The 144,179-nt window shown below is 44.0% G+C and overlaps 2 protein-coding genes across 3 annotated transcripts in view; both read right to left on the bottom strand.

Annotated features, from left to right (window-relative positions):
• prrc2c (proline-rich coiled-coil 2C) overlaps window positions 1-29,241 on the bottom strand; it is a 75,613-nt gene extending 46,372 nt beyond the window's left edge. Inside the window, exons 1-6 of the mRNA XM_034180412.1 lie at window positions 28,865-29,241; window positions 19,823-19,992; window positions 17,754-17,928; window positions 1,751-1,860; window positions 231-356; window positions 1-111 (exon numbers count right to left, since the gene is read on the bottom strand). The exon at window positions 1-111 is cut by the window's left edge and continues 188 nt beyond it. Of these exons, the coding sequence (XP_034036303.1) occupies window positions 1-111; window positions 231-356; window positions 1,751-1,860; window positions 17,754-17,928; window positions 19,823-19,937 (637 nt within the window). The 5' untranslated portion in view covers window positions 19,938-19,992; window positions 28,865-29,241. The remainder of the gene's footprint in view (window positions 112-230; window positions 357-1,750; window positions 1,861-17,753; window positions 17,929-19,822; window positions 19,993-28,864) is intronic.
• A 13,671-nt stretch (window positions 29,242-42,912) lies between these two features.
• Window positions 42,913-95,906, bottom strand: LOC117519112 (dimethylaniline monooxygenase [N-oxide-forming] 5-like). 2 transcript variants are annotated; one of them, XM_034180411.1, is made up of 10 exons: window positions 69,436-69,593; window positions 69,109-69,247; window positions 61,192-61,380; window positions 58,378-58,543; window positions 55,720-55,862; window positions 53,857-54,053; window positions 48,385-48,532; window positions 45,137-45,344; window positions 44,979-45,051; window positions 42,913-44,893 (listed from the first exon to the last, which is right to left on the bottom strand). In XM_034180411.1, exons 2-10 carry the CDS (start codon window positions 69,238-69,240, stop codon window positions 44,479-44,481), a joined length of 1,671 nt encoding a protein of 556 aa, XP_034036302.1. In that variant the 5' UTR covers window positions 69,241-69,247; window positions 69,436-69,593; the 3' UTR covers window positions 42,913-44,478. The 2 variants fall into 2 exon arrangements, with proteins under 2 accessions (XP_034036302.1, XP_034036301.1); XM_034180410.1 differs by lacking the exons at window positions 42,913-44,893; window positions 44,979-45,051; window positions 45,137-45,344; ... (5 more) ...; window positions 69,109-69,247; window positions 69,436-69,593 and adding exons at window positions 78,366-78,830; window positions 78,916-78,985; window positions 79,097-79,169; ... (5 more) ...; window positions 95,445-95,633; window positions 95,770-95,906.
• Window positions 95,907-144,179: the final 48,273 nt, after the last annotated feature.

Below are 144,179 nucleotides of genomic sequence, written 5' to 3'. Positions count from 1 at the left end.
AAGAAGTACCAAGGCCCGTACTACCTTCCTCTGGAGTTCGATTCTCCATATCAGGGGGACTGGGTGCAGTGTTCAAATTCCTGCCCCCACCCTCACGCCAACTGCCAACATCTAACGGGAAAGAATAAGGTATTTAAATTAATTTATCTTAATTTATCTTTATCTGAACACCGGGCAAACCAAAACATAAAACCAAGACATTAATATTATGTGCAAAAGTGTGACCATACTTTGAGGCCTGAGGCTGGGCCCTGGTCCATAAGGCTCTTCTTCTTGATTCTCTCCTTTTTCTACCTCACCAGCTGCCTGTAAGCTAGGAAATTCCTGGTGAAAATGGCTGCTAACACGAGGTGCTCCTGCACAAAAAACAAAATTATATACATAGGTATCACAAGATTATAAATAATACACACAAAAGCTGTAGCAAAGGGATCAAGTAGCTTAAATCTGATTTACTGCACACTGAACCCTGCTACACAACCCAGTACATTTTGTGGAGTTCAAAAAGCCTACATACCAGACAGGCTAGTGATTGGGGTGCTGTAAAACAATGACTGACACAAACACACACAACACTGCCAACAAACATTTTCTCATGGCAGCTGACACTTATGCAGTTTGGTAAACCAACAAGGGAACAGGGGATTGTGTATTTTTCCTCCCATGAATAAACCAAATAAATAAAACACTGATTTTTAAAAATCAATGTTGATTCTTAATTAGGCTAAAGATATGAAGGCGACGATGGTTCACTGTGTTGTGTTTAAACCTTGAACCAGTAGATGGCTGTGCTCAGCAGGATGCCACAAAAAATGATTATGGATGTACTGTGTGCTGGCAAGTTAGCAAACTGGCTATGGCTCCCATGCTGTACTGAAGTGCTGACTTATTTTAGCTTTCATATCAAAGAAGGTTTGCACATTTTCAAGACCATGAATCTGACAGCACATTTACCAAGACACCAATCTAATGCATATTATGGCTAAACATGCAAGTCCTTCTCAGCTCACTCTGGAACAACTTCACGCATCAAAGTTACCACAGACTTCAGCTTGCACAACCAAAATAACCCAGTCAGCACTTTATTTTGGGGGTCAGGAGACATCATTACCACACAGAGAAGCTGTCTGAAAGCAGAGCATGTTGACCAGCTGGGTTTTCTTTCCATAAGCCTTAAAACTTAAAAATGTACCACACTTCTCAATTGTAGTGAATCTGAAAATGTTCATATAAATATTTATATTTGTTCCATTGTTTTGGGTAGTGGCTTAAAGAACAAAATCACAAATAAAACCAGCAGAAATTAGATTCCTCTGTTGAGGAGAGCTGCTGAGCCAGCTGAGATGGTACAGGCACTTGGTGAGGATGCCCTCTAGGGAGGTCTTCCAGTCACAACCAACTGGGAGGAGGCCCAAGGGAAGACCCAGGACATGCTGGAGGGATTACATTTCCCACTTGTCTTAGGAAAGACTCCCCAGGAAAACTTAGAGGACTTGGCCAAAGATAGGAAAGTGTGGGCCCAATCCGACGTTTTGAAACTAATTATCTGTTGTAGCCAGTTGAAATACTGACATCCCATTGGTCTGCACCTGCTTGGGTGGTCAAATGCACTAGATATGCAAAATGTGTTAACAGTTGGCAGGTGTGAAGAAGTACCGCATAGTCGTAAATGCCAAAAGTGACCATGGTATCATCATAAACAAAAGGTCAAGGGTAACACTGAGGGAGAACGTGAAGCAAGAATGTTTACCGTCGAGCTGTATCTGTTTGCTGTTGGCCCAGGAGCGGCTCCCGCCAACAGGAAGTTCTTGTTGCTGAAGTGTTGCTGGTTTGTTCTGGGGTGGCGGCGTCTCCTGTTGTCTATGGAAGAAAGTGAGAAATTCAACTGATTAGCATTCTCAAAATCTTTTATTACTAGTTTTACTATAGTGCAAGGAAACTGACATTTTATATTGATCAGGTTTTTCAAAACACAGGGCTGTGAAACGAAAATTGTGAAATCTGAGGAAAATTCACAGGAGGTCGAGTCTGGGTTTAGGGCCTGTGGGGCCCCAGAAACTAGGGGTGCTAGACAAAAAAAATTGATTCACATCCGAATTGCGATTCTTATTTATTCCGATTCTGAATCGATCCAAAATGTCCAAGAATCGATTTTTAAAAAGCATTTTTTAAACATTTTCTTACTTACTTGCTGCGTGTACCGTTTGTCAGGCTTCTGTACTACAGCGTCCCCGTGAGGGGAGGGTCCGGCGTGCTTCAAACATTCGTGACCTGTAGCTTAGCATGGCGGACGAAGAGCTAATTCAGCCAGCACCGTCTTTGCTGAAGGCAAATATTTGAGCGCATTTTGGATTTTATTATTTGCTGCGTAAGAAGGAGCCTGACATGACTTATGCAGTGTGCAAAATCTGCAAAATGAAAGTCAAGTACTTCGGAAACACTTCAACTCCGCAAGCCCACATGCTACGCTATGACCCGGAGCTAAAAGGAGCGGAGCAGCGGTCTCTGCCGACTACTGACCAGCGCTTCGCTAAACTGCCAGCCAACTCTGAACGAGCGAAGCAGATAAGTAAATTTACATCTAGAATCACTTGATTAACCTTGTAAAGCTGCATTTTCTTAAACAAACATTTTTTAAGTAATATAACTATTTCTCAGAGCTGTTTGAATCGAAAATCGATTCTGAATCGAATCATCACCCCAAGAATCAGAATCAAACTGAATCGTGAGTTGTTGTACAATTCACATCCCTACCAGAAACCAAATTAATTTTGTATCTAATGATACATTTTCAGCATCTTCTGGAAGAAAAAAAAAATCTCAGAAGAACTGCATATTTAAATGATCCTAGATTCAACCTTTCATTTAAACTGCCAATAATAATGTTGAAATAACAGAATATGACATGCAAGGAGGACCTGGAATGATTTTCCTTTTATTTGTAAAAACAAATTATGTATTAACTCAGAACAATTAAACTACATGCAGTTCAACAAGACTGAAAAGACTGTTTAAGCATTCCAAAAACCACAGCTAAAGCTTGTAGAATATTTTGAAAATCATGGTAAAATATCAAAAACACACCTTATAGTAAAAAAGTCACGTCTTTTTTCCCCCATCAAAAAAGTCTACATTAATAAAAACTCATTTACATTCTTGTGTAAATTCATGAAAATCCATTCAAAGCCACAATGTATTTTTTCAAATGAAAGAAAATCTAGATCAAAAAAAAAAAAAAAAGTCACATAATCTTGTCTAAAATCCTGTTTTAACAGCACAATGTTTATTTTCCAGGGAGAGAAAAATTCTTACTATGTTTCCTGATGGCACAGTTCACTTTCCCATTTTTTTTTTTATCTTTCAGATGTGTTCATGAAGCCAGTGACAATTCCACAAATTCTTGTCCTTATCAAACTTTTTCAAACCGTCTTCCTCGCCATCTTCGCTCTGTCTGATGTCGCTCCGTGACACAGACATGTTGCAAAATTTTTCTTTTAAAAACTTGAGAGCTGTATCTGTTTTGTATCTGTAACAGATCAGTGTCCGCAGACTAATTAAACTTGGACGATGTGGTAAAAGAAGGAAACTCTTTGCAATAGTGAAGATCACAATTACAGAGTACAACACTAACACCCCCCGCCCCCATGATGAAATCCACGGAATTCCTCTGATCTGCGGAGTTTTCACAGCCCTGAAAACAGAACCACATTTTCAATCCCATAGACCACTTGGGTGTATTATATAGTGCAGACCAGTTCAGTGGCTGCATTTTACAACTGAAACAGGAATCAATGTGTGCATCACATATCGAAAAAAGGTTTAAGACTATTTGCTTTGGCCCACATCTTTTTAAGATCAAGAGAATTGCCGTATTTACTTTTATTAGAGGTGTCACGGACCAACCATGACCCATGATCCGAACAGACTGCCCCCAATGCCAGGTCGCATATGAGCCGTGGATCAATTGTGAAGTTTATATAGGCTAATAATGTGAAATACAGATTTTCTGTCTTTTTAAAGTGAGGCTGCAGTGAAATTAAGTGCGAGAGAAGAAAAAGTATTTGCACATTCACACATCTGCTGCTTTGCATTCCGCTGATGATAACCTGTGAAGCTCAACAAGTTAAAAATATCAGGAAGGTGAGGAAAAAAATGTACGCATTAAGCAGCAGGCATGTGGAGATTAATCGATACGAATCGGTATATAGATACAAACATGCATCGATTCAATTGATGGGTGAAGTCGCGACGCATCACTTGCTGCCTGTATCGATTTTTTCCAAGGCACATACAAGATGGAAGCCAGAAATCACATTTCTACCACAACAAATATGATGACATCAACAGCCTTTTTGCTTAACGATTCCCTTATCAGTCCATCAGTGCATGATCATTTATCTCCGTTGATATACGCTCAAATATCGCCGTACGCAACGTTGATACATGAGGCCCAATATGACTGTCAATCTTCACTGGTGTTCAGAAGCCTCCAGTCCACAATTTCCTCATTAACCTCCCTCAAAGCCATTTAAAGATGTCACTCGTGAGTCAGCTCTGTATGGATTAAAATCACAAACTGGGACTCTTGTGCGGGCAAGAAACGAGAATCATCTTCCGTTCCACACCAGAGTTTTACATGATGTTCTCTGGCGTGAGCACCAGCTGGTGTGTAAACTGAAGTTGTCTATTAGGTAGTGGAAATAATGTTTTGTTTTAGCTGTTCACAGCTCCAAAGAGCCGTGCAGATGTTGGTCGGAAATAACTTCAGAGCGAACTGGCGTTTTAAATCAAATGACACCTCTTTATAAATGTTATAATACAAACAAACTACAACCGACCAAAACCACCCCCACCCCCAAAATGAGACGTCCTCAGGTTTTTTTTTTATGACTTACATCCTGACGTGCAGCACAGCTGCCTGTAAGAGCTCAGCTCAGAGTCTATGGCGTTACATTTGTGTCATTAATATCTGAAAAGGAATGCTTTTGACAAAAACTACAGATTTTTTTTTAACTTCTATTCATGTCCAGTGATCAAGGATCATAACAAAAAAAACAACAAAACACACAACAAAAAACACCTCCGTGTTGGAAACCATTCGTAAGATTCAGACGGCTTTCGGTGGCTTTTCAGTTGAGTGAGTATCCGAGAAATTGTTTAACAGCTGGGCATGTTCCAACTTGTCCTGTGAGACTTCCAACACGGACGTGTTGTTTGTCCAGCGCCATGAGCGGCTGCATCCCGACGCACGAATCCGTCCGCACGTCTTTCATTACAAAATCTCCTTTAACAGTGGAATGTGCTGATAAAGTGCTGATCCCGACCTCTTCTGAAACTTCTTTGCTAGTCACACGACGTCCTGCATCAACAGAACCTTAAATTTGGAAGTGATCTGCTCGTTCCAGCCTGTCGATGGCCGCTCGGGGCGCGGTGCGCCCTCCACCGCCGTGGGCCGTTTTTAATCCAGTTTTAATGGTCCTTAATCCGTGTGATACCGATAGAATCTTCACCGAAAGCCATCTGAATCTTCCAAATGGTTTCCATCTGACTGTCTGGCAGAGTTTCTGAAAACATTTTCATGGAACAAAGCGGCAGTCGCTCCGCCATTCCTAAACAATAAAAATCCGACGAGGGGGGTGGACCAGTGCTCACTCAAAGCCTACCCACAGGCGAATGACGCAACCGACAGGAGTGAAAAAACTCACGCATGCGCACGAAGTTTCAAGCTTGTCTGATGCAAGCGCACAATTCAAATCCATATAGTTTTTGAAAAAAATAAAAAGGTCGGATACTTTTCTAACAGACCTCGTACACTCCCTGGACAGTAAGATGGACTACACATGGCTCCTACAGAATACAGATGAATGTGAAAGACTTTTATTCTTTTTTTTTACGGAAACATGACTAAACAACAGCATCATTCAGCTCGAGCAGCTAGCATGCTACCGAGTATGCTAGCCGTTGATCAACGGAGGTAAAACATGGGGGAGGCAGCTCTGTGATTTTACATCAACAACGCTGTTGTGTTTAACGAGCACTGCTCACCGCTAGTGGAGCTTATGATCATCAAGTATCAGCTGTTCTATGTACAGAGGAAATTTACGGCTGTTATGATCACCGCAGTGTACATTCCCCCAAACAATAATAATAATAATAATAGCAGGATCGAGTCACTGAATGATCTTGTCTGCCACATCAGTGGGCAGCAGACAGCCCACCCAGATGCTCTCATCTTGGCCGGAGACTTTAAGCACATAAATTCCAAGACTGTTTCCCAAACTACAACAACACAGACTTTCCCACTCAAGGAAATAACACTGGATCATGCCTACACCATCCAGAGGAAAGCTTACAAGGCTTTCCTCGTCCCCCCACCTTGGTGTCACAGACCACATCACTGTCATGCTGATTCGGTTGCAAAGTCTGACGTAACATATCACGTGATAAATCTCCTTCCAGACCCAAACAAAGAAAACACGTGCTTTGTTCTGCACTCGTTGGTTCTGGCGGCACAGTGTAAACAGTGAAAGAATGCCACAGTGTTGTGTGCTACAACGTACTATGAAGCCACACTGTTTGTAACGTGCAGAAAGTGGCTTGGCATTGTCTTGCTGAAATAAGCAGGGACGGTGTTTGGATGCGAGCATGTGTTGCTCCAAAACCTGGATGTACCTTTCAGCATTGATGGTGCCATCACAGATGTGTAAGCTGTCCATTAGGGTTATGACAAATCTCAAATTTATTAGCCTGGGGTTATAAATGAACTTTTACCTAAAACTCACAAAAATGACTTTGGTTTTGCCAGACCTTGAAAAAACCTCCCGCACCTAAGACAGTTTCATATTTCACATTAAAACGCCTACCGGCTCAAACTCTTTATTATAACATGTCAGTTTTACATACAATATACAAGAGGAATACATGAAAATGAGTACATATAGCATTTGTCGTGTTTTTAATAGTGTTTCAGATTTGTGTACTAGTGTTAATAAATTTGCTGCTAAGATATTTGTCTCTTTTGCAAGTAGAACAAACCTCCATCAACCTTACAGCTCTCTCAGCTACTATGAGTAGAGAAGCATTTCACAGCTTTGGGACACTTAAGTTTGGATATTGATGACAGCAGGACTTCATAATCTATCTCTGAATAGTGTTGGTTAGAAAACCAGGCCCGCGACCATGTAGTTGCAATGAAATCGCAAGTTACCCTCAGCTGTTCTCGCCACTTTGCAAGAAGGAAAAATGCAATAAGTGCTAAAATTCCTTGTGAGTTCCACCTGGCACTGTGAAGTGATGGCAGCTTGTGCCATTTGATGTGAGGCCATTTTTCTTCCATTTTGTAAAACTTGTATGCTTCACAAAGCTCAAAAAGGAATTTAAAATCATGTCTCCAGCCAAGGTTCTCATATTCTGGTATCACTTCTGTGCCCACGTGTGCGTCTTACAAATCATCATACTGTTCCAAAATCTCATCAATAAACTCGTAGTTAATGTTAGGTGACCGTGACTGTATAGGAAAAAAGAAGTCCAACACATGTTGCAGAACAAGATCAAGAATGTGGTGCTGGCAGCCGAAGTATTGAGGTTCATCGAATCCCTTGTGTTGAAATGTTCTCTCAAGCCTGGCTACAACACCATTTTTGTGACCAGTATTGACTGCTGTTGTGTCAGAGATGATCATCTGAATACTGTTCCATGCATTGTACTCATCAAGCAGGTCCTATCTTGGTATATAGATGTCTGCAGTGGTTCTACTGTCACAAGCCAAAATGCCAAGTTGTAATGTTCTTCTGTCATTTTTCAAGTACACAACTTGGTACTCCTTATTGTCAATTTTCTTACCATCAAAATGCAAACAAAATTTCTCTTCAGAGATCAGTTCCATGAGGCGGTTCTTAACTTGTTCTGCATCTCTGATTGTTCGACGCCAGACAACAGACTGTGATGGTGTTGGGACACTAACTCCATCTTCAGCCAGACTTTGAAGCACCTGTGACGCTTTTCTGGTTGACAAGGAGTGTTTAGACACCAGTTTGGCAGCAGACTTTGTTGAGTGGCATGTTCATGTTTATCTATAAATATTATTTATTTATTATTTGTATATATTTTCTTGTTATTTCTTGATACTTGTTAATTATTTTCTTGTTACTTTATTTTTAAATAGTATTGTGTAAACTTGTGTATTTTTAAAAGTGATGTGGTGCTAGGTGCGGGAGGTTTTTTCATGATCCAATGAAATAAACTTCAAAAAAGTGATCTATGGGTAAAAGTTCATCAAATGCAACATCAGGAAAATGAAAGTTTTGAAAAAGGTTTTGTAGTCATAAACCTACTGTCCATGCCATGGGCACTAACATACCCCCATACCATCACAGATGCTGGATTTGAACTTTGCGCTGGTAACAATGGATGGTCTTTCCCTCTTTTGTCCGGAGGACACAACATCCATGACTTCAAAAATGATTTAAAATGTGGACTTAGACCACAGCACACTTTTCCACTTTGCGTCTGTCCAATTCAAATGAGCTCAGGCACAGAGAAGGCGGTGGTGTTTCTGGATGTTGTTAATGTATGGCTTTCGCTTTGCATGGTACAGTTTTAACTTGCACTTGTAGATGTAGTGACGAACTGTGTTAACTGACAATGGTTTTCTGAAGTGTTCCTGAGCCCATGCGGTAAGATCCTTCAAAGAATGATGTCGGTTTTTAATGCAGTGCCGCCTGAGGGATGGGAGGTTATGGACATTCAATGTTGGTTTTCAGCCTTGCTGCTTACGTGTAAAAAGTTCTCCAGATTCTCTGAATGTTCTGATTATAATATGGACTGTAGATGATGGAAGCCCTAAATTCTTTGCAAATGGATGTTGAGAAACATTAGTGGTGATCCTCGCCCCATCTTTGCTTGTGAACAGCTGAGCCTTTTGGAGATGCTCTTTTTATACCCAATCATGACACTTGCCTGTTTCCAATTAACTTGTTCACCTGTGGAATGTCCCAAACAGGTGTTCTTTGAGCACTGGTGATGTCACAGTGGTAAACGTACCACTGTCTCAGCTTTTTTGAAACATGTTACAGGCATCCATTTCAAAATGAGCAAATATTTACCGTATTTTCCGCACCATAAGGCGCACCTAAAAGCCTTAAATTTTCACAAAAATCGGCCGTGCGCCCTATAATCCGGTGCGCCTTATGTGCGCACTGAATTCCAAAATCTGTAAAAATGGCCGACGTTGTCTTTGACCGTCGGAATATCGGACCATTTCCCGCTGACACAAGGACATAATACGTAAAGTACGTACGCTAGCAGCGTAGAGTACGTACCCTGGCAGTGATAAACCAATCGGAGAACATTACGTAACACGTAAAGTACATACACTGCCAGCGATAAACCAATCAGAGAAGCGTCCGTGAGTCCGTGGTACGTACACTTACCTCCACCACTCCTCCGGTAGTTACCGTATACTACAGGTATCCTGCAAAACAGAAACAAAGCGAGGTGGCCACAGCTAGAAGACCAGCTGTTCAATTCAGACACAGAAGATGAAGACTTTGATGGATTTGTGACAGAACCATAATAAAAATTAATGTGAGTACCATACTGTTAAAAACCAGTAGTTCAAAGTTGTTAAAAAGTTAAAATAAACTCACCGTTTTGCTTCCGTGACCTTTTTTTTTTTGTAGACTATATGTTTTAGCATGCGCCTTTTGTAAGGGTTAAGTACCCGCTAACTGAGGCCGCGCCTTAAAATCCGGTGCGCCTTTTGTAAAGGTGCATTTACACATAAGCAAGATGCGTTACGAATGTCATTTTTCTGTCATTCGTGACACATTCCTGACATTCTTAATGTGACTTAATGCATCTGAATAGGTTTCTTAATAGTGCGTGTTGGTGCGTGATATTCTTGGAGCATGTTTTTGCCTGTCAAAAAATCTTCCACGAATGTCACACACCACCCTCATTTCGTCTCACATCGTGGAGGTCACAACTGAGCATACTGATCCGTCTTGATGAGTATTGATCCTTAATAGAAGGTGACAACGTTTGTAGTGGTTCCTGTGATGGTTCTTGGAGCCCAAACTGTCACGCGTTATTACGAAGTGACACGGAAACTGTCAAGTTTTGACACGACTTGTAACGCGGCGCCACATTTCACTGCGCGCCACGACGAATCAGTTTTCTGTCACGTGCGCACAATTAAACTCGGCTCCAAATGTCGGTCCACAGTTCCAGCTGAAGCTCCTCAGGACGCTCCTGCAGGTGTTCCACCTGCTGTTCTAACCGATGAGCAAGAGAACGAGTCTGAGCCAGAGGAACCAGAGGAGCCTCACGTGCAGCCAGACGTCTCTGCACCTCCTCTAGTCCGGTGGAGGAAGAAGCGCGCGCACAATTAAACCCTGCTGTACCGCATTCAGTTTGATTGCTGACACCAAGTCGGCTAAAAGTCAAATTTCAGTGCTCTTCAGCGCGCTCCTGCAGGTGTTCCACCTGCTGCATGTGCCTGATGTATGGGAAAATGCGCCAGACGAGAGCCGCATGAAGCCACACATCTGGCGCTGTCCTCCTACTCCTCTCTGTGTCACTCCATGGCACAGAGCCCAACTACGCATGCAGTTACAAAGTTCTTCTGAAAAACTGTAGCGATCTGAATTCGGTTGGATTAATATGGGTGTTTATTTATTTGGATCCCCATTAGCATCTGCAGTATAACTGCATAAGCTACTCTTCCTGGGGTCCGTTCATGTTTTAATCACAGTTTCAGTACAATAACATAATAGATTTCCATTAAGGCCTGTAAATCATAATGAAAATTCAGAATACATTCAGAATAAATTCATTCATAATCAATTCATAATACATCACAATACTTCAACCATTTGCCTCAGATAATACTTTTTAAGTTTGTTTTTAAAACCCAGTCCACTGCTCAATTCCCTTAACTTTAGTGGTAAATGATTCCATTCTCTCATGGCTCGAAACGTCACTGTCCGTTGACTCTGGTTTGTTTTACATTTAGGCAAAATGAAACACAGTCCTTTGGAATGCCTGGTTGGATAAAAATGAGTATCCTTACTAAAAGGCAGTTGTTGGTAAAGGACAGACGGTATCTGAGTTGTAATAATATTTCTTAAAAAAGTTTGCTTTTACATATAGCCACCTGTCCCTGAGCAAAAGCCAAGATAGGCGCTTATGCATTGTATCCACACTCGTCCTAAAACCACATTTTAACACCACACGTGCAGCTTTATTTTGCACAAGCTGTAGTTTTTTTTACATTATTTACTGAAGTATTTGACCAGACAACTGCACAATAATCCAAATGAGACAACACCAAACTTTGAATGACATATGGTATCACTGGTTTAGTTAAATATCTTGAACATCTTATCACTGCCAAAGTCCATCCCATTTTAGAGACATTATTTATTTGTTTGTCCCAGGACAGTTGGCTGTCAATACAGACTCCAAGGAGCTTGACTTCTTCCACTTGTTTAACAACTGTATTTTTCATTACAATATTTAATTGTGGTTCAGCTCTTAAGGAATGTATAGTTCCAATGACAATACTTACTGTTTTTCCTACATTCAGAATGAGTTTGTCTTCAATCCAATTTTCAATCTTTAATTTCCTGCTCAAGTTTTGTTTTAACTTCCTCAATTGATTTCCCAGCCATATAGACTGTTGTGTCATCTGCAAACATTGAAATGCTTGCTGTATCAAGCACTAATGGTAGATCATTTGTAAAGATAGAATATAAAAGCAGACCAAGATAGCTGCCCTGTGGCACACCATGTTTCACAGTCAAAACATTTGAAAAACATCAGTGTGTGTGTGGAGACAATTCACCTCGTTCACATGACAGAACTTAACGATGCGCTGTTACGCGCAATAGCGCGGAACAACGCGGAACACTATTCTTGACTGTGCGTAACGGTTCCTGATAATTCCCCGGCAACATGTGCCATTAATCGTAACGCGTGGTAACAGGTTGCAGCAGTTCCTGAGGAGACCTGACGCCTCTGCCCAGAATCATCACATTCGTGATCAGCAGCCAAGAATGTGTACTTCGAATTCAAGTCCTTTTTAACCCATTCTTGTGCGCAAGAAAAGAAGTTTCTCAATGTAAACAAAGTGACTGGCTCAGCCATCGTTGTAGAGAAACCCACGCTCGTAGTTCGTTAGGGTCCAGAAAGAGATTTATCCCCTGACGTGTTACATCATGGCTTTGCAACAAAAGCATACAGACCACTGGTTAAAGTCACCAAACTGGCTCGGAAAGAGGTACAAATGTGGCCAGAGGGGTCTGCAGAGGCTCTTTGGGACTGCTTCAACACTACAGACTGGGAGGTGTCCAAGCAAGCTGCCTCCCACAACTCCACCATCAATTTCCAGGAGTACATGGACTCCGCCACTGCCTACATCACCAAATGCATTGATGATGTAATGGCCCTCCAGACAGTCACTGTTACCCAAACAGATGCCGTGGCTGACAGGAGAGGTCTACAGTAGGCATGTGAATGTCATCACTGACAACATAGGAGAGGTGATGGTCTACTGGTTAAGGTGTTGGGTTTGAAACCAGAAGATCCTCGGTTCAAATCCCAGACTGACTGGAAAACCACTAAAACCACCTCCTGGTGTGTAGTGAGCTCACCCTCACATCAGGGTGAATGTAAAGCGCTTTGATGTAGATGGAAAAGCTGCTATATAAATGCAGTCCATTTACAACAATTTGATATGGACCTTGATACACGACCAGCGATACGATTCACCCTGTTCTCGATTCGATTTCATATGTATTTGATGGCAATTCAATTCCTCACCCCGATACAATGCAATTTGGTGCAATATGGTTAGGGATGTGTATTGATAAGATTTTAATCAATATCGATTCCCATATCAATACCTCCTGCAAATTTTCTGTGTACTAAAAGTAGGCATTACAGGTTTTCTATGTCAACAACATTTTATTGAGTCTTAAAGTAAATAAATATGAAACTGATCACAAAAACAAAAACAAACCCCGAGTATGGTCGGCTGCAGTTTATAGTTTACATTATAAAGTTTGGAACAAGGTGCCATTTGATTTAAAATGGTGATTCGCTCTGAAGTTATTAATTCTGATTGAAATCTGTGCGGCTCTTACCTCGGTTTTGAAGTTACCGTTGGGTTCATTTTAGGTACAGTATGGGAACAAAATGCAAAACCTAAATTTGCTTGTTGTTTAAAATGAATAATTTATTGTAACAATATACAAACAGGAAAATAAAACTGCACAGTGCTGCTTGGTAATCAGTTAAATAAAATGTTCGCAAATAATAAACAAATGTATGAAATATTATTCAAAAAAATTCCTAGTAAACAGCTTTTAACAAAACCTTTCCACAAGTAAAGTGCAGCACGATTCCAGCATGAAGCCCTGTTCAATTTTATTCAACATTCATATTTTTTTACCAGAAAAAACATTTACTTGCCCAAAACTGTCACATTCAATAAGGATTTTTTTTTAAAGAATTAATGTTAAAGAATCCCTTTTATACAATTTATTTTATTTTCTATCTCTTTCTATTTATAATAATACTGTGAATGTTACTGTGGCCTTAACTGTTCGTTCAATATTTGTTAATATATCTTTTTAAATAAAGTTTTGAAAACAAAAACATTGTGGGAGAAGCAAAAAAGTGAGTAAAACCACCTTAAAAACATTTAGAACCACAAATAAACTTTATTCTTGGTTTGTTTGTTTATTTTGCCATTAAAATTGACCATCGCTTATTAAAATAAAATGACTTCAAGGACAGGGCTTCTAAAAGTCTGGGGACTATTTAATCGCAGTGCAGCAAACAAGGTCAGCAACAGACTTTCACTTTCAGTTGCCAAACATCAGAAAAGTCTCCAGTAACGCCAGGAAAAGTAGCTAGATTTGTCGCTAGTCGCTTTTGAGAAAGTAAGCCGTCAAGAGGGTTTGGAAAGTCACCAAATTTAGTGAGAAAGTGACTGAACACTGAATGTAAACATGCAACGCAAACTCACCCGTGCACAGCCCTGTACCGAACCAAACGTCCCGTACTGAAACGGTTCAATACAAATACATGTACCATTTACACCCTTATCTACCATATTTATATATTCCTTTTATATCCTACTGTGGTGTTTTTTCTTACTCTGTATTGTCTAGGAGACAGAGTAACAAATTTCCATTCTCAATATGTCTGTATATGCAATGCAGAATCGACAAATAAAGCTGACTTGACGTATGGGAGCATTTTGGCTTCCCACTGAAATGCACAGATGATTGAAGAAGGATAGTGGACAGAACTGTTACAGTATGTCAGCACTGTGCCATAAGAAAGTCATATGGACATGGCAACACATTTGTTGAAGCAACATCACCCTGGCAGGACCAAGAGCCCAGACAAACAGTTCCTCACAATGAGATTTAAGCGGTCCTTTTACAATGTTGGCAAAGGGTGTTTTTGTTCTTGAGTTATGTTCATATTACAATTTTTAATGTAACAGTTAAGTGTCAAGTATTCCATTTTATTATATTGCGACAATACAAATGCTCTGATTGGCTGATTACCGGTTTGATATTTTCTCATATCAGATCGTTGTGTATCAGATGTGCGACTTTGTTTACAATTTGTATGGCACGAAATAAAACAAAACAAAGCGAACAAAGAAATTATGAGCAACAATGAGGACTATTCTCCGAGCAAATTTTATTACACTGACAAGTTTGAATTGGAGGAATTAACAGAAAACAAGCTTGCTCACTTGCTCAGTTAATAACCCTTCATTATATTATTTAAAAGAGAGCAGAACCTTGTTTTCTTTTAATGCCGCATTCAACAATATCCTCATGAGACGTTCCCAATTCGGGGAGTTTCATCATTTGCTACAGGAGCTGCGTCTGGATGACGGCCGCTTTCAGTGGTACTTCTGCCTCTCCAGGACCCAGTTTGAGGACCTCCTGTCCCATTTGCAAGCGCACGTGTAAACAAAGGGAAAAACAAAAAAACAAAAAAAAAAACTGGCTGTCCCTGCAGTTCCTCACTCTCTCTCCCCTCAAACTCATCATTGTGTTATAAACCAGTCACCATTTGTTTTATCATATATCTGTGTAGTTAATAAAATGATCTTCACGGAGGATTCGTTCACGCGTGCACGTGGGGAAAAAAAACAAAAAAAAACTAGCTGCTGCGGTGCTGCTAGCTCTCCCCTCAAAATCTCTGTCAAAAGTTCTGCTCACAGGCTGGCTGCCAGATATGGAACATGTCCACATCAAGTATAAACTCCAGACATCTTCACGTCACTATATATCCAGTCCCTGATTGGTCATCGCGGCGCGACAAGACAAAAAAGTTCAGATTTTTCAAGTTGGGGAGGAGGGCGACGCGACATCACGCCAATCACTCAAAATCGCATCATTCGTGTCCATCGCGTGACTTGAACTTTTGTGGCGTCACAACGCGTCCTTCCATAGGGATTACATGGCAACCTGACGCCACCGTTGCTCACGTCGCTTAAGACTATTATTTATTTTTTGCTGACCCCAGAAATGGTCCGATCTGTGTGTTAAAATTATGACTCAGTTTGAACCGTACGTTTTGTGATCCATGACACCCCCAGTACATGTATAACTGTAAAACATAAAAACAAATATCAAATATTCACTTTATACATGCCTCCCTTAGGCAGTATTATTAGAAAGCATTGCTCAAATTTTCATTGTTACGCAGATGATACCCAGCTTTATCTATCCATGAAGCCAGAAGACACACACCAATTAGTTAAACTGCAGGAATGTCTTTCACACATAAAGTCATGGATGACCTCTAATTTCCTGCTTTTAAATTCAGATAAAACTGAAGTTATTGTACTTGGCCCCACAAATCTTAGAAACATGGTGTCTAACCAGATCCTTACTCTGGATGGCATTACCCTGACCTCCAGTAATACTGTGAGAAATCTTGGAGTCATTTTTGATCAGGATATGTCCTTCAATGTGCATATTAAGCAAATATGCAGGACTGCTTTTTTGCATTTGCGCAATATCTCTAAAATTAGAAAGGTCTTGTCTCAGAGTGATGCTGAAAAGCTAATTCATGCATTCATTTCTTCTAGGCTGGACTATTGTAATTCATTATTATCAGGTTGTCCTAAATGTTCCCTGAAAAGCCTTCAGTTAATTCAAAATACTGCAGCTAGAGTACTGACAGGGACTAGGAGGAGAGAGCATATTTCACCCATATTGGCTTCTCTTCATTGGCTCCCTGTTAATTCCAGAATAGAATTTAAAATTCTTCTTCTTATAAGGTTTTGAATAATCAGGTCCCATCTTATCTTAGGGACCTCAGAGTACCATATCACCCCAATAGAGCACTTCGCTCTCAGACTGCGGCTTACTTGTAGTTCCTAGGGTTTGTAAGAGTAGAATGGGAGGCAGAGCCTTCAGCTTTCAGGCTCCTCTCCTGTGGAACCAGCTCCCAATTCGGATTAGGGAGACAGACACCCTCTCTACTTTTAAGATTAGGCTTAAAACCTTCCTTTTTGCTAAATCTTATAGTTAGGGCTGGATCAGGTGACCCTGAACCATCCCTTAGTTATGCTGCTATAGACAGACTGCTGGGGGGTTCCCATGATGCACTGAGTGTTTCTTTTTATTCACCCCTTTTTGCTCTGTATGCACCACTCTGCATTTAATCATTAGTGACTGATCTCTGCTCTCTTCCACAGCATGTCTTTTTCCTGATTCTCTCCCCCCAGCCTCAACCAGTCCCAGCAGAAGACTGCCCCTCCTTGAGCCTGGTTCTGCTGGAGGTTTCTTCCTGTTAAAAGGGAGTTTTTCCTTCCCACTGTCGCCAAGTGCTTGCTCATAGGGGGTCGTTTTGACCGTTGGGGTTTTTCTGTAATTATTGTATGGCTTTTGCCTTACAATATAAAGCGCCTTGGGGCAACTGTTTGTTGTGATTTGGTGCTATATAAATAAAATTGATTTGAAACATTTCACAGTGATTTCCTCATATACTACTGACGGCAAGCTACTGACTAACAAGATATGCCAACAAGCAACATTCCATTAGTAATGCTTATATAGAGTTAATATATTTGGCTTTTGATATCCTATGCAATAACATTGTTTCCACCACCAGTCAACAGGCCCACTGGTATGAAAGGCCTTTATAAGCCTGAATTTTCAAAAAAAAAAGAAAAAAAAAAAAAGATTGAAACTTTCCCACTGAAACAACTAAAGGAATGTAATTTTGTCAGGTCCTTCAAACTGTAAGCATTTCAGTTTTAAATCAACAACAGCTGCATGAAAGAGCACAGTAAACAGAAGGAAACACCACAATTTTTGATGTGAGCAAAATAAAACAAACTCATGTCTCCAAAGCACAACAGCTGTCACCGAAGTGTCACGATTCATCCAGTTAAGCAGATGGAAACACATAGCAAATCGACCTCTTAGTCACGAGTTACAGGGGTCACATTATAATACTGTTCCTGCAAGTTATCATAATTCAAAAAGCATTATGATTATAACCCAAGGTACAACACAAACACTGAATTGATGCATCCTAAAAAGTCACCTTTTCAATTCAAACAAGTGTCCTGTTTTTGTCTAACTGGAAAGCAGCGGTGACTTCCAGACCTACACCCTCACCTCTCAATTACTTCCCGATGGACAATGTGGGGATGTCCCATCAAGCTCAGACTAGATTGTTCACAAACATACAGGTAAGATTTTTACCTTTCGTCCCCTGCATCCGAGCGGGATGCCCAACCACTTCCGTCCTTCGGGACAATGTTAACGTTGGGGTCGTTTCCTTTGTTCTCTGCTTTCAAGCTGGGCAAGTTGGCCGGAGGGGGCATGCGCCGGCTAGCAGCAACTTTACCCAAACTTTGCAGCCCATGTCTGGCAGCCACTGGAATTATGGGCAAGAAAGACAATCTTCACATACATAGCAAAAATCAAGGCAAATGAGAAAAAATTCAATGCAACCTCATAATCCTTAAATATGTACTAGTGCTAAAATAACTGTGTACTAATAAGGTCTTTGTAAAACATTTGCAGTGACAACAATCATATAAAAAAAAAACTTCAGGTTTTTTTTTTTTTTTTTAACGACATGTAGGGGAAGGTGGGGCAAGTTGAGCCAACACATCACTGCCACTTATGAATCACTGGTACCTATTTTCTGAGTGAAAATTACAGATTTTTTTGTTTCACAAGCTCAAGTTTTCTTTCAACCCGTGACTTCAAATTCAGTTTTCCTGTTTAATATTTAATACACATGAAAATAAACATACAACTTCAGATTGTTGTACTAGTTCTCACATCATATTCTACAAGTTCTCATTTCACAAGTGTACAAGCTCTCACATTGTGCAACATACGAGGGCTGTCAATAAAGTATAGGTCCTTTTTATTTTTTTCAAAAACTATCTGGATTTCATTCATATGTTTTTACGTCAGACATGCTTGAACCCTCGTGCGCATGCGTGAGTTTTTCCACGCCTGTCGGTGACGTCATTCGCCTGTGAGCACTCCTTGTGTGAGGAGTCGTCCAGCCCCTCGTCGGAATTCCTTTGTCTGAGAAGTTGCTGAGAGACTGGCGCTTTGTTTGATCAAAATTTTTTCTAAACCTGTGAGGCACATCAAAGTGGACACGGTTTGAAAAATTAAGCTGGTTTTCGGTGAAAATTTTAACAGCTGATGAGAGATTTTGAGGTGATACTGTTGCTTTAAGGACTTCCCACGGTGCGAGAAGTCGCGCAGCGCTCCCAGGCGCCGTCGTCAGCCTGTTTCAAGCTGAAAACCTCCACATTTCAGGCTCTATTGATCCAGGACGTCGTGAGAGAACAGAGAAGTTTCAGAAGAAGTCGATTTCAGCATTTTATCCGGATATTCCACTGTTAAAGGAGATTTTTTTAATGAAAGACGTGCGGATGGGTCCACGCGTCGGGACGCAGCCGGCGCGGTGTGGCGCCACAGGAAAAACACCTCCGTGTTGATAACCATTTGTAAAATCCAGGTGGCTTTTGATGGCTTTCAGTGGAGTGAGTATATGAGAAATTGTTTAACAGCTGGACATGTTCCAACTTGTCCTTAAGGCTTCCAACAGAGGTGTTTTTCCTGTGGCGGAGCGTCGCAGCGGCTGCGAGCCAACGCTGCAATCCGTCCGCACGTCTTTCATTAAAAAAATCTCCTTTAACAGTGGAATATCCGGATAAAATGCTGAAACCGACTTCTTCTGAAACTTCTCTGTTCTCTCATGACGTCCTGGATCAAGAGCCTGAAATGTGGAGGTTTTCAGCTTGAAACAGGCTGACGACGGTGCCTGGGAGCGCTGCGCGACATCCCACTGCGTGGGAAGTCCTTAAAGCGACAGTATCACCTCAAAATCTCTCAGCCGTTAAAATTTTCACCGAAAACCAGCTTAATTTTTCGAACCGTGGCCACTTCGATGTGTCTCTCAGGTTTAGAAAAAATTTTGATCAAACAAAGCACCAGTCTCTCAGCAACTTCTCAGACAAAGGAATTCCGACGAGGGGCTGGACGACTCCTCCCACAAGGAGTGCTCACAGGCGAATGACGTCACCGACAGGCGTGGAAAAACTCACGCATGCGCACGAGGGTTCAAGCATGTCTGACGTAAAAACATATGAATGAAATCCATATAGTTTTTGAAAAAAATAAAAAGGACCTATACTTTATTGACAGACCTCGTATTTACCTTCATAGATCCAGCCATTCACTAATGTATGCAATGACATGTAAAAGTAACAGGGGATAAAGACAGCGGTGTATTGACTTACCTGCAGTTTTCTGGGTTTCCAGAGATTTGCCTTTGTAGGTGTTGAAAAGGCTAAGGGTTGCATACTTTGTTTTGCCATCCTTTGCCTTGGTGCTCTGCCCTGACTTCTCTGACATTTCGCTGGAAACTCATTGAGTCTGGTCCTTTGGCCTCGCCCCCAGAACCAGCCTCCTATGAGAAGACAAAAAGAACAAGAATGCACATAAGTTATAAACAATGGAAAGAACCCCACCCCGTTACACATCTTTTTATCTCAGTTTTTAAAAGGACATGTCACACATTATTTAAGGTTGTTAACAACACAACATCAACGTATTCATGACTATAAGTCTATCCGCACACATGCTGTGATAACTAGTGGTCACTGATGTATTTTACTGCTAACTGGACAGCGCAGCCTTGTTTGAGGGTGGGCACGACAGGGGTAAAAGGTCCTTAATCCCCTAGCTGCTCCCGGTGTGCAGAGAGTGCCTTGCATGGCAGCACCCTGACAAAGGTGTGCAAGTGTGATTGTGTAATAGGTGAATGTGAGGCATAATTGTAAAATGCATTGAAATTCTGATGCAGATGGAAAAGCACTATTCAAATGCAGTCTCACAAGCCTTTGAACAGCATCCTGATTACCTGTTTATCAGCTGCCTGTCGTGCTTTTTCTCTTCCTCGACATTGCATTTTTTTTTGCACTTTCCGTCACTTTAGCAGGTCTACCACACTTAGCTCTCCTCTCCTCCATGTCTATATTGTTTGCGAGATTGATTTACTTCTGAGCATCCTCGGGGAAAGCCCCCACTTGGTCTATAACGTCATAACGTCGCTACCAAATGCAGGTCATGGCATCTGATCGCTTGAATTTCAGCCCACCAGGGGTCAAAATTCAAAAATGTTTACAGACTGTGTGAATGTTGACAACATTGGCAATATAATACACACCTCACTTAAATGCTGAGGAATAAAATTATAGCAGCGTCAAATATATATATATATTTTTACGACAATCTTAAAAAACTCCGTTAAGCTCCGTTTAATGTTGTAGTACATATGTCAGGCCTGTATGTGGCACTGTAACGTCCCCAGAAAAAAAAAAAACAGAAGAAAACTAGCGCATGCACATAAGCCATGTAAGAGCTAATCAATGTAGCACCAAAAGCTACAGCTTTCCAATGCAACGCATAGGGTAAAGACTTAAGAGAAAGACTGTCCATGCTGATCATCTGAAAAAGACTTACTGAGCATTTAAAGCGAAGCAGTGTGTTTTTAAAAAACACACCGTTTCGTCCAGTGGCTGCTCTCCACTCTACGTGGGGAGTGGCTATTCACCCGGCGGCCAGCTGCTGTCTCTCTCTGCCCGGTGTGAGGGCCTCAGCACTCCCCTCACACCGGGCGAGTCACAGCTCCGTTCCCGCCCACAATGACAAACAATCTCAAAAAGATCCTCTCAGCAGAAGTTCACTCTTTCTTCTATGTTTTGCTCAGACTCGCACTGAGTGTTTTGCTTTTTAGAGCAACACACAATGCTTCACAAACATGGTAACTTAAATAAAAAAAAAAAAAAAACAAAAAACAAAAAACAAACAGTGACTGCGAGGCTTGCATGTTCAACCTCCAGCTGAAATGCATCTGGAGGTCGAACATGCAATGATCAAGCGAACAGACATTTTGACAAGGCTTTGCGTCCCCGGCTGAATAGACTCGGCGTTCTAAGTGCACTTTAATTTAAGTTTTCCATCGGCGGGGTTCAGAGCAGATTTATCAGTGCGGCTGTTGTGGAAAAGTTGCACTCCAGTGCCCAGTTTTTCACAGGCTGTGCTCACATTCAAGTGCAGCCTGACTGACTGACAGGATTACACCAACCGTCCTGTGCTTACGGGCCGGTGTCAAGGGAGTGCTGAGCTGAGTTCCTGACACTGGGAAAGATCCAAAACTTGTAAAGATGTGAAAAAATAAATAATTACCCAAGAAAACAGTAAGGGATACAGTAAATTTGACAATCTGTGTGGCGGCGCAGCGACACTGTGCCACTGCTTAGGGAGAGCCTGGACTGTTGATGTTTAAAAATGTAGAAGTACTTTTTAACATGATTACAATTTCAATTTATTTTCATTTATATAGCATCAAATCACAACAGAGTTGCCTCAAGGTGTTTCACACAGGTAAGGTCTAACGTTACTAACCCCCAGAGCAGCAGTGGTAAGGAAAAACTCCCTCTGAGGAAGAAACCTCAAGCAGACTAGAGTCAAAGGGGTGACACTCTGCTTGAGCCATGATACAGACATAAATTACAGACCAATTCACAAAACGAATGTATAAGAAATGCTGTTGGTGCACAGAACAGGAGGGTCTCCAGCACAAATACCACACCCATCTCTGGATGGAGCTGCACCTTAGAGAGAGATAGAGAAAAAAAAAAAAATACAGAATCAGGCACCAGAAAGACAAGAAATACAGTATAACCTGTCAGCATTAAACAACAAGAAAAACAAGAAAGACTAAGGTGATTGCCAGCCACTAGCCCTAAGCTTCATTAAAAGACCCAGAATTTAGGTAAAGTTGAGGCTACGGCACGCTCCGTTTCCTAATAAAATGAATTAAAAGAGTAAAAAGCATAGAACCATACTATGCCAGTATGCTAGCCATATGAAAGGGAAAATAAGTGCGTCTTAAGTCTGGACTTGAAAGTCTCTACAGAATCTTGACTGTTTTATTGACGCAGGGAGATCATTCGACAGAACAGGGGCATGATAAGAGAAAGCTCTATGAACCGCAGACTTCTTATTCACCCTAGGGACACAAAGTAGTCCTGCACCATGAGAACACAAACCCCGGGGTCGGTACATAAGGTTTAATTAGGTCAGCTAGGTAGGAAGGTGCCAGTCCGTGAACAATTTTATAGACTAGTAGTAGAACCTTAAAATCTCATCTCACTGGGACAGGAAGCCAGTGAAGAGACGCCAAAATGCGTGTAATGTGGTCAAACTTTCTGTTTCGTGTCAAAAGTCTGGCTGCAGCGTTTTGAACCAACTGGAGACCCCTAATGCTGGACTGTGGTTAACCAGAAAACAGAACATTGCAGTCGTCCAATCTTGAAGAGATAAACACATGGATCAGGGTCTCAGCATCAGCCACAGACAGGATGGGATGAATCTTCGCTATATTTCGCAGGTGGAAGAAAGCAGTCCTTGCAATATTTCTAATGTGGAGGTAAAAGGACAATGTAGGATCAAAATTACCCCAAGGTTCCTCACTTTGTCAGTGTGATGTATAACACACGAGCCTAGGCTAAGCATTAACTGGTCAAATTGATGCCGATGTCTCACTGAACCAAGAACCATCATTTCAGTCTTATCAGAGTTTAAAAGTAGGAAGTTTCAAGACATCCAGCTTCTCACTGATGCAAGGCAATCTTCTAAGGATTTTATGTCAATGAGATTACCAGCAATTATACACTCAACAAAAATATAAATGCAACACTTTTGGTTTTGCTCCCATTTTGTATGAGATGAACTCAAAGATCTAAAACTTTTTCCACATACACAATATCACCATTTCCCTCAAATATTGTTCACAAACCAGTCTAAATCTGTGATAGTGAGCACTTCTCCTTTGCTGAGATAATCCATCCCACCTCACAGGTGTGCCATATCAAGATGCTGATTAGACACCATGATTAGTGCACAGGTGTGCCTTAGACTGTCCACAATAAAAGGCCACTCTGAAAGGTGCAGTTTTGTTTTATTGGGGGAGGATACCAGTCAGTATCTGGTGTGACCACCATTTGCCTCATGCAGTGCAACACATCTCCTTCGTATAGAGTTGATCAGGTTGTCAATTGTGGCCTGTGGAATATTGGTCCACTCCTCTTCAATGGCTGTGCAAAGTTGCTGGATATTGGCAGGAACTGGTACACGCTGTCGTATACGCCGGTCCAGAGCATCCCAAACATGCTCAATGGGTGACATGTCCAGTGAGTATGCCGGCCATGCAAGAACTGGGACATTTTCAGCTTCCAAGAATTGTGTACAGATCCTTGCAACATGGGGCCGTGCACTATCCTGCTGCAACATGAGGTGATGTTCTTGGATGTATGGCACAACAATGGGCCTCAGGATCTCGTCACGGTATCTCTGTGCATTCAAAATGCCATAAATAAAATGCACCTGTGTTGTTCGTCCATAACAGACGTCTGCCCATACCATAACCCCACCGCCACCATGGGCCACTCGATCCACAACATTGACATCAGAAAACCGCTCACCCACACGACGCCACACACGCTGTCTGCCATCTGCCCTGAACAGTGTGAACCGGGATTCATCCGTGAAGAGAACACCTCTCCAACGTGCCAAACGACAGCGAATGTGAGCATTTGCCCACTCAATTCGGTTAAGACGACGAACTGGAGTCAGGGCGAGACCCCGATGAGGACGACAAGCATGCAGATGAGCTTCCCTGAGACGGTTTCTGACAGTTTGTGCAGAAATTCTTTGGTTATGCAAACAGACTGTTTCAGCAGCTGTCCGAGTGGCTGGTCTCAGACTATCTTGGAGGTGAACATGCTGGATGTGGAGGTCCTGGGCTGGTGTGGTTACACGTGGTCTGCGGTTGTGAGGCTGGTTGGATGTACTGCCAAATTCTCTGAAACACCTTTGGGAGACGGCTTATGGTAGAGAAATGAACATTCAATATACGAGCAACAGCTCTGGTTGACATTCCTGCTGTCAGCATGCCAACTGCACGCTCCCTCAAATCTTGTGACATCTGTGGCATTGTGCTGTGTGATAAAACTGCACCTTTCAGAGTGGCCTTTTATTGTGGGCAGTCTAAGGCACACCTGTGCACTAATCGTGGTGTCTAATCAGCATCTTGATATGGCACACCTGTGAGGTGGGATGGATTATCTCAGCAAAGGAGAAGTGCTCACTATCACAGATTTAGACTGGTTTGTGAACAATATTTGAGGGAAATGGTGATATTGTGTATGTGGAAAAAGTTTTAGATCTTTGAGTTCATCTCATACAAAATGGGAGCAAAACCAAAAGTGTTGCGTTTATATTTTTGTTGAGTGTATACCAGCACATATAACTGAGTATCATAAGCATAGCAGTGAAAGGTAAACCCAAAATGCCGCAATATGTGCCCAAGGGGTGCTATATAAAGGGAGAAAAGCAGGGAGCCTAAGATGTACCCCCATGGAACCCCAAATTTCATGTCACTAAGGTTAGAGGTAGTGTTACTGTATGAAACAGTGAGAACAATTGGTCAAGTATGACGTCAACCATGCAAGGGCACTCCCAGTAATCCCAAAATGATTTTCCAGCCTATCAAGTAGAATATGATGATCCACGGTATCAAATGCAGCACTGAGATCTAACATCATCAGAAGCGTAGTGGTGTCCGAATCCATTGCAAGCAGAAGATCATTCACCACTTTAGTTAGAGTCGTCTCTGTGGAATGATATTTTCTAAAAGCAGACTGAATTGGCTCAAAGAGATTATTCTCAGTAAGACAGTCCACGAGCTGCCGCGACGGCACTTTTTCCAGAATTTTAGAGCAAAATGATACATTTGATATCGTCCAATAGTTTTTCAATACACTACGGTCAAGATTAGGTTTCTTAAGTAATGGTTTAATCACTACAGAGTTGAAACATTTAGGAACAGATACAGAAGTTAAAGAAAGATTACTCGATTAATCGCCAGAATACTCGATTACTAAAATAATTGATAGCTGCAGCCCTAGTTTAATTGCACATATATATATATATATATATATATATATGTGTATATATATATATATATATATATATATACACACACATATATATATATATACATACATACATACACACACACAGATATACACACACACACGAGGTCTATTAGATAATAAACCGACCCTTTATTTTTTTTTTTAACTATATGGATTTGAATGACGTGCGATTCCACCAATCATGCTTGAACCCTCGTGCGCATGCGTGAGTTTTTTCACGCGTGTCGGTGACATCATTTCCCTGTGGGCAGGCCTTGAGTGAGATGTGGTCCTGCCCTCTCGGCTGAATTCCTTTGTTTCACACGCTGCTCGAGATGGCGCGCATTGCTTTATCAAAATTTTTTCTGGACCTGTGAGGAATATCCAAGTGGACACTATTCGAGAAATTAAGCTGGTTTTCGGTGAAAAGTTTAACGGCTGATGAGAGATTATGGGGTGTTTCTGTCGGTGTAAGGACTTCCCACGCAGCTGAAAGTCGTGCAGCGCTTCCAGGCGCCGTTGTCGGCCTGTTTCGACCTGAAAACATCCTAATTTAAGGCTTAATTCACCCAGGACATCGTGAGAGAACAGAGAAGATTCAGAAGAGGCCGGCATGAGGACTTTATGCGGACACTCCACTGTTTAAGGACATTTTGTAATGAAAGACGTGCGCGCAAATTCGCCGAGTCATTTCTGTGACGACTCGGCAAATCTGTGTGCGCCACGACAGGAAAAACACCTCCGTGTTGAAAACCATTTGTAAAATTCAGGCAGCTTTTGATCGCTTTCAACAAGTGAGTAACTGAGAAATTGTGTAACAGCTTGGGCATGTTCCAACTTGCCTGTTAAGGTTTCCAACGGAGGTGTTTTTCCTGTCGCGACCCCCCACGGTCGGGTCCGGCCCGACATGCGACTCTGCCCGCACGTTCTTTCATTACAAAATGTCCGTTAACAATGGAATGTCCGAATAAACTCCTCATGCCTACTTCTTCTGAAAGTTCTCTGACGACTTCCTAGGACGCTGCCACCTCGAAGCGCAGATCGCCATCAGGCACCGTGGGCCGTCCTTACGGCGACACTACCAGACCAAAATCTCTTATCAGCCGTTAAAATTTTTACCGAAAACCAGCTGAATATATCGAATGGTGTCCACTCAGTTGTGCCTTACAGTTTTGAAAAAAATTTGATCAAACAAAGCAGCAGTCTCTGAGCCATTCCTAAACAATGAAAAAAATCGACGAGAGGGTGGGCCACTCACTCAAAGACTGCCCACAGGTGAATGACGTAACCGACAGGCGTGAAAAACTCTCGCATGCCCACGAGGGTTCAAGCATGTCTGATGTAATCACACGTGATTCAAATCCATATGGTTTTTGAACAAAAATAATGAGGTCGGATACTTTTCTAATAGACCTCGTATACATACATACATACACAGTCACTTGCCCAGTTCCGGATCATTACCAGTTCCAGATCACTGCTGTAGTTTTTGCGCCGCTGTTTCTCATAATCAGCACGAATAAGCTAATACTTGGTACCAATGGAAAGATTGATGTTTTGTCTACAAACGACCACAAGCTCAACCGGATCCAGCCATCCTTGTGACCAGCAGAGGAATCAAAACATCCCGGTGTCTGCGGTGTGCGCGCTTTTTCTGACTCAATCATTCCTGCAAGTTTTAAAGTAACGATCTCTAAAACGTAGCAAAGGTGAGTTAGCCGTTCGGTGTTTTTGGTTCTAGAGTGGGAAAATGCTTACTTACTTGGGCAGAAAATGTCAGTGTGTTATGTCTTGCTGTTTAATTGCTGCATGCATTTATCTCCGACGCGAAAATTAACCGGTTGCGGATCACTGAAGCAGCAGCCTCGTGTGTGTAGTTGAGTCTTGTGGACTTTGGAGGTCATCTCAACATCACGAATGGACATGAATGTGGGGGCTTTTACTTTTTAATTCAGGAGAAATCTCACCTCCACACTTCATTTTTTGCTCGTAAAAACGTATAACGGTGCTTTTCGAAACAAAGTAAATTCTCATTTAATAAGTGTAATTTATATCATTTTGTGATCAAAACAGAATCTCTGGCACAGTGTGTATCATCCTGCATTAGAAGGGCTCCAGCCAGATGCCAGGAATGCCCCCAAAGTGAGGCAGAGTGTCGTGATCCGGAACTGGCAAAAGTGATCCATTTCTGGCGAATGTTTGCACCACACATAATGTGGCTTCACACTTTAAGTAGAAGCGCTACTCCACCCAGACTTTTTCAACTAAATAACATCCAAATACAACAATACACAATTAAAGGACATTCAGTTGCATTATGGCTCCGTATAGCGGGACTTTAAAAAAGGTGATCCGGAACTGGGCAACCGTCTGTGTGTGTGTGTGTGTATATATATATATATATATAATAAAATTCCAGAGATTTCGAGGGGGTATGCCACAGTAGGCTGCATCCCCATCCACCATTCACTGGGCACACCCCCGGAACTATCAAAAGCTGCACTATATCCAGTAATGCCATGTCATCTCCATCCACAGACATGAACAAATACTTCACTCTAGTGAGTACAGTTTCAAGGAACGATGACTCTAGATTACTGTTCCAGTTACCTGGAAAACTATTCTCTAAGAGCTACGCAAATTGGTTAGCAGCCACCTTTAACACCATTTTGAGGGGTAAATTAGAACAGGCTTATACTTGTTCAGCAACACAGAACCTAAACTGACCCTGTTCCTAAGGAGGTTTTATATTACTGCATCGTTAAAGCTAGCCAGTTCTTCATAACCAACCACGCTATATTTGCATACCCCAATAAAGAACTTCACAGACATACTTCATCTCCACCAGTTTTTCTGATTTATAAAGGCAAACGTCGCGAAACACAAGTTAGAGATTCAACATGCAGCACCACTATAACTCCAATAAACAAATACCAGTTCTTCTCCACATTGTGGCTGTGGATTTGTCCCTGTGATGAGTCTGCAGGCCATCCTCCATGAATCAAAGTACCGGCTGGGAGTCCAGGCCCACCTTGCTATCCCCTCAGCCACAACGGGCAAGGTTTCCAAATTGAAGATGTCAACATCACCACGTTATCTTTTAACTGACTCTGATGTGTGATGTAGAAGGCCGGCAAACAACATCGTTACATCGTTTACTGTGGTTTCGTTTCTCTAGTCGCCATCACGTCCACTCTCAGTCCAGCCAAAGCATGCTAACATACTAGCGTCGCGTGAACACAAACACATTCCTGCTGCACAAAACAAATTCCCAACCTCCGTGTCACGGAGACCCACCTGCCACCGCCGATGTCTTCTGTGTCCTTACGCCTTTAGTGCGGCCTGATGTGAAATCCGGCTTCGATCCGTGTCGGAGTCAATTAACGTGCCTCTGGCCGGCGGATTACAAAAGCTAGCTAGCCCACTAGCCAAGTGCGGCTAACGGTAGACAGCTACTACGCTCGCAGGCTGCCACCAAACCGTTCTGCACATGCACCGACGCTGCGTAAGTCCTCTGTGGCCGTTCGAGGCGCAAGAGTATGCTCGCCGGTTGGGCCTTTCCTTCTGGTACCGGATGGTTCCGACTCCTTCACCACCCGTTGTCTCGTGCCACACTATTTTTCTGGGTGAGTGAGGCCCCGCTCGCGCCGTGGCCTTTCGCACAATCAAAGATGGCACACTCCAGTTGCCATATATATTTTTTTTCATATCCCCCTTTCAAAGTTGTTCAAATTCACTTTTTTTTCTGTCAGAACTGAACATGCTGTAGTTTTTACAAAACTGCACAAAATTTGCAGACTCAATCTCTACTATTTATTCATTTAAGGTTAATCGAACTGAAAAATCTTTCATCCTAATTTATTATTGTTTCAAACAAACCAGGGATAGGTGCTTTCTTTTTTAAGCATGGGCCTCACCACTCTTACATTTTAAAGTGCAATTTTGGTGGGCCAAATGTAAAGCTGTATACAAATTTACAAGCTATTCAGAAAAGGAAATTTTACACAACTTCATTATTTCCTTATTTATAATACTTCTTTATCTATGTCACATAAATCCAATCTCTACAACGGTGATCACCAGATCTGGCAACTAAAATGTTAATGAGTCATGCGCGGACCAGCGTTTAGGTTATTGTATTCTTTTTTTTACGTTGTTTTTTTTTAAGTAATACTAACCATGTGGATTTCTAGCTTTATGTTATTTAATAACTATTGGTCAAATGCCAAAACCTAGAAATGGATTAACTTTTAATTCAGGCATGAATCAGTGACTGTCTGTGTCCTGTATTGGTGTCAGGATTGTAAATGGACCTCCAGGTTATGTTTTCACCCCTGTTTTTTGTTGTTTGTTTGTTTGTCTGTTTGTGAACAGCCTGTAAACCACAGTTTTTCATGTTTGTTTTTTTTTGGTTTTTTTACAGATGAGTCATATCATGACAGGCAAGAACTGATTCAATTGTCAAGGTCAAAGGTCAAAGTCAGGAAAAATCTTGGAAAATTGGAAAAATCCCTATCCCTATCCTACAAAATTCATAACTCTGTCAAAAGAAGATCAAATTTCTTTCATATTCGAGAGTATTATGTAGGATGGTATCGGCAGGGGTGGTGCTACATTTTGGAACTTCAGGGTAATAAAGTTCATCTTATTATTTCTCCATGTAATGTGGAGCTGTGGCAGGAAGAGCATTTGGCGTAAAACTTATGCCAATTCAACATGCAAATATGCCTTGGATTTGCTGTAGCGACCCCAAGGGAGCAGCTAAAAGGACTTACATTTTTTTAGGGCAGGAGTGGTGGTCAAATGGTTAGTGCACTTGGTTTCAGTGTGGAAGATTCCTGGTTCAAACCTCACCCCTGCCCATTTCTCCATGTAATGTGGAGTTGCGTCAGGAGGGGCATCCGGCGTAAAACTTGTGCCAAATCAACAAACAGATCCACCTTGGATCTGCTGTGGCGACCCCAAGTGAAAACAAGGGAGCAGCTGAAGGAACTTACTTTATGTAGGATGGTATCCTTTATTGACTGACAAAGTTTGATCCATATTAAAGAGTTTATGGCCATTTAAATTTAACATTGAAAACCTCATTTAATGTATATTTGACATTTTGTCTCAACCAAACATGCCCCAGTCACTCTCATATTTCAAACTGGGGTGCAGACTGGCACTCACTATCACTTGACAAAGTTTGATCTGGATCTGATCCGGATTGTGGATATTGTGGACGTTTAAATTTAATATTGAAAAGCCCATTTAGTGTACATTTTGCATGATATCACAAGCAAAAGTGCCTCAGTCACTCCCATGTTTCTGTTATGGATTTACCATCAAAATTAAATGGAGGTTCCAATTTTATGCCGTTTTGACTATTTTCCAGTTATCAGTCGGAACTCAAGTGCCAAAAGGCAATGACAAATTGAGCATAGCAGAAATAACAAATGTTCTGTGAAAACTATCTGAAAAAGAATTCAGAAACCAAAAAAAGTTGAAAAAACAAACAAAAACCAGACAACACCACAAAAAACTTTGATTCAAGTGCATTGAACTAAATACATAATCCTGACATTTGATCACATCTAATTTAGCTTATGATAAGCCACTTCTAACAGGACTTTGACCTTGAAAATGTGTTGGCGGAGGTTTGCGCTCTACAAGCATGGTGCTAGTTCACTATGGAATATGGTGCCAGGTGATAAATATATGATTTTGATGAGATAACCCATTGACAGTTTTCCATAGTAGTAGTGATGAACTCTTTGCATATGTACTAACTCGACAGAATCTGTGTGACATCACCCACTGGTTTTCTATAGAGACCCGGTGTTGCTGACCGAACGGTCCCCCCTAAAAATTGGTCCGCCCTGCCACATCAGCATCAGCAGCGCTTCACAGATTATCACCTCGTTTCTGCTTCAAACTGTGCGCCAGTCATCATCTAGCTCAGCAACAGATATCTGAAGCTTTTGTACAACAATCATTTCCACATAAATTTAGCATTATTTCATAATCAAAGACGGGGGACCCATCAGAGCGCAGCAGCATGTCTGAGTCTGACATGCTGCTGCGCCTACTTTATTTTGGAGCGTCAGTAGCGAAATTAGGTGATTATCGCCTCATTTCTGCTTATAACGTCCTCGTTTCTGCTTAAAACTAACCTATAATACTAATAATTTAAGAGGTTTTACTTTGTCATCTGATGGTTAATATGAGCGAAGTGCAGCACAGTGGCGTGAAGCTCGCTCTATCATAGACAAAGGCACAAACTGGAAATGGCATAAAAATTCAGCCCAGTGGAGAAAAAGGCACAAACCGCACAACATTGTCGTAAAAAGCCGCAAACCGGAAGTGACATGGTGAGATACTGAAGAGCTTCGCTCGTTCATGTCTGCGACATATACATATTAATCACATTATTCCCATTGATCGCTTTGGGTGTAGAGAGTCAGACTCAGAGTCAGTCTCAGACGCATGCGCAATGAAGGCAGGGGGACCAGTTTTTAGAGGGGATCATTTGGTTGGCAACACCGGAAAAGCCGAAATGAGCCAAAATTACTTTTTTCTTTTCTTTTCCTTTTCTGGGCTTCGCCATGTTGAGAGCACCATCTGCACTGATTCTCAATGACCTCAATAAAGGAGTGGAGCATGGGTGAAAGAAAAAATTCAGTGAAGGAAAAAAAACCTGAACACGCCCCCCCTTCCCATCCCTACTTGGAAGCCAGAGGTGGGCGATACCGGGAATTTTGGTATTGATCCGATACCAAGTAAATACAGGCCCAGTATCGCTGATATCGATACCGATACTTTTTCATATTTAAGCATCATAGATCCAAAGGATCCAAAAGACCTAGGATAGAATTTCGCCAAACACTGTACGTGACAACAAAATATTTCATTATCACAATCAACATTTTTGTTTAAAAAAAAAAAAAAAAAAAATCACACAACACTTAAAACAAAATCTCCTCAGGTAGAGGGCTGACAAACCACAATAAAAGGGTGCGCTGCTCCGTGTTGTGACAGTACAGTGCTGCTCTTACAGACAGAGAGTAGACTTTGATGAATCTGCATGCGCAGCAGTCAGTGCGTGAGGGAGAGAAAAAAAGCTTGAGTATCGATCTTTTTACACAAGGATCATTCAATATCAATACCAGCATTGGTATCGATATTAGGATCGATCTGCCCACCTCTGTTGGAAGCACAAGCTAACAGCTAATCTTGTTTCGGGTGTTTATTAAATCGTGTTTTTGGGGAATGCGCAGTGGTTCTCATAACGGTGTGGATAGCAAAAGTTATCAGCTGCGTATTTTGTCAGTAATCATGCATTAAGTGGACCTAGTGAAAGCTGCTAAAAGTGCTAACACCATTAACATATACAACATTAAATAAGACCAGAGTTTCACTCAACATGAATGTTGCAACCGGGATGTCTTTGATGATTCATTAGGACATTTCACCGCACAACGAGCCATATTATTCAAGGTGTTTGTAATAAAATACTCCAGACACAACAGTGAGCAGCTCCCTTAAGGTCAGAGGAGGAGGAGCCGCTGTCACTCAAAGCAACCACACCCACAATTATACAGCATTTTACGAATAACGTCTTAAACTAAGAAGTTAGAAAAATACCCCCCACCCCCACCCCCATACAGTTGTCATGGAGGTGGAAACTATCTATAGAGACCAAAACCGTTTTGTACCAGACTCTAAACATGTTTATTTCTGTTCTAAAGTTAGACATTTAGAAACAGGGCGAATGTGCTTTTTTGAAGCCAGCCTCAAGTGGCCAGTCAAGGAACTGCATTTCCTGGTTGGGGTCAAAATAGAGCTCGAGTGTTACCGCTTGGTAATAACTCCTTATGATGCAAGTAGACGGGTCCATATTCTATATACGAGGTCTGTCCGTAAAGTATAGGTCCTTTTTATTTTTTTAAAAAACTATATGGATTTCATTCATATGTTTTTACGTCAGACATGCTTGAACCCTCGTGCGCATGCGTGAGTTTTTCCACGCCTGTCGGTGACGTCATTCGCCTGTGAGCACTCCTTGTGGAGTCGTCCAGCCCCTCGTCGGAATTCCTTTGTCTGAGAAGTTGCTGAGAGACTGGCGCTTTGTTTGATCAAAATTTTTTCTAAACCTGTGAGACACATCGAAGTGGACATGGTTCGAAAAATTAAGCTGGTCTTCAGTGAAAATTTTAACGGCTGATGAGAGATTTTGAGGTGATTCTGTCGCTTTAAGGACTTTTCACGGTGCAAGACGTCGCTCAGCGCTCTCAGGCGCCATCATCAGCCTGTTTCAAGCTTAAAACCTCCACATTTCAGGCTCTATTGATCCAGGACGTCGTGAGAGAACAGAGAAGTTTCAGAAGAAGTCGGTTTCAGCATTTTATCCGGATATTCCACTGTTAAAGGAGATTTTTTAATGAAAGACGTGCGGGCGGATTGCAGCGTCGGCTCGCAGCCACCGCGACGCTCCGTCACAGGAAAAACACCTCTGTTGGAAGCCTTGAGGACAAGTTGGAACATCTCCAGCTGATAAACAATTTCTCATATACTCACTCCACTGAAAGCCATCAAAAGCCAACTGGATTTTAACAAATGGTTATCAACACGGAGGTGTTTTTCCTGTGCCGCCGCGCCGCGTCGGCTGCGTCCCGACGCGCGGACACGTCCGCACGTCTTTCATTAAAAAAAATCTCCTTTAACAGTGGAATATCCAGATAAAATGCTGAAACCGACTTCTTCTGAAACGTCTCTGTTCTCTCACGACGTCCTGGATCAATAGAGCCTGAAATGTGGAGGTTTTAAGCTTGAAACAGGCTGATGACGCCGCCTGAGAGCGCTGAGCGACGTCTCGCACCGTGAAAAGTCCTTAAAGCGACAGAATCACCTCAAAATCTCTCATCAGCTGTTAAAATTTTCACTGAAAACCAGCTTAATTTTCCGAACCATGTCCACTTCGATGTGTCTCACAGGTTTAGAAAAAATTTTGATCAAACAAAGCGCCAGTCTCTCAGCAACTTCTCAGACAAAGGAATTCCGACGAGGGGCTGGACGACTCCTCCCACAAGGAGTGCTCACAGGCGAATGACGTCACCGACAGGCGTGGAAAAACTCACGCATGCGCACGAGGGTTCAAGCATGTCTGACGTAAAAACATATGAATAAAATCCATATAGTTTTTGAAAAAAATAAAAAGGACCTATACTTTACGGACAGCCCTCGTATATTCTCTATATTCCACAAGCAGAGGCTGGGTAAATGGTAAATGGAATGCATTTATATAGCGCTTTTCCATCTGCATCAGATGCTCAAAGCACTTTACAATAATGCCTCACATTCACCCCAATGTCAGGGTGCTGCCATACAAGGCATTCACTACACACCGGGAGCAACTAGGGGATTAAGGACCTTGCCCAACGGCCCTTAGTGATTTTCTGGTCAGGCTGGGATTTGAACCAAGGATCCTCTGGTCTCAAGCCCAATTCTTAACCACTAGACATTTGTCCCATCAGCTTTCTGTTTTCACAGCATTCATTCTTGACCCTAAATACATAAACATGCCAAACGGTAAAGGTTTTTGCATGATCAAAGCCATACACACCCATACTGATGCCACTTCATTGGCTATTATAACATAGATTACTGACGCTGCAATTGCATTAATTATGATTCAGGTTTCATGGCTAGCAACTGGGTCCTTGCTTGATATGGCAATATTGTCAATTAACCTTTATCTTTGTGCTTTTTTTGTGTGCTGTAGTGAAGTTTAGAGTGTGACTGACATTACTCAGTTTGGACATGCACATAATCTAGGGGTGAACTTTGATCCAAAATTGTCTTTAAACTACTGCAAGGAAAAAAGGGATTTAATACACTTTGAAGGCATCTCACAAATAAAAAAACACAATAAAAATGTAATTAAAATATTTATTTTTTTTAGTAATTACAAAAATATAGCATGACTGATGTTACTGTGACTGACGTTACAATTTGCAATTTGTCCACGTACAGCACACTATGCATGGCAATGCTTTCAAATTGGATCAGTAAGGATAGTATCACAATTGTAAATTATATGGAATCACAAATACATTGCAGATTTTTTTTTAACTAAAGGCCAATTTGTGTGTTGCAAAGGAGCTTGATAAAAAATAGGGTCATTTCATTGTTTGTTCAAAAATATCACCTTAAAAGTCAGAAAAAGATCAAAATCCCAAAGCAACAGTTTTTAATTTGCCAGCAAAGGAAGCAAAATTCACAGTCTTCAATGAACATCAGACCATCTTTGATTTACACTGGTTTGCAGTCATCTTAAATACTGTGAAAAGGGCAATCTCTCCACCCCAAAGGGTTGTCTGTTCTAAATATAGCAAATCTTACACCAATAAAAACAGCTGTAGATGATATCATTTTTTTGGAAAGTAACCGGGTTTTGTGAAATTGCTTTTCTGGAAAGTACCCAGGTCTGGAGACTTCAACTCTGGGCCATGGAAATTTACTTTTTTTTTTTTTTTTTTTTAAAGCCCAACTTATAATTTTTCACTGGTATGTTTGATTTAATTCAATGTTACTTTTTTTTTTTTTTTTTATTCCTTTACTCAAATTTTCACCCTTAATTCCAAATTCTTCCCTCATGGCTAAAACAACAACAAAAAACACATACAATTTTCACATGTTTTTGAATAAAAGATTTGAATATATCAGGTGTTTCTCAAAATGCTATTACCTAGTCTCTGCAAAGAGTATATACTTATCCTTCTAAACACCTGTTAAATGATAATCATCTTCTGGTATTTGCATATCATCACGTTTGCTGTTAACATATTGCTTGTCTTTGGAAAAAATTATGCCACACCTTTGGGATCAATTATATCATTTCCAGTAACTAGCGAGTTAAATACCCTCCATACAAAATTTTTTTGGTCCATGTCCACCATTTGACAGATTTGTCTCTACGGTCTTTCTGAGTTGGCTCTGCACTCTGGAAATCATGTCTTAATTATTTTCATTGTTCTCCATTGCTGCTTTTATACAAGATTGTACTGCTTCTTAGCCCAGAATTAAGACCAAATCATTTCAATTAGTCATTCAAAATAAAAGTAATTCCATTAATTTCTTCCATGATGTTTAAAAAGACATTCATTTTAGTGTCAATGAACTGAAATAAATCTCTTTTGTAATTATTAATTGCAGTATCTTTATATGGCACTACAGTATAGTAAAGATGGTTGTGTTGTCCTGCCTCATACATTCATTAGTGTGATATCTACAAATATGTTTTAAAATCAATATTAGGCATATTTCCAGAACTTGAAGCAATCGTCAAAATGTCCTGATCAAGCAGTGTAGCCCTGATCCTAATTACCCATTTAATATTGATTATCTGTCAATACAGTGTCCCATTCTGATACTTGTGTTCAGGTTGTGGCAGAGTAGGTAGAGTAATTTCAAGGGTGGGTAGCAAGGGCAGAGACAGTGCAGGTTTTGCTTGCAACTGATCATCTCAGTAAGTGGTTTTACTGATGCTGGTCATCTGTGAAACACCTGCTGAATTGATCAGTAGCAAGGAAAACCTGGACCAAACTTGTCCCTTCATGGCACACTACCGCCCACCCTTGCGAGGACAGGTTTGAGAATCATTGTGACATAGATAATACACAGCAAACACTGCAAGTACTTTAAAATCACTCAGAAATATGTACATACAAAAAACCTCCAAAAACCCCCCAAATGCCATAAAAATTGTAATATACTTCAATCTGTACGATCATTCCCCAGAGTTTCAGTTATCTTGGTCACTTTGCATAAAAGTCATGTTCTTTCCAAATTATGCTCCAAATGGTATGACTTGTTGGTGACATAGGCCTCCTGGCAAAATATCTGTTCCTTGGTTGACCAAGACATGTTGGCGAAGACTATTGTTCCAATAGTCTTCGCCAACATGTCTCGGGACACCTCTCTGTGTCCTTGGACAAGACATTTCATCTACATTGTGTCAGTCAACCCAGCTGTAAATGGGTATTGGCCTTGGCTGGGGATGTAACCTGTGTGGGACTGGCGTCCCATCCAGGGGGAGTCACACATTCTCATCCGCGTGACTCCACGGAATCCGGGGATAAGCACCGGTGTCGCAGACCGAACGGTCCCCCCTAAAAATTGGTCCGCCCTGCCTTCACTGCGCATGCGTCATCTGCCCCAGTTCACCGATTAACACCTCATTTCTGCTTCAAACTGCACTCGTCATCATCTATCTCAGCGACAGATATCTGAAGCTTTTGTCCAATAATCATTTCCACATAAATTCAGCTTTATTTCATCATAAAAGAGGGAGGAAGCGATCACAGCGCCGTGGCCACACTACCCGCAGCTTCTGACTGACAGTGCAGTCATCGCTGCAAGATGGGCTTGTGGGAAGGCTGCCGGACTACTTTCGGCGTTTCCCACATGCAAACAAGAAGACATCCAACATGGTGTGAAGCCACGCGCATGCATCAATGAGAGGGTAATTAATCATGATTTAGTTGAAATTTTTGCCATTCGTGTGACTTAAAACATTGTCAAATAAATACATCGACAAGTCATGTGTTGTTTTGCAGTGCATTTATTAGTTTGTTGTGGGACTCCTTTAGGTGTAGTGATCGTTGCTTGGTGATGAGGCCAGAGCGCAGATGCACACAGAATATTAAAAATCTTAATAGTGGTTCGGCCCAAACGAGAGAGACCACTGCAATTTCTGAGCAGTGGTGAGCGGGAGAGAAGGCACTGGGGACCGTTCAGTCTGCGACACCAGCACAAAGGGCCTGTATATACTTGAAAACTGAACAGCTTTGCAACACATAAAAAACAAACAAACAAAAAACAAAACCTGAAATTCAAGCTGCTTCTTAGTGGTTTTTACTTCTGAACGTCACTCAAAAAAAAACAAAATAAAAAAAATTGCTCTTACTAATTCCACTTAGTGTAGCATTGCAGTGCTTTTTACTTAAAAGAAAAGTGGATGATTATATGGTTTTACATTTTGTCTAGTAGGTGTTAGCAAGGTTAGTTAAATGTGTGGTAAAATGGAGGACAAACTTGTGGCACACACACCTGTCCACTTCATAACTGTTGCACTACACGGTTGCCTGCCAATAAAATGCACAGAAAGAAAATAGAAAATGTAGTAGAAGGCAACATTGTTTAGTACAAATAAAATGTCATTGGAAATGAAAGGAAGTGAAGACAATTGTGAAGAGCGTCATGATATGGTTACTGGACATCCTGACGCTAACAAGGAATGTAGACTGTAGGCAATTGATTTGATTTTAAACATCAATTTAGACAGTACACTGATGCCATGGGACTCCATTATCTGTCAAAAAAAAAAAAAAAAAGACGTGGTGCATATTTGAAGTGAAGCAGAGTATAGATCTGCTTCTGACACATGCTGTGACACTACTGGTGATCTAGCAAGCCCTGAATGTAGTGGTGGCTACAAACTCTGTTAGGTGAGATGATTAAATGATCACGAATCTGTACAATGTTTAAATTTATGTCAGTTTCGGTGATAAGCTTTGTACAATTTTACTCTACATGGATAGCTCTAACAGCCTATTGGCCTTGTGATCATACAGCTTTTTTTTCTTTTAATTTCTAAAATCACCTTCCTTAAACTCAAAGTAAACCTCTACAATGTGATATAAATTAATTAAAAATATAAAAGCCAAGATGATGGGTTGCGTAAGTAATGGAATGCTTTGGTACAATACATGTAAATAATCAGTTTAATTGCCAGTTTTCTTTAGTCAAGTCAGGGGATGGATACATGAACATTTCCAAGTCAATTAATATGTCTTGGAGTTTATTTACATTAATTATGAAGAAATACAAACAGTATCGCACTCTATGGTAAATCTACAGTTCTCAAATGCCGAGTGAGTGTGCAAGAAGGAGAAGAGTGAGGAAAGCCACCAAGACACCCAAAGGAAGTTACAGGCTTTTCTGGCTGTGATTGGAGAAACTGTGCATAGTGCATGTTTTGCATTTTGTATCTCCAGTTATACAGCTTCATGATGAAGTGGAGGATTTTCTTAAAAGAAGACCTGATAGTTCAGCTACAATTTGCCGGAAGGTACATCTGAGATGCAAGCCTTGATTTGATGTTTAGGTGAAAGGACACTGTATGTGGCGGCTGCCACTGCTACCCCACCACATGCAGCACCTTTTGCCATAGTGTTTTGGCTTTTTGGTGCCCATTCAAAGCATTTAAGTGGAAATTCGTAACTTTTTAGAAAGGCACTGTGTTGTCACTGCAGTGCTTTTTAAGTCCAACAATCACACGGGACAAAAATTTTCATCCACATTGAAGGAGAAACTAGAGAATCTAGTCTTGCTGTATCTGTCTAGAGTAAGCTGATATGTCACACAAAATAAAACAAAAAAACTAATCTGTGATAGCAGACTGAACAGGCGCCATGTTTGTGCAGAGTTTAAATGCTTTTATCACGTTATGCATTATAAACTAGTCAATGTAAAATTTTGTTAGAAACAAATGCTACAAGGAGCGCTTTGTTTTCTGAAAGCTTTTCTGCCAAAAAAAAAAAAAAAAAAAAAGTTAAATGGCAATTGCAATCAGCCTGCAGTTTTGCCTACACACTTTTTTTTTTTATTGCAAATATACCTCTACAGGAATTTTAGATGTTTGCTGCTCTGCCTTGTTTCCACCGAGCGGTCTGGGACAGTATTGTACGGTTTGGAACGGTTATGCATACTTCGGCTTGTGTTTCCACTTCCAGCAGTAAATGCAGACATGCACGTCATTGAGAGTATATAAGCTGTCACGCGGCCCCTCCCCATCCACATGGAAATAGGTTTAGGCCATATATATAGTCTACTAGTGCGTTGCCCGTGGGGTCCACGGGTTCTAGATTGCGTAGTGTTTATAAAATAGGTAGCTGACATTTCTCCAGGATTCTAAAACAAAATTATGCACAGCTTCTCCAATGATTTTAGCTGAAAGTGCAGGAAATTAAAATGAGTGTTTTTTGAACAACTGTATTTATTATTGGGCACATTTCATGTCATGTTTTACAACTGGCATGGTTGAGATATTTACTTTGTTCAGAGCTTCTCTGGTTTCCAGGGAATGATTATTGGTGATAGACATTCATCCAACTGTTGTTACCTAATATCCCTAATTTCTCCTATCAAGTTTTTGTTTTTGTGACATTCATCCTTGACCCAAACTACATAAGCATACCAAATGGCAAATGTCAGCTCCAACCAGTTTCTCCGTGATTGAAGTTGCCCACACGCACATAGCGGTACTTTGCTTTTAATAGATGGTTTAGGCATATCTGCATAAATTTTGTATTGTACTGACGTTTCATCCACATGGAGTCCATACAGTGTAATTTAACATACTTTTTTTTGTTTTGTCTTGGTGGATTATTAATGGGATGTATTTTGTCACAGCAGAATGCTGAAGAAATGACAAATGTCTGTGGTGAACCTTGGTGTGAAAAATGGGGCTGTGATGTTTTCAGTTTTTAAGATGTTTTTTTTTTTTCTTGTAGATGGGACAATGTGCTGGTGTCCTCCAATTCAAGCTGAGATACACAACCAGAGCAGACAAACACCGATGGGCTTCTTTAAAAATGCTACGTTTATTCAGTAATTTCCACAATAAGGAATTAAAGAATTTCCAGATGCCCTCTTCCAAAACAAGCGTGTTTTATGTAGCTAATATAACCCCTGGCAAAAATTATGGAATCACCGGCATTGTTTAATTTTGTAGGAAAAAAAAGCAGATCACAGACATGACACAAAACTAAAGTCATTTCAAATGGCAACTTTCTGGCTTTAAGAAATCAGGAAAAAAAATTGTGGCAGTCAGTAACGGTTACTTTTTTAGACCAAGCAGAGGGAAAAAAATATGTAATCACTCAATTCTGAGGAAAAAAATTATGGAATCAAGAAAAACAAAAGAACGCTCCAACACATCACTAGTATTTTGTTGCACCAACTCTGGCTTTTATAACAGCTTGCAGTCTCTGAGGCATGGACTTAATGAGTGACAAACAGTACTCTTCATCAATCTGGCTCCAACTTTCTCTGATTGCTGTTGCCAGATCAGCTTTGCAGGTTGGAGTCTTGTCATGGACCATTTTGTTCAACTTCCAAAGATTTTCAATTGGATTAAGATCCGGACTATTTGCAGGCCATGACATTGACCCTATGTGTCTTTTTGCAAGGAATGTTTTCACAGTTTTTGCTCTATGGAAAGATGCATTATCATCTTGAAAAATGATTTCATCATCCCCAAACATCCTTTCAATTGATGGGATAAGAAAAGTGTCCAAAATATCAACGTAAACTTGTGCATTTATTGATGATGTAATGACAGCCATCTCCCCAGTGTCTTTACCTGACATGCAGCCCCATATCATCAATGACTGTGGAAATTTACATGTTCTCTTCAGGCAGTCATCTTTATAAATCTCAATGGAACGGCACCAAACAAAAGTTCCAGCATCATCACCTTGCCCAATGCAGATTCGAGATTCATCGCTGAATATGACTTTCATCCAGTCATCCACAGTCCACGACTGCTTTTCCTTAGCCCATTGTAACCTTGTTTTTTTCTGTTTAGGTGTTAATGATGGCTTTCGTTTAGCTTTTCTGTATGTAAATCCCATTTCCTTTAGGCTGTTTCTTACAGTTCGGTCACAGACGTTGGCTCCAGTTTCCTCCCATTTGTTCCTCATTTGTTTTGTTGTGCATTTTTGATTTTTGAGACATGTTGCTTTAAGTTTTCTGTCTTGACGCTTTGATGTCTTCCTTGGTCTCCCAGTATGTTTGCCTTTAACAACCTTCCCATGTTTGTATTTGGTCCAGAGTTTAGACACAGCTGACTGTGAACAACCAACATGTTTTGCAACATTGCGTGATGATTTACCCTCTTTTAAGAGTTTGATAATCCTCTCCTTTGTTTCAGTTGACATCTCTCATGTTGGAGCCATTATTCATGTCAGTCCACTTGGTGCAACAGCTCTCCAAGGTGTGATCACTCCTTTTTAGATGCAGACTAACGAGCAGATCTGATTTGATGCAGGTGTTAGTTTTGGGGATGAACATTTACAGGGTGATTCCATAATTTTTTCCTCAGAATTGAGTGATTCCATATTTTTTTCCCTCTGCTTCGTCTAAAAAAGTAACTGTTACCGACTGTAAGGTCTGTAGATGTTATACTGTTCCTCTATATTTATGTGGACCATCCTGAGTAAAGATGTACTTTATTATTATTATTACTACTACTACTATTAATGTTATGTAGTGTGCCGTTTTGTAGTTTAGCTTTAGCCGCTGAGCCAATGAATGGACAGCAGTGGGTTAGCTCCTCCTTTATGTTACCATTCCATTATTTTGGTACTCCAAGCGATGGGTTCCAAAAAAGTGGTATGGTATGGATCGGTTATGTTGGTAACCATCCCTAAATCTGTATGTGGAAATGCAAAAAAAAAACCCCCAAAAAAACCCGTACCGACCCAGACTGCTCAGTGAAAACGAGGCTACAATAACTTGTGATCGCAGTCACAGCTTTTATTTAGTTAGAAGACAGGCTATCTGAATTGCTTTAATTAGTTTTTTTTTTGCACAGTTCAATATTTACAGTGTTGATCTTATTATTATTAATAGTTTTCTAAATAATAAACCGCGTGGCTTCTTAATTCATCATACTCTTTAAACTGACAGCATTATTGAATTATATATTGTGATAAAAATTGAAAATGTTCAATATGGGTGCACTGAAAAAAGAACCAACTTAATAATTTGTTTCAATTGGTAACACCTGAATGAATTAAGTTCTTTGAAATTAAGTTTGTAAGTTAGAGTTGATCTAACTTACTAATTGAAACAATTCAATTAAGCTGGTTTAACTATTATCTTTTTCAGTGTTTGTGGAATCATGATTACATATTTTTTTGCTATATTGCTGAGCCCTAAGCTCTGTCAATGCGCTCCTTCTAAATGGGCTGCAGATGGAATGGGGTGAGACTCATGATTAAAAAAGCTAATACTACTCACTCAAAACATTCTTTGTTGAGACCCAATACTGATCTCCAAGACCAGTTCAGGATATCCCTAATGACACCTTGACACTTGCACAAATTTGATCCTTGCACTGGCAGGCAATCTTGTGTGCGAATGAGTAACGCTTCTTAAAATGTACGTGAACTGTGCGTGGTTGTGTGCCAGTGTCCAAAGAAAATTTTTAAATGTTCAAAATTTCTGGCACGCATTAATTTCGTCCCATTTGCATGAATTAGTCGTGAACATTGTGCAACCTTTTCAAAAACATTGTGTGTCAATACATGTCACTGCGCACAGGACATCTGAATGATTATGACGAGATGTTACATCTATCATAAACATAACTTCACAGATACATTATCTAGCTCATAAGAAGGAATGAAAATGCAACTGTTTTACTAATCCATTGTAATTTATATATTATGATTTCCTTTAACCTCCTAGGGCCTGGCATCCACATATGTGGACATGACATTTTTGGTTGTCTAGTCCATAAACTATGTTTTGTTTCATGAGAACCTCCGGGACTTAGGAGGTTAAGACAAAATTCCAAATGTGTTCACCATCGCACAACGTGCACCTGACAACCTAAAGCGACCAAGATCATTTCTCTGTGATTGTGGGAGCAATGAGAAAATGGTTTCATCAGCTGTGTCATCACCAAATGTGTCATTGGCTATGACATTATTATTTTATATAGCGTGGCGTCAAGCGGGACAAAGCGGGATGCAATGGCATGACAAATTGCACGGCAGTGCGATGATCAAAGTCATGCAAGTCATGCACAGCTCTTCTGTGTCAGTGGTCAGGATTCTGGGTCCGCTGAGTATAGCAGGTCAGTATGCAGGCAGGTACACCTTCATCTTGTCCCACAATGTAGAGGGCTCTTGCAGGAAGGATGACAGGTTGCTCCTGTAGAAGTAGGTCACCAGGCCCAAAGCAGCAGCTGACAGAACCAGAGGCCGTATAAAAGATCTCTTGCATTCAGGCTCGTCACAGGGTCTGGTTTGCATGGGTTGGGCAATCCTGTCCCACTGAGTGAAGATGGCCTGGCGAGCTCCAACCCACTTGCCTGGGCCTCTGAGGCGATATTGGTAGGGGGTGCAGGGACCAAACAACACTTTCAGGCCCAATCTGGGATCCGTCAGCAGCAGCCTCTTGATTTTGGGCTGAACCCCCACCTGCTCTGCTATCTCATCCATGTAGCTGACAAAGTCAACCTGGATGGTGTGTCTTTGGCTGGTGACATATCTAAAAACGAGATCTGCAGTGATCATGCTGTGGACCACAAGACTTTAAACCTGTTCCATCAAAAACAATCCACTGAGTTGAGTACCTTTTAGCCATGGCATCCTGCTTGCACTGAATGTCCTTTAGCATGGCAGCTGCTGAAGGAAGCCTGTTACAGCCTGTTTGAAAAAGAACACGAAAAAAGTTAATAGTCATCTTAAATGTAAAATATTTATGAAAAGGACAAAGGTGAAAGAGTCTTACCTTTAAAGACACGTGTGGCCCATCTGGCCTGTATTTCAGAAATGGGCATAATGGCTCCAAGTGGCTGCACAAGCCCAATGATGGCCAGGGTGGGGCGTTCCAGGTCAGGGGGGAACACATACTTGTACAGAGCTGATTTGTTTCCACACACTGAGAGCACGTGTGAGGCCAGAAAAGGAAAGGAGTAGCTATAACCTGTGGCAAATACCTGTAAGACAGAACCTTAACTCAGTCCCACTTCAAGGGATTACAGCAACGCTCTGCAATAAAAGTGTAAAGATAAAACCTGTGCAGAATTTCTTTAGCACCTTGAAACACAAAATGTATGAACTGTGCCATATAAAGTAATTTGCCTGGCCTTTAGAGTGGAACGGACACGATTTTTTGTTGTCACAATTCACAATTATTATTTTTTTTTTTACAGTTTGCGTTTTGTTTTTTAGATAAACAAATTGAATGATTGAATTGTGGACCCAACACATTATTTCAGCAAAATATTACCCTGGTGTCACCGACTGATCTGTCCCCCCTAAAATTCCATCCGCTCTGCCTTCGCATATGTCATTTCAGAGCATCAGCAGCGATTCACTGATTACCACCTCATTTCTGCTTCAATCTGCACTGCAGTCATCATCTGTCTCAGCAACAGATATCTGAAGCTTTTCTACAACAATTATTTCCACATAAATTCAGCATTATTTCAGAATAAAAGACGGGGGACTGATCAGAGCGCCATAGCAGCACGTCAGACTTAGACATGCTGCTGCGCCAACATCATTTTGGAGCTTCAATAGCGATTCACTGATTATCGCCTCGTTTCTGCTTAAAACTGACTTTAGAATTTAACGGGTTTTAATTTGTCATCTGATGGTTAATAATCACATTATTCCACTTGATTGCTTTGAGTGTAGAGAGTCAGACTCAGAGTCAGTCTCAGATGTAATGAAGGTGCAGTGAAGGCAGGGTGGACCAAATATGAGAGGGGACTGTTTGGTTGGCGACACCGGCAGTGGCAATGTTTGGCCGTGTGAGGTGGTGACGTGAGCGGAATTGTCTACGATCTGTAATGGCTAAGAATATTAAATGGTCATTTTTATTTAGTAAATTAAGCATGAATTATATTTTAGTTATGAAATCCCAGGATTTTGCCAACACAAATGTAACACTAGATTGGTCCACATGCGCACAGGGTTTTTAAATTTAGTTTTTTAAACAGGGATTTTCCACATAAAAAAAAAAAAAAAAACTCCATTTACATGAAAAGCAACAGGTGGTTGAGGTGCAAAAAGAACGGGTGGACGAGGGCTGCGGCATCCACTTGGAACAGGATGAACAGGAGCAGCACGCCCCGGCTGTCTCCAACTCTCCATGTGGACAGCAGGGGCCGCAGTTAATGCCTTCAGTGCCGGAGCAACACGCTGCTGTAGATAAAATGGGCTGCACCATAGAGGAAATGTGGCTGGTAATCAGATTTTTAATCAATGTATAAGTCAATTATCATGGGCCTGAGCTTGCCACGTTCTTCCGTCTTTGAACAGTTATAGCCCAGCACACATCTGCACATGCAGTTCTGTCAAAATGATGGCACAATTTCAATCCTCTTCTCAGGGCTCTTGTATAGTTAACTCACAAATTATCAGTAAAAGATAAAAATCATCACGTGATCCTGTCACTTCCATAAACGTTCTCAGATATGACAAACTGAATGTGTAGTTGCACATGACAACTGCACATTTAAAGTGGACTAGGGCATTGTCTGTGGGGATCCACGGGCTCTAGACTGGGTAGTGTTTATATAATAGGTAGCTGACATTTTTCAAGGGCGGTAATACATTATGCAAAGTTTGTACAATGATCAGAATGCAATTAATTATCAACTTCCATTGGTCACTGTTGTTAGCTAGTTTCTCCAAAACTATTAGTCCTATCAACGTTCCATTTTGGCGGCATTTATCTTTGACCCAACATGCCAAACAGCAAATGCCAGCTCTCCCCAGTTTATAAATGTTTGAAGGTACACTCACTCATACACAGAGGCCACTTGGCTTTTATTAGAAAGATGATTTGCCGCCTCCTGCTGGAATGGCGTGTGAGTCGAGAATGTAATTATCAATGGCCACTGTTCAGTGTTGTTAGCTAATATCCATAGTTTCTCCAAAAAAATTAGTCTGATCAATGTTCTGTTTTGGCAGCGTTCATCCTTGACCCAAAAAACATAAGCATACCAAATGGCAAATTTCAGCTCTCCCCAGTTTGTCCACGTTTGAATGTACACACACACGTACACAGAAGCCACTTCGCTTTTAATATATGGATGATTTACCGCCCCCTGTTGGAATGGCGTGCAAGTCCAGAATCTAATCCATTGTTTACTGTAGTTTGCCTGTGATCAAGTCATACACATGCATAACATGTAGACAGAGGCCCCTTGGCTTTTAATATATAGATACGGTCACTGCACTTTGTCAACAGAGGTCAGATTCAATATGTAATGGGACAAGTAACTCTCCAAAAGTTACCTGTTCCATGTACAGGTGGAGTTCAAATTTAGTTTAAAGGTCTGTTTTACCCTTACCAAAAAATAGTACTGATAAGTATATAAAAAGTAAACTAGAAGTATACTTGAAACATACTTGCATATACTACTTTTTGGTAAGGGTAGATTAACTTAGTCACAACAGAAAACAAAAGTGAGGGAGGATGTCGAATAAGTTCTAGAGTCAATGGAAACAGACTTTTTTTCAACAGATATGTATTAAAATCAGAAAAAGAAACTTATTTTACCATTATTTAACAGCAGTTGACATCTAAAATAACATGGTCACAGGTTGGCATAACCCTGCACAAAAGATTTTGTATGAATGTAGATAAAACATAAAATTTTCTCTCTCGCTCTAAACATATGTATGGATTTGCATGTAACTGCAAATCCATACATATGTTTAGCTTGAAATAAACTTGTCACTTCCTTTCATTTCAAAACTCTAGGGGCCTCCAAGGCCACTGCTGCTTGTTGTGTGACACAAACTCACAATCATGAAAACAGTGTTTGATTCAGTACAAATGTTCTGCAATAGGATTTGGCCACCTCAATATGTGATACTATTTAAAAGTAAAAAAAACAAACAAAACAAAAAACAAAATCAACTACTACTTTTTAAAATACAAGATATAACGTGTATTGCTCAATATAATAAAGGAACACACCATGTAGTGTTATTATAGGTGTGTATATATTTAAAACATACCACCAGGTCAACGTCTTCCACTACACTGCCATCCACAAATTCCACGTTAGACCCTTGAAATCTTCGGATGTTGGGTTTCACTTGAACAGTTCCAGAGAGGATGCGGTTGGGCAGTTCATCGTTCACTGTGGGATGCTGGCTGAACAACCTGAGATATACAATCAGAGTGATAAACATTGCAACAATTACATGAAGGCATTTCAAATATAAGCATGGCTAAAGGCCTTATTTTGAGAATTTATAATCATAATCTAAAGTGAAGAATGCAAATGAATTTGGAGAGTGTCCAACTCCAATTTGCTATCTACATGGCGCACAATCCAAGGGCAAAGAAAGGTGCAGGGCACAACGGGGTGATTAACATGAAATAAACCAATTAGAGTGTCATCTGTCACTTCCTTTAAGGGTAGTTTGCATTTGAACCTGTTACATTTTTATTGAGCTCGCAGACTTAGTAAGGAGCTGGCCTGCCAATATGGAGACGTGAGTTTGAATACCGCTCATGCCACGTATCTGTGTCCTTGGACAAGACACTTAATCTGCATTGTTTCAGTCCACCCAACTGTAAAAATGGGTACTGGCCTTGGCTGTAAAAGAAAATGTGAGGCATTATTGTAAAGTGCTTTGAGCATCTGTTGGAAAAACGTTATAGAAATGTAGTTTCTTCTTCCTCTCAGTAGGTGGCAGAAGCGAGTTGTTTTCTGGCAGGGATAATGAGTCCAAAAAATGTCTACACATCAACCTACACATCATAAAACAATACAAAAATATGGTTTTTACATCTGTGGAATACCCCGATGATTCAGACTATTCTTCCCATTCCTGCCTTTGTTTCATCTAGGGTTGATGATAGTATTATCTTTATAGTATTTCTTGATTTCTGCCTTATTCTCTGTCTGAGAGCCTGCCTACTAGAGTTGGATGACCTCTATCCTGTGCCACAGTAGAGCGGTAGTATTGTCTTTCAGACTCAGCACAACAAACTGGAGAACATGTGCAACTGCAAGCTGGACCAGGAAATTACTCATTTCCACTCTGGAGAGGAACTAACTCTAGATCTGTGAGATACACAAACTCACGTCAGCACTGACAGAATGAGAGAACATGAATAAGTGTGGGATGAACTCACACAATATTACATCCAGAGGTGGGTAATCCTGGCTTCTGTGAGTAAAAGTCCTACCATGTGTTGATTTACCTTTGAATCAAAAACAGGTGATTTTGGTGAGTAACTTGTCTACCTGCCTGAAGAGTTGAACCAATTCGAATCAGCTGTTTTAGTGGGTGGATGGAACAAATGTGTGGTAGGATTTTTACTCACAGAAGCTGGGATTATCCACCTCTGATTACACCTGAATGTGACTCTTCTGCAAAGAGAGGTGTGCAGTCTATATGGGAACTCTTTCAAATCTCGAACTGTCTTGCAGTATACTTGTGGCGTCGGTTGTAGGTGTATCATAGAAGGGCGTGAAAACTGGGGAATGTACTATCTCATCACATTCTGATGACGTTACACATGATAAACAAAAATTATGCATGGTATTTTGTGCTTTGCTTAACCCTATTATCTTGAGTTTGTCTTTTTCAATCATTTTGCATTTGATAGGTTGTGTATTCTTAAAATCATCATGTTACCTCGGCTACAAGCTGTTTATATAGCTGTATATTCAAACTTGCTGTATTGTAATTCTGTTTTTCCCCAAATATTGTCATTACGTATTTCGTTAATCACATATCTGGAATTTAGTCAATTAGTTGGAATTTGGAATTTCAGCCCCCTTGATGAAAAAGTGGTTACTTTCTTCTTAAATAAGAAGAAAGTAACCACTTTTAATTTATTTATTTATTCCGAAGGGAATTATTTTGCCAGTCCCCCGAAACAGTCAACAATGTTTGTTTTTGTTTTGACAGTAAGTACAACAAATTTATATGAAATGACTCAAACACACCGACCACCAGGCGCTCGCGCCCGCCCGAAAGAGCGATGTGGGCCCGCCCTCACCACCTGCAGACGGGGCCATGGGGGTTGGGTGCAGAGAGAGACTGGGTGACAGTCGAGGGCGGGTGGCCCGGCGGCCCGGTCCGCGCTCACAGCCTCTGGCTGATGGGACGTGGAACGTCACCTCGCTGGGGGGGAAGGAGCTTGAGCTTGTGCGGGAGGTTGAGAGGTACCGACTAGATATAGTCGGGCTCACCTCCATGCACAGCTTGGGCTCTGGTACCCAACTCCTGGAGAGAGGCTGGATGCTCCACTTTTCTGGCGTTGCTCACGGGGAGAGGCGGCGAGTTGGGGTAGCATTGCTTATTGGTCCCCAGTTCAGTCGCCATGTGTTGGAGTTCACCCCGGTGAAAGAGGGTCGTGTCCCTACACCTTCGGGTTGGGGACAGGTCTCTCACTGTTGTCTCGGCCTATGGGCCAAGCAGCAGTGCAGAGTACCCAACCTTCTTGGAGTCTCTGGGAGGGGTACTAGATAGTGCTCCGACCGGGGACTCCATTGTTCTCCTGGGGGACTTCAACACCCACGTGGGCGGCGACAGTGAGACCTGGAGGGGCATGATTGGGAAGCACGGCCTCCCTGATCTGAACCCGAGTGGTGTTCAGTTGTTGGACTTCTGTGCTAGTCACAGTTTGTCCATCATGAACACCATGTTCAAGCACAGGGGTGTCAGTAAGTGCACGTGGCACCAGGACACCCTGAGCCGGAGGTCGATGATCATCGAAGGTCATCTGACCTTCGGCCACGTGTCTCGGACACTGAGGGGCTGAACTGTCGACTGATCACCACCTGGTGGTGAGTTGGATCCACTGGGAGGGGAGGAAGCCGGTCAGACCTGGCAGGCCCAAATGTATCGTGAGGGTCTGCTGGGAACGATTGGCGGAACCCTCTGTCAGCGAGGTCTTCAACTCCCACCTCCGGTAGAGCTTCTCCCAGATCCCGGGGGAGGTTGGAGACATGGAGTCTGAGTTGACCATGTTCTCCACCTCCATTGTCAATGCGGGTGCCTGCAGCTGTGGTCGCAAGGTCTCTGGTGCCTGTCGTGGCGGCAATCCCCGAACCCGGTGGTGGACACTGGAAGTAAGGGATGCCATCAAGCTGAAGAAGGAGTCCTACTTGTCTTTGTTGGTAGGTGGGACCCCGGAGGCAGCTGACAGGTACCGGCAGGCCAAGCGTGCTGCAGCCTGTGCGGTCGCAGAGGCAAAAACTCGGGTCTGGGAGGAGTTCGGAGAGGCCATGAAGGAGGATTATTGGTCAGCCTCGAAGAAATTCTGACAAACCGTCCAATGCCTCAAGAGGCGGAAGCAGCTCTCCTATAATTCAAACTGTAAACCCTTACTAAGACCATCTACTGTACATGTGTATTTTTGTGACCAAAATATTTTTTCATAGACTTACTTGATTTTCAGCATTCTCCACTTTCAGCATGGCACACTTGTCAACAAGCATACATATAAGGGCGGGAGAAACGCATATATAACCTTTGCGCTGATTGGTCATAAGCTTTGTAATAACCAATGAAAACGTGCGTAAGTAATAGCTTCGACTGCGCTTCGATACCATCTCGGTTTTTATGATTTGTTGGAGGGAAACTACCGAATATTGGAAGTTGAAAGACTACACAGTTACCTCCCTTACACTACATGCTCATTGTGCACCTACTTCATACTGGTCACTGATCAGCACAGCGTTACTTCCGCATTCAGCTGACTGACGGACTGATCGAACCTGCTGCATCGGCGATAACAAATAAAGACCACTCAGTGTTCTGAATAGACGACAATTTTATTAAACAAAGGTACTCCTGGAATTATTTTTTTTTTTGCATTCTTACCCCCCCTCCTAAAATTTTCTCAACGGATTTGGACGTTTCACAAAATCGACCCCCAGGACTGTCAAATCCGCGGAAAAATCTCATCCCTGCATAGGGGGAGACCTCCCCCAGCTGGGGGAGGTGTGTGTGGATCGGGAGGTCTGTGCGGCTTTGCTTGAGCTGCTGCCCCCCGCGACCCGACCTAGGATAAGTGTAAGAAAATGGATGGATGGATGGACTCAAACACATTTGCACAAGATATCTGATAATATTGCACTGATTAACTCTGTTCATTATGTTTTCATCCTGCAGAAGGGGGAGGAATTATACAGTCTGATTGCCACAGGTAGGAAAGACCTCCTGTGGCGCACCTCGTGGTCTCACTGTATGGCTGAAAGTGCTCTGACAGGACATCAGTGTGGCCTGCAGGGGTGGGAGGTGTTGTCCAGGATGCTGAGCAGTTTCCTCAACATCCTCCTCTCTGGCACCTCCACCACAGACTCCAGCTCAACCCCCACGACAAAGCCAGCTGTCCTGCCACATTTAGAATCATTGTGTCTCATATTTCTACCTCGGAACAATGATATGCATGAGAATGGATCTAAGTATGTTGTTATTTTAATATATTAGGGACGCCCTTCATTAAGGAAATACAAAATGGAATGAAAAAAGTAACAGATGGAAAGTTTTTTTTGCATTCACAGAGAGAGTGTAGGAGGGGTCTGTTAGTTCAATGGATCTCCCCCAAGAAAACAGAATTTCTGTGTGCCTGTACATAGCTTCTGGTGCCTTTTCAGAATCAAAATAAGAATGAACATCTAATTTTAATATATGGCTGTGACGCTATGCACGCTCTGATTGGCTGAATACCGGTCAAATATTTTCCCATATCCAGAAAGATTACCATGACAATCGGTCTGCAACACGTATTTTCATTACAAATCAGGAAGCTAAAAACAGGATTAGAAAAACAAAGTTGGACATGAACGTACTCCATAAATATCTAAACAGTATCTGAAAAAACACACAGATTGAAAGCTTACCAGCTAACAACTGGACCACCTGTTAGCAAGTTCTTCCTGGAGGTGAAGTGAACAGGTCGGACTACGAGCCCTCAGCAGCTTTCATATTTGGACCATACTGTAAGTTTGTGTTTATATATATATAAAAAATAGCCATATAGTAAACGAATTATTAACTTCGCTTGCTCGGTCTGTACAGGGATATCAGACCTCCGTGTTTTTTGCACGGATCTCGCAAACGCTTGGCCCTCCCCTATTTAAATGCCTCCCCACCACTTAAAATTTTATGCCCGCCTCTACATTCAAGGTATGACTATTTCTGGACATGCATGTATGAAATTACTTTAAATATACTTCTGGAAAACATTTAATTATGGCCAAAATGTTGCTTTCCATTTTTAAAAAGAACTTAAAGAACTTTTGCCCATGGCCCTGAATGAAAACAAGGTCTCCAATGTTTAAATAATATTTTAAAATAACATATTTGTTATATTAAATTGTAATATGAACACTACCACTGAATAAAAATATTCATCAAAGACATAAAAAGTAATTAAAATGTTAGGAAAACCCAGTGTAAACAAAGAGATTGTTGACAGTGATGTAAAGCAGGAAAGCTAAATTTCTAGAAACACAGTACCGATGTTTTGGCTGCAGGTTGTACAGTTTGTGATTGAATCTTTGGTTCAGGTGGCCTTCGCTCAGGCTGCACAAGAAACCGAAGGGCAGGATCTTCATTGCAGCCAACAACATCCTGTTCCATGACAGATCTATAGGGATGCCTTTGTCTCCAACTCTGTTCAGAATCCAGGCTCCCCTTCGAGTGCTCAGGTACGTCTGAGAAGACAGGACATGCTGTTCAGTTTTTTTTTTTTTTGTTTTTTTTTTTAAATTGGGACTTACCAAATCACCATCACCTTTGATTGTGGTAACATATACATTGTAGTAGCAGGGATCTGCTAATGGCAGGTGGCACAGGGTGGTACTGCCCATCACTCGATCTGTGTGCCCAGTACCTACCAAGCCCACACAGCAGCTGCCCAACAAGGCTGCAACCACAGTGTGGGGGTTAACATTTCACCTGGTCTGATTTGTGTGATTGTATGATGAACATTTGTTTTGCTGGCAGGTACAGTCAACCGCTGCAACTGTCAGATTACTTTACGGAAACGGAGATGGAAACTTTTAGGTTAGAGTAACAGTGACATTTAAACAGGTATGAATGGTGAAAAATTTGGAGGAGGTGCGCATTTGCAGAATCTGAGACCATGGACCAGAAATTTTATGGACATTGTACTGGTCCATCATGGTAAAGAAGAAGCTGAGCCGGAAGGTGAGGCTCTCAATTTACCAGTTGATTTATGCTCCTATCCTCACCTATAGAGGTGAGGGAAGGTGATCATCTAGTGGTTAAGCATTGGGCTTGAGACCAGAGGATCCTCGGTTCAAACCCCAGCCTGACCAGAAAATCACTAAGGGTTTTGGGTAATGACTGAAAGAATAAGATAGCAGCTCAAAGGGGCAGAAAGGAGATTCCTCCATCAAGTAGCTGAGCTTATACTCCGAGTGAGAAGCTCAGTGATCTAGGAGAGACTCAAGAGTGGAGCCACTATTTCTTTGCATCAAAAGGAGCCACTTGACTATCACAAAGAGCTGATCGGTTGTTCCACGACTAGGATGGAACCCGCATTGTTCCTCTTCAATCAGCGGTTTGACTATCGGCCAAACCCTCCTTTCCAGCACCGTGGAGTAGACTTTACTGGGGAGGCTGAGTACTGTGATGCCCCTGTAATTGGTACACTCTCTGGTCCCCTTTTTTAAATATGGGGATCACCACCCCAGTTTGCCACTCCTTAGGCACTGTCCCAGACCTCAACGCAATGTTGCTCAGATATTAAGTCACTTAACTTTGTGGAGCTGCTACCTCTTACCCAGTGGTTGTTTCTATTTCTGCTGCTGTCCAGCCATGCATTCATAACTCGGTTGTTTTTTAAACCACAGCAGATGGCCTGAATATATTTTTAAAAAATCCAACAGGTAAGGAAGTTAATGTGAACAGAACAAAAGACTGTCTTCCAAGGTTATAAAATTTATACTTGTGAGTCATGTTACATACCAACTACACAGCTCACAGTCTGTTCTGAACAGGATGCACTCTTCTTTTGTATTCAGTAGAGCGATGACCGGAGGTATGCGTTTTAGCTTTACCTTTAAAGCTGTGTACAGAAGGGCAAGCAAGCCAACCAGCCACACAACCAAGTTTAAACATTCCCAGTTTAACCATGTTTCTCTGATGGAGAACTTTTAAAGTATATTTGTTGAAAACATCCTTTTGGCCTTGCAGATCACTTACCATTATTGAACACACCTATGTTCATATGCTTATGTTGTATTAGGTCACTGCACTCATGTATGCTCTCAGATAAATTCTCTTATCTTCTGCACTTTGCTCTTAAACCATTCGTTTAAGTTTTGCTGACTGTTAATGTGTAATTCAGCAAACCTGCTGAGTAACTCTGCTCAGTTCCACAGCGATGTCTCCCCCAGAGTTCCCAATTCCAATCACAACAGCCTTTTTATTCTTCCACTCTTCTGGACTCTTGTAGTCTCGGCTGTGGAAATATTCTCCAGTGAAACTGTCAATGCCTGAAAAAAAGGGAGATATAAATTTGACCACCAACAATGATTCTTTAAAATCAGACAACAAACACACCTTCAGGTTTAATTTGAATCTAAGGGGCCTTTCATATCAAATGCATCGATTGATCATTTCGGTGCCTTCCCTTGCGTTGAATGCGTGGGATACGATGGACGCAAAGAACGCAGCAATGACGCACAGAGGAGGCAGAGGTTTTTACGTCACTATCTGCCTGTTCGAGGGCCCGGTGAACAAACCAGACAATCGGCATCAAGCACTCAGTCTGCCCGTCATAACCACAATATTAAGAGAAAAAGAGCAGAAGAAAGAGTGACGGACATCACCCTGCTGGGAGGTTTTTTTCAGTGACTGTTCGTAGTGAGGCCGAGCTGAAGGTGCCGGTGTTGAGGCCACAGACAGAGCGAGACACAGAAAAACAGGACCCATAAAAATGACGACTGAAGCAATAGTCTTCCCCAACATGTCTTGGTCAACCAAAGAACAGACACCTGGAGGCCTATTTTGCCAACAAATCATACCATCTTCTTTGCACTGGCTTCCTGTCTCTGTAAGAGCAGATTTTAAGGTCTTGCTGCTAACCTACAGAATTGTTCGTGGACTGGTGCCTTCTTACCTGGCTAATTTGGTGAAACCCTATGTACCCACCTGGGTTTTGTGGTCGCAGGATGCGGGATTACTGTGTGTTCCTAAGGTGAAGAAGAAGTCAGCGGGTCAAAGAGCCTTCTTTTATCATGCACCCGCTCTATAGAACAGTTGCCCTGCGACCGTGAGGCAGTCAGATTCCATGAATAAAAATCCATTTTTAGTCTTGACTTAAAAAAGTCAACACTAAAAATGGATTTTTATTCCCTTTCTTATGAATAGTTTTATTTTTTTCTGTTTTATTCTTTTACTTGTGTCTTTTAATTGTGTATTCGAATCTTTTAATTTACTCACTCATTTTAATTTTGAATTGTTTTATGTGAGGAGCCTTGAGGCAACTTTTGTTGTGATTTGGCAAGTTATAAATTGAATAAATTGAAATTGAAGCATAATTTTTAATGAACATGACTTTTATGCAAAGCGACCAAGATAACTGAAACTTTGGGGAATGAGGGTACACAGACTGAAGTTTAAATTGTAGGATTTATTCCAACTTTTATGGGTTCTGTTTTTATTTTTGGGTCACCCTTTATGACTGGTATCTAAAAGTGTTTGCCTCTTGCCCAACTGGTGCAGCCTTACTGACGTAAAGACTGCCTCTCCAACAACGAGGAGGTCCAGAGGGGCTAAGTTCTTCTAAAGCTGCTGTTGGTGTTGTCCTGAGAGCACTTGTGATGCAAAGGCATGCCACTCTGGTCCACCAAACTATAGCAGCAGAACCTGGCATGGGTCTTAAGGCCCCCTGACACTTGCATGATTTTGATGCACGCACTGTGCAGGAGAGTAAACTTGTCGTTAACAGGTGTAGAATGAATGTGAGAGGGGCGCCAGCGCGTGCAACTGCGCAGAGAATTTTGAAATGATTAAAAAAAAAAAAATCTTTCACAAATAAGTGTTGTGCAACAAACGTGAAGTGGTATTAAACGTTGCGCGGTCTACTCACCAGCACTACGTGCAGCTTGTCAAGTCGAGTAAAGAAGTAGTGAACAGTATGAGTGGTTGCGTCAGCACACCGCATCAGAGCGCAGCTCGTCTGAATGATTAGAACGAGATGTTAAATCTATCACAAACATACTTTTACAGCTGCACATAAGAAAGAAAGAACATGCAACTGTTTTACCAAGCTATTACAATATAAACATGACAAATAATTACCTTTTTAGACAGCTCCAAATGCTTCCTCCACCTCATTAACGTGTGTGCACGAGAAAAGCAGCAGATGGAGCGCTCCTCTGATTCTGGAAGTGATTACAGCCATTTTCAACAGCTAACTCGAACAGAAAATGATTAATCCGCTACAAAATAATTATTTTATATACACAGCATCCAGTGCACAATGCGTGGCAGCCAGTGGAACAAAGAACAGAGTCCAGCTGGGAATGTCACAACGATGTGCGTGCATGAAACTCGTGCAAGTGTCAGGGGGCCTTTACCGCCGAACTGTAGACCCATCTCATCACATTGAGATGAAGCCCCATCTTCATCTGACATTGTCAGGACTTTATACTAAGAGCAATGATCATTTTGCATGTGGATTCTAGTGAAAAGATGGAGATATGTTGTAGAACTGCCAACAGTGAGTCCTGACATAACACTTTAACACACTTTAAACTCTAAACTTTGCTCTAAACACTGTTAGTACCTTTTCGTCTAGGTGACTCTACCAAACATTAGGCTAATTTCACATGCAAAACAAATTCCACGCAGCTTGTACAGACATTAACGTTCCTTCACACTTGGGCAAAGATTCTATTTCTATTACATCATTATTTCCATGTTGGGTCTGTCACAAAAAACGTCTCTAGCTCATCTGAAAGACTTTTTATTTGATTTTATGTATTTATTGCAAATATGTGATACCTGGGAAGTCCTGCAGAGGCAGGCTGGGATTGCAGTGATGTCCAATACAGATCATCACAGCATCAAAAATATGTCTCTCTTTTTTTCCATCTTTGTTCTCCGTTTCAACATCCCACTGGCCCGAATGAGCGAAGTCTGATCTCTGCTTCACCTGTAAGACTTTGGTCTGTGTCACAGAGAAATAAGCATTGGTAGTCTGCAGGCAACAATACAAAAGCAACCATTTATTTCTTCATTAGCTTTCATAAGTGAGAGCGCTTGTGAGGATGCAACTACAACCCCAAGTCAGAACAAGAGCACCGGCAGGGGATATAGAGTTGTGAAGATATGGAAAAAGCAAAGAAAAAGAAAATGCAGTGATCTTTACATTTAGTTTGACTTCCATTTCACTGCAGACAAGAACCCAAGATATTTCACTCACTCAGTCTCTTTCCAGCATGGGCACTCACTTTTTCAGAATGGCCTACTTGACACAGAGGTGCCATCCTACAGTACATCTGTGTCAACAACTATACAATACTGCATTTCTTCATCGTTGATGGAAATGAAGTTCAAGACATATTCAGCAGGGCAAGATCAAGGATTTTGTAAAGAGGGAGGGAGGGTGGATTTGCACATGCATCTGGCGCGATCAAGAGGTCGCACATCCCGAAGGGAGCGTCACATCAAAAATTTTGGAGCTTTTATGTGCCATTTCCTGCATATTTCAACACAAAATGGAACCACGGAGAAAAGATACTTCATAACCTGCAACTTGTTCTGTACAATCGTGACTATGATGTTATGATGGCAAGTAACAGAGAATGTTTAAAATGTCTGTGGCTAAAAAGCTGAACACTCTTGCTACACCTTGCTGAGTCATTGTCTGGTAAAAATGTATCTAGCTGAGTCACTTGTTGCTGAACAGAAGTTTCAGAAACAGCATTCGGCTGTTTTTTTTTGGTTCATTAAAAGGACCAAAAAAATAAATTAAATTAAATAAAACAGATATGCCCCTGCTCAGTGACTAGGAAATGTTAATGTATTCATCCCCTAACTTATCTCAAGAAAACTGGCTGACAAAGTAATGATAGTTAATTATTCTATTTCTATTCTATTCTGTTCAAACCTTTATTCAAATGTGTTGCAGGCCTTCAATGCAGGAATGGATGTATATTAACAAATGAAATGAAGTTGACCACACAAAACATGAAAAATCTTCATATGGTCAACAATGAAACAGAAGTCAAAGTAAAAGTAAGGATCACTGCATTTCCTTTTAATTTGCATTTTCCATATCGTCTCAACTTTTTCTGATCTGGGGTTGTAATCACAGTCTTCATTATTGAGGATAGTGATTGTGATGTTGTATGCTTTGTTGATTGGGATAAATGTAATATCGAGAACAGGAACCAGGGTGTGCAGGCTAAAACAAATAAAAACCTTGACTACTTCATTTCAGATAGACTCTTAAAGCTACAGTATGTAAGATTTAGCATCATCAAGTGGTGAGGCTGCAGACTGCACTATGCTGTCACTGGTTACAATTTTGTGCCAATTTAAGTTTTCTCTTTTTTTGGTGAGGGGAAGTCATGATCCATTTCCTCCATTTGAAAAATTACAGTTCTCAAACTTATTTGCACGAACAAGCAACCAGTAGACTGTGTACAGCAAGTCAACCGCTGATTACTCCGTTTTTTTCTCTCCAGTCTTTCAACCGTGCTGCTAACTGTGAAATATAATGCAATGCTAAAATACCCTTGGCCGTATGAGCATTGTGTTCTTTATAATTTGCAGTTGTTTAATTAATTATTAAGATCCTATTTTCTTATGTACAGTGTTACATTTTCAAAAAAGCCCCTCTAGCAATCAATCAATAATAGACATTTTCATTTTAACAGCGTCTGCAGGAGGCCTTGCGTGTGCATGTACATGACCTTTTGACAAGAGCAGAAGTTGTGTAAATCAAGAAATATTTGTAGATCACCCTCTGTGTCCATAGGAAGTTAGCTTTGAAGTAGCTGAAGTTAGCATGCATGCTAATGTCCGCAAAATGTCTTGTAAATGACTCCAGAGGTGTTAACAGGTTACAAAAATGTTTTCAATGTTAGAAGTGTTTATTTCTTGCTAGCTTTTACATACTATATGATAAAGATGTTATATTTACACAGAAAGAAAACAGAGTTTTGCAGCTAGCTAGCAGCCTGTGATGTCACCATGCTAACATCCGCAAAATAATAAGTTCAGAGGTGTTATTAGGTTTCAAAAACGGCATTTTCAGTTTCAGAAGTATTTATTTCTTGCTAGCTTTTCCATAATATGTGAGAATCATGTATATAAACACACAAAACGAAGTGGTTTTGGCGAGATCTGCCACTGTTGTCACAGTGCAGTGCTACTCTGATTGGCTGTCACCCTCACCACTCAAAAACAAAATGGAACAGATTAAAACACAATGTGACTTTTTAACCTCTGAAAATACCTCTTAAAATATGTCGTTAGCCATCTTTGAACTTGTTAACAAAAGGACGTGAAGCCTTCACAATAATAACCAATATTTGATGTCCTCGGGTAAAAATGAAGGAACTTTTCAGGCTACTCTATCAAGATGGCGGTGCAGCATGGTGGCCTCCATGATGGAGCTCACTCCCATGAATACATGAAGGTGTCATTGTAATTTCATGAACACACTATTTTTTGTTGCAGGTAACACATGGTTATGAATGCCCTACTCCATTTAGGCTAACAAACACCTCAATCCTACACACAACTTTTACGTGAAACTTTTTCAGACCAATAACAGTAATTCTTTGGAAATCAGTAAAAATTCCTTACGTTGAAGCGTATGTGCTTGATGACACTAAAGTGTTCGGCATACATTCTGAAGTAGTCCAAGATGAGGGAATTGTGCATGTAGTTAGGGAAGTGTGAAGGGATCGGAAAATCACTGAAACACATCATCTCCTTGGAGGTGTTGATGATGAGAGAGGAGTAAATGCTGGCCCGGTCTTTCTCCGGCTTCTCCTTCAGTATCACAGACAGAAAGAAAGAAGAGACAAATTGAATAGGTTCATATTTACTTCTCGTGTGTTGCTAAATTGTGTGCTTTTTCTGCCCAAATGGGCTACCTGACGACAGTTGTGACTGAGGGAAAAATGTGGGAGGCTACTGAAAAAAATGGATCCAGTTTCCTTAATTTGCACACAGCAATTCAAAGTGATATTCACATTTTCTAAATGTTAGTGCACGCAAAAAAACTTCTAGACTGACTATTTACACTGTAATCTACGCTTACCGGCCACTTCATTAGATACAATATGGTAGTACTGAGTTGGACCCAGTTTTATTTTCAGAACTGGCTTCATTCTTTGATGCATCAACAATGTGCTGGAAGCTTTCTTTTGTTTGTTTGGACAACTTGTTCCACTCAGATTTACCTTATTGTAACTAATCTTTCCGCGTATTACTGGTTACGCTAAAGGATATTTGTCACAAATCCAATCCCAACTTTGCTATTTGCTTACTATACCATAAAACCAACCATAAAAAAAGTTTATGAGGGAGTGAACAGGAATGTGAAAGGAAGACCAGGAAGCTCATATCAACTGCTCAATAAGGATTGCGCCTAACAATGCAACTTAGGGTTTGTCCACATGAGTGTACAAAATTCTGGGAGGGAACATGCAAATAGATGAAGTCTGCACACACAACATTTATCAAGGTCAAAACGAACTTTAGCGGCCCTGCAATTTACTGCCGTCCTGTCCAGGGTGTAACGCCACTATGACTGCTGGGATGACCCTTAACTGGAGTAAGCAGAAATGAGTGAATGAATGATTGCACCTAAATTTTGAGGCTTTGAAACCTTGACGTTAACTGATTACATTTGACAGCTTCTTCGTATAATAAAAAACCCATTCATTGTAAATGTCCGGCATATTTGAAGACATTAACGCTTTACTTCACGTTAATTTTTTTCAGAATAAATGTGTCCATACGTAACAGGTGGACCAGAGTACATTTTGGTGCGACTCGTGATCATTATAGCCATTGATGCATCACACAAATACACATCTCTGGGTCAGTGTTGCATGATACATGTGACACTATGTGTGCTGCGTGTTCGTTCTACCAGTGAAATACACAAAGACAAGAGGACGCACATGTAACGCGCTGTGAGTGTGCGTTACTGCGTGCACAGAGACAGCTGTGCTACCAGAACGCAGCATAGATATTCACCATTTATCTTAATTTCCAGGGAAGGAAGAAACGGTAAACCTCAGAAATAACTGGCAACTCGGACCTGCTGTGGCGACTCAGAGTGAAAGAAGGGAGGGAGAAGGCTAAAGGCTAAAGCCTGGTCCACACGGAAACAAGTTCAGGCGTATCCGCATACGTTTGGTATCATCTTGGTGTTTTGTCCACACGAAAAACACAAAACACCAGTAATGCATGGTAGAGCGATGCCGAAACCAGAAATGCCAAATGTTGAACTCTTCCTGGAGCAATAATAGAGGAGATCTCGTGCGAATTCAATGGACAGTCGACACTGAAACCGGAAACACTAACCTGAGAGCGGCACGCACCTTGTCAGCCCTTGAGGTCAGTCAGTGACTATCGAGCGTGTAAATTACATGTAAAAAATATTTGGATGTTTGAAAATAAGTACATTTCTCTACCCTGAGTTCAAAATTGATACTGAAAAAAAAAAAAGTTTGAAGGACCTAAATGACATGGTGAGATGATGAGGAGCTTCTCTCATTAATGTCAGCGACATTAAACCTATTAAAAATAATAATAAAGTAGCTTTGTACAGTAGCTTTAGCTTCTGCTGCTACACTGATTAGCACTCACACCCATCAGCTCTTATGCACATCTTCTTCTCTGTTTTCTGTGGAAGCTTTACAGCACCACCTACAGGCCTGGCATATGTACTACATCATTACCTCCGCCAAGGAGGTTATGTTTTCGGTCGCGTTTGTTTGTCAGCAGGATAACTCAAAAAGTTTTGAACGGATTTTGATGAAATTTTGTGGAGTGGTTGGAAATGACAAGAGGAACAACTGTTTAAATTTTAGTGGGGATCCCGATGCGAACGTGTTAGCATGTCTATTGCATTTTCAATGTTAAAAGTTAGCATTAAGCAGCTGCAGCTGTCATCATGTTCGGGTGCATTTGTTTTCAAATTGTAATATTTCTTAAATTTATTTTTGTTTATATATTAATAATCTAATGATTATTATATACAATTTTAGAGAAAGAGACAAGAAGAAATAGATCACTGTGCCAAGGAGGGAATCAGTGCTCAGATGACAGTAGCTTCTGGGAAAGGTGCAAGTTGCAATAAACTGTGATGCCAAGCGCTCAGGATACATGCTATCCAGTGGTGTAGTCTACACTTTTGAAGTGGGTAGACTGTGTTTTTTGTCCGTCATCAACCCCGTGCGAATGTGCCCCCGGTTATTAACATTTTTAACACCATAACACCAAATAGATCTATACTTTCCATCTGATCATTTATATTCTATATTTGCCACTATAAATGTGAGAAATGTGTCAGAATGTAAGTAAGTAATTTGCACCAATTGCAAAATACAGTATGCAACAGTAGATCAAATACATTTATTTTCTGGCATCTGAAAACCTAATTTAACAAAGAAATTTAATCAGGTCATAAACCAGGAATAAACAATGTTTAAATCCAGCCAAAAGTATCATATGCAAGCTACTGTGTATTGTTTAACAGTAAATAAGACAACTTTAAGTCACAGTCACTCAAAAAAAAAAAGTGACTGTGACTCCTTGTTATTAAGAAAGAAAAGTTCTCTTAACAATAATGAGCAGATTATTGCCTCCCAACTAAGTATATTGCAAGAGTTCACTTTTCCTCCCTCTATTTAGTACCGGATATGAGCCTGTACTGTCAAATTCAGCAGCTGCAAGATTCACCCTACATATAATCCGCATGCACCCACGTTGTTTGTGGACAGTTTAGACGCATAAACAAAAACAAAACAGAACACACCGGTCTACATGAGCCTGCACTGGCTGCAGAGCCTCACGCCTCCTATCACAATCTCTGTTGAAGCTGACAGTCCATCATCAGGTCCAGACGGGGGACTGGAACCTGTAGGCTTTGTGGTCCATAAGGAAACCTACCCAGTATAAACAAGCTAGTATTAGTATACGTTAAGTTCCATTAAAACAGCAGCTAGGCTGAAGGACAGAAGCTAGCTCCCAGAAAATTCACATACAACGAAAATATGGTAGATGCTTTACTTTGCAGAAACCTTTTCAACCCATGACAAAAACATTGTAGGCCAAATCAGTGGCACAAAAGTATAGTATGAAGACAACCAACTAACTAACTAAGACAACCATGCAACTACTGAGCGTATGCCACTTACCAATTCCAGTCATTTTAAAACTACACTATCCAACAGCCAACGGGACATCTGTAGATTACCGGCAAAACTCTATTATTTTTTAAAAAGCTGTTTCATTTTATATTTTAACAATAAATGAACGGATCATTAAAAATGTCCACGAATCAAAGTCAAAAGACATTTGCACAAGTAGAAGCTCTCCACTTATTGTGCTCAAATTCATATTTTAGAAATGACTCTGTCCTGATAACATTAAAGGCAATTACATATTTTGTCAAAATTACAAGTTGAAATGACCATTAAAAAAAATTCATCAAGAGGTTTATGTCACAGAAATCCTACTTTACAATCACTGCAGTCATTGTTTGTCATATTTCCCTTTGCATTTATAATAAACATTTGTATTTATTTACAGTGTCTGTTTTTCTGGTTGAAATGAGATATAAATAATCTACCAGACTTAAAAAAAAAAGTACAAATTTCCATGTTATTTTGTCTAAAAATAAATGTCTGAGGTTCCTTATGTTAAACAAGAAATTATCTAATCTGAAATAACAGGTGGTTTTAATTTACAGATGAAAGGTTTATAAAGAACCATTTATTGATTTATTTAGCTATTTTAATTACAAGTGTTTTAACCTTTTTTTAACAGTAATCAGAAATTCTGAGGTAACAACAACAAAAAACATTTCCAAGGATTTTTCTTCAGAAAACCGCTCCATAAATGAGCAGTCCTGTGACACGTTTGTTTTGTACAGATCAGTGGTTTATTTCTACACTGATCCATTTTGTACAGATCAGTGGTTTCTGTTTCTGCCACTAGTCTTCCATGTTTTGGCCCGACGCGTCGTTCCTATTGGACAACGCAAAGGTACGTCACAACTCAGAAAGTTGGATTGGCTTGAACTTTGTCCACGTCAGCCTGCCGACAAGCGGCAATGCGCACTCCCGTCAGCATCTAAAAAGCAACGCGTCTCATTGAAAATAATGCTTTTTAGACCGTTTTTTGACGCATCTGACGTATTCAGTGTGAAAAGCCCATTAGCTTAGTGAACAAATAAAAAACTAGCTGTCGTAGGCTAGCCCACTTACCAGCAATGCAGACAGCGCCAGGTTTATCTCCTCCACTCAGGGTGCAAACTTCATCAATCGGCCCTGAAGCAGCAGGTGGACGTTTTCGAAAAAAAAAAGAAAAAAAATCTAAAACCGAGACCTGTTTTCATTTTTCGGGTAATAATCACCATCGATACTTTCTCCAGCATTCTTCTTGTTTGTGTGTGGCTTTCGCGCTGATTAGCTGGTAGCCCCGCCCCCATCTGTCTATGAGCCAATTAAAACTCTTATCTAGCAGAGCGAGCGGGGGTGGGACATACGGTGCACTCTGCAGTGATGGACGCCTGGTGGCTGTCTTTTAAAGGGAGAAAATAAAATTACAGTCAATAAGCGCTTATTTTATTTACATTGTCACGTTCCCCGGGGCAATTTGAAGTGGGCAGACGGAAATTCATGGTCATTTTAGGTGAGTAGACGGCGTCTACCTGCGTTCCAGGTAGACTACACCACTGATGCTATCCAGTCACAGCAGATGAAACTTTTTTTACTACTGAGCAAACATCATTGTTAGACTTTTTTAGGTTCAATGATTCCACGGCGTGTAGATGTTATGGTGTCACTGACCCCATGGCCTTGGCAGAGATTTGCACGCTGAGTGCTTCTAGTTGTTGGTTGTTTTAGCATTTTTGTCTGGACACAGAAAAATTTTGAAATGGTGCCGTGTTTACGGAACACTATTTGAAACTGACAAAGAACAATATTAAATTGGGAAAGCGCCGTATCCGTGAGGACAAGACCTTACTTTTGATATGTGGGATCTTAATAAATTAGACCTTTAATCAGCACTGTCTCAGTGCACACAGCTGTAAATGAGTACCCGCCATTGAACTGGCACCTCATCCAGGGGGTGTTGTAGACATTTATTCACTTCACACTACAGAATCGGAGAATAAGACCCTTCACAGAACCTCCCTCTTCTTATACTATGAATGAATGAATGCCAATAAAGGGGCCAGTCATCCAGAGAGTGACACAAATCCACCATGAGCACAAAATGGCAGCAAAATGACACTGGCAACCTATTTTGTAACAGTCAGCACAAGTTCTTAACCTCTCCCTCCCAACTCTACTGTACTTTGGTGCACGGTGAAACCATCTGATAAGACCGATGATTAAGTTGTGCACATATCATTCATCACAGAACCTACTGTGGACAAACTGTATCTGCATGAATTACCGACCAATTCCCATTTAAGTCAAAATGGGAGCCTTGCTACTGTCAAGACATGAGGTTTGTAAAATGTGTAAAAAAAATTATAATTTTGCCTGGGAGGAAAAGAACAAGAACTACATTAAACTAAGTGTATTTTTTTCCCCCATTGCGCCAACTTATATCACCCATGCACCTGTCTCTGAAGATAGTTCCTGCCTTTTTGTGCATGACTGATGTCAAAGATCTCGCCTTATGCCACCCTTTGGGATGTCTTGCTCAAATGAGGTAAAAATCAAATAAACTGTGTTCAAGTTCACATGTGCACATAAATCAATGCCCTGTTCAGTAAAGTGGCCGGTCCTCAGAGAAACGTAGACTCTATACATGACTTGGCTCACCAGCACACAGCTGTCACTGAGACTGACCAAAGCAATTATACACACACACACGAGGTCTGTTAGAAAAGTAACGGACCTTTTTATTTTTAGCAAAAACTATATGGATTTGAATGTGTGATTGCATCAGCCAAGCTTGAACCTTCGTGCGCATACGTGAGTTTTTTCACGCCTGTCAGTTGCGTCATTCGCCTGTGAGCACGCCTTGTGGGAGGAGTGGTCCAGCCCCCTCGTCAGGAAATCGGCTGATTGACTGCCGCTTTGCTTCATCAAAATTTTTTCAGAAAGTGTGAGAGACAGCCAAGTGGAAACCATTTGGAAAATTCAGATGGCTTTCAGTGAAGATCTTATGGGGATCACAAAGATTAATGACAATTACAACTGGATTAAAGACGGCCCACAGCGGCAGATGGCGCGCCGCGCACCGAGCGGCGATCGACAGGCTCAAAAGACCAGATCATTTCCAAAGTGAACGCTTTGTTGATCCGGGACGTCATCTGACTACCACAGAAATGGCAGAAGAGTTTGACATCAGCACTTTTTCGGCATGAAAAGACGTGTGGAGGAATTCGTGCGTCGGGACGGAGGCGCAGAGCACAGAACAAAAAGCAACGCAGTGATGAAGCCTCGCAGGACATGTTGTGGCATGTCCAGCTCATCCACAATTTCTCGGATAGTCACACGACTGAAAAACCACCAAAAGCCGTCTAAATCTTCCGAATGGTGCAAGGGCTGGGCATGTTAGGGCTTGTCCTGTGAGACCAACACAGAGGTGCTTTTGTCCCACGCCATGAGCGGCTCCATGGCGAATTTCTCCGCTCCTCTTTCCATTATAAAAACTCCTGTAACAGTGGAATGTGCCGAAAAAGTGCTATGTCCAGCTGTCTTGCCATTTCTCTGGTAGTCAGATGACGTCCTGGATCAACAAAGTGTTCACTTTGGAAATGATCTGGTCTTTTGAGCCTGTCGATCGCCGCTCGGTGCGCGGCGCGCCATCCGCCGCTGTGGGCCGTCTTTAAACCAGTTGTAATTGTCATTAATCTTTGTGATCCCCATAAGATCTTCACCGAAAGCCATCTGAATTTTCCAAATAGTTTCCACTTGGCTGTCTCTCACACTTTCTGAAAAAATTTTGATGAAGCAAAGCGGCAGTCGATCAGCCGATTTCCTGACAATGAAAATCCGACGAGGGGGCTGGACCACTCCTCCCACAAGGCATGCTCACAGGCGAATGACGCAACCGACAGGCGTGAAAAAACTCACATGCGCACTAAGGTTCAAGCTTGGCTGATGCAATCACACGTGATTCAAATCCATATAGTTTTTGCAAAAAATAAAAATGTCGGTTACTTTTCTAACAGACCTCGTGTGTATATATATATATATATATATATATATATATATATATATATATATATACATACATATACTCCACTCCTGTTGCTATGAACAAAAAAAACCACAAGTAACTTTTGGAGCCAGCTCCAAGGGGCTATTCAATGCCACTTCTGTGTTGGCTTCATTTTTAACCACTGGACGTTGGAGTTTGGGTGAAATCCATATATGGTCAATTCTGAACTCATCCCAGATACACACACTTGGATTGACCTTCCTGCCACCAGGGGAGAGGGAAAAAAAAAGTAATTCTCCTTACTGTCTGTCAGTTCAACAGGTCAACATATACATATGGACCCACGTGACCCACCTTGAACCTCCACAGCCCACCGATGTCATCACTGCTTTCAAAGCAGACAGGCTCCAGACCTTCATCCAGACAGCACTTGACGCAGGTCAAACCCGAGCACCCCGCTCCGATCACAGCCACGCGACGAGTCATCCTCCAGCTGTCACACACACAAACTCCACTCAAAAACAAGAGAAAAACGTTGGCGGAAAAGGAGCGTGTTGGTGGTGACGCGCACAAAAATAACCGAACGACATAAAAAATACAAGTCACACTGTGGTTTGTTTGCGACGAACGCACGCAAAAACCGAAACTCTTTTTAGACAGTTTGCACAGAAACGTTCTTACCTTTTCAGGAATCACAGACCGAATGTCCTGCAGCCACGAAGTGCAAAGAGAGGCGGAGTTAAAGAGGAGCAATTCTCACAAAAACAAAGTGTTCAGAGGGGAAACGTGGGACTGGAGCTAAATGACCTTTGCTTTCGCTGCGTCACCGTCCACAAAAACAAACAGACACAGCCTGTCTGTAGTCACACGAACCTTCCTGCAGTTAACAGACCAACTCAACACAAGGGCGGGTTTAAGGGAGGGTCAGTGCAGTGGCGCTGCAAGCGCACCATGGGGCCCCAAAGACACATGGGGCCCCAAGCAAAAAAAAAAAAAAAAAAATCCAAGCTTTCGTCATACAAATAGAATTAAAAACACTGACAAAAAAAGTCAAATTCAAACTTTTTATACTCCAAAGTGCACATCAGCATTTTTTCCCCAAATGTAAACATTGAACATGTGCAATTAAAATTAAAATTCTAATCCAATTACTTTTTTCCATGAATCTGATTGGTTAATCATGTGAGATTTCAGACCGTATAATATCGAGGTAACAGTGTCAAAATATTCATCCATTTCACATCTGGAATTACTCTGTGCCCTGACTGGTGTTCTGACAAGATTCCTGTCGAATGGCATTCCTGTCCTCCGCGCAACTGCGCATGTTGTTGGGACGCAGAACTGTCAATTTATGTGACAAGACGCACAATTCGACAGAACACCGGCTGCGTGCGCTGCTAACTGTTAGCGCTGTTAGCTGAGAGCAAGAGAAAGTCGCATACCGATGCCGAAATAGGTGAATTTAAGATACCATATGAAAGTATTAGGCCGTGGCTACAGGTACGGACCCGTATCTACAGGGACCGTTCTAAAGATACGGAGGGTATTCCCCGGTGACGTCATGTTTTACCGACCAATCAGAATGTGCAAATATGTCCATACCCATGCGCACCTGTCATTATTGCATGCGTCGCTTAAGGCTTAAAGCCTTTGAAGCAATCCCTGTAAGCCTTAACTTTCACACTCCGCTAATGCTACTGTATACAAAATTCAATGGGAGCGGTGTGTTTGGTAGTTGGAATTTTTGCCCCCGTTTGACCCATGCATGCGCAGATGCGTTGCGCACTTCACTTATTCTCCTTTGTCCGTACCTTTAACAGTCCCGCAGAAGATACGGATGTACGTATCCTTAGCCACTTCGAAAGTATTAATGTGGATTCTGATACAGAATTACTATTTCACATTTGATGGATTTTCACTTTTGATGGATTACTCCGTGCCCTGACCGCTGTTGGAGCGACGCTGCCTCGGCTGGACGGTAGCCCTCGCTGACCGAATTACGTACAGGAAAATAAACCGTGAATGGTAAATAAATGGTAAATGGACTGCATTTATATAGCGCTTTTCCATCTGCATCAGACGCTCAAAGCACTTTACAATTATGCCTCACATTCACCCCGATGTCAGGGTGCTGCCATACAAGGCGCTCAATACACACCGGGAGCAATAGGGGATTAAAGGCCTTGCCCAAGGGCCCTTAGTGATTTTCCAGTCAGGTGGGGATTTGAACCCATGATCTTCTGGACTCAAGCCCAACACCTTAACCACTAGACCATCACCTCCCTTTGAAAACAATGGAATTGAATTAGAATGGGAATAACCCCCTTGTGGTTGATGATTTGCGGACGTTCATGCTGTTATACGGTCGCAAATAGCCGTTTCAGGGCTCTGCTAATGCGTCGCTGTAAAACTCCTTTTTAAAGTTCAGTTGCAACCATATAACCAACATGAACATCCACAAATCAGACACAACAGGGTATTCCCTAATTGTAATTCTAAAGCATGAAAAAACACAGCAAGCAAAACCAGCCATAATAATAAGATATAGAACTTTAACTTGAAAACAACAACTAGAGCGTTGCACTCGTAGAGCGCAAACCTCTGCCAACACTAGTTTACAATTCAATAAATTTTTACCTTGGAAAAAAATTTTCAAGGTTGAAATATAGATCAAAAGGGCTTTTCAATGTTAATATCAAATTTCGGCGTGTCAGAGGACAAGTTTGGACATGTCCAGCTGTCCACAATTTCACTGATACTTACTGGACTGGTAAGCATTGAAAGCCGAGATAGACATGTCCAAACTTGTCCTCTAACACTCCGAAACGGAGGTGTTCCGTTGTCTCGCTTCCAAAGTGAATCGGTCTTTACGCGCGAAGCCTCCGCGCAGCTTTCCATGACAAAATCTCTTGTTAAAAGTGAAATCTGCCGGAAAATGGCTGATGTCCAGCTCTTGTGATAACCAGAGAAAGAGCACACAATGGTCTCGTATCCACAGAGCCATCCGTTTAGAAATAGTCCGGTGGCTTGTGCCACGTCGTCGCAGCTCGGAGCGCGGCGCGCCGAGCGTCCTTAAAGGGGTCCTTAAAGCTGTAGTAACAGTCCTTATTCTCTGTGAAGCCCGTAAAATTTTCACCGAAAGCCAGATAAATTTTTCGAATGGTTTCCAGGTGCCAGTCTCTAACAGCTTCTGAAAAAATTCTGATGGAAAAAAAGCCCAAATCATTCCACCATTTCCTGACAATGAAAATCCGACGAGGGGGCGGGACCACTCCTTCCCAAGGCGTGCTCACAGGCGAATGATGTAACTGACAGGCGTGGAAAAACTCACACATGCGCACGAGGGTTCAAGCATGTCTGACGTAAAAACATATGAATGAAATCCATATAGTTTTTGAAAAAAATAAAAAGGACCGTTACTTTATTGACAGACCTCGTATAATGCAAAATGTACATCAAATGGGCTTTTCAATATTAAATTCAAATGGCCACAAACTCCACAATCCAGATCAGAGCCAGATCAAACTTTGTCAGGTGATAGTGAGTGCCAGTCGGCACCCCACTTTAAAATATGACAGTGATTGGGGCATGTTTGATGAAGATATGATGTCAAATATACATTAAATAGGATTTTTTTCAAAGTTAAATTTAAATGGCCACAAAATCTGTAATGTGGATCAGACCCAGATCAAGCTTTCTCAGTCGATAAAGGATACCATCCTACATAAAGCTGTCAAATATGAAAGAGATTTGATCTTTTGTGACAGTTATGAATTTTTGAAAATTTGTTCAATGTCAAAGATATGGATTTTTTCAATATTCCAAGATTTTTCCTGACTGACCTTTGACTTTGAAAATTGAATCACATCTTGCCTATCAGGATATGAATCTTCTGTAAAAATTTCATAAGGATATATGAAAAGGCTGTCCATAAACAGACAAACAAATAAACAAATAGCGGCAAAAACATAACCTCCTCCAACTTTGTTGGCGGCAGTAACAATAAAAACCTTGATTTTATTTCCAAAGCACACATTAGCATTTTTTTTTCAATGTAAACATTGAATGTACAATTTAAAATAGAAACTCTGAAAAGTACTACAATACAACAATCAAAACCAGAACAATAAAAATTTCAATAACTTAACAACAAAACAGTGACTAGTTCAAACAGTGCAGAGTTGGCATAATACTGTTTGTGCACTAACAGTGATGCTTATGAGCCTTGGCTTGTGCAAAAGGGCTGGCTCTGTCTTGGAATGTACTCTGGACCCCATAGAAGTGGTGGGTGAGAGGAGGACGTTAGCTAAACTGACATCAATTATGGGCAACGCCTATCACCTCTTACATGAGACTGTGGGAACCTTAAGCAGCTCTTTCAGGAATAGATTGCTGCACCTTCGGTGCAAAACAGAACGCCTCCACAGGTCATTTATTCCAACTGCAGTTAGACTGTATAATAGCTCAAAATGTTTTAGCTACGCCTTTCACCACCTTTAGTGCTTTATTACATGCACAATTGTGCAATTTATTCTGTGCAATAATTTTACCATATCTATACACACACACACACACACACACACACACACACACACACACACACACACACACACACACACACACACACACACACACACACACACACACACACACACACACACACACTCATATTCTATTTTTCACGTAATGTGTTCACATTAGTATTATTCTTTTCTTTACTGCTGTATGACTTTTGCTGCTGCAACAAGTGATTTTCCCCGCTGTGGGATCAATAAAGTTTATCTTATTGTTGTGTGTTGGGGGGGTTTGGCTGGCCAAGATATTGTTTGTGTGTTTTGTGTATACTTCGGGTGGTTTGTGGGGGGCGTGTCTGAGGCTGTGATGATGGATGAAGCATCTCTCACCCTCCACTGTCATCATGCCAACCCCATGCACCTGATGAGCAGTTCACGTGCAGAGCTAAAGGACTACCAGCTGAAGTGGATATCCTGATCAGCAGTTCACGTGCAGTTCCAAAGGACTTCCAGCTGAAGTAGATATCCTAATGATGTACTACATTTAAGCCATGACTGCTCTGTGTAAGGTGCTGGGGACTCAACTTTGTTACTTCTGTGTGATGACCGTTTGTCCAACACTGTGACGCCGAGGATCGCTCCAGGTTTGACGCACCGTGCCTGTTAAGGAGAAGGGTGAGGGACACGCTCCATCAGCACACCTCAGAGGTAACTAAAGCTTAAATGACTTTGAGTAATTAACAGTAGTAATTTGGCGTCTTGCACGCAGCAATATTTGAGCTACTCTGATAATTGTGTAAATTCGCTCTTCACAGCCGTGGCGTGCGGATTGATGGTCCTCCACAGGCTGTGAGAGCTGTCTCTTTAATTTGAGTCTGAAGTAGAACCTGAATGTGTTTGCTGATGGTGTGAATCCTAAACAGTATTTGTGTGAACAGTGACTTACCTCACCTCTCGTCCTTAACAGGCGCTGTCCGATTCATTAACCACCTGGGGGGTGCCGGCGGGAATTTCTGGGTCCAGAACTGCCGGGCTACAATCCCTTGGGCGCTAGGAAGAGCGCGTCGTCCTCCACCCCGCCAGGCCGTTAATTCACCTTTTGTTTATATATAGCACTTGTAAAATAAATCTGTTTTCTGGAACCGCTCTCTGTTTATTTAGTGCTGGGTCCCTGTCAGATGCTGGTTCGCTCCTCAACCCGTGTCCAAACATAACACTTATCTTATCTTAACAGCAGATGAAAGGCAATGCTTAGGTTTCCATACAGATCCAAAAGCTGCTCCTTGTAAATGTAGTTAAGCATTTCTCATGGGGAGGCTGCATGATCAGGAAAGGCATAACAAGCAGCTCTGACCCCCAGCACCAAATCCTCTGAATCTATGTCATCAATGGCCTTTTCCAGTTTTGGACACTTTTCTGTGAGTGTGCCACTGTGAATAACAGCTGACATTTAGTTTTAGGAAAAAAAAGAAACCCATGAAGATTATAAACATCTTCAAATCTGGAAAGTTAGGCTGGTAAAATACACAAAAGAAGACATGCGCTGTAGTATTACAAATACACTTTAGAGGCTACAGTGTTCATTTAAGATTAAGTATCCGAATTTTAATTTAACTAGGTTAGTCTCATTGAGATCAAAACCTCTTTGCAAGGGAGACCTGGGCAATTGTCAAGTTTCCAATGCACCTAACCTGCATGTCTTTAAATGTGGGAAGACGTCAGAGCACCCAGAAGAAACTCACATGTAAACACGGGGAGAACATGCAAACTCCACACAGAAAGGCCACAGGTGGGAATCGATCCCATGACTTTCTTCCTGTGAGGTAACAGTGTTAACCACTAATCCACCATGCTGTCTTACTAAGATATTAGTATGCACACCTGAATTAGATGGTTGTGATGCTGTTCTTTCCTGCTGATCCAGGAAGCTGGAAGTTGGCATCTGTTATTGCACTACTGGTTGATGCTGACTGGCCACTAGTGGAGCAGATAACTGTAACATCACAGGAGTAACGCATGAGTCTCATTCTGAAACGCTGGATTCTGGGTGGTAGGAGATCCAGTGCTTGTCCTCCCAGTAATGAAACAAGAGGTTTGTGGTCGGTTTCAAGACAAAAGTGTTTGCCGATCAGGAAATCACGAAAATGTTCACATGCCCATGTAGAAGCTAAGGCCTCTTTTTCCACTTGTGCGTAACACTGTTCTGTAGGAGACAGTGACCTTGATGCATAAGCCACTGGTCGCCATCCGTCCTCCCACAGCTGCAGAAGAACACCTCCCAAACCATAGGATGAAGCATCCGCCGATACTTTGGTGTCTCTGTTTGGATCGTATTTTGCTAGCACTGGAGGTGAGGTCAGTGCATCTTTTAGCACTCTGAAAGCTTTTTCTTGGTCCACTTCCCAGTACCAAGCATTCTTTTTGGACAAAAGATCTCGCAGAGCTTTGTCTTTTTCGGCCAAATGGGTTTACCATGCCCAGAAAACTCTGCAACTTTTTAACAACATAGACCTTCTCTGTTGTCTGCTTTCCCCTGTAGTTGAGCTGTAGCTTTGTGAATCCTGCAACATCCAGTTGTGTCTTTCCTGACCCTGACAGTGGCTTTTCTGGATGCTGGAGAACCGGTTTTTCTTTTCCAAATATTTTGTTCAAGTCTGTATTGGCTATTGCTGTCACGTCTGCTCCAGTATCGAGTTTGAAAGTCATTTCAGTGTGTCCCATCTGTATGTTGGCTGTATCTTCTTCCTCCTGCTCAATACTTTGCACCGCCTTACTTTGCCTGCAGACCCGCTGGTAGTGACCTTTCTTCCCACAGAAATGGCATTTTGCATCATTGGCAGGGCACTCATGTTTTGGGTGTGAAGCACCACCACACTTATAGCACTTGTTACTCTGATTTTTGGTGTACTGTTGTTGGTGGGCTTTTACATTTTTGGGTTTGAACTTGTTAGACTTTGTTTTGTCAAACTCTTGTTTCGTTTTGACCACTCTGTCCACTGAGGTTGCATTTATTTGCATCACATTTGTTTCACTCCTCAAAGCTGACTGCTGCTTTTCTTGATTGTCTGGCCAAATTCACAGCTTTTTCCAAGTCCAAGTCCTTTTCCATCTGCATGCGCTCGGATAGCCTCGTATTGGCCAAGCCCATGACTATTCTGTCTCTTATTAGCTCATCGTGGAGCATCCCATAGTTGCAGTGCCCTGCTAATGCATGCAGGGCTGTAACAAATGCATCAACAGTCTCGTTTGGCTCTTGTCTGCGCATGTTGAACCGTGTGCGCTCCTAGACTACATTTTTCTTTACTATGAAAAAGTTGTGGAAGCCATCACGCACTTTGGCGTAGTCCCGCTGGTCTGCCTGGCTCAGTTTTAGGCCTCTCAGGACGTCATCTGCTTCGTCTCCCATACAGTATATTAGAGTGTTGACTTGATTCTCCTCCGAGCTTGCAGACAGATTACTTGCCTGACAAAATCTCTTGAAGCGACGAACCCACTTTGTCCATTCATGAGGTTTGGAAAAATCAAAGGGCTCATGTGGCTGGATGCTAAATGTTGCACTGGGAGTGCTAGCCGCGGTGCTAACTCCTGCCCTCGGTGAGTCGTTTCCTTCATTGCCAGACATTTTTCATTCACCTTTCATTTTTCATTCAAACTTGACGGACCTTTCGATGACTTCATTCAGCTACACAACTCTTCTGACACCATGTCGTATTCTTAAAATACACTCAACAAAAATATAAATGCAACACTTTTGGTTTTGCTCCCATTTTGTATGAGATGAACTCAAAGATCTAAAACTTTTTCCACATACACGATATCACCATTTCCCTTAAATATTGTTCACAAACCAGTCTAAATCTGTGATAGTGAGCACTTCTCCTTTGCTGAGATAATCCATCCCACCTCACAGGTGTGCCATATTAAGATGCTGATTAGACACTATTATTAGTGCACAGGTGTGCCTTAGACTGCCCACAATAAAATCAATCGTAACGCGTGGTAACAGGTTGTAACAGTTCCTGAGGACACTTGACGCCTCTGCCCCGAATAATCACATTCATGATCAGGGGCCAAGAATGTATACTTCGTGGCATTTGTGACATGCCGTCGTTATGTGTAAACGCAGCATTACAGACAGAGAGTAGACTTTGATGAGTCTGCGCACAGCAGTGCGCAGCAGTCAGTGCGTGCGGGAGAGAAAAAAGCTTGAGTATCGATCTTTTTACACGAGGATCGTTCAATATCAATACCAGCGTTGGTCTTGATATTATCGATATTAGGATCAATCTGCCCACCTCTACTTTCTGCTGCTACGTGACAGTGTCGGGCTGAGCGGAGGCGAGGCACAGGCAGAGGCTGGACACAAATGCAGGCTCTCAAACAGGACGTATGAGTAAAAATACAGGTCTTTATTACAGGCAGGGGTTCAGTAATCAGGAAGGCAGTCCACGGAGCAAAAGTACCAGGCAGGGGCGAGACAGAAGATGTGGTCAAAAAACAAGCAGGGTCAGTACACAAGCAAACTGGATTTTCAGAGCTGAGGCTAAAGGCAGGATCCGGGAAACAGCAGAGTCAAAACATGGCGTGGCATAAACAGGACAGAGAGGAGGTGCTGGTAAGTGATAAACATTAACAAACGAGCAATGAGGGAGTGAACAAATGCAGTTTAAATAAGGAAGGCGGTGATCATTTTGGCTCTTATACACTCTAAAAACTGTTACTGTGTTCCACTCAATTTTTTGGGGGAAATATTTTCACACTTGAAAATATTGAGTAAATTTTAAAAAGCTGTGAAAATCATTTAAATATACTTGATTATCTTGGTAAATCTAAGTAAACATCAGTAAGTATTACAACAGTAATACATACATACTAAACAACAGTAAGTATATTCATCCTTTCCAAATATTCTGAATGAAATTTATCAAACAAATTAAGTATATTTCAAAAAAATATAATTTGTTAAGCAAATGATAAATTATTTCAGTGAAATAAGCTCAAATAACAAATGTAAAGTTAAGATAAAATTAACTGTTAAATTGTTTAGGCACTTCATTTGGTATTTCCAACTCAAACAATCAGTTGAATGTGTCTCAGAGATTTTATTGAGTCAACAGAGCTGCTTCTTATTGTGACATATACAAAGCCACTGAATTACTTTTTAGAGTGTTGTCTACAATTAGCCCAGATTTCATGCTTCTGTCATGAAGGAGTGAGCCAGCTGTGCTCCAGAAAAACTCTACATTTGTCCATAAATGGAGTAACACCCTGTAACACTGTGCTGACCTTCCTTTGGGATGAAATCACCACTATTAGTACCATTACCCCACATGGAATCAACCACGGGGAGAAGAGAATGGATGGCCTGGGCTCTGGTATGGGTCTAGTTTTGAACGGCTGAACCACCCGCTCCCACTGAGTGAGGATGGCTTGGCGGGCACCTTCCCACTGTCTGGGCCCAGAGAGACGGTACTGGTATGGAGTGCATGGTCCAAAGAAGACCTTCATCCAGAGTACAGGGTCTCTCAGGAATATTCTTAAGAGGTTTGGTCGAACTCCAACCTGTGATTATAGAGAGGTTTCAGGGTGATTTTGTCCTTTTTGACATACAGAGTAATGCTGTTTTACTTGACTTGATTAAACTCACCTCCTCAGCCATAAAATCCAGGTACGGGATAAAATTCACGTGGAGTGTAGCATCGCGTGGGCAGGGATGGCTGACAAACAAAAGAGCGATGGCATCAGTTTATTTATTAATCATATAAATACTGAACTGTAAATGTGTGTTGTACACAAAAGACTTGATGGAATAAGAAAATGAGATGTACATCTTCATGTTTTCTTTCCTGTCAGAGTCAATTATTGTGAGCATCTTCTCCATGGCTGGAAGACTCTTCAAACCTTGAAAAAGAAAACAGCAGTTGTCAGATTATTGTAATTCATTCAGTGAATGAATTACAGTAGATATGTGCATGTGTGTGTGTGTGATTTTCATTTGTTTACCAGAAAAGACCTTCACAGCCCACCGAGCTTGCATTTCCACTGTGGGGTTGATTGGTCCCTTTTGAAGGAAAACACCCATGAACGCCAGTGTGGGCTGCTCAAGACAAGGAGGAAACACTCTCCTAGAACAACAATAATAAGAATAATATTACTACACCTACTATTACTACTGCTAATACCACTAAATCATGTAAATGTTGAGGATTATGCATCGATTTCTATTTAATCCACTAGATGGCAAAACATTGATCATGCCACTGATTTGTATTTATGCCTGGTTTTTAGACTCTATGTTGTGTGGGCCGCTGAAGAGGAGGTACTGCTGGCCCACCACCAGAGGGCGCCCTGCCTGAAGTGCAGGCTTCAGGCACGAGAGGGCGCCGGAGCAACCGGGAGTGACAGCTGTCACTCATCAACAGCACCAGCTGTCACTCATCATCACCACATCACCATAAAAGCCGGGCAGCAACTCCACCTCGCTGCCGAGAAATCATCTACCACTTAGGTAATATTCTCTGCTGTGTCTGAACTGTGACTTACGTGTGATCTGTTTGCAGCCGTTTTCCTGTGGTGCACTTTCAGCTGGGTTGGCGATCAGTGAGAGAATCGACGTCCTCGCCTCTCACTCCAACCAGATAAGTGGTTAACAGGAGCTGCTATTGTGTTCCTACGTCGGAGGTGGAGGTGCTCCCTCCCGGAGGAACTGGATCTGTGTGTGAGGATTTACTGGGTGTGTATCCACACACCCACCATTAACTGTCTCTGCTTCCTGCCAGCAGTACCAGGTCTGACAGCTGGAGATGGTGGCCACCTGGGGACTCAGGGCTTGGCGGCTCCGGTGTTCTTCAGATCCGTTGGCGGTGGAAGCCGTGTGGGACCCTCTGGACAGACGTCTTCTATCCTCGAGCCTGCCCACACGTCACTTTTCGTATAATTGACTATCATTCTCAAACTGCATTTGTCTGTATTCCGTTGTGCACAATTCGCAACATTAAATTGTTATATTTTGGCTTATCCATTGTCCGTTCATTTACGCCACCTGTTGTGGGTCCGTGTCACTACACTTTTCCAACAGGATATCTCGGCCAACGTCATGGATCCCGAGTGGCGTCAACCATCGGATGAACCACCAATGGAAACGCTAGGTGCACAGGCGCCAGCAGGAGGCGTGTTAGGTGAGCTGCAGCAAATCTTAACCGCCTTTACTGCTCGGTTGGACTTGGTAACCGAGCAGAATGTTGTACTCAATCGGAGGATGGAGGCTCTCACCGCTCGGGTGGAAGTGCACGCACAGGGCGCTGCTGCAGCACCTCCTCCTGCTGACCGAGTGCCAAATACAGACATTCCAGTGGTCGTTCAACGAACCCCCCCCCCCCCCCCCCCCCGAAGCATACATAAGCCCTCCGGAGCCGTACGGAGGTTGTGTCGAGACGTGTGCAGACTTCTTAATGCAGTGTTCGCTCAACTTTTCACAGCGTCCCGTCATGTACGCGTCAGATGTTAGCTGGGTGGCTTATGTTATAAATCTGCTTCGAGGAGAGGCACGCACCTGGGCTACGGCGCTCTGGGAGCAGAATTCACGGCTCCTAACAACATATACTGGGTTTGTGCGGGAGTTCAAGCAAGTGTTTGATCACCCCAATAGAGGCGAGACTGCTTCGAACGTGCTGCTATCTGTTGTGTGGGCCGCCAGAAGAGGAGGTACTGCTGGCCCACCACCAGAGGGCGCCCTGCCTGAAGTGCGGGCTTCAGGCACGAGAGGGCGCAGCTGCCTCACAGGAGCAGCCAGGGTGACAGCTGTCACGCATCACCTGCAACAGCTGTTACCCATCATCTGATCAGCAGGGGAATATCAGCAGGACGACGCCTCCACCTCTTTGCTGAGATATCGTTCTACCTGGAAGGTAACATGCTCAGCTGACTGGTTAACAGTGATCTCTTGTGACTTTTGTGAGTTGTTTAGCTGACTCCTTTTCCAACGAGTGGTGGAGGTAGTTTTCCTGCCGTGCGGATTCCTGGGTGCAGACGCACCCACATTTAATTGTTCTTTTGTCCCTCGCCAGCAGTACCAGGTCCGACACGCGAAGGCAGTGGCCACCTGGGAGTTCGGGACTTGGCGGCTCCAGTATTCCCGGGGTCTGGTGGCGGAGGAAATCGTGTGGTTCCGGTTCTGCTTTGGACAGACGTCTCCTATCTTCGAGCCTGCCCACACGACACCTTTTGTGATTTGGCTTTTGTCTATTGTTGTAATCTGATAGTAGTTGTTGTGCCCATTCACAACAGTAAAGTGTTGTTATTTGACCTCATCCATTGTCCGTTCATTTGCGCCCCCTGTTGTGGGTCTGTGTACCTACACTTTCCCAACAGGATATCTCGGCCAACGTCATGGACCCCGAGGGGCGTCAACCGGCTGTTGAACGGCCAATGGAAGAGCAGGGCGAGCAGGCGTCTGCAGGAGGAATGGTCGGTGAGTTGCAGCGAATCCTCACCGCTTTTACTGCTCGGATGGATCTGATGACCGAGCAGAACGTCCTCCTTAACCGCAGGGTGGAGGCTCTCGCCGCGCAGGTGGAGGTGCGCCCTCAGGGCGCTGCTGCGGCTCCCCCTCCTGTCGATCCTGTGCGCAACAGTGACGTTCCACAGGTCGTTCAACGACCCCTCCCACCTTCCCCTGAAGCATACATAAGCCCTCCAGAGCCGTACGGGGGTTGTGTGGAGACATGCGCGGACTTTATTATGCAGTGTTCGCTCGTCTTCGCACAACGACCCGTCATGTACGCGACTGATGCTAGCAAGATAGCTTATGTGATTAATCTGCTTCGCGGCAAGGCACGCGCTTGGGCTACAGCGCTCTGGGAGCAAAATTCACGGCTCCTTCTGACATATGATGGGTTTGTGAGGGAGTTCAGAACAGTGTTCGATCACCCAAATAGAGGAGAGACCGCTTCAGCCGTGCTGCTGTCAATGAGACAGGGGCGCCGGAGCGCAGCTGCTTATGCAGTCGGCTTCCGCATCGTGGCTGCGAGGTCCGGCTGGAATAACACTGCCCTCCGCGCCGCCTTCGTAAACGGACTATCGTTGGTCCTGAAGGAGCACCTGGTGGCTAAGGACGAACCGCGGGATTTGGACGGGCTTATTGATCTCGTTATACGATTAGACAATCGGTTAGAGGAACGCCGTCGGGAGCGAGGCGAAGGACGTGACCGGATACGCGCCGCCCCTCTCCCTTCCGGGTTCAAAAAGGGGCCGCCCTCCCCACGCTCCACAGCCGCAGCGCTTTGTGGGGCAACAGCTCCCCCTGTTGGCGTTGTTAGGGAAACGCACAGGGCCAAAATGGGGAGGCTGATCCGTGGAGAGTGTTTTCTCTGCAGCTCAACAGAGCACACACAGAGAGACTGCCCCAAACGGCCAAAACGTCAACACTCGCCCTTAGAGACTGGGCTAAGGGGGGGTCAAGACATTCAAGTGAGTCACACACAAATTGCCACACAACTCCCAGTCACAATCCTGAGCGGGGATTTAACCCTTCAAGCCCGAGCACTGGTGGACACGGGGTCAGAAGGGAATCTGCTAGACAGCAGATGGGCAAAGGAGGTAGGGCTCCCTCTGGTGGCGCTTCCTACGCCATTGCAGGTGCGGGCACTAGATGGCACCCTCCTCCCTTTACTCACACACAAGACACAACCAGTAACTCTGGTGGTGTCTGGAAACCACCGGGAGGAGATTGAGTTTTTTGTAACTCCTTCTACCTCCCGCATGATTTTGGGCATCCCATGGATGTTAAAGCACAATCCCCGGATCGATTGGCCGTCTGGGGTGGTGGTTCAGTGGAGCGAAACCTGCCATCGGGTGTGTTTAGGATCCTCGGTTCCTCCCGGTTCCCAGGCTAAGGAGGAGGTCAAAGTCCCTCCCAATCTGACGGCAGTGCCGGTTGAGTACCACGATCTTGCTGACGTCTTCAGCAAGGATCTGGCACTCACCCTTCCCCCGCACCGTCCGTACGATTGTGCCATTGATTTGGTTCCAGGCGCTGAGTTCCCGTCCAGCAGGCTGTACAACCTCTCACGACCTGAGCGCGAATCAATGGAGACCTACATCCGGGACTCATTAGCTGCCGGGCTGATCCGGAACTCCACCTCCCCGATGGGTGCAGGTTTCTTTTTTGTGGGCAAGAAAGATGGCGGACTTCGTCCATGTATTGATTACAGGGGGCTGAATGAGATTACGGTTCGCAACCGATACCCGTTGCCATTGTTAGATTCCGTGTTCACCCCCCTGCATGGAGCCAAAATCTTTACTAATTTGGATCTTAGAAATGCGTATCACCTGGTTCAGATCCGGAAGGGAGACGAATGGAAGACGGCATTCAACACCCCATTAGGTCACTTTGAGTACCTGGTCATGCCGTTCGGCCTCACCAATGCGCCCGCGACGTTCCAAGCCTTGGTTAATGACGTCTTGCGGTATTTCCTGCATTGGTTCGTCTTTGTATATCTGGACGATATACTCATCTTTTCCCCGGATCCTGAGACCCATGTCCAGCATGTACGTCAGGTCCTGCAGCGGTTGTTGGAGAACCGGCTGTTTGTAAAGGGTGAGAAGTGCGAGTTCCACTGCACTTCTTTGTCCTTCCTGAGGTTCATAATCTCCTCCAACTCCGTCACCCCTGATCCGGCCAAGGTTGCGGTGGTGAGAGACTGGCCCCAACCAACAAGCCGTAGGAAGCTGCAACATGTCCTCAGCTTTGCAAACTTCTGCAGGAGGTTCATTAAGGATTACAGTCAGATGGTTAGTCCCTTGACAGCCCTGACCTCCTCCAAAGTCCCCTTCACCTGATCGGATCGGTGCGAAGCTGCGTTTAGGGAGTTGAAGCGCCGGTTCTTGACTGCGCCAGTCCTGGTGCAGCCCGATCCTAACCGCCAGTTTATAGTTGAAGTGGATGCCTCTGACTCAGGGATAGGAGCCGTGCTGTCCCAGAGCAGGGAGTCCAATAAGGTCCTCCACCCCTGTGCCTATTTTTCCCGCAGGTTGACCCCGGCTGAGCGAAACTATGACGTGGGCAATCGAGAACTCCTTGCAGTGAAAGAGGCTCTTGAGGAGTGGAGACACCTGTTGGAGGGAGCTGCGGTTCCATTCACGGTTATCACAGACCATCGGAACCTGGAGTACATCCGGACCGCCAAGGGTCTGAACCCCAGGCAAGCCCGCTGGTCATTGTTCTTCGGGCATTTTGACTTCCAAATCACCTACCGCCCTGGGACCAAGAACCAAAAATCTGACGCCTTGTCCCGGGTTCACGAAGAGGAAGTCAAAACCAAGCTGTCAGATCCCACGGAAACCATCATCCCCGAGTCCACTGTCATGGCCACCCTCACCTGGGACGTGGAGAAGACCATCCGGGAGGCCCTGGCACGGAACCCGGACCCGGGAACTAGCCCAAAGGACAAGTTATACATCCCACCAGAAGCCAGAGCTGCGTTCTTGGACTTCTGTCACGGTTCCAAGCTCTCCTGTCACCCAGGGGTGCGAAGAACCGTGGCAGTAGTCCGGCAGCGCTTCTGGTGGACGTCTATGGAAGCCGACGTCTGGGAGTATGTCCAGGCCTGCACCACCTGCGCCAGGGGAAAAGCTGACCACCAACGGGCACAGGGACACCAGCCATTACCTGTGCCTCACCACCCCTGGTCCCACATCGGCCTGGACTTTGTCACGGGCCTCCCACCATCCCAGGGCATGACCACCATCTTCACGATAGTGGACCGGTTCTCCAAGGCGGCCCACTTCGTGGCCCTCCCAAAGCTCCCGACGGCCCAGGAGACAGCAGACCTCCTGGTCCACCATGTCATAACGTCTGCATGGGATTCCATCTGACGTTGTCACCGACCACGGTCCCCAGTTCTCCTCGCAAGTCTGGAGGAGTTTCTGTAGGGAACTGGGGGCCACCGTAAGCCTCTCGTCCGGGTACCATCCCCAGACAAACGGACATGCAGAGCGGACCAACCAGGATATGGAGCAGGCTCTCCGCTGCGTGACCTCCGTGCACCTGACGGCCTGGAGCAACCATCTGGCCTGGATCGAGTACGCTCACAATAGCCATATTTCATCTGCCACTGGCCTCTCCCCATTTGAGGTATGTTTGGGGTACCAGCCCCCATTGTTTCCGCTCGTGGAGGGGAGAGGTCGGGGTGCCCTCGGTCCAGGCCCACCTCAGGAGGTGCCGTCGGGTGTGGCGTACTGCCCGCTCTGCCCTGCTGAAAGCCCGGATGAGGGCCAAGGCCCATGCAGACCACCGGCGTTCCCCGGCCCCTGTATACCAGCCCGGGCAAGAGGTTTGGCTATCCACCAAAGACATCCCACTGCAAGTGGAATCCCAAAAACGTAAGGACAGATTTATTGGACCGTTCCACATCCTCAAAGTCCTCAGTCCAGCCGCAGTGAAGCTGGTAGCTTCAGCTTCACTGCGGATCCATCCTGTCTTTCATGTGTTACGGATTAAGCCCTACCACACTTCACCACTCTGCACCCCCGGACCGGCGCCGCCTCCTGCCCGGATCATCGACGGAGAGCCGGCATGGACAGTACGCCGGCTCCTGGATGTCTGTCGGAAGGGCCGTGGGTTCCAGTACTTGGTGGACTGGGAGGGGTATGGACCTGAGGAACGCTCCTGGGTGAAGAGGAGTTTCATCCTGGACCCGGCCCTCCTGGCCGACTTTTACATCCGACACCCCGATAAGCCTGGTCGGGTTTTTAGACTCTATGTTGTGTGGGCCGCTGAAGAGGAGGTACTGCTGGCCCACCACCAGAGGGCGCTCTGCCTGAAGTGCGGGCTTCAGGCACGAGAGGGCGCCGGAGCAACCAGGAGTGACAGCTGTCACTCATCAACAGCACCAGCTGTCACTCATCATCACCACATCACCATAAAAGCTGGGCAGCAACTCCACCTCGCTGCTGAGAAATCATCTACCGCTTAGGTAATATTTTCTGCTGTGTCTGAACTGTGACTTACGTGTGATCTGTTTGCAGTCGTTTTCCTGTGGTGCACTTTCAGCTGGGTTGGTGATCAGTGAGAGAATCGACGTCCTCGCCTCTCACTCCAACCAGATAAGTGGTTAACAGGAGCTGCTACTGTGTTCCTACGTCGGAGGTGGAGGTGCTCCCTCCCGGAGGAACTGGATCTGTGTGTGAGGATTTACTGGGTGTGTATCCACACACCCACCATTAACTGTCTCTGCTTCCTGCCAGCAGTACCAGGTCTGACAGCTGGAGACGGTGCCCACCTGGGGACTCAGGACTTGGCGGCTCCGGTGTTCTTCAGATCTGTTGGCAGTGGAAGCCATGTGGGACCCGGCTCTTCTCTGGACAGACGTCTTCTATCCTCGAGCCCGCCCACATGTCACTTTTCGTATAATTGACTATCATTCTCAAACTGCATTTGTCTGTATTCCGTTGTGCACAATTCGCAACATTAAATTGTTATATTTTGGCTTATCCATTGTCCGTTCATTTACGCCCCCTGTTGTGGGTCCGTGTCACTACACTTTCCCAACACTCAAACCAAGATGATGGCGCTCTGGCAACACCCAGCGAATGGGCAGATCACCCCGGTCCTCCATCTAGAGAGTAAAAAGAAATGGATGGGATTATGTTGTCATTTTTCAAAACAAATTAGGGGTTCAGATGGACAGAAAAAGTCAGCAAAGCCCTAGCAAGCATTGGTCATAAAATTAGGTACAGTCAGGGGGGTCAGCACCCAGCTCTAAGCAGCTAAAGCTGACTAGCGTGAGTATTATGGACTGGTGAATTTAGCCTGAAATGGAAGCACCGGTGAAATGTTGTGGGATTTGGCGTGTAGGGGGGAGTACACTACACACAGCCAGTGCAGTCACACTGCACATTCTAAGTATTAGAATACACATTTTCTATTCTAAGTAAACTATTAAGACAATAAAATTATACACAAATATTCAGTGAAATTATTTCCTTAAAAAAATTATTATTATTTTAATTTTTTGGTCATATGCAGATACTAAATGGCCCAGTCATTGACTGGAATGAATCCAATCAATGGTCAAGATGATGGAATGCTTTTAAAGGAATACTGAGTCCATCTGACATCACATGGCCACAGGTGCAATGTCAGAAGCAATATTGATTCTATGGAAGATGTAATAGTGGTTAAGAATTGGGCCTATATAAATTCCATTACGTAGCATCGTCATGATGTTTTTACAGCCTCCCAAGTGTGATGTCACACATCCATGACAATGCCCAAGCTGGTTCTACTTGATCTTTTCAAAATGGCTGTGTGTTTTGTGAAGATTCATCAGAGCTCATTGTGTGGAGGTTTTTTCATCCTTGTATACTCCAGTGATGGATAATATATGGTGCATCTGAAAAGTATTCACATTGCTTCACTTGTGACACCTTTTTCGATGTTACAGCCTTATTCCTAAATGGATGAAACTCTTTTTTCCCCCCAACACTGAGCTCAGGTGCATCCTGTTTCCACTGATGATCCTTGAGATGTGTAGCATTTGGTCCCAGTCTAACCAGAGTAAAATACACTCTGTTATAGAGTGAAATCAGCTCTATTGTCTTGCCAAATCAAGTGTTTTACACTGTGACTCTGAGTAAAACTCTTTTACCCCTAAAAATTGAGGTTAATCAGGAGCTGAATAACAGCAAACACCTCAGCCTGAAAGACGGTGGTGTGTCTGCCCAGTGCAAAGCTCTTTTCCTGTGTCAGGACATCGTGTTCTATTAACTCTCCAGCTCCAGTTTCCCTCTGATTAATGATTAAAACAAGTGAAACAAGTGCAAAACAGGTTATTATAGGTGAAGTTATGTTCAGAGTCGAGTCTGACCGTGACTCTCTCCCTGTAATCACTGCACTAAATGTATTCACAAAAGAAAATGTTTTTACATGAGAAAGTAATAATCAGAAGATCTATTGATATTCTTTCCCTGATTAAGGTATGACTGGCACCTGCTAGTCTTCCCCACTTGCCCAAATGTTGCAACCTTTCTGACGTAGAGATTGCCTCTTCAACAACAAGGAAATGAAGTTTCCCCTATCTGCCACACATCTATGCTGGTAGGCCTCAGTGCGAGGAACAAGAACTAATCAACATCACAAAGGCAGACATCCAACGAGTCTCAAGGGTGAAGAGCTGGACAGCACCAGGGCCTGATATGATCCACACCTGCTGGTTGAAGAAGTGAACTGCACTCCATGTACACCCGGCAGTACAAATGGGTGGGCTATAGGGATGTGGAGATTAATCAATAAGAATCGGTATCTAGACACAAATGTGTGCGACGCAAGTCTATCAATTCATTCAGTGTGCATTGATTCAACGGTCGTCTGAAATCATGATGCATTGGTCGCTGCGTGGTGCGTTGATTTTTTTCCAAGGCACATTGAATGCATCATCACTGCCGGGAACCTGAAAGTACATTTGTACCGCAACAAATCTATTTCAAAATGGAGGTCATGCGAGAACAGCAGCAAGCAGTTGGAAGACGTTTTTGACACACGTAAAACATTTAAATCGGGCGTTTTGCAGATATTTTGGCTTTTTTTTTAAAAGATGGGAAACTTGAAAAGATGACAAGACATGATAGTACCATACCATGATAGTACCATACTGAATTACAGCTTCTTATTTTCTATTTAAATTCTTGGCATAATTTCTTTGCATCATGTTGAATCGCATCGTGTCACACCAAATCGCATCGTATCACATTGTGAGGAATTGAATTGCCGTCAAATACATATCATATCGCATCGAATCGGGAACAGGGGTGAATCGTATCACATCGTATCATAGGCATTGTCATGTATCGCAAGATGTATCGTATTGCTGGTAGTGTAACAAGATGCTTATCGAATTGTTGTCAGTGATGAGATTCACATCCCTAGTGGGCTACTAACAGCAGGTTAACACAGGGCAGGACTGGCTAGCACAGGGCAGGGCAGTCCTGATCCTGAATGACCCCCACAAGGGTAGGACACCCTAAAATTACTGCCCAATTAGCTACCTACCTCTGGTAGAGGACCCAAGCTTGAGGAACACACACACCACCACTTTCAATTTATTTCAAGGTGCTTCACACACAAGTAAGGTCTAACCTTACTAACCCCTAGAGCAAGCACACAGGTGACAGTGGCGAGGAAAAACCCCATCTGATGATTTGAGGAAGAAAACTCAAGTAGACCAGACTCAAAGGGGTGAACCTCTGCTTGGGCCACCCTCACCAGGGGGAATGAGAGGGAGAAAAAAAAATATCCATAGGGTTTTTCTAAACCGGGTAACAGGGGTGCTGTGCCCTTTACTCTTGGCGTGCGCCCTCTTATCAAAATGCCAATTAAGTCCCAAGTGTCATGCACTTATGCGACTAGAGGTTATATCAGAATCGCACTTCTTACCCTTAGTGAATACATAATGTTTCATACATTGAAAGTTTTTACAAAAATGGCGCCTGTTCTGTTTGCGTCTCGTTCATATCCAGAAGACAGCTTTGGGAAGTGGGGGTGCTGCATTAAATTTAGTGAGAATTAAATATCTTGTGCAACCTTTTTTTTTAAAGATGTGTCCTTGTCAGCTTTGGGGACACTCCATGACAGCAGCCCCAATGCAATTCCTCCCATGGCCATGTTCCAGAGAGCTGTCTTAAACTCAGGGCTGCCAATAAACATGCACAGGACTTTATGTGCTCAGACAAGTCCATCCATCCATTTTTTATATCCGCTTACTCCAATTAAGGGTCACGGGGGGCTGGAGCCTATCCCAGCAGTCACAGGGCGTGAGGCGGGGTACACCCTGGACAGGACGCCAGTCTGTCACAGAGCTGCTCAAACAAGTGCGCTTCTAATTACAACACGTTATGATTACTGATGAATTAAAATGCCATTTGCATTTTAACTGCCAAATTGAGCTTTTTATTAATTTATTCTACTTTTCTTTTAACAAAACAGATGTGTTATTTTTTTTAGGTCCTTCACAGAACAAATGTCTATAACTCAGTTCATCATGTGGCATCTTTCTCTCTGTACTTACTTGTAGAGTGTCAACTCTTCACATGGTCCGCCAGATAGAGGTGGGGGCAAGAATGGGAATTTTGCATGATATCCTGTACAGAAGATCACAGTGTCAATGTTGTCCTCCACAGTGCCATCTTCAAATAAAATGTTAAGACGCTGGAATTCTTTCAGATTTGTCTTCATCACAACTGCCCCTTGCAGGATTCGGGCTGGTAGGTCATCATTTACCAATGCTTTTCTTTCCAAAATCCTGGCAAAGACCAAAACACAAACAAATAAAAAAACAACAAACAAACAAACAAACAGCAACAACAACACATTAAAATCAATTCATTGTGTCTAATTTACAACTACTAGCCCAAATCAATTGCATGGTTTGGTGAAGAGAGAGCTGAGTAGGGGGGCAAAGCTCTCGATTTATCGATCAATCTACATTCCGATCCTCACCTATGGTCATGAGATTTGGCTCATGACCGAAAGAACGAGATCGCGAGTACAAGCGGCCGAGATGAGTTTCCTCTGCAGGGTGGCTGGGCGCTCCCTTAGAGATAGGGTGAGGAGCTCGGTCACTCGGGAGGAGCTCGGAGTCGAGCCGCTGCTCCTCCACATTGAAAGGAGTCAGTTGAGGTGGCTCGGGCATCTTTTCCGAATGCCCCCTGGATGCCTCGCTGGAGAGGTGTTCCGGGCACGTCCCATTGGGAGGAGTCCCTGGGGAAGACCCAGGACACGTTGGAGGGACTATATCTCTCGGCTGGCTTGGGAACGCCTTGGGGTTCCCCCGGAGGAGCTGGGGGAGGTGTGTGTGGATCGGGAGGTCTGGGCTGCTTTGCTTGAGCTGCTGCCCCCGTGACCCGACTGCGGATAAAGCGGAAGAAAATGGATGGATGGTTTGGCAGGGGTGGTGGCCAAGTGGCTAGTGCACTTGGTTTCAGCGTGGAAGGTTTGTGGTTCAAACCCCACCTCTGCCACATTTTTCCCTGTAATGTGGAGTTCCACCAGGAAGGGCATCCGACGTAAAACTTGTGCCAATTCAACTTGCAGATCGACCTTGGATTTGCAGTGGTGACCCCGAGAGCAAACAAGGGAGCAGCTGCAGGGACTTTTACTTATATGCTTTGCAATTAATTCCATATATAATACACATACGTATATAGACTCTCAGAACCACAAAAACAATTAATAAAAAAATTCACTCTTCAAAACCATAACAAAAATATTTAAATGAATAAAAATAAACTGTAGTCTGATATTTGCAAAAATGGGCCATCATGAACATTCTGACCCTGATGTATTACTGCACTACAAGATTTATTTTGGATTTTTTTTTTTTTTATCACTTAAATTAAGGTGGTGTGTGTGATGTAACAATTTTCACCTTGCATATCAGGGTTTTTGTGATTTTGGAATCAGGCTTCTGCAAAAGTCTGAATTGAACTGGCAGTAGTTCCTGCAGATTTTAATCTTTCAAGGCACATGGTTCCCAATTTGTAGATTAAAAAAAAAAGAAAGAACAACAACAACACTCTGACAGTGTTGCAAAAGTTGAGTCTAATGGCTAAAACAAGTCAGTCTCATGGAAACATGGGTAACATAATTTAAGTAGTCACCTGTGTTTAGGCATCAAACTGTACAGTCTGTGGTCATATTTGTTGTTCAGTGCCCTTTCTAATGTCCAGTTGAGCAGATTCTTGGGAAGAAGGCGAGAGAGAACACTGCTGAACCTCGTGAGAGCCACCATGTCCATGGGCAGTCCTTTGAAGGACAACCTGCTCAACACCCAAACTCCACCGCGTGTGCTGAGAAATGTCTGTCAAAGACAATGAGAAGAATGACTACAAAAGACAACGGTTACATAATTACTACATGGAGCAGCCATAATACCAGCAGCTAGAAGTACATGGAATTTATTTTTTTATTTTATGAAATACCAAAGTCACAAAAAGTCACCTTCTCTGCATATCTACTGATGTCCACAGCAATGTCTGCAGCAGAATTGCCAATGCCAACCACGACCACCCTCTTTCCACTTAAGTCTTTAGCGTCTTTGTATTCACAGCTATGGTAACACTTTCCAGAAAATATTTCATGACCTGGACAGACAAGTATTGATCAAGACTGCAAAGACAAAATCTTGTTTCTTTCAAAAAAAAAAAAACAAAACAAAAAAATGCCATCAACAAATTTTATTTGTAGCTATTTAGTTGACATTTCAACAGTCATAATCACAGACTGAGTGAATTATATGAAATGTACACTGAGGTGGTGAGGAAGCCACAGAGAGGAGGTAATAAAGACAGAATCTTTCTACAAAGGGAGGAGTTTGGGAGATAATTCCTTGATGGTGTCATTCCTCAGGGAATGAATGTTGAGATCATATTGTGTTGCTGTTTTTTTTTTTTTTTTTTTTGGACAACATGGCAAGAGGTGTTTGGTGATGCCGATATCTTTGCAGGCGAATGAAGCGGGACGTCTTTCGGGTACTGGTGCTGCCTATCTTGCTGTATGGTTGGGAGACTTGGATGCTAACCAGTGACCTAAAGCCCCGGTCACATGGCACCAATGAAGGACACTGATGCCAAAACGAAACAAGAAATCTGGACTTGCATTGACTTTCAGAGACATCGTTTAACCGTCGTCCAGTTTCGTTTCTGTAGCTGGTGCTTCGTCAGAATTTTCAAATTTGAAAAATGTGAACCCATTCCAACAACAACCTCAATTTGTCCATATTCCGTTTTGCTGTCTGTTTTGACGGTTGCTCATTGGTTGTGTAGCTCCCGTACCGTCAGTGTTCCATTTGATTGTCGTCCAACTTTGTCCAACCTCCCAAGTCCAACGTCTTGCACAAACATTGGCGATATTTGAACGGATCAATAACTAAAGATCTGATCAGCTGAACATGACTCGTCCATGTGTGGGATGAAATGCAACATTTTCATACAGAAACAATAGCGGCAAGAACGTTTTATCAACTACTTTAACTATTTATGCACGTTGCAGTTTTGTTTTGGTCTTTTATGCGCTCTGCATTCGCAGTCTTTTCGGTGATGGGAGAAGTGCCGGCTCATTCGTCCATTTTTTCTCGACGATTTGTGGCTTTATGACTTTATTTCCTTTGTTCAGCTAACGCCGTGTGCTGTGTGACTGGGCCTTAAGACGACAATGACTGGATGTATTTTTGAAGCAAGTGTCCTCGAAGGATCCTTGGGTACCGCTGGAATGACTTTGTATGAAACAAGCGGCCAGTGAGAGTGACTAAGATGAGTATCACTCATTGTGAGGGGGTGTCAGCTATGACATTTTGGCCAAGTGGCCCATTTCTTTGTGCATGATCCAGCATGCAGGTGCCTGAGGACCCCAGTGGCTGGAGAAGCCAAGGAGACGTCCATATTTCACCTGGCTGTGGTAGATAGATGGTAATTTTAGAGATGTTGGAATGGACCAGTTTTCTGCCTGGGTAGTTGCCACCAGGCGGCTCCGTGGTGTTGTGGATGTGGCAAAGCACAGCACCAGTGCATGCTCTCACACTTGACTTAACAACATAACACAATGGAACATGGTGGTTTAGTAGTCTGCACTGTTGCTTCACAACAAGAAGGTCATGGCATCACTTCCCACCTGGGGCCTTTCTTGTGTGGAGTTTGCATGTTCTTCCTATGTTTGCGTGGGTTCCCTCCAGGTGATCTGCCTTCCCTCCATAGCCAAAGACATGCATGGTAGGTGAATTGAGAACATTATATTGACTGTAGGTGTGCGTGCAGGTGTGAATATGTTTATCTGTTTATATGTGGCCCGACACCGACTGGGGTCCTGCCCAGGTATACCCCACCTTATGACCTATGACTTTTGGGATATGCTAAAACATCCCCTGCCCCCTCCCAGTGACTCATAATTGGAGTAAGCAGGCAGGCAAAATATAGTGTGTTTGCATGAAAAACCATGGAAAAGTGAATTTAAAAAAAAAAAACCCAGCACCCCCCCACAGTGAGTGACAATCCTGTCTTGGAGGTCTACAGACAATTCCTTTGACTTCATGCTTGGTTTGTGCTCTGACATGTACTGTCAGCTGTGGGACCTTATATGTAGACAAGTGTGTGCCTTTCCAAATCATGCCAAATCAACATAGAAACAGTAGAAACATCTCAAAGATGATCAGTGGAAACAGGAGGCACCTGAGCTCAATTTTGAGCTTCATGGCAAAGGGTGTGGATACTTATGTACGTGCAATTTCTTTGTTTTTTTGTTTTTTAAATTTTTAATAAATTTGCCAAAATCACAAAAAATGTCATTATGGAGTATTGTGTGTAGAGTTTTGAGTAAAAAAAAATTAATTTCATCCATTTTGGAATAAGGCTACAACATAAAAAAATATGGGAAAAGTGAAGTGTTGTGAATACTTTCCAGATGCACTGTATATGGTTCAGTGGCTAAGGAGTTGTTCTACCAATATAGATTTGGGGTCAAATCCCACTCATGCCAGGTATAACCTGTGTTGGATTAGTGCCGTGCCCAGTGGGAGTCATACAGTCTCATCCACTTCATGCTACGGAATCTGGAGATAAGAACTATAATGTCAATGTATTATTTTTTGTAAATTATTAAGATTTCAAATGTAAAGGTGATTGAAATGTAAAGCATAAGCACTAAGGTGTCCAAAGGACCAAGGTATTGATCACAAAGTATTTGTAAATGCACCTGCACCGAGTGGCCCCAGGACCTCTATCGGGCTTACTTTACTACTTTACTTTCAATGCACTGAGTTTCTTATTGGCTGATTAGATATTTGCTTTGATGTGCAGTTGAACAGGTGTACTTTATGAAATCATGAGCGTACCTGAGAAATATCAGAGATTTAGTTACCAGTCCACAAACCTGGAAAGTCGGCCAGTGGTAAGTTAGGGTGGGTGTAGTGGCCTGAACACACAAGCACTGCATCAAAGACATGCTTCTCTTCTTTTCCGTCCTTGTTAACTGTCACTACGTCCCACTGACCAGACTGAGAGAAATCTGACTTTTGCCTTACACTTCTCACTGTGGTCTGTTGCATACAAAAACACACTGAGAAATTTACATTGACACAAACACACTGAAATTCAAGAAAAAACATTTATAGTGAAGAAGAGAGTAACAACCTGGAAATGAATGTATCTGAGCAAGTCAAAGTGCTTTGCATAGAGCCTGAAGTACTGCAGAAGCAGAGAGTGATGCATGTAGTTTGGATAGTCACCAGGCATGGGAAAGTCACTGAAACACATGATCTCCTTGGAGGTGTTGGTCACCAATGATCTATAAATGCTGGTAGAATTGGGCTCATCTGACTCCTGTGGGCAAAACAGGGAAAGTGACAATTTTAGAGGAGAACATGGAAGCGTCAGACTATGAATGACTTTCTTAGGATACAGTATTATGAGATGTAAATTATGAACAGAAAATGTGATTAAAAAAATTCACACATGCCTTAAATTTCCATAGACCACCAATGTCATCACTGCATTCAAAGCAAACAGGCTCCAGGCCCTCATCAATGCAAGTCTTGATGCAGGTCAATCCAGAACTTCCCGCTCCAATCACCACCACACGCTTGACCATTTCAACCAGCTGTCAAGGAGGGATGAAAAAGGAGAGATGTCTGTAAAAACAAAAGATGATTAATTCATGTTTATTTCATATTACAAGATGGGAGACATGGGATCGCAATCATTTATGAATCAAGAGCGTATTAGGGAAGATTTTGACAGGTGGGTATCGCAGATGAAGCTGGAGCTTGCTGTTCGAAGAGTGTCAAAGCTGTGAGAAGAGTGTCACAAAATCAATGGTCAATTATCCAAGCCTGCTGGTCCATTAGGGCCCCGTCACTCTTAGAACCCTGTCACACATAGCAAGAATGAGAAGCCGAATTACATGAGAATGACGACTCGGCCCACATCCAAAAAGTGTCAAGGTGCAGTCTGAAAACGTCGGACAGCAGTCTCAGAGCAGTCTACATGGGCGGGCCCATTTATGCTGCTCCATGAGTGTTGTGCACATGTGCACAACACTCGTGGAGCACTCCAGGTGGGACACCCATCCAACGGCAGTCTATGTGCAGTCTGAGCACAATCCCACTGCAATCTACATATTCGGATGGCATCATAACAGCATTCGGAGCAATCTGATTGCGGTCGCGGAACCCTGACATGGATCAGGCACGTCAAATCCTGTCGGCATGTCCTGCTTGTGCCACATATGTGCACCTCCACTGGATCCCATTCAGGGAGCCCAAAGGATATATTGATATGGAATATGTATGTGGCATGGAGCCATCATGTGAAGTGGAAGTGAACATTGCAGAATCATGCCGAAAGCACCGTCTGTCCCTGCGAGTCCATGCATCATTGTGCACATCAGAGGCTTTGTGCGGCACCCACAATGCAGCTGAATGGGATGTCACTCCCGTAATACACAGATTATCTACCTCTGTTGGAGGAATGACAGTGAAACTGTTTTGCCAGCCCATGACACCATAAATATGCATGTGAACTCACCTCCAGTACAGCATCAGATGTGTTTCACAGCGCAGGGTGGACACTGGCCAGGGAAGCCCCTCTGGCATCAGCTGCTCCGTTTGCTGATGACACCAGCTCACAAATGCTCTGTCCACCACGGCATAAAACTACCCCATATTAAGTACAGTCCCATGGCGCGCTGTATGCTGGTGATCCAGCTTGTCAGTGTGGAGCTCAGCTCTCCCGTGTTTGCTGCTGACAACATTGACGTTGCCATGCTGTCCGTTGGCACGGTGCTGACAGTCTGTCATGTTTGGAAGATGCATGTCCATCCTGCCGCTGCTATGACATGCCCAGGTCACTGCACGTGTAGCGGGATGAAAGTCCCGGGTCCCAATTGAAAAGACGTTCCCGCTAGCTTGGCTAACGGGGAGTTCCCCTTTGGCTGACCTGGTAGAGGAACGGTCTTTTGTGTGAGTCGCGTGGGTTCGATTCCCACCGTTGTCCCGGCCCCGAAGGTCCTGCTGCCACAATCTGGCGTCACGAACAGGATTCTCATAGGGTGGGAGCAGAGACCTGTGTTCCTCAATTTGTGTTTTTTTGTTTTGTTTGGTATTGTTCTGAGGCAAAGCAGCAGTGGGTTCGCAATTGGTAAGGTATTACCTTTTTTTTTGTTTTTTTTTTAAGAGGTTTTTTTTTCTTCCTCTCTTTTTGGTTAAGTTGTAGCCATGGAGGAACAGTTGCAGGAATTAAGAGAGTTAGTCGCTCAGTTGAAGGCAGACAATGAGGGGTTGCGACAGGAGCAGGCCGTAGTTGGGTTGGGCCCTAGCACTTCGGCGTCTGCTGGACCTCCTGAGGCCCCCCTTCCTGAGAGGCTAGTTCTGGTACCTCGGGACCAGAAATGCCCTATGTTTAAGGGAAGATCAGGAATAGGACTGAGCGAATGGATTGAGGAGGTAGAGGCTTGTATTAGAGCGCGACATCTATCTACATCTGATAGGGCGTTCTTTTTGTTTGATCATCTTGAGGGGGAGGCACGTGAAGAGATTAAATTTCGGTCGAGGGAAGAGCGGGAAGATCCAGCTGAAATCATTGCAGTGTTGCAGGAGTTGTATGGTTGTTGTGATTCTTATGTTGCTCTGCAGGAAGCGTTCTTCTCCCAACGACAACAAGAAGGTGAAACGTTGCAAGAGTTTTCGTTAGCATTGATGCGTCTAATGGCGTCTGTTAAACAGCATGCCCCGGGCGACATGCCTAATGCTGACGTCCTGCTACGCGATCAATTTGTAGAGCATGTTAGTGATGGCTCCCTCCGCCGGGAGTTGAAACAATATGCGCACAGGCAGCCGACTGCTACATTGCTTGAGGTTTGGGGTGAGGCAATTCGGTGGGAATGGGAGGGTCTGTCTGGGGGTTCTCGGGGTCATAGTTCTTCTGTCCCTTCACTGCTTGGTTTTCAGTATGGTGTGAACGGTGGCCCCACAGTTAATCCATCTTATGGGTCTGAGCTGTCTGAGATGAGGGAGATGCTCGGGCTCCAGCAGGAGCAGCTTAATCAGCTCACTCAGAGCATCTCCCAGTTACGCAGCTCTCGTCAGCGTAGTCATTCTCATCGTGGCCCTCTTATTTGTAACCGATGTCAACAACCCGGTCACTTTGCTAGGGAGTATGATGGGCACTCAGTTTTCTCCATCTGCATGGATGACCAGCCGGCCGACCCATTCTGTTGAACCAGCGGAAAACTAGTTCCCGCCGAATTGCAGAGCCACAGTTCGGAGGGTGTAGCCACAGGCTCAAAGTTTGCCGTTGGCAATTCTGAAGTCGCTAAATTGGTGTCATCTTGTCCCCATTTAACTGTGAGCATGGGTGGAGTCAGTGTCTCTTGTTTAGTGGATACTGGCTCTATGGTCTCTGCAATTACAGAGAGTTTATTCCTTCAACATTTTAAGCCATGGGGCGAGGAGAGGCTTCAGTCTTGCCAATGGCTTCAACTTAGAGCAGCCAATGGCCTGGCTATCCTCTATATTGGCTATTTGGAGCTTCCGATTGAGCTTTGTGGCAAGCTTATGCCGCAGTGTGGGGTCCTTGTGGTCCGGGATCCTCCTGGTAGCAGGTCTGTGCCAGCTCCCGGTGTTTTGGGGATGAACATCATACGCAAGTGCTACCAGGAGCTGTTTGGCCAACATGGTCCCGCATTGTTCGATTTGCCATCTGTGTTTGAGGCCCCCGAAGCAGTTGTGCAGGCACTACATTCGTGTCATCAGGCTAGCGTGTCAACCTGTCGGTCTGCCTCTGGTGAGGTCAAGGTGTGTGGCAGGAGGATGTGGCGAATTCCTGGTGGGGTGATGCGGATTGTTGCAGCAACCTGTTCTGGACATTACTCAGGCACTGCCGCACTGTTTGAGCCTTTGGAATCTGGTCTCCCTGCTGGATTACTTGCTTCGCCAGCTTTGGTTTGGGTCATTGGGGGGACAGCCTACATTCCTATAGTGAATGTAGGTACCACCGAGGCACTGCTTTATCCTCGTACCTTAGTTGGCAGCCTAACTGAGGTAGACGTTGTGAGTCTTCCTGCTGGGGTCACAGAAGTACCATCTAATGTGGCCACAGTCTCACCTCAGTCGGCTTCCATTTCTGTGCTTGAGCAGATCACCTCCCTCCCCTTGGCTTCTTTGTCTGTTGAAGACCAGTGTATGGTTAGAGCTGTCCTCACAAAGTATGCTTCTGTATTCGCCGCTCATGATGGTGACCTTGGTTGTACCAACTTGATCACCCATGACATCCCTTTGTTGGATGATGTTCCTGTTCGGCAGCGTTACAGGCATATTCCTTCATCTGAATATGAGGTAGTAAAAGCACACATAAATCAACTGCTGGAGGCTCAGGTGATTCGGGAGAGCAGCAGTCCGTATGCTTCTCCCATTGTCCTTGTTAAAAAGAAGGATGGCAGCCTCCGTATGTGTGTGGACTACAGGCAGTTAAATAGTCAAACCAGGAAGGATGCTTTCCCTCTGCCTCGTATTGAGGAGTCTTTGGATGCTCTGACCGGGGCTCACTGGTTTTCGACTCTGGACCTTGCTAGTGGGTATAATCAGGTTCCAGTTGCAGAGGGAGTTCGAGCCAAAATGGCGTTTTGTACACCCTTCGGCTTGTTTGAGTGGAATCGCATGCCCTTCAGGCTCTGTAATGCTCCGAGCACCTTTCAGAGATTGATGCAGAGGCTTTTTGGTGATCAGCAATGCCAGTCATTGCTGCTTTACCTGGATGATATTGTGGTCTTCTCTTCGACTGTTGATCAACATCTGCAAAGGTTGGAGGTGGTGCTCGAGCGGTTACAGCGAGAGAGCCTTAAAGCAAAGCTTTCCAAATGCTCCTTCTTTCAGAGGGAAGTGTGTTATTTGGGGCATGTGATTTCTGACAAGGGTGTTGCTACAGACCCTCGTAAGGTCGAAGTGGTGGCTAATTGGCAGCCTCCCACCACAATTTCTGAACTGCGGTCATTTCTGGGTTTTGCCAGCTATTACCGCCGGTTTGTGGAAGGCTTTGCCAAGTTGGCAGCACCCTTACACCGATTAGTGGCTGAGCTGGGAGGAAAAAGGTCTAGAAATAGATCACCTACTGTGGTTGGGCACTGGTCTGATGAATGTCACCGGAGTTTTGAGTTATTGAAGACCAAACTCACCACTGCGCCTGTGTTGGCATACTCCGACTTTTCCCTTCCTTTCATCCTGGAGGTGGACGCAAGCTATGGTGGTTTGGGGGCAGTATTGTCACAGCAGCAGAATGGCCAGATTAGGCCGATTGCTTATGCCAGCAGAGGTCTACGGCCCACCGAGCGCAATATGGAAAATTACAGCACTATGAAGCTGGAGTTTTTGGCGCTCAAGTGGGCCATGACTGAAAAGTTTCGAGAATACCTGCTTGGTCATAAGTGTGTGGTCTATACTGACAATAATCCCTTGAGCCACCTTTTCTCAGCTAAGCTTGGTGCCACGGAACAGCGCTGGGCAGCTCAACTCGCGCAGTTCGATTTTGACATTTGTTATCGGACTGGTCGGGTTAACAGGAATGCTGATGCATTGTCTCGTCATCATCCTCCTGGTCCGTTAGACCTGGAGGCTATGCTGCCTGCTACGGCAGTTCCTGCAACCTTACAGCGGGAATTGCAGCCTAGCGCCGCCAAAGCGATTCAGGGTGCTGTTGTGGCTCTGCCTCATTATGTGCCCCGGGATCTCTCCCAACTCCAACAGGCCGACCCGGTCATTCAAGAACTTTTGACTTTTTGGGTGCAGAAGCGGCGTCCAACTTGCGTGGAGCGTAAACAACTCTCCCACTCTGCCCTGGTGCTGCTCCGCCAGTGGGACCGCTTGGTGGAGAAGGAGGGTATGTTGTATCGGCAGGCCTTCCGCCCTGATGGTACCGATGGGGTGTTGCAGTTGGTGTTGCCTGCGGCATTAAAGGAAGGGGTATTAACGGAAGTACACCAGAGACATGGCCATCAGGGTGTTGAAAGGACCTTGGAGTTGTTGTGTTTGCGCTGTTACTGGCCAGGCATGTCCACTGACGTGGCGCAGTCGTGCCGGTCCTGGGATAGGTGCCAGGTTGCCAAAAACACTCAACCAGTCGCTTTTAGCTTCATGGGGCACCTGCTTGCATCTCGGCCAAATGAGATCTTGGCCATGGATTGTACGGTACTGGAACCTACTGCTACAGGCCTGGAGAACGTCCTTGTTATGATAGATGTTTTTAGTAAGTACACTCTGGCCATTCCCACCCATGACCAACGTGCATCTACTGTGGCACAAGTGTTAGTTACAGAGTGGTTTTATAAGTTTGGGGTCCCCGCTCGTATTCACTCCAATCAGGGGCGTAACTTTGAGAGTTTGCTGATCCAGCAGCTTTGTAGTCTTTATGGCATTGAAAAGTCCCATACAATGCCATGTCATCCAGCTGGCAATGGGCAGTGTGAGCGGTTTAATCGAACCCTTCACAACCTGCTGCGCACTTTGCCCACCGCTCAGAAACGTGAGTGGCACGCCTGCCTACCGCAACTCCTTTATTCGTATAACACCACCCCCCATCAGTCAACAGGTGAATCTCCATTCTTTTTAATGTTTGGACAGGAGCCTAGGCTCCCAGTTGACTTTTTGTTGGGCCGTGTTCAAAATCCAGTTCGTGGTGGTGTTTCAGAATGGATTCAGGAGCACCAAGCCCGGTTGCGGATGGCATTTGAGGGTGCCATAGAGAGGTTGAGGTTGGTAACAGAGCTTCGACGAAACAACTATAATCGGCGGGTCCAGGATGTCCCTCTGCACGAGGGGCAGTTGGTATTGTTGCATGACTGTAGTGCAAAGGGCCGTAATAAAATTCAGGATTTGTGGAGTTCTGTTCTGTATCAAGTCCTGAAAGCACCAAAAGACAGGGGCTCTGTGTATACTATCGCCCCCGTGGAGGACTACTCCAAAATTAAAACGGTCCACAGAACCCTGTTAAAGGTAGTGGCTGGAGTTGGTACCCCTGTGGACCCGGGTCCTCTTTCTCCGGAAGGAGAACTTCTGGAGGAGGAACCCCCAGAAAGTGATCTGTTTGTGGTGACTCGTGGAACTTGTCGTGGAACTCCTAGTCGCAGGGTGGCAATGATTCCAAGCACCTCACCATTGCAGGGTGGTGCAGTTCTTCCAGGGCAAGCGTTAGATTCTCCTGCCCCTGAGGTGACTGATTTGCCACCTGCCCCGTTGGCAGGTTCACAAGATGCTCCTTTGGATGCCACTGGGGGAGCAGTTAGGCGAACTGCATGGTCAACAGCAGGCCAGCACTCCAATAGGTACCATCTACCTAGGCCCGTGGGTCAAGTGGTGGATGGAAGACTGGGTGGTTCTGGCCCAGTGTCCAATGCAATGATTGCCCTTTTTAGACCTTGGGATTAGGTTAGGTTGAATCGATACATCGTCGGGGCGACGATGAAAAAGGCGGGGGTAGAATGTAGCAGGAGGAGTATTCCCTGTCTCTCCCCTGATTGTCATTTGGTTCATCCAATCCTCACTAGGGGCGCACTTCAAAAGGAGTGGTGCCTTATGGGTGGGCCCTTCCTGGTTCGGCATGGTATTGAGCGGGCACGCTTAGCCACTCCACTTCTACCACTTGGCTTCTTTTGCCTCACTCCCGGTGCAGCACGTCATCGTGCAGTGAGTTGCCAGCCTCCTTCTGTGCGCTATCTGGGTGTGCGCCTCGTTTTCTGCAGCTCAGGCAGGAAATCTGTGGTTATCGTGTTGTGGGGGAAACGTAATCCGTAGGTCGTTACGGCGGCATCAGCAGCTGTGGCGCTCCTCTCTCCCTTCCTGTGATTAAGTGGCTTCTCCATTGATTTCTGGGATGGACAGCGGCTCTGGACCGGCTGCATGAGACCGCTGCTGCTTTGCCTTATTTGGTTTTAGCGTGTTGTCTGCACGTGCTAATGTTAGCATACCTCCCCGGTGGCTAACTTAGACACCCGCAACATATCCAGGCCTCTCTGCGCAGTAGCCCTTGTGGGGGTTTGGATTAGAGTCTAGCAGTTTTTATTTTTTTTATTTTATCCCTTTCCTTTTAACTGTACTTTGTGTGTTTCTTTTTAATATTGGCTGATGTGTTTTTTTTTGTGTTTAGTTTGTGGTTAATTTAAAAAAAAAAATTTTTGAACTATGTTTCGTTTGAGGGATTGTTTTGAATTTCTTTTATTATTTGTTTTTCAGTTGTTGGGCAACGGTGGTGGTGTAGGGGCCCAGGGTGTTGGATCCCTCGATTCTGGTGTGTTGTGCTTCACTCACCCCGCAGGATTGGACCTTCACAGTGTGATTGTGGTGTGTGTGCCACGTGTGACTGGGGTGTTTATTTCTTTCTTTAGGGACCATCACTGCTGGTGTCTCCTTCTCACCGGTAAGCCCTTGCTGTTGACCAATCCCTCCATGTTTTGTATTTGTTAATTAATATTTAACCACAACACAAGTTGGCCATTTTAAACATTTGAAAATAAAAATTGTGAGTTATTGTAACTTCAATCAATCAATCAATTTTTTTATATAGTGCCAAATCACAACAAACAGTTGCCCCAAGGCGCTTTATATTGTAAGGCAAGGCCACACAATAATTATGTAAAACCCCAACGGTCAAAATGACCCCCTGTGAGCAAGCACTTGGCTACAGTGGGAAGGAAAAACTCCCCTTTAACAGGAAGAAACCTCCAGCAGAACCAGGCTCAGGGAGGGGCAGTCTTCTGCTGGGACTGGTTGGGGCTGAGGGAGAGAACCAGGAAAAAGACATGCTGTGGAGGGGAACAGAGATCGATCACTAATGATTAAATGCAGAGTGGTGCATACAGAACAAAAAGAGAAAGAAACAGTGCATCATGGGAACCCCCCAGCAGTCTACGTCTATAGCAGCATAACTAAGGGATGGTTCAGGGTCACCTGATCCAGCCCTAACTATAAGCTTTAGCAAAAAGGAAAGTTTTAAGCCTAATCTTAAAAGTAGAGAGGGTGTCTGTCTCCCTGATCTGAATTGGGAGCTGGTTCCACAGGAGAGGAGCCTGAAAGCTGAAGGCTCTGCCTCCCATTCTACTCTTACAAACCCTAGGAACTACAAGTAAGCCTGCAGTCTGAGAGCGAAGCGCTCTATTGGGGTGATATGGTACTACGAGGTCCCTAAGATAAGATGGGACCTGATTATTCAAAACCTTATAAGTAAGAAGAAGAATTTTAAATTCTATTCTAGAATTAACAGGAAGCCAATGAAGAGAGACCAATATGGGTGAGATATGCTCTCTCCTTCTAGTCCCCGTCAGTACTCTAGCTGCAGCATTTTGAATTAACTGAAGGCTTTTTAGGGAACTTTTAGGACAACCTGATAATAATGAATTACAATAGTCCAGCCTAGAGGAAATAAATGCATGAATTAGTTTTTCAGCATCACTCTGAGACAAGACCTTTCTGATTTTAGAGACATTGCGTAAATGCAAAAAAGCAGTCCTACATATTTGTTTAATATGCGCTTTGAATGACATATCCTGATCAAAAATGACTCCAAGATTTCTCACAGTATTACTAGAGGTCAGGGTAATGCCATCCAGAGTAAGGATCTGGTTAGACACCATGTTTCTAAGATTTGTGGGGCCAAGTACAATAACTTCAGTTTTATCTGAGTTTAAAAGCAGGAAATTAGAGGTCATCCATGTCTTTATGTCTGTAAGACAATCCTGCAGTTTAGCTAATTGGTGTGTGTCCTCTGGCTTCATGGATAGATAAAGCTGGGTATCATCTGCGTAACAATGAAAATTTAAGCAATACCGTCTAATAATACTACCTAAGGGAAGCATGTATAAAGTGAATAAAATTGGTCCTAGCACAGAACCTTGTGGAACTCCATAATTAACTTTAGTCTGTGAAGAAGATTCCCCATTTACATGAACAAATTGTAATCTATTAGACAAATATGATTCAAACCACCGCAGCGCAGTGCCTTTAATACCTATGGCATGCTCTAATCTCTGTAATAAAATTTTATGGTCAACAGTATCAAAAGCAGCACTGGGGGACTTGGGACCACGCCTCTGCTTGTCTTTCTTACCCTAGTTTGAGAATCTCTTTTTCTTTTGTTGGTGACCTGTAGGGGTCGCCACACACACACAAGGATGTGAGTGGATGAGCAAATCGGTGTATGAGTGGATGGATGAGGCATGTAGCACAATATTATGTACACGATGTTTCATTTGTCACAAAAAATTTAATTAATGGTACCCCCATTGATAGAGTTTTCTATATATTGTCAATATTATTATCAAATATTAATGTCTTTTTCTTTACTTTGATGCCTTTACTTTGATGAACTGCCTTTCATCTTGTTTTGATTCTGTTCTCTGTTTTCCATATATACATATATGCATGTGTGTGTAAGAGTTCATGCACCACTATTCTTCTAAATAATCACTCATTGTTAAAACAATAATATAAACTAAACTGTTGAGTAATCATTACAACTGCTCCCATGAGAAAATAACACTTGTTCTTTTGCTGAATGCTGAACACAGAGAAAAGTAACATTTGTTGGTGAATGAATTTGCAGATTGTTTTGTCGAGCACAGATTAATATTTCGGCCTTGAGCAGAGAATAACACAGCCTATACACTAGTTCGAGGCTGGCGCTGTAATGTTTCAATTTGAAGAACAATTACTATCTGTCTGAGTAAGACTGCAAGGCGCCTTCCAGGTGCGAAGTGATACAAAATGAATTGACTGAAGAAACACAGCTGTGCCTTGTATATTGTTCTGTAATATGTCTGCGTGTTAATAAATTCAGGAGCAAAGTGGGCGGGCCCTTCAGAGCTGACTGATGGACAGTGACGAGGGGTCACGCTGGCTCTCCCTGATCAGGAAATGAAATTCAGTCTCTGGCGTGATCATTCTTTGTGTTTAGTTAAATGAGTTGCTTTTTACAGATTTCAACTCTGACACCCATGTATTATACATCATTGGAAAGCTTAGGTTGTGTACAACCCAATTCAGATACTTTCAGAGCTTAATAGATTGGCAATAAAAGTTCAGAAACCAAAATGTAAACACAAGTCACGTTTTTTTGAAAAATGACCATTTTCAATCTTATACTGTGTTGTCATAAGCTGTAACATACCCAATTTCAAGCTTTATAAAAGTGACTTATAATCAAATTATTAAAAAAAAACAACAATCAATATATCAATTTTCAGGCTTTAAGACTGCTATCAGCTATATTTTTCATGACAGAATTGTAAAAATTTAAGTACATGTGTCTTATTTTTGCAGGCAAGGTCATATTTGCTATTTGGACCAAGAATTTCCAAGATTATATAATTTTCTGTGTTCTTAGTTTCATTTGAGCCCTATTTGAAGACAACTGGGTGAAAATTGACCAGCTCTCTCTGCGCTCACTGGACTCTGTCGATACTTTTAAAAGCCAACTTAAGACTTTCTTTTTTACTCAAGCGTTTGCTTAGCTTTTGGGCTGCTCTGCTATCCTATGTTATGTTTTATGTTTTTATGTCTCGGCCATTGTCTGATGTTTTGTGTGGTGTGCTTTTATGTTGTGAAGCACCTTGTGGCTCTATATAAATAAAATTTACTTACTTACTTACTTACTTATATAAGGTTTTAAAGAAAAGCAGTCTAAATCCAAAATCGAGCTATATGTGACACAGCAGGCTGGGAATACAAACCTGTCTGAATTTTGCTTTGCGCATGACATGAAATGCACTTTAAACCATTTTAATTACTAGATACAATACATGGATTGTTAATACAGTGAAAAATAAGTCATATATCATCAAGTAGAGAAATCTAGGAAGCAAGGTTCACACGGCAGGATAATTAGGCCAATATCGGACCCGATCTTCCCCTTCCGACAACCTTAAGGACGCCCCGACAATCGTGATGATGCTAAAGATAATCATATCAGATATTCCTGCCGTGTGTGGTGTGTTAAGACCGCGCTCATCTGCTCGTAAGGACGTCAGGAGCGCTCCGATCGCAAATTGGGGATATTCAACATGTTGGATTTTTTTTGGCCTGATATTGCAGCGTGTGTTGTGTCCTCCGACCAAAACGAACATGCAGCCTACTGAATGTGACATGTAGCCAATCAGAAGGTGAGGTGATGGATGTACGGTGTGGAAAATAAAATCAGAACAGCTGTTCTGACGTACCAGAAAGTCCGGTGGTCGCGCTGTATCCACTCCTTTAAAGAACGCCTTTTCTTTTTCTTTTTGTATTGTTTTTTCCCTCTGTTTTAAATAGTCCACAAAGTACCTCCGTTTGTTTACGCTGAATCACGTTTAATCTCGAGAGATTTTGTGAGATTTCCTGTCTGAGCTGGGAATGTTCATGTGTGAAATCTGTTCGTGTGTGGTGTTGTTGTCCTTACTGTGTGGCTGAACACCACACACTGTACGACCAAACCTGTTAGAGCTATGATTGTTGTGTGGGCCGCTGAAGAGGAGGTACTGCTGGCCTACTACCAAAGGGCGCCCTGCCTGAAGTGCGGGCTTCAGGCACGAGAGGGCGCTGCCGCCTCACAGGAACAGCCGGGGTGACAGTTGACACTCATCAACTATGACAGCTGTCACCAATCACCAGATCATCACCCACATACACAAAAGCCGGACGACATCTCCACCTCGTCGCCGAGATATCGTCTACCTCTAAGGTAATACCTCAGCCATGATTGTGCCGTGCGCACATTACTTTCTCTATTCTGTGATATTGTTTCAGGAGTCTACTCACTGTTGTCGTCTGTTGGAGTGCGGAGTGGTGACGTAGTGAAGGGCATTCACTTGTCACGCCAAACTACAGAGACAACCGGAGTTGAACTGTGTTGGAGGTGGAGATGTTGTTCCCACCTGGAAAGAAAAACTTGCTGACTGTTTACTGGGTGTGTGTTCACACACCCAGTAAACAGTATCCTTCGGGTTCGGTGGCAGTGGAAATCGTGTGGGATCCGGTTCTACTCGGGACGGACATCTCCTATCCTCGAGCCTACCCACACGTCACCTTGTATATTTTGATTGTGATCCAAATTCTATGTTTGTCTGTATTCTCGTTGTGCACATTTCACAACAGTAAAGTGTTGTATTTTTGGCTCATCTATTGTCCGTTCATTTACGCCCCCTGTTGTGGGTCCGTGTCATTACACTTTCCCAACAGGATATCTCGGCCATCGTCATGGATCCCGAGGGGCATCAACCATCTGTTGGACAGCCAATGGAAGAGCAGGGTGCACAGGCATTTGCAGGAGGCGTGATTGGTGAGTTGCAGCAAATCCTCACCGCCTTTACTGCTCGGTTGGATCTCATGACTGAGCAGAACGTTATCCTCAATCGCAGGATGGAGGCTCTCACCGCGCAGGTGGAAGCGCATGCTCAGGGCGCTGCTGCAGCTCCTCCTCCTGCTGACCCGGTGCCGAATATAGACATTCCACTGGTCATTCAACGACCCCCCCCCACCATCCCTTGAAGCATAAATAAGTCCCCCAGAGCCGTACGGGGGTTGTGTGGAGACGTGCGCAGACTTTTTAATGCAGTGTTCTCTCGTCTTTTCACAGCGTCCCGTGATGTACGCGTCAGACGCCGGTAGGGTGGCTTATGTAATTAATTTGCTTCGAGGTCACACGCCTGGGCAATGGCACTCTGGGAGCAGAATTCATGGCTCCTTACCTCTTATACTGGGTTTGTGAGGGAGTTCAGAACAGTATTTGATCACCCAAACAGAGGCGAGACTGCTTCAACAACGCTGCTGTCAATGAGACAGGGGCGTCGGAGTGCAGCTGAGTATGCGGTCGACTTCCGCATCGAGGTACGGCTGGAATACCGCTGCACTCCGCGCTGCCTTCGTAAACGGACTGTCGTCAGTCCTGAAGGAGCATCTGGTGGCTAAGGATGAGCCGCGGGATTTAGATCTGGTCATACGATTAGACAATCGGTTAGAGGAACGCCGTCGGGAGCGAGACAAAGGGCGTGGTCGGGTACGCGCCGTCCCTCTCCCTTCTGGGTCCGAAAAGGTACCGCACTCCCCACGCTCCACTGCCTCAGCGCTCCGTGTGGCGACAGCTCCCCCTGCTGACGATGCTAGGGACACGAGTAGGGCTAAAGTCAGAGTCACTAACAGACAAAGGAGACTGGCCCGCAGAGAGTGTTTTCTGTGGCTCGAGCGAGCACATACAGAAGAATTGCCCCAAACGGTTAAACACCAACGCCCGCTCTTAGAAACTGGGCTAAGGGTGGGCCAAGAAATTCACGTGGGACAAACCCATCTTTCTGCATGACTCCCAGTTATGATCCTGAGTGGGGATCTAACCCTCCAGGCCCCTGCACTGGTGGACACAGGGTCAGAAGGGAATCTGCTGGATGGGCAAGGGAGGTAGGGCTCCCTCTGGGGGCACTTCCTTCGCCATTGAAGGTACGGGCACTAGATGGCACCCTTCTCCCTTTAATCACGCACAAGACACTACCTGTGACTCTGGTGGTGTCTGGGAATCATCGGGAGGAGATTGAGTATTTTGTGACTCCTTCTACCTCCCGCGTGATTTTGGGCTTCCCATGGATGATCAAACACAATCCCCGGATTGATTGGCCGTCTGGGGTTGTGGCTTAGTGGAGCGAAACCTGTCACCGGGAATGTCTAGGATCCTCGGTTCTGCCCGGTTTGACCGCTAACGAGGAGGTTAAAGTTCCCCCCAATCTTGCGGCGGTGCCTGAGGAGTATCACGATCTCGCTGACATCTTCAGCAAAGATCTGGCACTCACTCTTCCCCCACACCGTCCGTACGATTGCGCCATTGATTTGATCCCGGGCACTGAGTACCCGTCCAGCCGGCTGTACAATCTCTCACGTCCGGAACGCGAATCAATGGAGACCTACATCCGGGACTCGTTAGCTGCCGGGCTGATCCGGAACTCCACCTCCCCGATGGGTGCAGGTTTCTTTTTTGTGGGCAAAAAAGATGGCGGCCTGCGTTCATGCATTGACTACAGAGGACTGAACGAGATTACGGTTCGCAACCGGTACCCTCTACCCCTGTTAGATTTGGTGTTCACACCCCTGCATGGAGCCCAAATATTCACAAAACTCGATCTTAGGAATGCGTACCACCTGGTTCGGATCCGGAAGGGAGATGAGTGGAAGACGGCATTTAACACCCCATTAGGTCACTTTGAGTACCTGGTCATGCCGTTCAGCCTCACCAACGCCCCTGCGACGTTTCAGGCTTTGGTAAATGACGTCTTGCAGGACTTCCTGCACCGATTCGTCTTCGTATACCTAGACGATATTCTCATCTTTTCCCCGGATCCTGAGACCCATGTCCAGCATGTACGTCAGGTCCTGCAGCGGTTGTTGGAGAACCGGCTGTTTGTGAAGGGCGAGAAGTGCGAGTTCCACCACACTTCTTTGTCCTTCCTGGGGTTTATAATCTCCTCCAACTCCGTCGCCCCTGATCCGGCCAAGGTTGCGGCGGTGAGAGACTGGCCCCAACCGACAAGCTGTAGGAAGCTGCAACAGTTCCTCGGCTTTGCGAATTTCTACAGGAGGTTCATTAAGGGCTACAGTCAGGTAGTCAGCCCCCTGACAGCTCTAACCTCCTCCAAAGTACCATTTACCTGGTCGGATCGGTGCAAGGACGCGTTTAGGGAGTTGAAACGCTGGTTTTCGACTGCACCAGTTCTGGTGCAGCCCGATGCTAGCCGCCAGTTTGTGGTAGAAGTGGATGCCTCGGACTCAGGGATAGGAGCCGTGCTGTCCCAGAGCAGGGAGTCCGATCAGATTCTCCATCCTTGTGCCTATTTTTCACGCAGGTTGACCCCAGCTGAGCGGAACTATGACGTGGGCAATTGGGAACTCCTCACGGTGAAAGAGGCTCTTGAGGAGTGGAGACATCTGTTAGAGGGAGCCGCGGTACCATTTACGGTTTTCACGGACCACCGGAACCTGGAGTATATCAGGACCGCCAAGCGGCTGAACCCCAGGCAAGCCCGCTGGTCATTGTTCTTCGAGCATTTTGACTTCCGGATCACCTACCGCCCCGAGACCAAGAACCAAAGATCGGATGCCCTGTCCCGGGTTCACGAAGTCGAAGTCAAAACCGAGCTGTCAGATCCGCCGGAATCCATCCTACCCGAGTCCACTATCGTGGCCACCCTCACCTGGGACGTGGAGAAGACTGTCCGGGAGGCCCTGGCACGGAACCCGGACCCAGGTAACGGACCGAAGAACCGCTTCTACGTCCCACCAGAGGCCAGAGCTGCCATCCTGGACTTCTGTCACGGTTCCAAACTCTCCTGCCATCCAGGGGTGCGAAGGACCGTGGCAGTGGTCCGGCAGCGCTTCTGGTGGGCGTCCATGGAAGCCGACATCCGGGACTATGTCCAGGCCTGCACCACCTGCGCCAGGGGAAAAGCTGACCACCAACGGGCACAGGGACTCCTCCAGCCGTTACCTGTGCCCCATCGCCCCTGGTCCCACATCGGCCTGGACATCGTCACGGGCCTCCCGCCGTCCTGGGACATGACTACCATCCTCACGATAGTGGACCAATTCTCCAAGGCGGCCCACTTCGTGGCCCTCCCGAAGCTCCCTACGGCCCAGGAGACAGCAGACCTCCTGGTCCACCACGTCGTGCGTCTGCATGGGATACCCGTGGACATCGTCTCAGATTGAGGTACCCAGTTCTCCTCTCAAGTCTGGAGGAGTTTCTGCCGAGAACTGGGGGCCACCATGAGTCTCTCATCCGGGTATCACCCGCAGACCAACGGACAGGCAGAACGGGTCAACCAAGAACTGGAGCAAGCCCTGCGCTGTGTGACGTCCGCGCACGCGATGGCCTGGAGTGATCATCTGGCCTGGATCGAGTACGCGCATAACAGTCAGGTGTTCTCTGCCACCAGCCTCTCCCCGTTTGAGGTGTGTCTGGGGTACCAGCCCCCATTGTTTCCTGTGGTGGAGGGAGAGGTCGGTGTGCCCTCGGTCCAGGCCCACCTGCGGAGGTGCCGTCGGGTGTGGCGCACCACCCGTTCTGCCTTGTTGAAAGCCCGGATGAGGGCCAAAGCCCATGCAGATCGCCGGCGTTCCCCGGCCCCTGCATACCAGCCCGGGCAGGAGGTATGGCTTTCCACGAAAGACGTTCCTCTACAAGTGGACTCCCCAAAACTCAAAGACAGATACATTTGACCATTTAAGATCCTCAAGGTCATCAGTCCTGCCGCAGTGAAGCTGGGAGCTGGAGCTTCACTGCGGATCCACCCGGTTTTTCATGTCTCCAGAGTGAAACCATATCACACCTCACCCCTCTGTGCTCCCGGATCGGCGCCGCCTCCTGCCCGGATCATCGACGGGGAGCCGGCTTGGACTGTGCGTCGGCTCCTGGACATCTGCCGGAAGGGCCGGGGTTTCCAGTAATTGGTGAACTGGGAGGGTTATGGACCCGAAGAACGCTCCTGGGTGAAGAGGAGCTTCATCCTGGATCCGGCCCTCCTCGCCGATTTCTACCATCGCCATCCCGACAAGCCGGGTCGGGGGGGGGGGGTCCTGTTGTGTGGGCCGCTGAAGAGGAAGTACTGCTGGCCTACTACCAAAGGGCGCCCTGCCTGAAGTGCGGGCTTCAGGCACGAGAGGGCGCTGCTGCCTCACAGGAACAGCCGAGGTGACAGCTGTCACTCATCAACTATGACAGTTGTCAACAATCACCAGGTCATCACCCACACACACAAAAGCCAGACAACATCTCCACCTTGTCGCCGAGATATCGTCTACCTCTAAGGTAATACCTCAGCCGTGATTGTGCCGTGCGCACATTACTTTCTCTATTCTGTGATATTGTTTCAGGAGTCTACTCACTGTTGTCGTCTGTCGGAGTGCAGAGTGGTGACGTAGTGAAGGGCGTTCACTTGTCACACCGAACTACAGAGACAACCGGAGTTGAACTGTGTTAGAGGTGGAGGTGTTGTTCCCACCTGGAAAGAAAAACTTGCTGACTGTTTACTGGGTGTGTGTTGTCAGGAAAGATGACTTTAAGCTTGCTTTCAGCTTGGTTTCATCTTGGAATATAATACGAGCCATGGAATTAATATACATGCTGTTGGCTTAAACTGTTTGGTACCTTCCAGGAGTAAGTGAGGTCATACCGGACTTTTCCATTGCAAATGGGGAGGCCCACGGAATGAACTCGGTGGTGAAGACGAGGGAATATATCTAAAAATGATTCTAACATGACAAGTATGATCAAATGAAGTAGTAATGTGTTAAAATTAAGAGTTGATTAGAAGATGTATTTTACAAATAAGTGAAATGAATGATTATATGAGTTGTTTTTCATAAAGAGTGCAGAGTCAGAGAAAAAGAGGAAGTGAAGAAGATGTCACAAGTGGGGCAAGAAAAGCTGATGTTAAACAACTGATCAAATGATTAAGATGTTGGTAAAATATGAAATGAATAATAAGGAATGAGAATGTTTGTATATGATCATATTAATTGTTTTTTATGTGAAAGAGAGTTGTAATGAAATTATTGAATATGACTGATGTGATTCTAAAGAAATGATTTAAAAGAATGAATTCTCAGAAAAGCTGAAGTGTTAACAGAAAAGAGGAACTTGAGAAATAAGTTACTGGTAGGGGCTGCGGAGATTTCCAGTAAAGCAGAAGGAGAAGGGAGGAGGTTTTGAGTCAACAGCGTCCCCATGGTAACCAAGATCATCTGAGGACGACTAGAGTCAAGAACATATATAACCTGTTGAAACACCAGAAAACGGGGTTATTCTTCCAGGGAGAGGTGCTGTTGGCACTACTCCCCTGCTACGAGGAGATCACAAGACTTGACCATCTTGTGAGCATCAATTGGAATCGTGGAGTGAGAGGATTGGAGCCATAAAAGATCATTTGAGAGAGATTTGAACTCCCACTCAGGCTGTCCAGTCACGGAGTAGCAGAACGATGGAGGATAACCACTGGCCTTAAGTCTGAGTGGGGAATGTTCAACGATTTCTCTCTCAAGGAATATCACAGCATACCAGAATGGATTAGATCAATTTTTGGTTGATTGAAGATGGAATAAATTCTTATGTGGATTAACTTCCTGAAGGATTACAACATCACACAAGGATCGTGGTCAGCTAACGACTAATAGCTGATGAAGAGGAAATCAAGTTCGTCGAGCTGGGGACCTTAACCTCGAAAGCCTTCCTCCCTCACTCCTAGAAAAAATTGTTAAGAAGTCAATCCAGTCCCAGTCAAAGTAAGATCAGTCAGAATTATTGAATTAAAAACAAAAATCTCTGCCAATCATTATTCTAATTATACTTGAATTACTGTTGTGAAATTATCACCATATAACCTATTTTGATTATGTTATCGGCACTTGCAAAACCTGCAATAAAATTTCAAGCATGCAGTTAAAGTGTTAAGGCTCGGACATTGGATTATTGATGCTTTTTAAGGTGTAAAAGTTAAGTTTATTGGGTATACAACATCAAGTGCTCTAAAAGGTTAGTCTGGTTTTTAATGAAAATAACACATCCTGGGGACTCACTGTACGAGTCACTAAATTTAAAATCTAGCAACATTCCAAGAGCCCTGATCCATAAGAGGAGAGCTGCCGTTAACGGGCGTGGCCGGTTCGTATCCTGGTTCCTGAGAAGGCTATTCAACCGGGGTGCGAGATCAGCTTCAGCGGGGTGGACGTCCGGATGGAGGCGGTGAGCAGCTAGACGAATCTCCTCGCCACCAGCTTGAACAGCCTTTGTGTATTCCTGCCGGGTAATACCCATGGAGACATGAAGGTCGGACCCCAGAGACGGAGAGCTGGTTTTTGTTGTATGGCTGGGGGGCCTGGCTGCCTTTTTGTTTCTGTCTTTTGTTTTTCCTTCCAGGTGGCTTGCATTTGGGACTGAGTGGCTGTGTTGCTGAGGTTATCAGGACCTCACCCTGATCACTTGCGGCTCGTCAGGACTCACAGCTGTGGTGCATCTATATGGATTGGAACATGGTGGCATTTAAGACTGGAGTATACAGTGTGTATTTGCCAGAGACTCGACCTTGTGACCAGACGGGTGAGATCGTCGTCTCGGGAGCCATCTCGTCATCAGTGGATGCAGAGAACGTCCAGGGTTTGATGCACGGTCTGTGAAAGAGGAGGGGGTGAGGTCTCACGCTCGTCAGCACACTTCCTGAGGTACGTTAGATTTTGTGACTAACGTTTATACAGTCAGTAAATGTGGTGTCCCTCACACCTTATTATATTGAGCTGTACGTTAGTCATGTATCGGCTTCCACTGCAGTGGAGTTTTGTGAACTGGATGTTCCATGCCTGCAGGTTGGGAAGCTGATTAGTAATTAAGCCTGGAAGTGTTTGCTGTTTATGTACACCTTTGAGTGGTCTCTCTGTGTAGAGTGTGGACTCACATAATGGTTCCTTCTTTCACAGACTCGGTTTGTTGCGGCCACCTGGGGTGTGTCGGCGGGGTCCTTGGGTCCGAACGGCTTCTGGCTACGGACCGTTAGCGCTGCTGGGAGCGCACCGTATCACCACCACGCCAGACCGCACACTCTTTTGTTGTTTTGTATCACATCACTGTTATGTATTAAATTCAGTTAGCCTTTGTACCGTGCTTTGCTTATTTCATACTGGGTCCTTCAAACGCTGGTCGGTTCTCCGAGCTGCGTCCGACACATAACAGTTTTACACAAACACACTCATCAGAGAGTGAGCATGTGCCGTGTATCTAAAAAGCAGGATCTGACACGTGGCGCCCAACGTGGGGCCTGACAAAGTGTAGTCGGGTCCGAGGAAGAATCCTGGCCAAAGGAGAGTCTTTGTCATTGGGTAGGTGGAAAGCCTCTGACTAGATCACCAAAGGAGACAGTGTTGTGGAGAGTGTCGGCTGATGGCCTGTATAGGTCCAGTAACGGCTTGAAACATATCTGTCCTCCAGAGGATTGAAAATTTGGAGGCGACCACCAGAAGGACGAAGTAAAGACAACAGGAGTAAGTATCCCAGGGAGCTGGGATCAAGGACGAGAAGCAGATGTGTCACTGCTGGATCGTCTGGACTGGGACGAGAAGCAGACGGGGATAGCCTGCTGGATCATCACGAAACGACGAGGAAGGGAAGCAGGCGAGGGAGCCTGCTGGATCGGATCGTCAAGAAAGCAGGTATGAGAGTATACCGTGCAAAATGGTGATCTACAAGAGAGAATAGGATCATCACCCCGTGAGGTTCCTGAGGGGAGAAGCGGGGAAAGGAGCAGCTGATTTGGAATTAACCTCTGGAATTAGCGCTGAATAGCCAAGTAGTCTGTCACTCATCCCTGACTCAAGGCGCCAAGAGAGGCTTTGAGAGGCAGACGACTCGAGACGACAAGGACCATAGCTGAAGTCAAGGAGACGACAGTGGTGGAATCGACAATCTCAGCAACCGAGAGAATAAAGGGAGGACAATCATTACAAAACAGTAAGTTTAGTATTAAGAACAAGCAGTGAAAATATGGCTGAAGGAGAGCCAGAACCCGTAGCAACCCCCGAATCCGAACATGAAGGGAAAAAAGAAGTGGATTTTCGGCCACACAGAGTGGTATTGTATGGACGAGGATATGATACTTGGGCAGAAACAGTTCAAAAATATGTCATAGATCAAAGTGTGGAAACTGATGAAGAATGTTTCAAAGAAGATATGGAAGGAATTATACACACATTAGGGATATACTATCCAGGTAAGCATAAGGAGGGGCAGATCCTGGCCGTTTTGAAGAGCCCACCAGTCCCAAAGGACAAGATGGGGACCGGAGAGTGGCTTGTATGGTGGTGTAAACTTCTCGGAGAAGAGTGGAAAAGAGGACAAATCACCACCTTAATAAGCCCTGAGAAAAGTTATGACTCTGTAGTAAAAATGACAGCTGGGTTGTTGGAAGTAGAGACGGTCCTGGTTGATGTTAAAGCAAAATCAGCGTCCGTATATGCTGAGTTTAAGTCCATGGCAGAACGGCTAAAAGGGTTAGGAAGAATGCTTAAGGAACAATATCCTATAATGGAAGATATGAGTGGAAGTCAGATCCTCGATAATGAAGACGAAGGCAAGATAGACTTCCAGGCCGAATCCCAACAAAGTGATGAGGAACACAACCCAGAGGTAGGTGGAGATGAATCGATATCCCCGGGAGGTCCTAATCCTGGGGGATATGGTCAAGAATATAAAAGCCCGGACCAGCTTCACACAAGCTATGACCCAGAGTGGCCAAATTTGCCCTTGGGAAGTGTGAGAGGAACAACCTCAACAGTTAGGAAACAGACAGAATGCCTGGTTGAGCAGGATAAAAGACGAAGAAGCCTTCAGGGAGTGTCTGGACAGATATTCCATCAATCGCCGGAATGTGGGCCCAGAACCTTGGGACAGCTTAAAGCTGAAGAATGTGTTGCTGGACCGAGTTACCATATTAAAGAGGAAGGGCGTTCGCAGGAGATCTTTAGAAAATCTAAGGCAAAAACCCACCATGTATACACTGAATCTGACTACATGGAGGAATTGGACCCTATGCCCGAAGGAACTAAAAAAACGGTGGCCCAAGATGGAAGACAAGCATATCATTATTTTGGCAGTCCTTGGGATATAGATGGAGATAGTCTCATTGTCTTCACAAATCCCAGACTGAAAATTGCCAACCGAAAATTCCGAGCAAAGCTCAAGGAGCGGGCAGGCAGAGAATACCAAGAAGAGCTTAAGAATATAAAGGGGAGAGATCTGGACGGAAGATCGATGGTAATAACAAGCGCACCGCGAATGGCTTATCATGCACTCATACATGTGCCCTTTGAAAGCTACCCAGGGAGAGAAAATTCGATCGAATACATGGAGGAAATGCTGAAGACTCTGGGAACAGCTATTGATTTGGCCAAAGAACGCCAGCATCGCCGGGTGGTGATATGTGTGGACGGATTACGATCTGGACATATGACATGGGAAGAGGCAGAAAAGGTTGCCATGGCAGCCGTGAACCTACACATGCGCACCCCAGGAGCATGGGGATCAATGAGAGAAATTGTGGTGGTCACTAGCAATGAGCAGGAGCAAGATCGAGTGAGAAGGGCACTTGAAGCGGTGAACCTAGGACCAAGTAGAGCAGGTCCAAGGAAGGGTGCAGTTGGAGCAAGTGGAATGGCAACTAGTCCCCCGCTAGTGATGCAGTCCATCCCCACGGCGACAAGTGAGAAAAGATCAGTTCATGCTGTGGGAGTGCAGCAATTAAGGATTAAAACCCCACGACCAACTTTAAAACGAGTTGCAAGTGGGCTCCAGACTATCATACACCCCACAAGCTCCCAATCTCAGATGAGAGAGCCTTTCCAGGCTCCTCCACCGGATAATGGAGAAGAGGATCCTATATTCATTCCTCTACCTGTCGGAAATACCGAAGCATCCGGGTTACCCCGAAAGTCGGAACAAAACAGGGAGCTTCAACCATGAGACCCACGTCCTTCCCATGAATCTGATATGGATGACGATCAGGAAAGAGAGTCTGAAGAGGAGATCAATCCACAAGACTCGGAAGAGGATGAACCACTATCTGTGGTAGGGGAAAGAGAAGTCTCACGCCCAGAACTATGAACAGGATGCTACAGAGGACGAAAGAAAGAAGTTGGGGTGTATAATGTGCGTGTAGCATCAGAGAGAATTGCAAGAGATATCAGGGTTAACCCAGTGGAGACCCGAGATAAGCGACAAACCTATGCTCCAGAAGTTGGGCAAACTGGGTATGACATCCCAGAAGAGTGGATTGAGCGACAAGATGAAAAGAAAACTCTCGAGGTAACAGCAACTGTTGTAGAGTGGGCTAATATGCTAATGTGGCCCTTCTATCCTACACTGACTGCCTGTAAAGAGTTAACAAATAACTTCAGAGTCGCCTATTTAGGCATTGCCCATGATGTGATGTTGAGAAAACTAAAAACAGCAGCTTTACGCTGGTCACGGCAAGTGTTGAGAGAAACTAATGAAGAAAATCTGGATGATGAGGGAGAAACAATTCCACCATTGTCAGGATTACAAGCAAGCCTCCCAAATCAGGACTTTCCTGCTGGATCTAGAGAGCAAAGTCTGCCAGCAATTCAAGCTGAAATTCAAGCAGACGGCAGGAAATTCCAGGAATTCAAGAAATTAAAGATGCTGGTGAGAGAGAAAGAACCAAATGAGGACCTAAAGGACTATTTGAAAGAAGTGTGGCCCCTTATTGACAGAGCTTCTTACAGCGAAGAGGGTAAATCTATGTGGCTGGCCCAAGTTACCAGTCAACCCATCAGTCAGGGTGAACCAGCACGAAACCATTATGCCAGGTTAGTGTTGGAAGATCCCAATGATGAAGATTCCCATATTGCTCGAGCTAAAGCTGGACTAGACAAAGGTCAAACATTAGTTCAAGTGTGGCATGGGCTCAAACAGACGATTTTGCCACAACGCTATGTTAGGGCACTGAGAGAGGTCACTAAGGGAAGAAGAGGGGAGATAACCTTTGTGAAAATGCCCATAGACGGCACTACAGTCCCACTAATGGATGTGGTGGTGAAGAGCTGGGATCTGGAGCAGCAGTTCTATGAAGAAAAGAGAAAGAAGGAGAGCACACCGAGATCAGGACAAAAACCGGAGGGAGTGGAGAAAAGAAATTCAGTGCCTAAACCACCACCTCCTCAGCCGCATCAAACACCGCAGAGGAATAATCAAAGGCCTCCAGCTGGACAATGGAGCTCTCGGCCGAGAGGTCCACCACCTCCACCACCACAATCGCGACCTACACCTGCACCTCGTAGTGGTGGCTATCTCCCTAAAGAGGAGTACGACAAATTAACTCCAGAACAAAGGAAAGCCCTCCAGGAAGTCCGCCAAACATCAGCGGCAGCTGGAGGGCAGAAGAAGTAATGGCTTTGAAGGCGCGGGTCACGCTAGACCATGCCTACTGGGAGGGGGACAATATCTACACTGATGTGGATGGAGAACCGTACCTGGTGGACACGGGAGCAGAGGTGTCCATGACCCGCAGAAGCCTCGAGACCAAGGGATACCTACTGATCCAGTATGCGAATGCGGCAACAGAGAAAAGACCATTTGGAATATGGAAAGGGGTAGTTTGGATAAAAGGCCCCTTTAATTTGATAACAGTCAAGGATTTGAGAGAATTGCATCGGCCTAAAAGGCTTCGAAATCTAATAAGACGACGAGTGAAAAAATTACAGGCAAAAGTCGTACGAATGGATATGACTCCAGTTGGAAAGAGTCCGGTAAGCTGGTACAAAGAAGTGGATGTACCAACTGTCACAGAGGAAAAGATTGGAGAAAGTGATTTCTCTGAAGCAGGGAAAGAAAAATTGAGGGAAATTATCTCCAAAGCTAAAGTAGCACGATTTAAAAATGATTGTGGAGATTTGGGGGCTAAATACATTCATGTCATCGAAGGAGGAGTACATCCACCGGTGCGACAATATCCCTTGAACCCTGGAGCTGTTGAGGAAATGGATAAAATAGTAAAAGAATTGGAAGCTTTGGGGATCATTCGAGTGGAATTGAATCCGATCACTAACAGCCCCATCCAAGCAGTTAAGAAGCCAGAGTCGGCAGGAGGAGGCTGGAGACCAGTAATCAACTTCAAGGCTCTCAATCGACGAACAATAGCCAATAGAGCGAGTTTGATAAATCCCCAAGGAGCACTGAAAACGCTCCAAATTAAGAGATACAAATCATGCATTGATCTGGCAAATGGATTCTTTTCCCTGCGATTAGCAAAACAGTCACAAGAGAAAACAGCATTCACACATAAAGGGAAAAGTTATGTGTGGCAACGACTCCCGCAGGGATACAGAAATTCACCAAATGTGTTCCAAGCAGCAGTAATGGAAATATTAAAAGATCTGGGAGTAACAGTCTACATCGATGATGTGTTTATCGCAGATGATGATGAAAATGAACACCTAATGCGGCTGCAAAAGGTGATACAGAAGCTCACAGAAGCGGGATTAAAACTCAACCTGAGGAAATGTCAGTTTGGACAGTTCAAGGTTAACTATTTGGGATTCCAGGTATCATCAGACCTGGGACTCTCAGAAGTATACCGAGAAAAGTTGAGTCAGATTAAACCACCGCAATCTGAGAATGACCTACAGAAAATATTGGGATTATGTAACTATGTGAGAGATCACGTTCCACACTATCAGAGATATGCAAAGCCCCTTTATGCTCGTCTCAAGAAGAAACCTAGTGGACAAGAGCAAAAGCAATGGATTTGGACAGCTACAGATCAGGATTGCTTGGAAAAGCTAAAGAAAGCCATTCAAGACGCAGTTAGGCTGGAGCCGCGTAGTCTGACTACTCGTCTGCTAGCCGAAATAAGCTGTGAAGAAGAGGATTCGGTGGTAAAAGTGAGTAACGAAGGAGGGGGTATGGTAACATTGTGGAGCTATACTCTGTCTTCGATTGAGAGAAAATATCCACCAGAAGAAAAAGAACTGGCAGTCCTGGCTAGATACTGGAGTGCGTTAAAAGAACTTGCACAAGGTCAGGGAATAAAAGTTATCACTCAAAGCCAAGTCCACCGGTTCCTAAGAAAAGGAACTATTGAGAGTACTAAAGCCACAAATGCCAGATGGGGAAGGTGGGAGGACATCCTGCTAGACCCTGAGCTGGAAATTGGGCCAAAACAGTCGGCGACAAAAAAGTTGCCGAAGGAGAGGCAACTCCCTATGGAGCCATACGACTGGACTATGTACACTGATGGATCGAAGAAGGGTACAGACAATATAGCTTATTGGGGCTATATTCTGAAGTATCAAGATAAGGAGAAATATCGTCAAAAAGGTCAAATGCCAGGGAGTGCCCAAGCCAGAGAAGTTACAGCAATACTGGAAGGACTCTTGGAGTTAAACAAGAGGAGAGTAAAAAGGGCTAAAGTGGTTACAGACAGTCATTACTGCGCACAAGCCCTGAAAGAGGATTTATCCATTTGGGAAGAAAATGGATTCGAAGGAGCTAAGGGGAAGCCTGTAGCTCATATGTATTTGTGGAGGAAAATAGCCAAGTTGAGGCTAACAATGGACTTAGATGTGGTACATCAGAAGGCCCATGTAAAGGAAGGAGCACATTGGAGCGGGAACAAAGAAGTGGACCGCTATGTGCAGCTGAGAAAAGTCGTCGTTGTCGGGATCGAGAAGTGGGAACAGACACCCAAGGGAAGGGTAGTTCCAAAAGAGTCCGTGAAAGAGGTGGTGCTGGCCGTACATGAAGCGCTTGGCCATGCAGGCACCATTCCCACACAGAAGGAGCTGGAGAAGCTGCAACTTTGGATTCCGAGAAACCAAGTCTGCCGAGTCCTCAAAGACTGTGAAGTATGTGGTCGTTACAATGCAGGATGACGAGGACAAAGGGTGGATGGTTTCAGTACTGTTCCATGGGGATCAGTATGCATGGATGTTGCCGGGCCCATGGGGGTGACCGGTAAGAAAGGAGAAAAGTATCTGTTGGTGCTTGTGGACTCTATGTCGGGCTATGTGACTGTTAAGCCTGTGAGAAAAGCCAACGGCAGCAGTGTGATCAGCATGTTGGATCAAGTATGTTCAAATCTGGGGATACCTAGGGAGCTGAGAATGGACAATGGGACACATTTCCATAATGCTCAGGTCGACCAGTGGTGCCAGGAAAATGGAGTAATGAGAATTTACTCGCCCCCATACACCCCTCAAGCAAATGGAGTCGTGGAAAGGGCTATTGGACTGGTGAAAAACTGGATTGGGAAGAATGCTAACACGAGGGAATGGAGTACTAAGGCCCTGGAAATTGGACAGGCCCTGAATGACCGCCATCGTGCCGGCAGGCCCACCCCTTCGCAAGAACTGAACCAACGCCCATTTTTGACACCAGAAGTGGGGCGGAGTCAGACTAAAAGGGACGGAGAACCAGAACCAAAGATCCCATTTAAGGTTGGGCAGAAGGTGTGGGTGAGAGCTCGAGATCACCTAACCAACACTGCTGTTAAACCTAAGTATGAGACCACAGATACAGTAGTGAAGATACTGGACAGCAACACAGTAGAACTGAAGAAGAAGGGAATCCAAGGAGTAGAGCAGCTGAAGCCAACTCCTAACTAGATGAAACCAGGAGCTAAACATGGCCAAAAACACCCAAGCTCTTCCACCCTTCGTCAGAGTGGCCACTGTCAATGGGGTGGTTGCCTTAAGAAGAACAAAAACTGACCTCTGGGCAGGCAGAGCCCTGAAGAAACTATATCATGCAAAGAAAGGATTTTTATCTTATGAAAAGGAGATATTACAATGGAAAAAAGTTGAGAATCACTGTGTGATTTGCCGTGAAGAAGTACCGCTGACGGTCCAATGGTCGGGACCTGGGGTTAGAAAACCCCCAATTCCAAATGGGGCAAAACATGAGTTCAAGCAAATACTTCACAAGCCGGTGAAGGTTTTGGATGCACTAGTATGTGGGTTATGGCGACTAGCCCAGTTGCCAAGAATGGTCTTTTACACCCAGTGGGATATACGTGGAGACGATGTGGATATGCAGGTGTGCTCATGCTATTGGAATGGACATGCAATCGAGTATTGCCTGGTGTGTAAAGCAAAAACTCATATGGGAAGATTACTGCATGTGGCAAGAGCAGAAGGATGGCAAGTGAGAAGGTTTTTGGACCCCCTGAGGACCTTTCACACCGATGAAGCCTGTTGGGCTAATCCTGCAGCAACAGTTGCACTTGATCAAGCTGAAGGGAATCAAGGCAGCGGTGACGTGAGTCCAATGGCACCAAGTGTCTATTTGATGTTGGAAACAACTAGAGCAGGAGGAAGTGACCAAGCTGCAGGAGGTGGTGAGCAAAAGCCGTCTTTGTTGCATAAAGCTATACATCAAAGTTGGTCCCATGATCCAGAGTATGGGCAAACGTATGACCCTCCAATAGACACAGTGCAAATTTCACTGGTGTTCAGAGTGTATAGAGATCCGGAGCGACCCGGATATACAGACATGATGGGAGGACTGACCGATGATCAACAGCAAAAAGCCCAAGAAGAAGGATGGATCGGCCCTTGGCAACTGACAATTTGGGCCAAATTGATAGAAGAAGTTCTAAAAAACCCAGAAATTCCACTGGAAGATGCAGAAGAGGTGCCACAAGAAAAAGGGGGAAGAGAAACCCTCATGCATTATTTTACCACTGGACTAGATGCCTGGGGAAATAAAGCGGCAAAACCGTAGAAGAAGTCAGCCGAGTACTGTGTGACACCTGAAGAATGGGTGAGAAAGAGGAGGATACAATCTTTGGGGGGGAGTGGCTAGCAGAGCGGACACTCCTAGTAGGCTGGACCAAACACTTAGGGTGCAGCTCACAGTGCTGATGGTATTGGTCCCCTATGTGGGGGTTTACTCTGTCGGGGCACATGTTGACCTCCTGGAGGAACAGCAGCAGTCGTTACCCCAACCGACTCAAGGTGAGGAAAAATCAGGAAAGCCTCAGAGTCGCTGGATGTTTCCCTCCATTTTCCATGGAATAAGAAAGAAGTAAAAAGAAGCAGCTGTTTGCAAAATGTCGCAAGGACCAGATGTAAATAGAGTACCCATTATCAATAATCGAGGAAGATTTGGACCCTATATACAATGTGGCATTGGTGCTGAGAAACTATACTTAAATTGGCCAGAAAAAGATTTTGAAGAAGAAGACTGGGAACTAGCATCTAACGGATATTATGTCTCAAATTATGAATATAAAAGAGATGCCGACTTAACAGAGACAACAGGACAAAAATTACTTGCTGAATGACTGCTTAGCGAGGAAAGTCTGGTACTGGTATATAGGCATTGGTACATAATAGGATGCCGAAGAATACCCCAATCGGTTCCAAGATGTCCAAACACCTACCCCTGGATATTAAATGTGGTTTACCTACAACTCAAAGACCTGAGATTCACATTGAGATGGGGGATTAATTACGTTGAGCCACTCCAAGGAGTCTATGTTGAAATATACCTTAACCAGTGCTTGATCTGGACGACAAGCCCCAACATGCGACGTCAAATGTACAGACGACTGCAAGACCCAAGATATCACCTTTTAGATAACCAGACATTAAATTTGAGAGTTATCGATCAACCTCGGGCCTGTATGAGCTGCCTACCCCCAACCGTACCAACAATTTTTGTTAATCAAGACTTCTTCTACCTGTACAAAAAAGAAGTCTGGAACTGTTGTCAAGCAAGGAAGATTCAGCTTCAAATTGAGCCTAAGGATCAAGAAGAGAAGCCTATAGTCCCCCTTTATCTAGCCTTATCACAGACCAGGTATTCTGGAAAACTGTTTTGGCAGCATTGGCAAGATCTATGGAACTATGTACCCCCACATCAGGTACAGAGGATCCCTGAAGGACCCCTCCCTAAACCTGACAGGATAATTGTTACGATGTGGAAGTGGGTGTGGAAAGGAATGGATTCAGAACTTAAGCACACATCTCCCATCTACACTCATCTCTTTAAGAGACAACGACTATTCCCTATGGTGGTGCATCTTGGGAGAAAAAGAAGGAGACCGATGGCGGAGTGACAACTCACTCTGAATCATGCAGTGGACCTTCAAACTGGATGAAAATAATGTAAATAGTCTACGATCCGGGTATGGAGGACTTACACCATACTTGGAATTACCCTACAAGAAAATATGTTTAAACTGGCCACAAAAGGATTACAAAGAGAAAGGATGGTTGCTGGGAACAGGAGGATACTTTGTAGATAATGATTCGTATATAAGGACTGCTGACCTTGCAGAGCCTGGATTATACACTCCTCTGGAAGCTATCGTGGACAAAGTTGGACAACACTGGTATTGCCCTGGGGTCGGATGGAAGTTTTACCCAATTCCCCGGTGTCCAGACTCATACCCCTGCATCTTGAATGTAGTGCATGTACAGAAAAGGGGCTAAAGGTTTAAAATAAGGTGGGGACCTAATTATGTTGATCCATTACAGGGAGTGTATGTGGATATTTGGCTTGGATCTTTCCAGATTTGAACCAGCAGTCCCTATATGTTTAGAAGACTTCAACTACAAGAGGCACGTTTAACTTTTTATTTGATTGAGAACCAAACTTTGCCAATATGCACGACGGTACAGTACCTCGACATCGAGAAAGGCAGAAGTCTCCCACCTATTAGAAGTGGATGGCGAACCAGAGTACTAGTGGGGCTTTGGCAACCCCCAAGGGCTATACTGATACGACTTAACATAAAGTCAGGAAGAGGACTATTCCGGAGATTGACTCCTTTGTACTCTGTGATGGTGCAGTATGTCTACAGTGGAACGGCATATTGGGACGCCTATGAGGACATCTTGCACCTACGTAGAGAATTGAATCCTGCATCTTCACAGTGTTTCTACACACCCCAGGGACCACCGCCTGAAATGAAGGAGGTGACAGTCGTCACTTGGAAATGGGCATGGCGAGGACTAGATATTAGACTCCCATGGCCATCTCCCTTGTTAGTCACCCTTCTTCAGCAACGAGCATCAAGCGTCTCTGTTGGGAGCACGAGACAAACAACAGCACCTAAGATCATCTATCTCCGAGATGGAAGAACCACGGGAAGACAGCGTGATCACCACGCAACCTCAAAGAACCAATGAAAGACCAAGAAAAGAGGAGTTTGGCATAGAAATGCCACTACTGCAACGACGCCAAAAGCTGGAGCCACTGCCACCAGTACCAAGTGAATATCTACTATGAAAATGTTGGAAGAAAGCAGCAGCAACAAAGCCAGCCATGAAAGAAAAAGTGCCTCCAATGTTGGAGTTGGATGGCTAGAGTTACGGCATTATTAGTCGGCGTTGCTGTACTTCTAGCTATCCTGTACCACTATGGTAGTACGCCCTGGACCTTAACCCATATCAGGGTCCAGTACGCAACAACTAAAACTTTCCAACAGACATGTTGGGGAGTTGAATCAAGAAACATCTACATGATATGGGACCAGAATTCTACAGAGAAATGGGCAAGGATGAAGAACCTAACCCAGCAGATGCTAAAGACTGAGTGGCTGCAATACTTGAATGACAGTGGGGAATTTCCAACCGTCACCACCAATTACAACCTGACCACCGGAGCAGACATCCTTCAAAACCTACAAGTGAGGGATCAAGAGATTATCGTGGCAACCATCTTACGGTTAAAACAAAGAGAGCGAAGAGAAGTAGGCTGCACTTGGATAAGACCTGAACCTGGCGAGCCAGCCTGGTATTGCTCATGGGGATGCAGAGTACTGCTGGACTATCGAGCAGGATATTGGGAAAGAGAAGCTGTTTTTCCCGCATTACCAAGACATGATGTTTGCAGAACGATAATGCCTACCTGGAAACATTGGGGTAATTATAACCTCACCTGTAATAACACCCGCAGCAGAGTGCCGAAAGTGGATACAGTATCTACAACAGTCCCTCTGTTGAACAACGCTACCGGCATGGGAGCAGGGATCTTATATTCCGAACCAACCGCCATCCCACCAGCAGCATCGGTGGGATCCACAAAGATATCACCAACACAGGGAAAAACCAAACCACTCCTTACATCGCCAACACAAGATACCCAGCAAGTATTAGAACCAAAAGTTAAAAGTATTGATAACGTGGCTAAAAAAAGATGGAAGAAGATTCATGATTATTGTGTAAAAGAAAAAGTGGCAAAATTAGATAGATGTTATTGGAATTGACCTATTGGATGTAAATCTCAAAATTACATGGTGCTTGCACCAGTCATTGATTTGATAAATAGGATTACTTGGAAACAGAAACAGGAGGCAAAACATGATGAATGGCTTAACGACACCTTTCCATGGGTCTGGAGCGTTCCACTGATACATTTTGAGGGGAATTTTCCAAAGGGATACACGTGGACTGGGCATAGTTTGCGGGGTCCACATAAAGCAAACTTCTATGTGCAAAAACTACCAAAGCCTGATGAGCTAAGGTCAGTACCTCAGGAAGATTTTAGCAAAATTGAACAATGCGTGGCGAATAAAATCTATGGACACTTACATGAGACAGAATACCATAATAATTTGGCTGAAGGTTCTGGTAAATCCCCCCGATGTCCCATAGACCAAATTAAGACAGGGAATTGGCTAAGATGGGTATGTAACTGTACACAGTTGATACAGATTCCAACCATTAAGGGGACCCTTCAAGCATGGCAGGAAGGAGTTAGACGTAGTAAGGATGTCACCTGGTGGGGAATGGAGAAATATGAAGTTAAAGATTGGGTATTCCCCTGTTTGGATCAAAGTAATAATTATTGGGTTAAATATCAATACATCGCCACGGTCTACTCCAGAGACAGAGCTACTTGGTCCAGTGTACTCTGGAGACCAAACCTTTATGTTACGCCACGGCCCTGGAAAATGATTTGTAATAGACATAATACCACATGCACGATAAGCCTTGCCCGCCAAAATTGTAGAAATGTTCCTGGCTGGGAAGGATATTGTGACGCTTACTATGACGGCAAGTATGACACTTACGGCCATCAAACAGTTTGGGAGAAGAACAGTGCTGGCGTATGGATAAGAGCTTTTCCACCCAATGTTGGATGTGCCAAGGCTGTCCTGGGGCATGGAATGTCAAAAAGGAAGCAGGTCCTAGGCCACATAGTGCCATTTGTTGGTGATGCTTTGATAATGCTTGAGGAAGGATACGCCTTCAAGAAAAGTCTATGCCAAGGACAAGAAATTGTCAGTTACGAATGGCTGGGACCCAATCGGATTTACAATAATGGTACGTGTGAATCGCCTGCAGAACATTGGTTGAGCTATGGAAAATGAAGAGGTCGGCATGAATGTTCTTGGTGGGAAAGAACGCAAATAATAGCTGGAGGAATCATCACCACTTTCGCTGCAGAGACCGGAGAAGTCATTAAAGAAGGTCTCGAAGTGGTGACTGGTTGGACTGGACATTTGTTTGGATATCTTTGGCCCTATCTGTTAATCATAATAGGACTTATTATTGCTGCAGTGATTGGATATGTTTTGTTAAAAGGAAGTTTCGCAGCCGCCCTGCGCTTGTGTGGGAGGAGCACACAACGCAGTGTTATGGAGCCCCTCCTCTGTTAGGGGAGGAGCGATGAAGCCTACAAAGCCCGACGCCGAGACACGCCCTGTTCATACTGACTTGGGGGAGTGAAGGAAGAAGAAGCATCTACATAACAGCGTACAAACTTAAGGAGATAAGTAAAAAGAATAAGAGAGCACAATGTCCAACAATACTGGCGGCGTAAATGACACCATCTTCAAAGTGAATAGAGTGGAGTTTATTGCACTACTGTTAGTATGGCTGCTATACTGCTGTGTCGGCCGTTGGGACTTACGACAACCACTGCGAATAGTAACGCTACTACATGGATGTGTCAGATTGGTGATCATCAATCTGCACTACGGTCAGAGTGACTTAGGGTTGTCTTTATTCATCACTCACGTCCTCAGTCGCTTTACTCTCCAGTTTGACTGTTGGGGAATATGGCAGTACACATCAATTACAATTTGGATGGTGATAGATATGACAGCAATCTTTTACGCCCCGGCAGTGATAGCTGACATTGTGTGCGAAGCTGTGATGGCCTTGACCCTATTGGCGTACATAGCTACGTTAACTGGAGCCATACAATGCAAGAAACCCTGGCTCTACAAACTTGGACTTATCATAATTTGGGCCTTAGGATGGGGAATATTATCAGCTTTATACTGGCTGTCCATGGTTAGTCAACTACTCCTGCTGTTATGGTTTACGACCTATGATGCTTGCTTCCCGTGTACGGCTCCTTCAGCTACAGCGGGAATGACAACGTCACCACAGTCCCACTCTCCTACGGTGATCATGAGGCGTCTCTGGCGTACATCTGAATAATCCCGACGAACACTTTTGCTTGCTTGCAATATAATAGTTAAAAGACTAATGTTTCCTCTTACACTATAGGGGGATATAAGATGTATTCATTGTCAAGCCACCCTGGAACAAGCGCTCTACTTCTGGGAGATAACACCGACTCTGTGGTGCCCGACATGTTATGGCAACAACTTCCCTGTTCAAGTGGCACGGGGGATAGTGGGACGGAAGGATACTTCTTTTCTGCCCCAGGTACCATCAGAAGCATACTTAAAAATTGAGATTGAGGCAGACATGATCTGGCATTCGCTCTTGATTGATCAAATACGAGCTGACACTATAGTGTCTCCAGAGGGATATATGTATTGCCCCGTGTTTACCAAAATGTGGATGTATCCTATGGGAATAAGATTCTCCACAGCTCATCTTGCCAATGGCCGGATTGTGGCTATTGGTCCTTCATTACCACCAGTTCCACGTTCACCTCCACAGCGCACCGCGGAGGTTGGGGTGCAAACCGAGGAAATGAACTGGTGTTTGGAGGCCCTCACGCAGGTGTTCCTGGATGAACACCTTCAACAGTCCGAGCCTGAGGATATTCTCGCTGAGGCTTCACCTCGAACGAAGGATACATCACCGCGGCCATCTACACCAGTTACATCGTGTTATACACCCGTCACCCCCACTTCACCATGCGCACCATCGTTCCCTGATGGATTATCATCTCAGGAATATGAGGCAAATCCGCCTCCGTTGGGATTACCATCACAATCACCACTACTGGAAGGGCAGCCTTCTGACGGCAACGGCAATCTACAAGTGGGAGGAGAGGAGTATGTGGTGCTGGATGAGTGTCGTTCAACTCCAGCTACTCCTGTTCTGTCTCCGATGGTGGATGAAAAAGAAGTGCTCACCCTTCACCCTGTCGACGATGACGAGGATGTTTTTATGGAGGTATAGAGAGATCGGCGGAGCTTCAAGTCATGGAGGGGGTGTCAGGAAAGATGACTTTAAGCTTGTTTTCAGCTTGGTTTCATCTTGGAATATAATACGAGCCATGGAATTAATATACATGCTGTTGGATTAAACTGCACAGTGTTTGGTACCTTCCAGGAGTAAGTGAGGTCATACCGGACTTCTCCATTGCAAATGGGGAGGCCCACGGAATGAACTCGGTGGTGAAGACGAGGGAATATATCTAAAAATGATTCTAACATGACAAGTATGATCAAATGAAGTAGTAATGTGTTAAAATTAAGAGTTGATTAGAAGATGTATTTTACAAATAAGTGAAATGAATGATTATATGAGTTGTTTTTCATAAAGAGTGCAGAGTCAGAGAAAAAGAGGAAGTGAAGAAGATGTCGCAAGTGGGGCAAGAAAAGCTGATGTTAAACAACTGATCAAATGATTAAGATGTTGGTAAAATATGAAATGAATAATAAGGAATGAGAATGTTTGTATATGATCATATGAATTGTTTTTTTATGTGAAAGAGAGTTGTAATGAAATGATTGAATATGATTGATGTGATTCTAAAGAAATGATTTAAAAGAATGAATTCTCAGAAAAGCTGAAGTGTTAACAGAAAAGAGGAACTTGAGAAATAAGTTACTGGTAGGGGCTGCAGAGATTTCCAGTAAAGCAGAAGGAGAAGGGAGGAGGTTTTGAGTCAACAGCATCCCCATGGTAACCAAGATCATCTGAGGACGACTAGAGTCAAGAACATATATAACCTGTTGAAACACCAGAAAACGGGGTTATTCTTCCAGGGAGAGGTGCTGTTGGCACTACTCCCCTGCTACGAGGAGATCACAAGACTTGACCATCTTGTGAGCATCAATTGGAATCGTGGCGTGAGAGGATTGGAGCCATAAAAGATCATTTGAGAGAGATTTCAACTCGCACTCAGGCCGTCCAGGCACGGAGTAGCAGAACGATGGAGGATAACCACTGGCCTTAAGTCTGAGTGGGGAATGTTCAACGATTTCTCTCTCAAGGAATATCACAGCATACCAGAATGGATTAGACCAACTTTTGGTTGATTGAAGACGGAATAAATTCTTATGTGGATTAACTTCCTGAAGGATTACAACATCACACAAGGATCGTGGTCAGCTAACGACTAATAGCTGATGAAGAGGAAATCAAGTTCATCGAGCTGGGGACCTTAACCTCGAAAGCCTTCCTCCCTCACTCCCAGAAAAAATTGTTAAGAAGTCAATCCAGTCCCAGTCAAAGTAAGATCAGTCAGAATTATTGAATTAAAAACAAAAATCTCTGCCAATCATTATTCTAATTATACTTGAATTACTGTTGTGAAATTATCACCATATAACCTATTTTGATTATGTTATCGGCACTTGCAAAACCTGCAATAAAATTTCAAGCATGCAGTTAAAGTGTTAAGGCTCGGACATTGGATTATTGATGCTTCTTAAGGTGTAAAAGTTAAGTTTATTGGGTATACAACATTAAGTGCTCTAAAAGGTTAGTCTGGTTTTTAATGAAAATAACACATCCTGGGGACTCGCTGTACGAGTCACTAAATTTAAAATCTAGCAACATTCCAAGAGCCCTGATCCATAAGAGGAGAGCTGCCGTTAACGGACGTGGCCGGTTCGTATCCTGGTTCCTGAGAAGGCTATTCGACCGGGGTGCGAGATCAGCTTCAGCGGGGTGGACGTCCAGATGGAGGCAGTGAGCAGCTAGACGAATCTCCTCGCCACCAGCTTGAACAGCCTTTGTGTAGCCCTGCCGGGTAATACCCGTGGAGACACGAAGGTCGGACCCCAGAGACGGAGAGCTGGTTTTACACAAACACACTCATCGGAGGGTGAGCGTGTGCCGTGTATCTAAAAAGCAGGATCTGACAGTGTTCACACACTCATTACCTCTGTTCTTCTGCTTCCTGCCAGCAGTACCAGATCCGACAGTCGGAGACGGTGACCACCTGGGGACTCAGGACTTGGCGGCTCCAGTATCCTTTGGGTTCGGTGACAGTGGAAATCGTGTGGGATCCGGTTCTACTCGGGACGGACGTCTCCTATCCTCGAGCCTACCCACACGTCACCTTGTATATTTTGATTGTGATCCAAATTCTATGTTTGTCTGTATTCTCGTTGTGCACATTTCACAACAGTAAAGTGTTGTATTTTTGGCTCATCTATTGTCCGTTCATTTACGCCCCCTGTTGTGGGTCTGTGTCATTACACTTTCCCAACAATGATTTTTTTATCTCCACGTGTGTGGTCTCTCAGGTTTTGGAAACCTAAACATAATTTTAAAATCCTGTTGTGTGAACCAGGCTTAAGGAGAATTTTGTGCATTTCAAAGTCCACTATGTAAACATCTGTAACTTTGCTTCACTTTCCTTTTGTCCACCTTCAAGTGTGGGCACTGAGAAACAACCAGTAAGGTTGGAATAATGACATCTTTAGTTTTGTCAATGTAATATACATTCTGCTGTCTTGGAACCAATTCAAGATAGTGTCCTTTGATCACTCTAGTTGCAGCTGAGCATGTGTAACCATAGCTGTCTTTTGCTTCCTTATCCAGAGTTTCTATTGTCATAACCTTCTCTAGTAGTACTCTGCCATCGCTTCTTCAGCCCTTGTATCTGAATTTCACTGAAGTCATCTTCCTCTGTCTTCTTCTGGCTGTTTTCCAACAGACCCTTCCAATGTGACATCATGCCAGCTGTCAGCATACTCAATATTGTCACAAGGGATGGCTCCATTCTTGCATGGTTCACAGTAGCAGGGTGTGTTTCTAACTTGAAGATATCCTTCCTTGTTCATACTTGGTGCAAGCTTCTTCGTCCCTTTACAGTTGTGGGTGCTTCATAATAGGTGGGCCGTTCTACGGCAGCCTCTCCTTCTGCTAGCACATAGAATAATTTGCACCTAACACATTATCCACCATTTATCCTAGACATGTATGTGCTTGAAGTACCAACGTCTGTGAGATTTTCAACACACCAGTCGAACATCTTCTTAGCATCTGTAATGTCCTTCTTTTGCCAGACTACTGCTAGGGATGCCTGATTCTTAATAACACCTCTGACTCCCTCCGCTTTGCCCTTTCCATGGGCAGTTTCCCACCACATACCTTCAGCCAGTATGCCATAGTGATGTTTTTCATGTTGGCTGATAGGCAGTAATGAAGTACTGCACTTGAACTGTGATGCTGCTCCATCACACACTTTGTATATCTTGGTTGGGGTGAACTTCACATCCTACATCAAGCAATCAATCATGAGTTTTGTTCCATTTCTTACTGCCCATACATCATGTTTGTTTTCCTTAGATATAACAATGAAGTGGTCTTCTACGAAGATCGGTTCCGCTTCTGTGCTCACATTGGACCCTCGACCTACCTCTCCTCTGCAATGCGTTATGCAGACCCCTATGAATAAGGTAACTTGCAGGGTGAGCCAATGCATGGATTGGACTTCTCGAATCACCTTGCAAGAATAATTTTCAGCAAAGTCCAAAATAAATAAGATTTCATCATATGCAAGTGTTTCATGCAAGGCAGTGTATTGCTGAAATATCCAGGTTGCCATGAATTGGTGCTTGTCAAAAGGTTTCAGGTGCTTCATTGCCTCATTCAACAAATTTGTGATTGATCCAGTTTTTTTCACAAACTGGAGATGCTTTACACCTCGGCTTAGCTCTACATACTCATAACTCTACCAGCTTATCTGATCTTGGCATGTCTTCTTCCTTTGTGTGCCTGTTGCACAGTCACAATTTGTGCAATCATGTTTCAAAATTTCTTCTAACTTTTCTGTTCCACATTCTGCATAATCTCTGCTGATACAAGACATCTGATGGAATTCCTTTTCATCCTCCTTTACCACACAAGGTCACATCGATCAACTGGTTGAGCATGAAGTACCTTATTTAAAGCCTGTCTCATGTAGTACATGTGAAAGTGATATGTGCATCCACACACCTGTCTGTCAGAAAGTCTTTTCTCTGTCTAAGCTTTATGGCCCCTTCACACATAGTGCAAAGTTTGTATGAAAACGGCAAAACAGTTTGAAATTAGCGCACGAAAACATCGCGCTGACAGGCAGGTGTGCACAAACCTGGTGCGAGAGTTCATGCACGCGCTGGTGTCTTTCGAGCAGGAACAGTGCCAGGTGCAGCACATGGCGCCGCTTATGTGATATAAATAAAAAAATAAAAATCAGCCGGTACCTGTGGAACCACATCGTGCCGCTTATGTGGAATAATTTAAAAAAGAAGAAGAAAAAACACACCACCTGGTACATGAACTCAAGCCTTTCAAAATGTCTAATTCCCAGTCAGAGACTTTACCACTGAGCTACGGAGCTGTTCTCTGAAAGCTGTGGGAATCTGCCTCATATCAAGAAGGACATGGAAGTATTACAAAAAAAATTAAAATCACACGTCATATAAAAACACTGCATTTATCAAGCGAACAATACAAATATGATCCGTTTGTTCCTCTGGTGATGACCCATGGTCACAGACATACAGTCATGAAATGACATGAATGAGAAGCAGTGTGCTCTGATCATGTCCACATTTACTGGTCAGGTGCGTCCAGTCGGCCGCTCGCGTGTTCTGCCCGACACGCGTCTTGTGGATGGCGCGCTGCAGCACAGACACTGCGTCATGAGGAACAGAGCTCACGTGGGTGGCGTGACAGTCAGATTGCCTGCTGTGTGTTCTGATCTGACAGCCTGTTTCACCCTGGGGGGCTGTCAGTGTCTGCTCCATCCGCGTGCTCACTTGCTGCATCTTGTTGCCACCACAGCGATATATGTTTTATTTATGTCCACGTAAATACAGCAATCAGACACACGCGCCTCACGGTGGACAGTTGTTAGTCCATAACTGTCCAAACAGAGTAGGTGTTGTATAGCTGGAATGTCCAGAATGACAGATCACCACAGCTGCTGCTTCTGTTGGAAGCCACGCCTCCTGTAAGTGGAGCGCACAGTGTGTGTTTGCAAAGTCACACTCGTGGGGAACTTAGACAAATTTCACAGCAGTACGACAGTGATTGTCTGCAGTCTGTTGTTGTACCAAGAGTGCGACTGGCCAAACATTTTCTAAGTGCCTTGTGAGTGGTGTTAGGTGTTTGTTCGTGTCACCTGGAATTTTGCCGGCACCTGCCGCGAGAAGATGCAATGGGTTCGCACAGCGCACACTCTGTCTTTCAAGCACTTGTGTGCGCAAATAGTTGTAGCAACAGGTGTACGAGGCGTTGGCAACAGAGACGACATTACACAGTTTGCACACAATTCCTGCGTCATGTGCACTAACTGTGCACTTTGTCCAAACTTCACACTATGTGTAAAGGAGCCCTAACTGTCCGATTCTCAGACTTGAACTTTCTGTAAGCTTCTGTGGGGGACATTTCTCGAACCCTTTTTGGAACCTGCTGATAGCTACCTGGCCCTGTTTTTATGCGTATCACATCCTTCTTTGTTGGAAGCATACGTGTGATGTCACTTCGCAGGTAGAAGTGACATCACAGCTGCAGTGGGCTAGTTGTCTGCGGTCAATTCCTAGCTGACTAGTTAAGGTCTGACGAGCTTTCTCTGCTCTGTATGGGCTGGGGCTCTCTTTGCCTTAGTTGAATCACCCTTTCTGCTTTGTGACAGTCCTTTGCATGATTCTCTTAGGTTATGAAATCCCTCAACAAGAGCTTCATCTGTGAAAATAATGGATTTACTAAACAGATCCTTTGTTTTACCTTTTGCAGAACAAACCACTTTTCTTAAAACTTTCATGTGTTTTCTTGGTGGTCCCACTTTCTTCAGAGTTTTTTCTAACGTTTTCTTTTTGCACAGTGATGTGGTGCCACGTCAATGTTTTCTGGTATCTGAGGCCAAGTCTGCTGACGTCTCCTGGACAGGCTGTCTGTCGACTGAATCTGCTGATGTACCTGGGATTGGTTCTTTTTGGCTTCTGTCTTTTCCTCTCTTTTTTTCTGGCAGCTTTCAGTTCTTCTCTTGAAGCTTTTTTCTCACCCTTTCTTTTTAAGTGCCTGCAGTTTCTGTCTTGAATTATTTTGTTTCTTTTCTGCTCGTCTTTATTGTGGTTCAACTTTTGTTCTTGGTAACTTCAGCCAGTTTTTCCTTTGATCATTCAGCATACTCTCTTCTTTCCTCTCTCTAGCCTTCTTTAGTTCTTCTGAATAGACTTTAACATTTGACTTCAACTTCTCTCTGAATTTGGCCACTTTTCTGCAGTACGTTTTCTTTTTGGTTTAAGAGCATGTTCAGCTTTAACTTCACTCAAAGGAATATCTTCATAAGTGGAACTCATGCCTGATAATTAAAATCAGCCTAAATTTTTGGCACAAGATGTCAACAGAATAACAACACTTAATAACAGAGCTGCCTGTTAAAGATAATTTTTTAGTGAAAACACATAATATACCTTAAAATATGGACGTTTTTGCTGTTTGATGAATCTAAAGACACCAGAAATATAAAAATCTGAATTCTATTGCATCATTCAAAAATTATTTTCAGGTAAATACATAACAAGCCTTGTAGAAAACAATTTGTGCCATTGGGAGTCCCAGGCTTCTTCAGAAATTAAAACCAGAATATGTCTAACTAGCTCGTTTTGTGCATATTTGGGTTATGGAGACTTCGGACAAACTTCAATAGCCTGTGTTCCCACACTCATGATGTCCATGGTAAAAATTTAAGTATTGTGGAACTGCCCTATGCATGGCCTCTCAAATTCTAAAACGGCTACTGATTTTCACAATTTCTGAAAATTAAAAAAGAATGATCAGTGATAGTGTCAGGGCTCGAGGATGCATGGCACAGAATGTGGAAGGCTACAAAATGCAGACTCGAGGACAAGGTGTTATAAATAGAAAATAATCTTTATCGTTTTCACAAGCGGGTATGGTACACGAGAAGGCATGCAGAGAGGCAGAGGTACAGATACGTGCTAGGCAAAAGCATGGTCGAGAGACAGGCTGGGTTCAAAAACACTGGGAGATACTGTATCATAGGCTGAGGCAAAAATCTAGGCTGGTAAACAAAGCAAGGTTGTAACACACTGAGGCAAAAACAAGACAAGAGCAAAAGGCTGGAACGTGGATACAAGGATCGCAACAAACTGGCAGGGGAGTGGAGAAAGAGATGGGATTAAATACACAGGTGCTGTAATTAGGGTAACAAGGTGCATGTGTGGAAGAATGTTCTAGAAGGGAGCAGTGGTCAGGTGAATCCAAGAGGATGGAAGAGATGCAAGAGAAAGACGGAGTGATCAAGGCAGACAGACAAAGATGAAACAGTCAGGTGCAAGAGTGTAAGTGAAGGACATACAAACAGTGAACAAAATCAGTGACTACTAAGGTAACAAACTAAACACATGGTTGAAGTCTAAAAGATAATAAACATAACAAAGTAACCTATAGATAAAGAGCATAATTGCATAACAGCAAACAAAACCCAAGACAACCGTATAAAGTGTAGCACAAAAAGGAACTAAACAACTAAAGACTATATAATAAGAAGCAGAAAATAAAACCAGAAACAAAAGCATAATACAATGGAAAAAACAATAACTGGACAGAAACTACAATTTAATAAACCACATGACTAAAGTATGAAAAACAGAAAATACAAAATACACAGGAAACAAAACCAGAGACTACAGAATATTTGTTGTGGCTGGCGTGCCTGGCTGGCTTTTGTGTCTTTTGTTTCTGTCTTTTGGTTTTCCTCCCAGGTGGTGCGCATTTGGGACTGAGTGGCTGTGTAGCTGAGTTTGTCAGGACCTCACCCTGATCACCTGAGGCTGATCACGTGCAGCTCGTCAGGACTCACAGCTGTGGTGCATCTACATGGATTGGAACATGGTAGCATTTAAGTCTGGAGTACACAGTGTGTATTTGCCAGAGACTCGACCTTGTGTCCAGACGGGTGAGATCGTCGTCTCGAGAGCCATCTCATCATCAGTGGATGCAGAGAACGTCCAGGTTTGATGCATGGTCTGTGAAAGAGGAGGGGGTGAGGTCTCACGCTTGTCAGCACACTTCCTGAGGTACGTTAGATTTTGTGACTAACATTTATACAGTCAGTAAATGTGGTGTCCCTCACACCTTATTATATTGAGCTGTATGTAGTCGTTTAATCAGCTTCCACTGCAGTGGAGTTTTGTGAACAGGGTGTTCTATGCCTGCAGGGTGGGAAGCTGATTAGTAATTAAGCCAGGAAGTGTTTGCTGTTTGTACACCTTTGAGCGGTCCCTCTGTGTGTAGAGTGTGGACTCACATGATGATTTCTTCTTTCACAGACTCGGTTTGTCGCGGCCACCTGGGGGGTGTCGGCGGGGTCCTTGGGTCCGAACTGGTTCTGGCTCCGGACCGTTTTGTGCTGCTGGGAGCACACCGCAAATCCGCCACGCCAGACCGCGCACTTATTTGTTTGTATTTTTTCACATCACTGTTATGTTCATTAAACTCTGTTATCCTTTGTACCGTGCTCTGCTTATTTTATACTGGGTCCTTCAAACGCTGGTCGGTTCTCCGGGCTGCGTCCGACACATAACAATATTGAACAGAAAATAAATGATGAATTCAGAACGAAACTAATGACTATAATATTGAACTGTGGAATGGGGAAATAAGAGACCTGACACCACCCATGGGCTGAAACCTGACAGATAGTTGGTTATGGAGACTTCGGACACTCACCTTTGTCTTAAAAAATCTCCAGCTTCCGGTGATATGTGGATTATTCCATAAGTATGTGTTACAGGTATTTAGCTAAATCCAGCACATGCTGCTGAAGAAAGCTGATGTCAGCAAGTACTTCCTGTGTATTACCATGGAGACAATTAGTGTACTACATGACCTTTAGGACTAAATTCTAAAAACAAGACATGTTTACATTAGATTGTTTGAATACCAAAAAAGCTGCAATATTTTGATTACACTAATGATTTTTCATGGCCAGAAATCCTAGCTGATCAAAATAAAGTATAGTTTGTTAAGGTGGATTCATTCAAGTTGTGAGCTGGACCAAAGTAAAAAAAAAAAAAAGACTTTAAAAATAAATGAAACATGGAAAATGCCAAAAAGCCCTGTTCTTATATATTTAAACTGGATTTTAACACACATAATATTATTTCATTCTCTCAATGGCATAATTTATAAATATTAGAGACCCAGACCTTTCAAAGGACACAAAGATCATCAAGATAGTCCCATTACTTTCAAAATTATGAGCCATTCAGTGACTGAAAAGGTCAGTGCACACAATACTGTGCTACATGCCGTGAGTGTGTGAGTGACAGCACTCGGGTGCATCCGTCTGCCAGTCTGGGTGCTTTATTTGTGTTTCTGGTGCAGTCTGGTTATTGTATTTTTGTTCCCCAGGATCTGAGGAACAAAATTCAGACATGGTACTTTGTCACCGGTTATAGAGCCCTGGGCCCATATTTCAAATTCTTAGGTGAAGTTGGTGAGTTATCTCTGATTTAGCAACTCATGCTAATAACATTCTGATGGTTGATGACTTTCAACATTCATGTAAAATAGCCCCCTGATCCCCTTTGTAAATCATTCACAGATATTATAGATGTGCTAGGATTTCATCAGTGCACTCAGGGATCAACCTACATTAGTGGAAACACCCTGGATCTGGTCCTCGCTGGTGGTATTTCAAGCATAGACATTATTTCCCTACAGTCAGCTGTTTCAGATCACACACTGATATCTTAACATCACTTTCTGGACATGATCTTTCAGTAGATAGCCTTGTGGACAGCTTAAATTCAGCACAAACAAGCCTACTAGACACAACTGCCTCACCTATTATAAAATCACATCCCTGCAAAACATACTCGCCATGTTTCAGTGATGATCTACGTGACCTCAAGCATAAGTCTAGAAACCTTGAACGCAAATAGCGTAGTTCAAAACTCGCTGTGCATGGCATGATGCTATACTGGATTACAAGCATGTGCTATTGGATACAAAATGGGCCTACTACACTGATTTAATTAACAAAAACAAGCATAATTCAAAGTACTTGATTGACACTGCGGCTGCACTTATTCAAGGACAGCCACCTGTAAGCCACTTTCTATTTACTACTCAGGATTTCTTAGATTATTTTGAAGAGAAAATAGATATTAGGTCAAATTAGTTTACACCTTTACCCTTATTTGTTTTATTTAATTTCCACTCTTTCTGTCTGTCATATAAACTACAACTTACGTGGTGGAAGTGACACCAGCCTGCCCCGCCGCCTCATTAATTTCACACAGTGCCAAATGCTCAGATGCTGGATGGTCCTCATGTGATCATGTCTATACATAATTATCAGCATGTCATGAGGGAATGAGCGCCCGCCTACACATGTGCATTGTGTGTTCAGCTGAGTTGCAGTACACAGCGGTCAGCTGTTCCAGCAGCACACTGCGCTGGACAACGACCGTACTCTGAGACCCTTAGCTGACAATGTTGGCTTCATGGTGTGTGTGTGTGTGTGTCCGTGTGTGGTGGGGGGACGACACACTCCACAAGCCATTTGTGTGTGTGCGGGGTTTGGGGGGGGTGGGTGGAGTTTGGCACAGTCACACCCATATGTTGTTTGGTAACTCCACACTCGTGTGGCACTTAGAGAATTTCCACAGACAGCTCGAATGTGGCCATCTGCACTCCACTATCGTGTTGGGAGCACTCGCAGGACACTGGCTGTCTTTCGGCCGCTGGTGTGCATGAATGGTTGTGGTGACAGTTATAGAAGGCATATGAGGCAGCTCTTGAAGTGGCCTGCAATTCCTCCTTCATGTGCCAGTTGGCTTCAGTCGTTTTATGTGTGAAGGGGACTTTAAAGTCAGAAGGCAGAAAACTACACGGGAATTCATCCACAGCTGTTTATAATTTTTTTTTTTTTAGCATTATTCCAGCATCCACAAACTAGGCAGACACATCTATGAGATATTACACAGGCAAAACTGACTTGCTTTTCGATTGATCAGGTACAGCAAATTTAATCAGAAGCAATATTATTTGTCCTCATTCTAGGTTCTTTAAATTTGGTGAATTACAAGATGACACTTTTTTTTTGCATCCGATAAGGATGTAACTGTTGTGAAAGTGTCGTGACACGGACCCACAACAGGGGGCGTTAATGAACGGACAATGGATAAGCCAAAAGTAACAATTTAATGTTGTGAATCGCACAACGACGTACAGACAATAACAATATGGTGGACTGTCAATTATACACCAGGTGACGTGTGGGCAGGCTCGACGATAGAAGATGCCTGGTGAGAGAAGAGCCGGATCCCACACAGCTTCCACCACCAACGGAGCTGAAGAACACCGGAGCCGCGAAGCCCGGCGCCCCAGGTGGCCGCTGTCTTCAGCAGTCAGACCCGGTACTGCTGGCAGAGAACAGAGACAGTCCTGATGAGTGTGAGTTCGCACACTCAGTAATCCCACAGTCTGTATACAGTTAGGAGGGAAAACCTCCACCTCCAATCACACACTCGTGCAGCTCCTGTGAAACCACTTATCTGGTTTGGGGTGTGAGGCGAAGCCGTTGCAGTCCACACAAAACGCCAATACCGCAGATAAGGACACTGTCACAGGAAAACGGCTGCAAATGAGATCAGACTATTAGTCACAGTTAAGCTTAGCAGAGAAATTACCTGAATGGTAGCTGATTTCTCGGCAGGGAGGTGGAGTTGCAGTCCGGCCTTTATGGTGGTGGTGATGAGTAGTGGATGAGTGACAGCTGGTACGGATGATGAGTGACAGCTGTCACTCCCGGTCGCTCCGACGCCCTCTTGTGCTTGAAGCCCACACTTCAAGCAGGGCGCCATCTTGTGGTGGTGGGCCAGCAGTACCTCCTCTTCAGCGGCCCACACAACAGGACCCCCCCCTCAACGGGCGCCTCCTGGCGCCCAACTAGGCTTGTCCGGGTGACGGGTGTAGAAGTCGGCCAGGAGGGCCGGGTCCAGGATGAAGCTCCTCTTCACCCAGGAGCGCTCTTTGGGGCCATAACCCTCCCAGTCCACCAGATACTGGAACCCCCGGCCCTTTCGACGGACGTCCAGGGGACGGTATGCCGGCTCCTGGACGTGAAGCTGGCAGTGAAGCTGGCAGCTTCAGCTTCACTGCGGCCGGACTGAGGACTTTGAGTATGGGAAATGGTCCGATGTACCTGTCCTTTAGTTTGTGGGATTCCACCTGCAGGGGGATGTCCTTAGTGGATAGCCAGACCTCCTGCCCGGGCTGGTATGCAGGGGCTGGGGAACGCCGGCGGTCTGCATGGGCCTTAGCCCTTGTCCGGGCTCTGAGCAGGGCAGAGCGGGCGGTACGCCACACCCGACGGCACTTCCTCAGATGGGCCTGGACCGAGGGCACCCCAACCTCTCCCTCCACTAGCGGAAACAATGGGGGCTGGTACCCCAAACACACCTCAAACGGGGAGAGGCCGGTGGCAGATGAGACTTGGCTATTATGAGCGTACTCGATCCAGGCCAGATGGTCACTCCAGGCCGTCGGGTGCGCGGAGGTCACGCAGTGGAGGGCCTGCTCCAGTTCCTGGTTCGTCCGCTCTGCCTGCCCATTCGTCTGGGGGTGGTACCCAGACGAGAGACTGACTGTGGCCCCCAGTTCCCTGCAGAAACTCCTCCAGACCTGGGAGGAGAACTGAGGACCACGATCCGAGACAATGTCTGATGGAATCCCATGCAGACGCACGACGTGGTGGACCAGGAGGTCTGCAGTCTCCTGGGCCGTCGGGAGCTTCGGGAGGGCCACGAAGTGGGCCGCCTTGGAGAACCGGTCCACTATCGTTAAGATGGTGGTGTTGCACTGGGACGGCGGGAGGCCCGTGACAAAGTCCAGGCCAATATGAGACCAGGGGCGACGAGGCACGGGCAGAGGCTGGAGGAGGCCTTGGGCCTTGTGG

Source organism: Thalassophryne amazonica, chromosome 10, assembly GCF_902500255.1.
Source record: "Thalassophryne amazonica chromosome 10, fThaAma1.1, whole genome shotgun sequence".
Classification (NCBI taxonomy): Eukaryota; Metazoa; Chordata; class Actinopteri; order Batrachoidiformes; family Batrachoididae; genus Thalassophryne; species Thalassophryne amazonica.
This window is presented reverse-complemented; position numbering and strand designations above follow the sequence as displayed.

Excerpts from the sequence above, each read along its gene's own strand:
- LOC117519112 (XM_034180410.1), bottom strand. The coding sequence starts at position 95,901 with ATGGTCAAGCGTGTGGTGGTGATTGGAGCGGGAAGTTCTGGATTGACC. Across the intron at positions 95,351-95,444 it reads TCAGATACATTCATTTCCAG|ACCACAGTGAGAAGTGTAAG; the intron begins GTTGTTACTCTC and ends TGTATGCAACAG. Across the intron at positions 79,170-79,271 it reads GGCTGTGAAGGTCTTTTCTG|GTTTGAAGAGTCTTCCAGCC; the intron begins GTAAACAAATGA and ends TTCTTTTTCAAG.